The 142,148-nt window shown below is 52.9% G+C and overlaps 3 protein-coding genes and 1 long non-coding RNA gene across 11 annotated transcripts; 2 read left to right on the top strand and 2 right to left on the bottom strand.

Moving 5' to 3' along the window:
• The first annotated feature begins 15,848 nt into the window (after window positions 1-15,848).
• Window positions 15,849-32,956, top strand: FAAH2 (fatty acid amide hydrolase 2). 5 transcript variants are annotated; one of them, XM_078877212.1, is made up of 12 exons: window positions 15,849-15,905; window positions 18,946-19,145; window positions 19,550-19,632; window positions 22,456-22,592; window positions 23,159-23,368; window positions 24,233-24,352; window positions 26,384-26,519; window positions 27,423-27,540; window positions 28,116-28,235; window positions 28,958-29,069; window positions 30,394-30,588; window positions 31,201-32,956. In XM_078877212.1, exons 2-12 carry the CDS (start codon window positions 18,954-18,956, stop codon window positions 31,386-31,388), a joined length of 1,611 nt encoding a protein of 536 aa, XP_078733338.1. In that variant the 5' UTR covers window positions 15,849-15,905; window positions 18,946-18,953; the 3' UTR covers window positions 31,389-32,956. The 5 variants fall into 5 exon arrangements, with proteins under 5 accessions (XP_078733338.1, XP_078733337.1, XP_078733339.1 ...); XM_078877211.1 differs by having other exon boundaries at window positions 15,896-15,985; XM_078877213.1 differs by lacking the exon at window positions 15,849-15,905 and adding an exon at window positions 16,366-16,446.
• A 4,247-nt stretch (window positions 32,957-37,203) lies between these two features.
• Window positions 37,204-38,405, bottom strand: LOC144947816 (uncharacterized). Its single transcript, XR_013640093.1, has 3 exons — window positions 38,200-38,405; window positions 37,788-37,834; window positions 37,204-37,374 (listed from the first exon to the last, which is right to left on the bottom strand). It is a non-coding gene; the product is annotated as an uncharacterized LOC144947816 (long non-coding RNA).
• A 210-nt stretch (window positions 38,406-38,615) lies between these two features.
• LOC144947814 (uncharacterized) lies at window positions 38,616-53,253 on the bottom strand. Of its 2 annotated transcripts, XM_078877169.1 has the most exons (8): window positions 52,992-53,253; window positions 51,332-51,423; window positions 50,899-51,003; window positions 49,529-49,612; window positions 46,128-46,298; window positions 39,764-39,853; window positions 39,282-39,331; window positions 38,616-39,081 (listed from the first exon to the last, which is right to left on the bottom strand). In XM_078877169.1, exons 2-6 carry the CDS (start codon window positions 51,335-51,337, stop codon window positions 39,836-39,838), a joined length of 384 nt encoding a protein of 127 aa, XP_078733295.1. In that variant the 5' UTR covers window positions 51,338-51,423; window positions 52,992-53,253; the 3' UTR covers window positions 38,616-39,081; window positions 39,282-39,331; window positions 39,764-39,835. The 2 variants fall into 2 exon arrangements, with proteins under 2 accessions (XP_078733295.1, XP_078733294.1); XM_078877168.1 differs by lacking the exon at window positions 50,899-51,003.
• A 13,376-nt stretch (window positions 53,254-66,629) lies between these two features.
• LOC144947852 (sodium/hydrogen exchanger 2-like) lies at window positions 66,630-138,168 on the top strand. 3 transcript variants are annotated; one of them, XM_078877207.1, is made up of 14 exons: window positions 66,630-66,689; window positions 70,250-70,841; window positions 104,929-105,071; window positions 110,237-110,575; window positions 117,197-117,447; window positions 122,795-123,012; window positions 124,785-124,984; window positions 125,937-126,026; window positions 127,323-127,393; window positions 128,515-128,679; window positions 128,856-128,961; window positions 129,449-129,547; window positions 131,119-131,200; window positions 131,812-138,168. In XM_078877207.1, the coding sequence occupies exons 2-14, from the start codon at window positions 70,568-70,570 to the stop codon at window positions 132,444-132,446; spliced, it is 2,673 nt and encodes an 890-aa protein (XP_078733333.1). In that variant the 5' UTR covers window positions 66,630-66,689; window positions 70,250-70,567; the 3' UTR covers window positions 132,447-138,168. The 3 variants fall into 3 exon arrangements, with proteins under 3 accessions (XP_078733333.1, XP_078733332.1, XP_078733331.1); XM_078877206.1 differs by lacking the exon at window positions 66,630-66,689 and adding an exon at window positions 67,568-67,806; XM_078877205.1 differs by lacking the exon at window positions 66,630-66,689 and adding an exon at window positions 67,568-67,810.
• The last annotated feature ends 3,980 nt before the right edge of the window (window positions 138,169-142,148 follow it).

Below are 142,148 nucleotides of genomic sequence, written 5' to 3'. Positions count from 1 at the left end.
TCCACTGCACCGCGAACCTGATCCCGCTCCGTCGGGCTCAACCGATGCGAGTTCAACTGAATCGGAGCGGCATCCCCCGTATCAATGTGGTGGGAAAGCAGGGAGGTGCGTCCCAAGTCAAAATCATCCGAGCTGAACACGTCGGAATAACTTAGCAACAGCACGCGAAGCGCGGACCGTTGCTCTCTGGTTAGGGATGAATTCTCCCCGCATAACTCGGCAACCCAACGGTCATCCTGCCCCGTTGGCCCCGAAACCCCCCCTACCATGTCCCGGCGGACCCGGTTGTCATGGGTTGTGAACGCGGTCGTGGCGTGAGCCACAACCGTTCCGGCCGGGACACTGACATTCTCTGCACTCCCATTTAGCACCTGTAAGAACGGGGGCTGGCCCGGCCGGACAATTGTTTGTGCCCCAACCAGTGCCGAGCCGTCCGTTATAGCCGTGGACGGCGATAACAGAACCCCCGCCGCTCCCTCAACGCCAGGTACTGGCTTCCGATATCTCAACGGGATAAGCATCTGCGAACCAGGTGGAATGTCAACAGATACCTCGGACAGCGCCTGCACCTGGCAAACAGGGGCAGGCCGGCCCCATGGCGATGGTAGGAACGAAATTTTCCGCCCCCCTGGTAATTCAATGCAGTTTTGATCAATCCTTATTTGAATGGGCATTTTTGCCAGGAAATCAGTCCCCAACAAACAGGGTACCGCGAGGGACCTAGAGATCAACACGGTCCCTGAAGCCGACACCCCCCCAATGGATATGTTGGTGTCCACCTGGCCCACAATGCCCATACTTCCCCCGTTCGCCGCTATGCATGAATCATAAACCGCTCGCACTCTCCCTGGCAGAATGCCCAAAAGATGGAAAATGACATCCGAAATAATGGTCGCGGACGCACCGGAGTCCACCAAAATACGCACCTCGACCCCCTGAATAGAACCCGGTACCGTGGACGACTCCGTAGCGGCCGCAACTACCCTCCGTGCCAATCAGCGCCATTGCGTCAGCGAGCGACACGGGTCAATCGGAGGCACCTTTTTGTTAACGACACACGGACCGCGCTGCGATGGTGATGCATGAGGTGACAGGCCTTGCCGGGTGTCTGGTGCGCACCGACTTGCCTGTCCTGGTGGGTCTTTTCGCGCGACGTCCGTGGTCGAGGCCTCCTGCTGGGGCGGCCCTGGCGAAGTGGCCCTTACGGCCGCAGCGGAAACACTCCACGTCGTTCCGACGCGCGGCACCCCCCCTGTCCCGACGCTCCCGCGCCGGCGGCCCGGACCTCGGCCCCGTCCCCCCCCAAGCAGGCCACTGGGCAGAGGCGGCCGTCAACTCCTGCGGACCCTTGTCGTCAGGAACGTAGATCGCCTTCGTAGGATCCCACCCCGTAGCACCGCCTTCAACGATGGGCCCCCCCGTCCAAGCTGACACCTGCTTCCAGCGTCGGAGATGAAATTGAGCATCAATTTATCATGGCTGCACACCGGCATGGGGATCCCCAGGTCTCTAGATAATTCGAGCATCTTGCCCAACACGAGGGGCTCCAACAAATCGGGCTCCGTCTCGGGGTATGCCGCCATCGCCAGTTCCAGAACTGCGCCTCTGAAGGCCACCAGCGATTCATCAGGCGCCCGTTGGCGCTGAACAAATCTCCGATGGGCGTCGTCCGGAGGCTCGTACGCATCCGCCATCTCCTCGAAGACACCCTGCAGCGTCTTCTTCTTGTCGGCCTTGATGGAGCGGAAGAACCGGACGGACTCGTCGTCGAGAAGTGTTGGTAAAACTTCCAGGGCCTCCGCGTCCGTCCATTTGGCGGAGCGTACGGCTGCTTGAAAACGGCAGGCGAATACGCTCCAATCGCCGCCGATTGAGAATTATTTGACCGTTGTTAAATGACGGCTGCGGGTTCTTGCTCCTCCGTCCTCCTCCGATGGTGACACGCGCGGCAGCGACAAGATGGCGTCGCTCCGCAACGTGTGCAAGATGGCGGCTTCCCGCGGCGGAGGGCGCAAGATGGCGGCTTCCCGCCGTTCCTCCTCGGCCACGCCCAAGATGGCGTCTTCGTGCCGCGTGGTCGAGAGGGCTGATGGCGACGACAAGGCCCCGGCCCGTTGTTCCCCGCCGGGCCTCCCCGAAGTCGTCGCCGGCGTCACAAGGACGCACAATTGCGCCAACACCGTCTTCAGCGCCTCCAGTTGTGCGGCCACCTGTCGCCATCCGTCCTCAGCGTCCAGTCGCATGGATGGGCTCACCGAGGCGGCCACGTCCTGCACGGCTGGAACTCCGCTCGTCCCCGCTCCGCTTTCCTCCTCCATCGTGGGTAGTGCCACCGCTGGAGGGAGGTCATCGTCGGAAGATGTTGCCGAAGATGGTGCAGGGACGGTCTTCCTCCTGAGCTGTTTTGACATGCCGTTTCACTTCTGACACCAATGTAATAAAGGACTCTCTCTCAGATGTCGATCTCCGTTGTCCTTTATTGGGTTCATAGAATCTCGATACCACGGCGTCTCGCTCAGGCCCGCGTCCCGCTCGACGACCTCTCCACAGCCTCGGCTGCTCCGATATGCAGTCTCCCTGCTGCTCCAATATGCAGTCTCCCTGCTGCTCCGTTAGGCAATCCTTGCAGCCACACCGCTGCTCCGCTATCTAGCATCACTGCTGCCCCGTACACAGCTAGCCTCTCACAGCCCTGTTAGCTCTCTCCGTCTGACACCGATGGCTGACGGTGTCGACGTCTCCCACCGCGTGGCGACCGCGCCACTCTCTCCGTCTTGTCCAGCGTGGCCTCCTCGTGTTTCACTCCGTCTCCACTCCCCCTTCCCCTTCCGGTTCTCTCCCTAAATCCTCTCACCCACGTGACCCTAACTCCACCCACTCCCCACGTGACCCAGACTCCGCCCCCCCTCAATCCTTGCACGCATTACAGGTTGCAGAGTCGTCGTTTCTGTCAGGATCTGAAGACTCCCCCCCCCCCCCCGCCCTCTTCAATTGATTTACCTGCACCTCTGAATGCGCCTCTTTTGAAGTTCAACGTGCGCACCACTAGACAACATTTTTACTCACGAATGACGTCACAGAAATCCCCTGCGCGGAGGAGCTGATGGGGCCCAGCGGTGTGGTCCAGTCGTTCAACTTCCCGAGTAACTACGAGAACGACGAGAGCTGCACGTGGCTGATACGCGCGGTGGACGACCACAACATCCGGCTCTCCTTCACCAACTTCAGGTACCAAGGCCGGGCTTGCCAGTGAGACCCCCGAAGGTTAAACAATCGCTGCAGAGTTTGCTTGCTTTAATATACGTTGCTGTGAGACACCGGTCCAGCAAACGACTCAGCCGATGGCCTAAAACTGAGTTTAGTTTTGTTCCATGGAGAGAGATGAAAGGAGGTCTGTCTCTGAATTTACCATTATTACAGTTACGTACCTGGCAAGAGTGTCGTGCTAATTGGAGAAGGGTCTGCACACTGCGGAAACGTCTCCCCCCCCCAGCCCACATTGCTGCGATGCTGCGTTGACGTGCCATGAGGAGGCAAGCCCGAAGCTGCGCATATCTCCCACAGCCTCGAGACGAACTACGACTTCGTGATGGTGTACGATGGCGACTCGGATGGGTCACCTCTCCTGGGGACGTTCACTGGCCTCTCCACGCCCGGCGACGTCTACTCGACGGGGAGCACCCTTCTCGTCGCCTTCACCAGCAACGCCTACGAGACGTTTTCAGGCTTCTCCGCGCGCTACGAGAGTGAGAGCCGCTCCTCCACCGGGCCACTCCTGAGCCATGCCGCTCCGCTTATACAGTGCCGTGGCCATCTCCTCGTTGGCCTGGCGGTGTTAGGCCGCTACCGCCGCCACGTAACGATTGGCAGACTCACCACCACCGCCGCCACTGCCACCCAGCACCACGGACAAGCAAACGCTCTGACACATAGTAGTAGTAGAGCTTTCGCGACCAATCTTATCCATAAGAGATTTTTTGGGGATTAGATCTCGAAAATATAAATGTCTCGTTAAACCCACCACCAACTCGATATGGCCAATGAGTAAGGTTTAATGCATAAGCAAAACGTGCCAATTGGTTACTAGTACAGCACACCGGTTGTGTGTTGGAGAGTAAACCCACAAAATGTACAATTCAAGTACTATGACGTTTCACCGGTAATTACAACAACCAGCCTCAACAGGCGACAGCCAGAATTGTGGAGAAATCCTCCTGCTTCGGTCTTAAATAGAGGAGGTGAATGTGATGTCGTCACTTGTGAAGACCAGAGGGGCGGAGTTAATGTAGTCCTAGAAATTACAATGAATATCGGTTATTGGTTGGTGTTATTCACAGTTAATCAACATACATAATTTATGTACATTATGCATGTACATTATGTGCCAACATTATGCCCGATCGCAGTCGTTTCAGCTCGCTCCCCGGTTTAAGGCGGCAGAAAATGTATCGTTGCCGCTCAATTCTGTTATTGGATCAATTATGTTTTGGTTTAAACTGCGCCTACGCATCCTCAGATGGTCAGGATGAAGTCCAGCAAGTTCAAGATGAGTGATTGTGTACAGGCAATCCCCGGTTTACGCACTTTTGTGGTACGCCATTTTGGAATAGCGCGTGCTTTCTATTTAGACCTTTTATTGACATACGTGAGGCAATTTTCGTAATAACGTCATCCGCAACGCAACATACACCCCCAGCCTGGCACCGCCACCCAATGGCATTGCCAGCAGCCAGTGCGGTGCGATAATTAGTGTGAAAGGATAATTAAGACCACAGGTGAACGGATGTCTAACATCCGGTGAAGAAGGGGCACCGGTGATGAACGGATAATACATGAGAGAGTACTGTAGCAAGAGAACACAGGTGGTGAAGAATTAAGGACGAGTATTGTATTGTATTGTGTACATGTATTGTATTGATATAGAATCGGATAATATAGGCGATTATGTCTGCGAGTGTGAGTGAAATCCCCTAACCCTCTCCTTTACTATTATTTCTTATGGGAAAATAGCTTTTGAGATACGCGCGTTTTTCCAGGAACGCGTCTATCGCGTATGTCAAGGAATGCCTGTAATTGGATTTAATAAGGTGGGGAGTGGTAGTGAAGCGATTAGCACGTTGCGCTACGAACCCGGTAACCCGAGTTCGATTGCCCACTCACGGCCAACACCAGTGACGATTACCTAAACCAGTGCTGGGCGTTTCCTAGATCGACTCAGCCTCAAATGAGTACCTAGTGCAGTGTGTAAACATCACCACTAGGGAGACAAAGGCGGCCAGGCGTGGTATTGGCCACCCATCCCCTCGTGTGCCGTACCGGCCTTCATAGTTGCTCGCTAACAGCATTTGTCCCAACAGTTTGTTAAGGCTATACGGGGGATCTTTGTCTTTGTAATTGGATTTAAGGAGGTCGGAATGTGCTTGCGTGATTGGACTGAAGAAGGTTTCACGTTTCCTTGATGTTTTCCGAAAGGATTCGGAAGCGCTTCTCTCTCTCTCTCTGCGTGCAGCGTTTCGCAGATGTTTCCTGAGTCTGTACGGAGACTCGGGCAGCGTGAGCAGCTCCTCCTCTGCCCAGCTGAGCTCCTTCACCACGGGCTTCTGCACCATCACCATCGACGTTCCGTACGGCTTCCTCGTCAAGTTGCACTTCCGCTTTTTCAAGTAAGTTCCCATTTACAGAAGAAAATCTATATATTCATACGTGTTGTTTTTTATAAATTTGATTTCCACCTGAAGACGACCGCTTGTGTTATGATCGATACATCGTGGTTTTTTTTATTTTGATAAAAAAATTACCTATTTACGTGACTTTACCGAAAGACCCAAAGAATATATGTTACATATGTAATGGGTTAAACTGAGTCGCAGACGCAGACTTGGAGGCAACACATTTATTCAATTTCAACACACGGGGTAACTTCCCCCTTAACAGAATAACAACCGATGGTGGTGACCACCAGGCTAACTACACTAATCACAATGTAACTGCTACTACGGACCGGGACCAACAGCTTCGGCCCGGGTCCACGTGTTGGAGACTCATTGAACGGAGAACGTAGACGAAGGGTTTCTTCCAGGATTAACAACAACCCTGGTCCCTCTCGGGACCCGGCTTATACTCTCTGTGGCATGGCCGGCTCCGCCCTTGGCCACGTCCACATTACAGAATCCTTGGGAAGGATCTGGATCCCAATCACGTGACCACCCCCAGCCCCCTCCTGGGGCCCCTTAGTAGACTTCACTGGTCACGTGTCCTCCCGGGTCAACCAGAGTGCCATGGCCTCGATTAACCTCATCCTTCAGCCGGCACCCACACACCCTGTCCTGTTGGATCGGCACTGCACGCAAAGCGTGGTGCCATCCAGCGCTATCATTCAGCGCTCACCGGGCCCCTCTAGGGCCAGTACTAAACCCACACCCCTGTGGTATCCACGATGTCACTACACCGCACGCCGTGCCTATGCATCATAAACAATTGTATTTATGTTACAGAAAAATATATAGCGGCCGGTGGCTAAACCTGCGTACATGTGTGGCGTGTGTGTGGTGTATGTGTGTGTGGCGTGGATGTGCATGGCGTGCGTGTGGCGTGCGTGCATCACGTTGTCCGGCGGCGTGCGCAGCCTCTCCGAGGACGAGCTGTGCGAGGCGTCCTCGCTATCCCTTTACAGCGGCGGCGCCGCCGCGCAGCGCGGGAACGCCCTCGGTGTCTTCTGCGGCCAAAGGCTCCCGCCCGGTGCTCGCTCCCTCTCCAGCAACATGACCGTCGTGTTCAAAGTCAAGGGCACCCTCGCGCCAGGTAGCCTAGTAGGGGCGGGCCGCGTCTTCGCCTTTGCATCGAAGTTAATAACATTGTGGCGTGTGCTGGCGTTGCCCATGGTGTCCCTGCGTTGCCTATGGCGTGTGCCGGCGTTGCCCGCGAAGTGTCCCGGCGTTTCCCGCAGCGTGTCCCGGCGTTCCTCACGGGATATCCCAGCGTTGCCTGTTGCGTGTCTCGGCTTTGCCCCCAGCATGTACTGGCTTTGTCTGTGACGTGTTCCGGCTTTGCTCGCGGTGTGCCAGAGTTGCCCACGGCGTCTGTCGTAGCTCTGTTTCGGAGATAATCGTGGTTATCAGTTCATCGTTAGGGCCTATCACTTTGTTGTCATTATCTGTCTTATAACTGCACCTCGATGCCACCGTAATTGGTTAAGATCGATGCTGGTCGGAGTGGCGCTGCGCAATATCACGGCTGTGTTCCGTGTGGATGAACACGAGTTGACGTTGGCGGTGCGGCTCCAGCCATTCCATCGCGACCCTTAATCCTGCACCGCCCTCTGTCCCGCAGGCCAAGGCTTTGGGTTTGATTTTTACAAAGTCTCTCTACTGCAGGCTTCTAAAGGTATGCACACTCATGCAATGTTACTATTCGCTCAAGTTCTCTATGAGAATGTGCTTGTTTTTACATGCAGTTTACTGGAGGGCGTGTAGGCTTATTTGTGAGAAGTGGTTCTCTGATGAAGGGTGAGATAGAAACGTCGTGGCAGTTGTGTCTGGCCACATTTTACCGATGTTGTCTTTCAGCGTGCGGCTGGGCTCCCATGAAGGAACGCGTGAGCAGGAATCGGATAGTGGGAGGCACTGAGGCGAGACCAGGAGCGTGGCCTTGGCAGGCCATCCTCTACTACAATGGCAAATTCCAGTGCGGGGGGTCCCTTCTCTCCAATCGCTGGGTCGTGAGCGCCGCTCACTGCTTCGGAGCGTAAGCATTTCCCCCCCCCCCGCCTGCCTTCCTCCGCTGGATGAGCTCGGCTCTGCACTCTTGACACGCGCGGACGGACTACGTGATTTTTTTAATCGGATGCAAAGGGGTTCAGGGAGCGATTTTCTGTTATTGGAGTGTGTCTGACTACTGCTGCCCCAGTTCGGCTCCGCCAGTGCTGTTGATCATCTGCCACCCACTCGAGTGCGATCCGGTTGAATGTTTTTACAAATGGTGCTACTGCTGCTGCTGCGTTGGCAGCGGTGCACAGAGCACACACAACAGGAACCGCAATGCATGCGGTTTCTGCTTCTGCCGGCTGTTCTCCCGTGTGTGCCGCCGAGTCCAGACATTCCCCACCACGTCTCTCCTGTCCGTCTCATCCACACGCCTTCAATCGTCCGTGTGGTCTTTCGCCAGAATGATTCCCCTCGTATAGCAACTTTGCCAGCCTCTCATCTTCCATCATTAAGACTCGCACAGAGACCCAGAGACTCACACAGAGACCCAGAGATTTACATTGTAAATTATCTTTGCCGGTTTGTTGTCTACATCCTTAATACATGCCCTGCTAATTTCATCCTTCTTTTCGTGATGCCATGCATATTGAAGATATAAGAGCGGCATGTTGACAGACAGCTCCGCAGGTGTTGCATAAAAAAGTCACCGCCAAGTAGGCGTTCGCGTCCGCCACCGGAAATCTTTCAGGGACTGTTGGGAGAAACAGCCGAACACCGAGAGAGGCATTATCCACAAAGCGCCCACGTGTCCTCTCGTGTCATTACAGTAGTAGCCAAGCGGGAAGCTGGACGGTCTACCTGGGCCTTCATTCCCGCAGCGATCTCAATTCCTCCACCGTGGTGGCCAGGAACGTGAGCAGAGTCATCGTTCACGAGCGCTACAACACAACCAGCCACGACTACGATGTCGCTCTCATGGAGCTGTCTGACAGCGTCTCCTTCACCGATTACGTCCAGCCCGTTTGCCTGCCGGCCCGCTTTCAGAGGTTTCCCTACCCGGGGAAATCGTGCTTCATTTCCGGCTGGGGCACTCTGAGTTACGGTGGTGAGTGCACAAAGGATCAGTGTCTCCACGTTGTGTGATCAGCTAATGGAGAAACTAAGCTATACAGTACTAAACTATTTTTTATTTTACCAGGTATGCTCAGTGGGCTACGTAGCTCTTTTTTCAGAAGGGACCACAAATGATAGCTCAACAAAGTGGCTTATCATCACATGGAAATGTAAGGCAGCCGCATATTCTGAACGCATGTTTCTAAATGTGGAGGCAAAAACCGGAGGAACCAGAGAAACATCAACGTGATTATGGGGAGAGAGAGACACGCAAACTCCAAATATACATGCACCAGGGTCAGGATCAAACCCATGATCTCCTGTATACCAAGCGAGGTAGTTAACATCTCGCCACCGTGGCGCCCTTGAGGCGGCACGCTTCTGGTTCAGCCAGATAATGGTAATATACTAATATCATTATTTATATGTGGATTGCGCCAACCACCTGACGGATCCACACGCGATAACCGTTAAATGGTGGCTCTTGCCTAAACATAACATCGTTACCGGATGGCTCCCACGCTGCCTGTAAGTGTGCTTTCTACCCAGTCTCTGCTCATGGACGGCACTGCACGAATGCAATGTGAACGGTGGATACGGCCCGATCCTTGGCGTACGTCCTTGTCCCCCCCGCTCCGCAGGTGACCTGCCCAACATACTCCAGGAAGCCGCGGTGGCAATAATGAGCCACTGTGTCCTGCCGGGCGCCGGGGCGTATTCGGCGGACCAGATCACCAATCGCATGCTGTGCGCCGGATACCCCGAGGGTCAAATCGACACCTGCCAAGTGAGACGCCGCCCAGGCCCCCACCCCCTACCCCATCCCGAGCCGGGTGCCAACCGCACCCCCGATTAGCAAGGTTGGCTACGTACGGTGCGAAAGAAGTTCAACATACATACGTACAATCCTCAGGGGTTGGTTTCCTCTCTCCCACGGTCACCAAGTGCACGCCAAAGGGCCCAAAACGACACGTGGCTAGCAACAAACAGCACTGTTACAGTTGTAACTTTCCCGTTAATTCGTTAATTATTAAAATTTTTACGCGCACAAGTTGAACTAAAAGATGATATTGAGAGGTGTGGGAGAATTAATCAAAGAAAGAGAGGAAGAAATATTCAGATTCTGATTTGAGGTGAGCGAGGACATGAGGCGGGTGGTGGGGGGGGAGCGAGTTCGAGACAAATGAGAGCCACGCCGGAGAAGCGACGTGGTTCGAGCGGCGACGGGCGGGTTCGATAAGCAGAAGGCCGTTTGAGATTGAGCGGCACTCGTTGCGAGGCGGCAGGAGCCCAGTGCGCACACGTGCTTTGTACCGGAGGGCAGCGGGGCGTCGTACAGGCAGGCCGTGCGATAGAGAAGCGGGAATACGTTTTGTAAGGGGTGCCGAGGAAAGCCATACCTCATTCGAAAATGAGTTTCGAATAGCGCGCCCGACTCTCTTTGGGTGACGACCTATCACGGGGGGAAGAGCCGATGACGTAAGGCACCCCCAATCGGATATGAAGGTGCAGAGCCATTCACATCGGATTGGTCGTCCGTGAACACTTAATGGAAATGAGGGGTCGGTTGGGATACACCGTTATAGGAGAAATTTATGGGATTGGTGGAGAATCATGGAAAGTTCCAGAAAGGATGGGGCAGAGAATAAAGGCATAGAAAGGGGCTTCTCAGTGGCGCCTGAACGCGCTGTGCCGAAGATGTAATAGAGACCAAGTTCAAGACTCGTCTTCATCACGATCCATGGGCAGATAGCCGTAGGTGTCCAATGCACATTTCGTGATTTGTTTCCACTTTCTCTTGTGCCAATATTCTCAAGTAGTGCCACATATTTCTGGCACCAATCTCTTATGATGTCGTCGTCAAGGCATTCTCTGTTGAAGTCTTCCTCTCTTTCCGGTTCCTTGCATTTTTCCAAACAACAACAACACATTGTTCATTTTCTTGTTTTTGTCCATCCTACTATATATGTGTCCAAATAGTGACAATTTCCTTCTTATCACTGCCTGCATCATCATCAGATATTCATTCTATGTACAACCTTTTTCTTCTACGTTGGTCACTATTTTGGTCCAGCTTAGTTGCAGCAGTATCCTTCTGTAGCGTTCCGTTCAAGACTCATGTGGCCAGAACTCCCTCACACGTTAAATTGAGCAAAGTTCTTGGGTCTTTTGGTAAAGTCACGTAGATAGGTTCAAAGAAACCTATGAATTCCTGCAGTCACGAAAGCTTTAAGTCAAGATTTGAGCAAAGTTATCATGAACGCCGTCTCGTCCGTGCCGCAGGGAGACTCCGGAGGCCCCATGGTTTGCCAGGACTCCAACGGCCGCTGGTTCCTCTCGGGCATCACCAGCTGGGGCGACGCCTGCGCCAGAGCCAACAAACCCGGCGTCTACGGCCGCGTCACCAAGTTCCTCCAGTGGATCCGCGTAAAATCGCAGTAGCCGCGCGCGCGTGGCCACGCGTCCAGCAGGCGCGCGCATGCGATTGGCGGTCCGTAACAGCGAGGGCCACAACCGTGTGATTAAATTATTTTTCCTCTTGTCGATCGCGATTGCCATGTGCCGAGTGAGACAATAAACTGCTGTCGACGTTCATACCCACGGCACGCCTCCTTCGCGCGCGCTTTTGATTTTGTGCAATGTGCCCACCTGCGGCGCGGTCTCCTGAACTCTGTTTGCGTTCGACCGGCATTTCTCCCTTGTGATCGGATTTGTCATTAGTTTCAGTGTTTAACGGTTCACATTTTGCGAAAAAATGCCAAAAAAGAATCAAACCACTGCAGATGCACTGTGCTCCGGTGCTTTTGGAGGTGCCGGATGGTGGGTGACATGTTTTTGTCAAACTCAATTCAGCTGGTTTTTGTGTTTAGTTTGCTGTCCTTCACCCACACTTCCGATTGGCACGTTTGGCTATGTATGATGCAAAAGAAGTTCCAACAACGTACGTGCATACAGTACATACTGTACATGTGCCAGGATATGCCCGTCTAGTGTTTCCCCCTCTTAAAATGGAATTGGCCGAACATATCAATGGCAAGACCCTTCGGAAAAAGTCTTGAGACTCAATAATGCTCCCCTTGGAACGTTCGTTGGCATGACTGTACTCTCTCAGAATATGTATTTGAACATATTGGCGGTGCACCGGTGGTGCACGGTATTTAGCAAAATAAATTTCCGCAATAATGAATTTTTCCGCAATTGGCAAACCCCAATCATTAAATCTTGCGGGGTGGTGGTGCTGCTGAGTCAAAATCAGTTATCGTAATGTCGAAGCAGTCGGAAGCTGAACGTACCAGTTCAGATTTAGATTTTAGACGGTTTTATGAGGACCGGTGTGTTATGTGGGGGTCGCTAGCCCCCGAGATCCCTCCCTCGATAATGCTAACGGCCGGGCTAACATCATCAATCGCCCCCCGCTGCTAAGCGAACCGCTGCTAGGTTCCTCACCCATGGTGTGGGAGCCGTCGCCCGAGGATTCCCCTCCACCGCGGGTCCGCGTAGCAGGCATGGTTAATTACGTACGCGCACACCCACACACAGCTCCACACGTGATACCCACTCTTGCGCCGCGCTGGCCGCTCACGTTACGATCGCGCACCTGGGGTACGCCGATTACGCACGCCGAGAGCTTACGCAAGTAACGAGCACACGTAAGCGGGGCACACGCCGACACAACGACTCAAGTTGCCGCCGCCGTGCGCGCGAGACAAACCGTACAACAATGCGCAGCCGATTACGCGCTCGAGCCGCGGGGTTGGGGGTCAGGGGCCCACCACCGCGCCGCACTTTACGCAAGTAACGAGCACACGCAAGCGGGGCACACGCCGACACAACGACTCAAGCCGCCGCCGCCGTGCGCGCGAGACAAACCGTACAACAATGCGCAGCCGATTACGCGCTCGAGCCGCGGGGTTGGGGGTCAGGGGCCCACCACCGCGCCGCACTTTACGCAAGTAACGAGCACACGCAAGCGGGGCACACGCCGACACAACGACTCAAGCCGCCGCCGCCGTGCGCGCGAGACAAACCGTACAACAATGCGCAGCCGATTACGCGCTCGAGCCGCGGGGTTGGGGGTCAGGGGCCCACCACCGCGCCGCACTTTACGCAAGTAACAAGCACACGCAAGCGGGGCACACGCCGACACAACGACTCAAGCCGCCGCCGCCGTGCGCGCGAGACAAACCGTAGAACAATGCGCAGCCGATTACGCGCTCGAGCCGCGGGGTTGGGGGTCAGGGGCCCACCACCGCGCCGCACTTTACGCAAGTAACGAGCACACGCAAGCGGGGCACACGCCGACACAACGACTCAAGCCGCCGCCGCCGTGCGCGCGAGACAAACCGTACAACAATGCGCAGCCGATTACGCGCTCGAGCCGCGGGGTTGGGGGTCAGGGGCCCACCACCGCGCCGCACTTTACGCAAGTAACAAGCACACGCAAGCGGGGCACACGCCGACACAACGACTCAAGCCGCCGCCGCCGTGCGCGCGAGACAAACCGTAGAACAATGCGCAGCCGATTACGCGCTCGAGCCGCGGGGTTGGGGGTCAGGGGCCCACCACCGCGCCGCACTTTACGCAAGTAACGAGCACACGCAAGCGGGGCACACGCCGACACAACGACTCAAGCCGCCGCCGCCGTGCGCGCGAGACAAACCGTACAACAATGCGCAGCCGATTACGCGCTCGAGCCGCGGGGTTGGGGGTCAGGGGCCCACCACCGCGCCGCACTTTACGCAAGTAACGAGCACATGCAAGCTCGCACAAAGCTAACAGCTTCACTGCGCACCGCGGTTTCGCACACGCGAGCGGGGCGCACGCCGACACGACGACTCGTCCCCTCCCGCACTCGCGCGTGCACGTCAACACAAGTATCGTACAAGGACGATTCTCCTCTCACACGGCTGCGTAGGCACGCCAACACACAAAAGTGCTCTCCCCGGGCGTTAACACACACACCTCCGTACCCGCACAATCGTACAGAGACCACGGCCTTTACGCATACAACGACCACACACCCGCAAATGCAGTGCACGCTAATACCACGTTCAAAAACACCCAACAACACGGTTTTGTTACTACGCTCGAGATTTTATTAGCCCTTGTTAACCCACCGAGCCACCCGTGTGTGTGTGCGGGCCAGCAAGGCGCTTCTAACCCACTCTCTGGTGGCGTGCAGCCCTATTCTATGCTGCGCTCTCTGTTAAACCGCTTTCCTACTCGTCCTTACCCCGAACTAACCCTCTCCTACGGATCCTACTCTCCGCTCTGAGGTGTTGTAAGGCGCGTAATACGATACCGTCTGTAGTTCTTGGTGACCTTGCGGCGCTCAGATCGTCCTGCAGACAATCTAGCGGCTCGCCCGATGACTCCCTCGTCGCTGACTCCGTGTCAAAACTCCAGAAGAAGAGACTTCCCTACTGCCCCTGCGTTTTCTTTTAAACTATTCACATCAAAGGCTAGGCGCCCCCGTCCCGACCGCCTTGGTCTCTCGACCAATCCTGAGCCTAGGATTTCCCGCTCTTTTGCGATCCCGCCGGCCTTTGACCTTTCGACCAATCAGTCGCCCCGGGTCCTGATCCCAGCTATCTGCCCTGCTGACCCGTGTTTGTGTTTGTATGCGTTTCTAACTGCGGGGCTCTCTGAGCTCGCCGTGGTCGTGCGATCTCAAATCCGCCCACGGCGCCGCAGTGTTACTTGGCCTGGGAAGGGTCCTGTCCAATTCCCTGGCCCTGAGAAACCGTGGGGTAACCCCCCGAGGGGGCCCTCGGGTGAAAACTCAGGGTAGGTGACCCGACCACGAGGCCCTACGTGGGTGCGGGTGCGTGCTTATGTGGGGGGGGTGATGGGGGGCAGTGCGGTGGTGGAAGCCGGGCGGCTCCCTGGCTCGGCAGAGCGGCCCCGTCGCTGTGGCACCACAGTTATGCCGCACCGGCGTACCGCCAATACTGTCCATTTGTCCTGGAGGAATCCGATGAGCTATGGAGCTCTTTTTTTCACAGGTGTCGAGTAGGCGTGGGTCAGCAATTCACAACGACAAACAATACACAAACTCGATAGTCTTGAGCAGTTTGCAGGAGGGTTCATCTTGGATGATTGACATGTTTTAGTCTATATATATATATTTGTATGTGGCACGGATATTGAATTTGCGTACAAATCAACTGGGGCGGTGCCGCCGAGGCTCGGGGGTTTGAACCCAGTAGTCAGCCCTGGTTAATACCGTATGTTCGAACACCGAGCGCTCTTAACACAGCACGTTCAAACGTCGCGCACTCTCACGCCGCGTGCTCTAACCACCCAGTGGGCGTTTAATGCCATCATCGTTTTGCCCAAGTCACGGTTCCATGTTTTGCCAAATTAGAAAATCACTCGTTTAGAATGCCTGCACACAATGATAGAATCATTGCCCCTGCCACCCACCCGCTCTCACTGTCAAACGAATGCCCGATTGTCGGCCGAGGTGCTCAGTCAACTTGTGCCACACAGGGACATCTGCCATTGGGGGCGAGGTCCCCCCCCTCCTCTTTCAGATAAGATGCCAATCGCACGTGAAGGAGGCGGGGGGGCAGCTCCATCAAACACGAGGGTGGGGAACGGTGCACGTCGTGTGCTCCATGCGTGTGCACGATTCTTCCTCGTATTCAAAGCACCTCCTCGGGGCACGGGCAGCTGGCGAGATTGTTGGGGGGGGCTGCTGCTGCAAGGAGGGTGCCGCGTGAAGATTGCCTTGGGCCCTGGCGAAAGAGAGAGGAAGACGCAGGAGAGGATTGAATACAGTTGCCACATTCTAACACCTGCCCCACTCGAACGCATGCCAATTGACGGGCTGTCCCGATCAAACCCGGGACAGGTGGTAACCCTGCGACGACGAGAACGGTCAAGTGGAGGTAAAAAAAACCTCTGTTATGGCACCGCTCTCGATTTGTATAATTCGATTCGATTCTAGATTTAGGAAACAGTACGATTCGCATGCTCCATGTATTCAATAGCGATGGGATAGGTAATCGATTCTAGTTTAATTAATCGTTTTGGAATCGGAAATCACGCGAAGCTCCGGCTTCCTGAATGAAGCTGTCAGGATAAGTGAGTGGTGCTCGGTGGCTCAGTGTGCGTTTCTCAGTCTGGTCCATTGAGTGGTCCTCAGGGTGGCTCAGTGAGGCTCAGTGAGTGGTACACGGGGTGGCTCTGAGTGGTGTTCAGGGTGGAGCTCGATGTGCTCATTGATTGGTGGTCGGTGTGGCTCATTGATTGGTGGTCGGTGTGGCTCAATGAGTGGCGCTCATTCACATCTCGATCTCCGACGAACTCCGTGCCAGTGACGCTGTATAATTGGCGAGTCGCAGCGCTCGCATCTGGGGCGGAGTGTGGTCTCGGTGGGCTGGGGGGCGATAGCGAGGGGGGGCGTAGAGCGAGAGGGGGGCGGAGAGGGGGGGGCGTAGAGCGAGGGGGGGGGGGCGTAGAGCGAGGGGGGGGCGTAGAGCGAGGGGGGGGGGCGTAGAGCGAGGGGGGGGCGTAGAGCGAGAGGGGGGCGGGTACCAAGGGCATCTCCGAGCGGCGAGGTCAGGAGGGAGCTAAGAAGAGAGGAAGGAGGCAGCAGCAGCAGCTGGGATCGCTCTACCCCGGCGTGAGTGCACCGAGCCGGGGGGGAGAGCGAGGGGGGGCGTAGAGCTAGAGGGGAGAGGGGCGTAGAGGTAGAGGGGGGGGGCGTAGAGGTAGAGGGGGGGGCGTAGAGCTAGAGGGGAGGGGGCGTAGAGCGAGAGGGGAGGGGGCGTAGAGCTAGAGGGGAGGGGGGCGTAGAGCGAGATGGGAGGGGGCGTAGAGCTAGACGGGGGGATGCGTAGAGCTAGAGGGGGGGGCGTAGAGCTAGAGGGGGGCGTAGAGCTAGAGGGGGGGGGGCGTAGAGCTAGAGGGGGGGGGCGTAGAGCTAGAGGGGGGGCGTAGAGCTAGAGGGGGGGGCGTAGAGCTAGAGGGGGGGGGCGTAGAGCTAGAGGGGGGGGGGCGTAGAGCGAGAGGGGTGGGGCGTAGAGCTAGAGGGGAGGGGGCGTAGAGCTAGAGGGGGGCGTAGAGCGAGAGGGGGGGGCGTAGAGCTAGAGGGGAGGGGGCGTAGAGCTAGAGGGGGGGGGGCGTAGAGCGAGAGGGTGGGGGTAGAGCTAGAGGGGGGGGGGGCGTAGAGCTAGAGGGGGGGCGTAGAGCGAGAGGGTGGGGGTAGAGCTAGAGGGGGGGGGCGTAGAGCTAGAGGGGGGGGGCGTAGAGCTAGAGGGGGGGCGTAGAGCTAGAGGGGGGGGGGCGTAGAGCGAGAGGGGGTGGGGCGTAGAGCTAGAGGGGAGGGGGCGTAGAGCTAGAGGGGGGCGTAGAGCGAGAGGGGGGAGGCGTAGAGCTAGAGGGGAGGGGGCGTAGAGCTAGAGGGGAGGGGGCGTAGAGCGAGAGGGTGGGGGTAGAGAGGGGGGGGCGTAGAGCTAGAGGGGGGGGCGTAGAGCTAGAGGGGGGGGGGGGCGTAGAGCTAGAGGGGGGGGGCGTAGAGCTAGAGGGGAGGGGGCGTAGAGCTAGAGGGGGGCGTAGAGCGAGAGGGGGGGGCGTAGAGCTAGAGGGGAGGGGGCGTAGAGCTAGAGGGGGGGGGGCGTAGAGCGAGAGGGTGGGGGTAGAGCTAGAGGGGGGGGGGGCGTAGAGCTAGAGGGGGGGCGTAGAGCGAGAGGGTGGGGGTAGAGCTAGAGGGGGGGGGGCGTAGAGCTAGAGGGGGGGCGTAGAGCGAGAGGGTGGGGGTAGAGCTAGAGGGGGGGGGCGTAGAGCTAGAGGGGGGGGAGCGTAGAGCTAGAGGGGGGGGGGCGTAGAGCTAGAGGGGGGGGGGCGTAGAGCTAGAGGGGGGGGGCGTAGAGCGAGAGGGGGTGGGGCGTAGAGGGGAGGGGGCGTAGAGCTAGAGGGGGGCGTAGAGCGAGAGGGGGGGGCGTAGAGCTAGAGGGGAGGGGGCGTAGAGCTAGAGGGGAGGGGGCGTAGAGCGAGAGGGTGGGGGTAGAGAGGGGGGGGGGCGTAGAGCGAGAGGGTGGGGGAAGAGCTAGAGGGGGGGGGGGCGTAGAGCTAGAGGGGGGGCGTAGAGCGAGAGGGTGGGGGCGTAGAGCTAGAGGGGAGGGGGCGTAGAGCGAGAGGGTGGGGGTAGAGAGGGAGGGGGCGTAGAGCGAGAGGGTGGGAGTAGAGCTAGAGGGGGGGGGGGGCGTAGAGCTAGAGGGGGGGGCGTAGAGCGAGGGGGGGGGCGTAGAGCTAGAGGGGGGGGCGTAGAGCTAGAGGGGGGGGGCGTAGAGCTAGAGGGGGGGGGCGTAGAGGGGGGGGGGGTAGAGCGAGAGGGGGGGGGCGTAGAGCGAGAGGGGGGCGGGTACCAAGGGCATCTCCGAGCGGAGAGGTCAGGAGGGAGCTGAGAGGAAGGAGACAGCGGCAGCAGCAGCAGCTGGGATCGCTCCACCCCGGCGTGAGTGCATCGAGCCGGGGGGGGGATGCAGGCAGCAAGCGGGGGGCGTGCGGGTGGTGGCCAGGGTTGTTGATGGCTCTGCACAGGTCGACGTTGTCACCGCCGGCGCACCTGGGTCCGTCCCGTGACCTCCTTGCCGTCGGCGAACCTTTGACAACTTTGCGTGGCTTCAAGGTGCACCTAGCCTGGCACAATTGCCGCGGTGGTGACGTACCCGCCCGCTTAGTGTCGAACGGCGGCGGCGGCTGTTGTCGTTGTTGTTGTTTGTAACCCAGCTGGGAACAGAGTTGGGCGTTTTGGGGGAGGAGGAGGAGGCGTGATGTGTTGGGTGTGTGGCGTTTCGTGCAATGCGCCATGAATCCGGCTCCCTTAGTTGGATTCGCGCTCACGGCCAACACCGGTGACGATTAGCCGGATCGGTCCTGGGCCTTCTCTAGGTCGACTCAGCCTCAATCGAGTACCTGGTGCTGTGTGTAACATCGCCACTGGGGAGACAAAGGCGGTCGGGCGTGGTGCTGTCCACCCACCCCCTCGTGTGCCGTTCCAGCCTTCATAGGTGCTCGCTAACAGCACTTGCTGCTGTGGTTCTGCATAGCCCTGCGTGTCTCTGTGTCTCCTGCTGTGGTTCTGCATAGCCCTGCGTGTCCGTGTCCCCCCTCCCCGTAGACCCCGCCATGCACGTGATGGAGCGAGTGGCGCTGGCGCTTCTGTGGCTGCTGTCGCAGACGCTGCTGCTAGTGATGGCCGCGTGGCGCTGGCTGGGGCTGTCGGCGCCGCGCGTGCCGCTGCCGCCCCTCGACACGTCGCCGTCGTCGCCGCTGCTGCTGCCCGCCACGGAGCTGGCGGGACGCATCCGGCGACGTGAGGTGGGCCGGGCACTGTGATCCGGTGCCACCACGCGACCTACGCCTGCGTCGTGTTGGGGGCGGCGGGGTGGTGACACGCCTCGTGGCAAGAATCGCCTGGGTTTAGATTCCTGATTCGGTTGCGTTTCTGTGTGGAGGAGAGATTGTGTGTTCTCCCCCTGTCCTGTCCGGGTTTCCACTAAATTCTCCAGTCACCGACCATAGCTAGCAACAACTTAACACTGAAACTGGTATCGGCCAAAACATCCCAATGGAAAAGAAAAAAATCGCCCATTTGAAATGATGCGGGGCAGGACCCTCCCGAACATGAGCCTTAAGACTCGTTGAGGCTCCGCCGGGTGGTCAACGAGCGGAGCGGAACTCCCCCGCACGCACGAGCGCTGCCGGTGTCGTGTGTGGTGCAGGTGCGGTGCGTGGCGGTGCTGAACGCGTGCATCGACCGCATCCGCGCCATCAACCCCGTCGTCAACGCCGTGGTGGCCGACAGGTGAGGAGGAGGAGGAGGTCCGAGGACGGGCCTGGTGACAGAGTGCGGGCCCCATGAACCCCGCGCTCCCTTAGGCGGTGTCGCTCTCCAGTGTGGGATCACGTGACCCATGGTCTGTGAATCGGGGGTGCAGAGGGCAGTGTGGGATCACGTGATTGGTGGTCTGTTAATCGGCGGTGCAGGGGGCAGTGTGGGATCACGTGATTGGTGACCTGTGAATCGGAGGTGCAGGGGGCAGTGTGGGATCACGTGACCCGTGGTCTGGCTCTGGTGACATTGATTGCTGTTGCGGAGCGATAAAGCAGTGGGAAATGAGTCATCAGTTATGTAATGTTGGCCACACTGTATAAATCAGAGACGTTCAGAGCGTTGCCGTAGTCATTGCTTCACACTCGTTTCTGTGGCAGAGCAAACGAGCGAGTCCGATTTAATCTGCCGGGGGTGTTTGGCAGGCGCACCTCTCCGGCTTCTAGATTGTGATGTACTTCGGGCACAGCGCTCCCTCTGGCTCCCCTCGCCCTCTCGAAAAAGCTGTCATTGCTACCAATTGCATCGGGATGCATCGCATCACAAAAATACACTTGGGTTGGTATTTGTGCTGTGGCCTAGGTGTGCATAGTAGTATTTAAAGCCTGAATGGGCTTTGTGGTGTTTTTCACTGTTGATGGATAGACCAGGTAAAAATGTGGCTCATCTGTAAAGAATGTACGCGACCCTATTATCCACCATTGGGCAGCCTTTCTTGGACCCGCATCAGATAGCTGAGATGCATCAACGAGACTCTCGCGGCTTGCTACGCTCCCTCCACTGGCTTCCCACCATGGCCAGCAGGGTCAGCTACACGATCTCCTGCTGCCTGTGGCATCGCCTCTACGTTAGGCTGTTTCCCCGTACCTCCGCTCTGCTGTAACCCTGCTGCACTACAGCTCATGATGGAGCTCTCCGCTCTACACCGAGGAGTACGGTCATGGTCACTGCCAGGCGTCGTTTCTCCGTGGTAGCCCCAGACGTCTGTAACGTGGCCATCATCATCATCGTCGTCGTCATCATCATCATTGTCATCCCACTCTTCCTCAAAGGCCCCACACCTCTTTCTCCTGGATTTCGATTGACACTGAAGTTGGCTCTAGGCCTTAGAGTCACGGTCATTCATCTCCATGAAATATTGTGCACGTAATAAATGGAATTGTATTATGATTAAAATGTCTGTGGACTTCTACTCTCGTTAAAGCCTCACACAAACACAACGCTTCCCCCGTGTGTCAGCGGGATTTTTCTTAATTTTACTTAAATATTTCCAGCACTGAATTCAGGAACTGGAAGAGGGGGAGTGTGGGTGTTCGTAAACTTTATGATATTTTCACGGTAAAACATTTCGGCCGTAGTTTTTTTTTACCTTGATCAAAGTTCACAGGCTACACGTAGCTGCCCTTCAATACCACATATCCTTAGATGCGTGTGGTCAGATTGAACCCTTCACTGGACTCTTAACACAAACGATTCAAGTGTTGTGACTAACAGATGCCAGACTCGGAGCCGACGAAGGTTCTTATAGGGCAGATACCAGTCCACAGATCGAGGAGACTCATTTAAGATCAGTTGTATTGTTTTTTGTGCAGGTGCCAATTTGCTGCTCTATTGCATTGATCACACTCCACTTTCAGAGCTCCTGGTTTGTTCATTGTGAGTTAGCAGAGCTGCGTGGCTGCCTTGCAGGGCTCTGCGGGTAGGTTCTCGTGGTTGCGCTGTCACGGCCCAGCTGTTAGGTGTTTCCCTGGCCCTGTACCGCATCTCGCTCTAAAGACCAAGTTGCCGAAGAAGCTCCCGGCGCTTGGGGGCGGAACGCCAAACAACCCGCCGGCGACACGGCCAGAAAATGCGTGGGGTGCGCGGAGAAGCTCGCCGAGGGCGTTTGTGTGAATTTAACAGCCACTCGTACGGCATCACCTTAAGAAGGCAAAGGAGCGGAACGTTGGTCCAGTCTCAGCGTTTTTGCAGCCGCAATGTCAGCGGCAGCCACCTTTGAGCCCCCGCTCACAGCTGATAAGCTTGGCTCGTGTGTCCCTTTGGACTCTCACCATTGTGCGGCAATACGAACTGAAGAACCCCCATATCCACCGTTCGTTTGTATCTTGTCACTTCGTGAAATTAACCCTCGCTATTTATGACGATCGATAGCAATTTGTGATTGTGCTACTTTGGGATTTTTGTTTCAAGAGACACCAAAATATCCTGAGACTGATGCGAAGTGCAGTATCGTGCAACTCTGTATGCGTGTCCCAGGTAGCGTTACAGCTCCCCGGGGGCACAGTCACCACGCTAAGAATCCCCGGCTTTAGTGGACTGACAGGGGCACTGAATGCCAGGGGGCAGCACAGTGGTGACACTCGCGCCTGGCAGCAAGTAGTGCCTGGCTTTGATTCCTGACCTGGGCGCCTTTCTTCGTATGTTTCCCCACTGTTCCGCATGGGTTTGCTCCGGGTTATCTGGTTTCCTCCCATAGATAATTAAAACCTGCAGTGTAACCGGTGTTGGCTAAACATCCCAATGCTCACAATCACCCACAAATGCTGAATTGGGATCAACACAGCAGCTGCATCAGCAACATCACCCCTCTACTGCAGAAAACTTATCAGGACCCTCCTGAGGCTATTCTTGGTAAACAAGCAGAATAATGAATGGTAATAAATCAAAACCAGAGTAGTCAAAGTGTCTCCCTTGTGAAACGAACATCGGCAGCCCCACCCTCAGTGAGGGTCCGGCTGACTCACCCCCCCTCACCCCCTCCCTCACCCCCTCATCACCCTCACGTGCCCCCTTCAGGTTTGTGGAGGCGTTGGCGGAGGCGGCGCGCTTGGACGAGAGACTCGCGTCCACCACGGGGGACGAGGAGAAGCTGGAGAAGGAGACGCCCTTGCTGGGGGTCCCCTTCACCGCCAAGGAGGCCTTCGCCATTCAAGGTAGGTGGCGCCATGGTAATGCTCGCGCCTCACAGCAAGACGGTCCTGGGTTTCACTCCCAACTCGGTCGCCTCTGCGTGGAGTCTGTACCTTCTGTCTCTCCCTCCGCATGCGTGGCTTTCCTCCGGGTTCTCCCGTTTGTACGTACGTATGTACGGTGAACTTCTTTTGCACTGTACGCAGCCAACCGTGCTAATTGGACGTGCGATTCCTCCCACGGCTAAACAAACACAGACTGTAACTGCTATGGGTCAAACATCCCTACGATAACAATGACAACGCTTGCTACTCAATTGGGATTGCACACGGCAATGTCGGCCCCTGCCGTACCTCGCCCCAATACTGCACGTGCCCAGCGGGTGAGTGAGCGGCTGGGCGGGTGAGCAGGCGGGCGGGTGAGTGAGCGGGTGGGCGGCTGGGCAAGCAAGTGGGCGAGCGAGCGGGTGGGTGAGCAGATGGGTGGGTGAGTGAACGAGCAGGCGGATTAGCAAGTAGGCAGGCGGGTGGGCTAGCGAGCGGTACCGTCGAAGCGCTGTGGTGGTAGCGCGGGTCAACGTTGTGCCCAGGCCTGCCCAATTCATCGGGGCTGCTCAGCAGGAATGGCGTGCGCAGCCAGCAGGACGCCGCGGCCGTGGCGGCGCTGCGCCGTGCCGGCGCCATCCCATTGGGCGTCACCAACTGCAGCGAGCTGTGCATGTGGTACGAGTCAAGCAACCTGGTGTACGGGCTCACGCGCAACCCCTACGATACGCGCCGCATTGTGGGCGGCAGTTCCGGTGAGGGCCCCTGCACCCCCCCCCCAACCCTCTCACTTGTTCCGTGTGTGTTATGCCTGAAGATATAGAGAGGACCTTCATATATAATGCCTTCATATAGAGAGGACTGCAGAGCTTGGGAAATTGTTGGCACAGGCTCCTTGCCGCCGCCGTGTCTGTGTGTGGTTCCTCCTTGCGCCTCCGATTCGCTCGCGCTCTTCGAGAGCGAGCGAATTCTGTGCACGCTGCAAGTTGAACTTCTTTCGCACCATACCGTGCTCATCTGAGATGTGGGGGAAAGACAACAAACTAACCACAAAAAGCAGTGGTAGTCCTAGGGGCAGACAGGCCATGAGAATGTGGATCGTCCACCATTGGCTCAGGGCCACCGGCTGTGGTGAACGCCGCATCCCTGCCATCCCTGGGACAGCAAGGACGGTCATGGCGTCGTGCTGGCTGCATTAGGCCACGGCAAGGCCCTGTCCATGAGGGGCGGCCACTGCTGTGACGGCTCAACTCACCGCACTTGCTATTCATGGTGGAACAGGGCCAGTTTCCCAAATCTTCGCACCTCTGTCCACCCATCGGTATTATAGACGGCCTCACCATTTATACCACTGCAGGTCGCTTGCGGTAGAGTAGGATGTGGCTACCCAAATCTTCCGAGGCGTCTGGGCAGCGAGGATGAGAAGGCCAGATGCCCCATAGTGAGAGTAACTATTGAGCCCGCCCCTGGCGGAGGCCATTTGCGCGAGCGAACAATTGCAGGGCTAGCAGCTTTTTCCACACTCGAGTGCTGAGCTGGCGTGATACGCGGCGTTGCGTGGTGCATGCTGAGTGCTGAGCACGGCGTGCCAAGTGCTGTATTGTGCATGTTGGGTGTAGGAGGCGAGGGTGCCGTGCTGGCGGCCGCGGGCTGCGCCGTCGGCATCGGTTCGGACATCGGGGGCAGCATCCGCATGCCGGCCTTCTTCAACGGGATCTTTGGACACAAGCCCACGGCGGGTGAGCACGGCGTGGGTGCGGAGCCGCCCCCTCTCCGGTGTGCAGCGGATTTTGCTGGAGAATGGAGGTGGCCACCCTGTCACAGACCAAGAGCCATAGAGTACCCCCAAGTTCTGCAAAGAGCCAATAGTATATTTAATAATATATCAGACTACTTATACAAATTTAATTCATTATTCTTTGCTCCTGTGACATTCTACGTTACGCCCCTTCAATAGAGCCTCATGTGCTCCATGCGGCTTGGGAGCTGCATGCGTCTTGGTAGATGCCGGTTGGCCACCACTGCTTTAGACAATGTGGAACAATCTTGACTTAAAGCTTTCGTGACTGCAGGAATTCATATTCTTTGGGTCTTTCGGTAAAGTCACGTCGATAGGTTCAAAGAAAATAACAAAAACAAATGTCTTTGAACCTATCTACGTGACTTTATCGAAAGACCCAAACAACAACAATAATGTAAGGAGGCCCTTTGTCAATCCACCGCTGGATGAAGGCCTCCTCACGGCCGTGTCAGTCCTGGAGATTGTTTGATCAAACTTCGCCGTGCTGATCAGTGCCGGTTTTCTGATGGCGACAAAGAGTCAGGACAGGTTAAGATGTCGCTCACCTCTGACGTCGGACGTGGGTGGGAATCGAACTCGGGTCGCGGGCTTCATTGTGCGGTGCACGCATCGCTCACTCCCTCCTGGCCTGCGATGTCGCTACCCCTGGGTACTGTGCCGTGTGCCCGTCTACAGCAGGCTGGCACGTTAACATTGCGTGTCGAATAACAATGCCGGTCCTTGCCCATTCTTATCCGCTTCTCTCAAACGTGCGGTTTTACAGCTTTACAAGGGTGTCGGCGTGAGTTGGTTGGAACTACGAGTCTTAAAGGATGTCTCGTGAACGCGCGGTAATGGAGCGAGCGTCGCCTGATGACCCGGGGCAGGTTTAGGGATCATAGTCACCGTCAGCCCTCCCCGGCGGTCTCCGCTGCTCTCCCTGTTGTGACCCAAACTTAACTCCGTCACTCCGCTCAACAAGTTGCCCTCGCTGCTCAAACCGAGCGTGTTGCTGGTAACAGTTTCTGGCTGCGCTTCCCCTAGATTCGCCCGCGGGCAAGGGTTGGCGGATCACACGCGAGTGTTGCAAAACTCCCACATGGGCGTCAAGGAGGAGCCATGCCCTGGCTCGCCAGGAGAGGGCGGTATAGCAAAAATGTGGACCTCACCTGTCCCGTCCGTGTGGTACAGAGAAGGGGTTGTCAAACTCAATGGCACAGCAGGCTGGTTTGGATTCAAATGCAACCTCGCGTGGGCCACACAGTTGGGCCTATGAAAATGAAAGGCATAATACAATATTAATTTACTGATTCAAAATCCAAAAACGCGGGACAATAGAGTTAATTTAAAAAAATTGCATCAGGTGGTGCCATATCCCCCCATTTCAGTGTCCGGTTTGAGTTCAGGTTTTTATTTAGAGGTAGAAGCTTTAAAAAAAAATAATAAATAAGTTGTAAAAATTTAAATGCGTGGCAGGCCACAGAAAGGGGGCTTGGGGGGCCGGGTCTTGGGCACGGGCTGTGTATTTTACAGCCCTGGTATCGAGTGTTTATCCCTCGTACACATATATAGAAGACTGCAAAGCTTGGGCAATTGTGGGTAGCGCCAACTCACCGCATTGCTGCTGCTGCCTTCCCAGCTCGTCTGTGGTTCCTCCTCGCGTCTCTGAGTCGTCCTCTCCCTATGAGAGAGACCGGATACTGTGCGGCGCTATGTTACAAAAACATCATTATAATTAACAACAGCCAGCACGTCCTTTGGGCGTGACACTCCCTCCAGCCAGCCAGCCAACAAATCTTTTGTCTTGTCTAGTCTGAAGATGCTCGCCTCGGCGCATCGCACAGGAGGCCTCCCCGTGCCGCCCGTCTCCTTGGCGGCTCTCGGCCGACGCTGGCAGAGGAGCAGTGTTTATTGTGAGTGTGTTGGCATCGGTGGGCGGTGCGGAGCGGCGGGCCCGCTGCTGACCCCCCACGGTCGTGCGCGAGTGCAGGGGTGGTGCCCAACGGGGGGCAGTTCCCCAACGCGTCAGGCTCGCAGGGTGAGCTCCTCGTCACGGGCCCCATGTGCCGCTACGCCCAGGACCTGCTGCCCGTGCTGCGCATCATGGCTGGGCCCAAGGCCTCTCTGTGAGTGCTGCCCCCCCCCCTCTTTCCACGTGGATCCTGAGCTCACATGCTGCTTGGGGTCATCCGGCCTTTCGTCCCACTTGTTGAAAGTGAACGATGGTTGATTCGTGAATTTTTTTTTTAGTTAGGCCACGTTTGGTCATTAAGAACCTCCGCTGCCCAACATTGGCTGAGAAAACCTACGTTTTAAAGTCAATAGTCATTGGCTTATATAAACAACTTTCCCTTGCTACAGGAGTGTGGAATGTACACCACTGATTCTGGGCTCTAAACTTAAATTATGATCGTGACCCCCATGGCTCACGAGTGCAGGGACATGCATTGACTCCCTCAATGGCACAGTCCAGCGGATTTGGTGCATTGCCGACAGAGTCGTTTGTGCACGCATCTGAGCAGCGTATTCCACGCGATAGCCATCGCCGCCACTGCTGCTCGGTGAACTACACCGGGCCCCGGGCTGCTGGGCCACACGGAGTTATGAGATGGCTGCATGGCCAGGGTGTGGGGGGGGTTTGTGGGCCCATCTGTGAGCACCGATAATGAACGTTATCCTCTTGTACCAGCAGATTCGCTCTCGGCACTCCCACGTGTAAAATGCCAAATAATGGGCATTGGTCCCATGTACCAAGAGAGAGTTGTAAGGCTCCGTGAGGCCTTCCTAGGTGAGTCGTGGACAGTGCCACGTGCTCTTTTGGGCATGCGGTCATTGTGAAGCGTCGCTACCTGCACTGCATCGGTGGCGGCTCCAGGAGGCACCGAACGTTATTTTATTCACATTTACCAGAGAGAACACATTGGTTTATTTTATTCTTGGAGGACCCTAACCTTGAAATGTCAGGAATGCCCCTCCACCCCCCTGTGTACTGCCTGTGTACCGTCTCTGTGCCATGCTGTGCCGCGCAGCCTGAAGCTGGAGGAGGAGGTGGATTTGCGGCGGCTACGGTTTTTCTCGATGGAACACGACGGAGGCTCCCCATATGTGGAACGCGTCCATGCCGAGCTTATTGCCGCACAGAGACGGGTGAGCGAGTGAGTGAGCGAGTGAGTGAGTAAGAGGTCAAAGTGGAAGTGCTGCCATGTGTGGGGCCACGCCAGTCGCATTTGCAGCTCTGAGCCAGCCGTGAGAATTCCACATGGCTTTTAAGCAGGGCTAATATCTTCAATAGGATGCTCACTGTTGACTTCCTACAAAATAGTCCAGATTTTATGGCTATAGAGACTTTATTGGTCGAGTCACTTCCCGACCAGGGTTTTAAATCATAACCAACTGAGTTGACGCTCTTCCACGGTGCCACCCAGCTGTGCGTCTTTAAATATGACGGTCGCACTGTGGGTCCTCTGCTGCACGTCGCTGTGTGTCGCTGAGCGTGTGCGACCCGCCGTAGTGGAGTGGTTGGTGCACTGCGCTATGACCATTACAAATGAGTACATGGTGCAGTGTCTAAACATCAGCACTGGAGAGACAAAGGTGGCCGATCGTGGCCAGCCAACCCTCCTGTGTCGTGCCGGCTTCCGTAGGTGCTCACTCAACAGCACTTGTCCCGACACTTTGTTAAGGCTACACGGGGGATCTTTGTCTTTGCGGCCCGCGTGCAGGTGGTCGTTCACCTGCAAGAGCGGCTCGGCGTGCAAGTGCAGAGCCTGGCCCTGGACAAGTTCAAGTTCTCCTTTCAGATCTGGTCGGCCACGATGTCTCTGCCTGGCAAAGATGGGAAGGTGCGGGCGGTGCCAGAGGAGCCACCGGGAGGCACCGGCTCTCCCGGCGGTGGCCAAGATGAGCACTGCGATGCGGGCGAGGATTTTTCCAGACAGCGTCGTTCGTGATGTGAAGCTGGTCACCAGCGTATGTGTGAGCGGTAGCGTAACAGTTACAAAACCTGGCGACCCGAGTTCAATTTCCACTCACGGCCAACACCAGTGATGATTTTCTGAACCGGTCCTGGGCCCCTTCCCTTGGCCGACTTCGTCTAAATGAGCACCTGGTGCGGTGTGTAAACATTGCCACTGGGAAGACAAAGGCGACCGGGCTTGGTGCTGGCCTTCATAGGTGCTCGCTAACAGCACTTGCCCCAAAAGTCTGTTAACGCTATACGTGAGGGGTCTTTGTTTGCCTGCGTGTGTGTGGGTGGTGTAGTGTGGGCAGCGATAGCGCGCTGCATTACAAACGCGGCGACCCGAGTTCGGTTCCCGCTCAGGAATATCCGAACCAGTCCTGAGTGCCTCCCCTAGTTCGACTCAGCCTTAAATGAATAACTGGTATGCAATGTGTAATAAACATCAGCACGAGGAAGAGAAAGGCAGCTGGGCGTGGTTTTGGCCACCCACCCCTTTGTATGCCGTGCCGACCGTCATAGGCGGTCACTAACAGCACTTGTCCCCAAAGCATATTGTCTTTGTTGCCGCGTGTCGAGCGAGAGGCGCATGTGGCTGTGTTGCAGCCGGCTCAGTCGTTTGCGGAGCTGATGGGAGACCGCGGCCCCGCCGTCTCGCCCCGCTGGGAGCTCCTCAAGTGGCCCCTCGGCCTCTCCAGGCACACGCTGCCCGCCATCGGTCAGTCGCCGCCGCCACCACCGCTACACCGCGCTGCCGCTTGTGGAAACGCAGCACCTCTCACTACGTTTACATTCTTGGCTTCACGGTTACATGGCCGCCTCTGAGCTGGCATGGTGAGGGTCTTGTCGATTCTGCCTCTGCGGTTACCCTGGACCGTCGCCGCGGCATCGCGTCTGTCAATTCCTGGGTTTGGCACCAAGGTCGCCGCCATGTGTTTTCGTGTCAAACGTCCTCGCCGTTTTTCGTGGGCGGACACCACTGGGGTGCCCCGGTGGCGAGATGTTAACTCCCTCACCTGGTATGGAGGAGGTCATGAGTTCAATAGCGACCCTGACGCATGTATATTTGGAGTTTGCGTGGTCACGTGGATTTTTCTCCGGATCCTCCGGTTCTTCCCTCCGCATTTAGAATCAACATCACGCGTTTATAGTATTGGGCTGATATGAATGTCTACATTATAAGCCACTTTGTTGAGCTATCATTTGTGGCCAGATCACTCTGAAAAAGAGCAATATAGTAGCTCAGTGTGCCTTACCTGGTAGTTTAGTTTTTAGATTTTTAGTCGCGTTATTGGGAACGATGGGCCCTGTTGACTTGGCCTCTGCGGTTACCCTAGACCGCTCGACTTGCGGACGTGAGTGTGTCGCGCGGCACCGGTATGAGGGCGCCAGTGGGGCAGGAAAACACGAGACAGTGCGCGCATGAGGAATGCTGTTGGGCAGCAACATACACCTGCACGACTTTTACGATAAAACTCCCGATGCAACCCGGACCGTGAGCGAGATGGCTTTTTGCGTGCTCGTAGCATGCCGTTCTTTCTCTCGTAGTGAAACAAGACCTTCTCGCTGTTTTGCCTGTTCACCCAATTGACCTCATACGCATGTTGTCACAATCGGTTATTCGGTTTAAACATTTCAGAATGGCACTGACTTTACTTCTCATTTCCAGTCCGACACCCAAGCTTCCGAGTGCTTTTTGTCATCCCTGTCCATTATTATATCGGTTCTCAACCTTTCCGTTGGACCGAGGCCGCATTTAGGTCTCACCGACTGTCATCGTAGAAAACTATGTTGTACAGCTACAGCGCGGCTTGCGACTCTGCTGCTAGCTGAAGCCAGATGAGGCTTGGGTCATGGGGGAGGAGGCAGCGGAGTATGCGCTGACTTGTGGCCCTGGCGCAGAAGCAGGTTCTCTTCTTCCGTCGACCACGGGGCATGGTGGTGTTCTATGCATCGTGAAATTAATTTGCCATTGCGGTAAAACCTTCCCAAACCGGACTCGATCAAGATAAATACGTGCCGCCCCTGTGCTGCCCCCGCAGGCCTGGGCCTCATGGAGAGCCTGGCTAACCTGAACCCCAAGGCGGCGGCGGGGTTCGTGCGCCTGGGTGGGGAGCTGCGTGCGGAGTTGAGCGCGCTGCTGGGCGACGACGGTGTGCTGCTCTACCCATCTCACCCGCGCCCCGCACCCTTCCACAACGAGCCCATCCTCACGCCCTTCAACTTCGCGTACACGGGTGAGCGCCCGCGGGTTCGCCCGCGACGACGCCCGCGACGACCGGTGCCGTAGTTCACGCCACGGCGAGGGTAGCCATGTGGCGAGTCGACCCGCCTGATGCCCAGCCAGCGATGCCACAAGCCATCGAGATCAGGACCAATGAAATCGGCTTGAGGTGGATTGTTATGTCGCTGCAGCATGATAGATGGCACGAGCTTGGGAAAACGTTGATCTAGCAGTGGATTACAGGGATGACGATGATGAACTCAATTCAGAAATCGAAAATGTTTTGTCTTGTTCATACCGTGCCATTTTTGTTCCTCGTTTTTTGGTTACATTCAACGCGTTCGCCTGAATATTGCTTGAGTGTAACATTTGTGTGCAGTTTTTGTAACCCGTAAACAACTGATCCTCACGTGCACGGTTCAATACTTTGTCAGAGCTGCTGCTTGCGCTGAGCGTTGCTCACCGGTACATCGTTGGCTGTGCGCAGATGCCGGGTCAGCCCTCATTTGCCGAGCAATCGCTGCTCACTTCGCTTCCTCTCGGAAAGTACGAAATTGTTGAACCTTTTGATATTGATTCCCAAATTCCTGACGCGTGGTCTGCCTGCGGCCCACCTGCCCCGCAGGCATATTCAACGTGCTGGGGCTGCCCGTGACGCAGTGTCCCCTGGGCCTGGGTCAAGATCGCGTCCCACTGGGCATACAGGTGGTGGGCAATCATCGGCAGGACCGGCTGACGCTCGCCGTGGCACGTGAGCTGGAGAGGGGCTTTGGGGGTTGGGTCAACCCCGACCGCGACCCCGGGGCCAACTGAAGGCGGTGTGCGGGCGAGAGGATGCCCCGTCTGCCTCATCGCTGCGTGGGCTAGATGCACCCCACGAGATGGGTTACGCTAAACGGTGCAACTCTTAATTCGGTGCAACTGTTGCCTCCAGCGGGGTGTTGAAGCTTCATGTGCGCTAATCAACTTGCGCTCATCGGCATGGCCGACCAAACGTCGGACCGCCAAGACCCCCGAGGAGAGCCTCAGCCGGGTGAGTCTCAGACTCCATTCAGGAGGGTGCTGCCAATGTATCACAGTCGGGGGGAATGCTGCTGCTATCGGTGATTCTCATTGGGTAATTTGTTTCAGCATCGGGATGTGTTTTGGCCAGAACAGCTACATTGTATGTGTGTGTGTTTAGCTATGGTAGGACACTGCAGAACCCGTAGGAAACCCACGCAGAACGGGGAGAACACACAAACACAGAAAGGTAGGAATCAATGCCAAGATTGTGACTAGCAATAGAGCACTTTGTACGTTATGTGTCCGTTAATGTGCCCTAGCGAGTCGCGGAGTGGTGCTGCCACACACACATGAATGACATTCCTAGGTGAGGTCGGTCCCAGTCCCGCACTACCACTGGATTCGTGCGTTATCCACCCCGTTGCGTCTGCATCTTGAACCCACCGTTCCTTGTGGAGCCGGCGTGCGGTAGGGACGCCGCTGTCTGATGTCGTCGGTCCCGCGGCTGCACCGAGACGCTGCTCTGAACCTTCACGCCGAGCCATCAGATTTCCTAACGGGGCTCGGTGGTTCATGGGGGTGCGATGGACGATGCGTCGGTTCCTCGATTGCGGTCGATTGCTAACGCTCCTGATGCGTGCGTGGGGTTGCACGTGCGCATAATTCGACCGTGTGCATGTCTCAAGTGTCGTGGGGTTTGCCTGACCCCTGCCGCCGCTACTGTTTATCTACTTTTAAAAAAAAATTACTTCGTGAAACCAGTTTTCTTAAAAAAAGTTTGATTTCATTATATCCTCTGCCGTTTAGTGGAACGTGCACTCACTGCAAACGCCACGGACAAAGCGATCAACGTGGGAGACAATTAGCGGCACAATCTCGGGAAACTCCCAATCACCTCTGGCCATTATGACGACAGACAGAGCATGGCCCCAGAGCTGTACATTCCTCCTCTGCTCCCCCCTTGCGGCATGGATTGGAGGCTCCCCGCTGCCTGTGTTTGGGCTCCGCGAGAGCGCCGTGTGTGGGAACGTGGAAACTACGTTGGCATTAGCTGGGTAAATTTGACTGCACTGGAAACAGCAAGGCAAGAAGCCTTCCTTCACAGAGACGTAGATATATCGAGATATAGATATCACTGCTGAAGCAATACGTGAGACTGTATAATTATTGAAATGGAGATTAAATCCAAAATGCTGCTACGTAAAGGAGATGCGTTTGATATGGATGCTATGGCGTTGTAACGCAGGAGTTGGCGGTGAGGTATCGTAATTGGCGTGATGCCGGCGAGCGCCCTCTGTGTGTGTCGTGATGGCTTGTGACGTGATATGCTGTGTAACATGATACCCGCAGTAGTAAATAATTCAACATAAAAAAAATCTGCCGTGCCTCCTTGTGTATGAATGTTGAAATGTATCCACATGGTACGTTAGCCAACCGCGCTAATCTCCCTGCTTTGAGCGCTGGCGGCCGTCGGCGCTGTTGCGGTGAATGTTAGGGGTGGCTTCTTTCTGCAATGCTCACTCCCTTGTGTGCTACGATCACTCCACTTACAGAGCTATACACACTTGTGGATGGTCCCGAGTCTCTGTATGATTAGGCATTGGGTTTATGGTTCGGGTTTAGAGGTAGGGTTTTGCATTATTGACTAGGGTTAAGGGTTAGGGTTAATCAGTTATATCTGTAATGACCACTGTTCACCAACACGCGATGACGGGTAAACACCGCTCCCTCCTTCATCCACAGCTCTCTCCTCTCTCATCCCTCCTCTGATGTGTCCCCTCTTATCCCCACGGTCCTCTCTCCCATTCTTTCCCCTCATCCCTGTCACCTCTTCTCCAGCCACCAGTCACAAATTGTCACACCGTTGGGTTGCCCCCCCCCCCCCCGGTCAAGTCGAGGAAGGGATTGACGTCAGCGTTTAGGAGGTAGGGAATGGCGATACTGTGGGGACCGTGATGGAGGAGCGTCACCCCCCCCCCCCCCCCCCCAGGGCGAGGAAGCCTGGCCTCGGGTTTCATGGAGACACAGCACAGCCCCAACATAATAACATCACTTCATCACATCCCTTTACCGGCAATCAGGGCTGTTCTTATCCAATAGGCACAGTAGGCACTGATCATTTTTTTGTTTGTATGATGACACATGTAACCAAAATATCTTCTTAAATAAATATATTTTTATTTTAAAATAATGATAAATATATTTAAGGTAATACCGATCGTCTTTACACTCAGATCTGCTGCTGTCGCTTCTCCTAACGCTAAAGGATTCTTGTTTAAGGCCAGCCTAGCTCTAATCTCAGAAGGAATAAGGCTGCTCCGATTTGAACTTGATCATTTACACAAGACTCTCTTACAATCACATTTAGCATTAACAGACAAAATGTCCACATCTGATTGGGACCATGTAGATAACATAACTGTTTTTTCAGCTGCTTCAATATCAACCAAAAGTAGAGTTAACCTGATTGCCAAATTCAACCTCCTGTCAAAAAAGAAACCCGAACCACACTTGGAAAAGTTAGATGTTAACAAGATTGTTATCAATCACAGTAACAGCCCAATTTCTGACAGCCTAAAATCGGTACTAGCTAAGGGGTTGAATTTAGCAGTCACCCCCAAACACATCCCAGTGGATGACATTGCCCAGGTCGACGTAGCCTTCAAAGGTCTGGGACACATCCCAGGCAGACGTTGCAAGATCTGAAATCGCTGTTATCCTCAAGAATGCTAAGAAACCCATTAGCAACATTAGCAAGGACGAGCGTTTTGAACTCGCTCAATTCAAGAAGAGATTATATTGTCATCCTCTCAGCCGACAAGGGCAATGCCACTGGCATCATGGGTAAAACCACATACAACAACAAAATTCAGGACCTTCTTCATGATGGCTGCTATACCAAAATTAATAGAGACCCTACCAATAGCCTGGTTACTAAAACCAACAAAATCATCACTAATTCGGCTTCCCTAATCGAACCCACCAAACAGCTCTCTCTAAAACAGTCAGCTGCTAGACCACCCAGATGTTACGGCCTTCCAACAATCCATAAAGAGGGCACTCCACTCTGTCCTATCGTCTCCACCATTAACTCACCCACTTACAGACTGGCACGATTTCTGTCTGAGACTCTGCTTCCCGTCACGGGCAAGACCGCCTCAGCTGTACTTAATTCGGCCCACTTGGTTTCACTAATCAAGGATATATCACTATCCCCGGAGGATTTGATTGTCAGTTTAGATATAGTCTCCCTCTTCACCAAGGTATCCATACCTGATACTATTGCAATCATTGAAGACCTGGTCTAACAGGGACTGAATCCTGATGTACCTTCGTTGGTAAGGCACTGCCTAAGGCACTGCCTTACCAACACTTACTTCACCTGTAATGGTACTTTCTACAAACAGAATGAAGGTACCCCAATGGGCTCTCCCCTATCACCAGTGATAGCGAATGTTTTCATGGATAAATTTGAGACAGATGCCATCCAGACATCCACCCGACGTCCTTCCTTGTGGAAGAGATACGTGGATGACACGTGCGTCATCTGGCCACATGGCCTGCCGGCACTATACCAATTTCTCAACCACATCAATTTTATACACCCATCTATCAAATTCACCATGGAAGTGGAAATGACAAGCTATCATTCCTGGATGTTTTGATAAAGAGACCTGATGGCTCGTTGGGACACTGTCTATAAGAAAGCCACCCACGCGGATTCCTATCTAAAGCCTGACTCCCACCACCATCCAGCCCAGAAGAATTCCCTCATCAAAACACTACACCATAGGGCTCGTTGCATCTCCGACCAGCACCACCTAGCCAGTGAGCTTGAACACGTATGCCAGGCTCTCAGGAGTAATGGATATTCTGACCGCACATTCCGCAAAGCTGCATCCCCAAACATGGGTAGAGATCCATCTGAGGACCCAATCAAAACCATCACCTTGCCATACATAGCAGGGGTCACCAAAAGAATTTCCAAAATCTTGAACAAACACAAGATACAAGTTCGGTTCGATACAGTACACAAAATCCGTGATTTGATCCCATCGGTGAAGGATGCGATTCTGGACATGCAATGTCCTGGTGTCTATAAGCTGAGTTGTGTCTGCAGCAGCAGTTACATTGGTGAAACGAAGCGACATGTCTCAGACCGGGTTCGCGAACACAAAGCGGATTTGAAACACGGAAGAACCAACACCTTGGCGGTGGCGGATCATTGTTTCAACGCTGTGGGCACACATGACATTGTTTTTTCCGAGACCAAGATGATCTGCAAACCCTCGGGCTACCATCAGAGATTTGTTCATGAAGCCATCGAGATATTCAAACACAGACAAAACTTTAATCGAGAAGATGGATTCAGATTGAGCAATCGTTGGAAGGACGTAATAAACCACGTCAAGTTTTAACTGCTGTGATTCTCACTCTTCCACCCATGCTGTTTTCGTTTACTAATTCAAGCTCATGGACATGCTAATTTCTCCAGCCCCCACCCGTCCCTGCACGCCACAAAATTCCCCCCCCCTCCCGTGCCTATATAAAGCCATAACAGCAAATCAGTCTTTCTCACCTGACGACGGACGCTTGTGTTGTGACCGAAACGTCGTGTTGTTTTATTAGTTTTTCTAACTATGTAACTTTACCAAAAGAACCAGAGGATGGATTCCTGCAGTCACGAAAGCTTCAAATGAAGATTGAAATATATTTATATCACAAGTATATGCACAGTGTAGATACAAAAATGCAGGATCCTGTCATTGTAAGTGGTTTTTTTTCATAAGGTGAAAGAGATTAACACTGGAGATAAACGTCTCGAAATGTTTTCATTGCAAAATTAGCAACAACATTTCGCACAGTCTCATTCTCAATAGAAAGTAACAGTGCAAGGAAAAACAAGTCAGCATTGTTTTTCTCTGGTTGATCGGAGACATATTTTTTTTTATCAGCTTTAGCTTGGAAAAATAACCCTCCCTTTCACAATTGATTCCCAAGATGGCAAGATACAGAGCAATGTAACATTCTGAAAGCTACTGATCAGCTTGTTAGATATATGGGCTTTGAGCATATCTGCCAATGTTTTTTTCCCCCTGCATACCAATGCAGGAAAAACAGGAATTAATCAGTGAATGATGTTCGAGATCTACTGGATATGCAGCAACTAATGCTTTGACCCGCACAACAATTTCTTCTGTGGACAGTGATCTATATACAAGGAAACTGAATCTCAATGTGATTACACTACAGTTAGCCAGATGAGAGTCTCAGGCTCCATATAAAATGAACCTCACCAAGAGTACAGCAGAATGCACTGGTGAGTACAGTCACGTGTTATAATAGATTATAAAGTTCTGTTTACAATCTGCATTTTTATTAGCGATTTTACAAATAACCCAATGAAGCCATCATATATTGCTCATACATAAGAAATAACATTGTCGGGAACACATCCCCATTTCTACAATGGTAAAATGCATCATGAGCGCAAAGCAAGGATGGTTTGTACTGAGTGCACTGCAATCCGTAGCGATGCTTTTAACAGATGTCACAACGACAGCCAAAATTAATAGCATAATAATTATTACATTTTATAATACAAAAAACAATCACAGTTTGACACAAAACAGAAACATGTGGAAGGATCCATTCGGTGGGGTGAGCATTGATTAGATAAATTTCTCCTCCGGAATCTTCCCTCCATTCTGACGATGGGAATGACGATTGCCGACCGTGGTTTTGGTAGATCCGCACCGGAGCAGGAGCCACAACCAAACCCGGAGCAGCGATGCTGATGAGGGAAGGAGGAGGGGCAGAGTAGAAGGAGAGACAAGCGGCGTCATGAGCGACGCTCGCCAAATCTGAACACGCCCGTCCAGTTGTGACCCCGCGTGTCGGTCAGCAGTGTGGGCGGCACGGTACTCGCATTGAGATGTTCTGCTCCAGGCATCTGTGAGGGTGAGCGTGCACAGGAGGCAAACAGAGCGTTAGCGCCGGGTTTCTACAGCCCATGGCACCGTACGTGCGTGCGTGTGCGTTCGTGCGTGTGGCCGTAGTGCAGTCCCACGTGCTCTCGCCAACCTTTACAACCACTACGGTGTCATCTTGGATATCTCTGAGAACGACTTGACAAGGTGAGCATCGTGTGCGTGGAGCTGCTGGACGGTGGTGATGTGTTTGAGGCAAGTGCAGGGGGGATCTCACTTGAATGAGCTTGGCGGATGAACAGCCGCTTGCTCACGACAGATGGCCTGCCAGGTAGGAACACAAGCAGGTCAATAATAATAGCACGTTACTTATTTATCCAGCAAGCTAAACTGAGTCCAGTAAATCTTTTCAAGGAGGGGCCTGCTAATTCATGACTTACACATGTGGGAGCACCTAGAGAAACCCCACAAAAGCAAAGGAACAACGCTCTATCCCAAAAAGAAGAACAGATGGAGATTAGTCCACACTTGCTGTACTGCCTTCTGGAAAACCAGAGTATTGCACCTCGTTAAGGCAGAAGAGGAATGGGAGAGGGAGCGGAGGAAAAGGAAGCAGGAATACAGATGTCTTCTCTTTGTGCGGTGTGTGCGTGTTTATGATGTGTGCTGTCACGGTGCAAGTGACTCACCTGCCGTCCATGGTTGGCACCAATTGCACCACTCGCCAAAACACCTTCACTGACTCCCGGCAATTCTTGACTGACGATCGCCACATGGCACAGGCGCACGGATAGAGCCACGCCGTGGACACAAACCGCAGGGCAGGATCAATAGAATGGTGAGGTGGTGTCTATGATAGGCGGTGCAGAATGCACCTGGTGGAGTTAAATGTCAGTGATGGTGTTGATGATGCTGCTGCTGATGAGGATGATGATGAAGCTGATGGTGAATGTGACTATGCAGATACTCTCTTTAAAGAAGCCATGGACAGTGAAATTCACCTGAGTATCCTGTAAAGTGAGAGTCACAAGTAAACACGACCGTCCCTCATTTGCAAGCCACCCAAGAGGTGGCGACCGCATAGTCTAGGTTAGGGTTAGTGCTGTGGCTCCAGTAAGTGTGACAGTCTGGGCTCGTGTGAATGTCAAGGTTAGAGATAGTCTTCAGATGTGGGCAAGGGATCATGATGGGATTGAGTGTCAAGGCTAGGGATAATGTATATTTAAGGCGAAGAAGATGGATTGAATCCATCTTAAGATAATTTACGCTTAAGGTGTACATTTTGACGTACAAATTAGGGTATCAACGAACAAGTAAAAAATTATCATAGTAAAAATTATGAACGTAAATTGAGGGCTTGTGCACCGCAATTGTTTGCAAACTCAGGCCGGACAAGCTCAGCTCTTTGTGTTTAGGCAGAGCCAGTGGCTGCACCAATGAGGGCGTGAGGGTGCAAGGCTATGGCCGGCACACTGTGCCATGGCTGACGGTGGTGGTGAAGGAACACGCATCGTGATGCGTGTGCGCCAGCTCCTCGAGGAAGTCCTCCACCGTCAGCCGCTTGACTCGGGCTGTTGAACAAGGAGGGAGGCAGGCGACAAAATCGCGTGACGTGAGCGGCGACACATACGCATGTAGGTATGTTGAACTTCTTTCCCACCGTACGTAGCCAACTATGCTTATGGGAAGTGCGGGCGAAGAACAACAAAACCGCGTGATGCAGGGTGACACAATGACATGAGTGCAAACATCGCTCTTTACCAACACTCACGTGAATTTTCCGGGCTCTCCTTATCTGCACCATCCTCTCCCAGGCTGCTTCTGGAGGTTGAAACGATATCCGGAGCATTAGGCAAGGGGGTGGTTGCACTCGCATCAACAATTGTGTTTCAAGTTCAGCCTGTGCGTAAAGCATTTTTTTCTTCTGGTATCAAAGAAACCGATTATTTAAATTCCACTTTTGGAAGCCAGGTTTAATTTCGTAGCATTTAAAGCAAGCTTCTGCATGGCTGCTTGCGGCGACGTGAAAAAGCCTCCGCGCGTTCCAGCGAACTTGAAATGGCCTGCCATGTGATAGCGATATACAATGTTTTGTTATTATGAATGCTATTAAATGCCTGTACCGATGATAAGCAATGTAAGTAATAAAGTCTCTCGAGAGCGGTCTGTGTTAAATACCAATTCATCCTTTCATGTGACAGCCTTGCAGACCAGTGTGAGTGTGTGTGTGTTTGTATTAATGCGTCAACTCACTCTGAGGGGGTGTAGATGGTGATGAGGACATCCTTATCATACTTCTTGAGCAGACCCTGACGGTCTGCAGTATCATACAGATTGTATTACCTGCAAATGCACACACAACACACTTTAAACACCGAGCGCATAGCGATGCATCGATTAATTAACTCAACTTTATTTTTCTATTCACGATGCAAGTATACAATCATAGGTGTGATTGTAGTTGTGTGACGGTTATTCCGCTGGGCTTGCAATTCAGAGGTTGCCAGTGTAATGTCCTGTAAGCGAATGTTGAAGCAAAGGTGCAAACTGATTGAATCCCCGCACCTCTGTCCAGCCCGCTGTCCACCACAGGTCAATTAGCAGTGTTGGGGTCAAGTGTGGGCACTCCCTCTACTTCCAACATGTACGATCAGTATGGAAGAGAAGGCCAAATACCCCATAGAGGGGTCTCCAGAGCTCCCTCTAGTGGAGACAATTCCATCGGCAGTGGAATGCGAAGGGAATTGCAGGGCTGCATCTTTATATACGATTAAGAGTTCACGATATCATTAATATAATGGGACTAAACTATAGAAGCAAGGCAAACCAACAGTAAAACAGTACCAATGAGAGACAGAGAGGCACGTGCACAACATACGTAGTGTAAATGTAGTGATGATACGCCCTGGTGGTAGGGATCGTGGGGTAGCGCGTGGTGATTGGCTGTGTGTTGGTGACGCGCGCTGACGGTGAGGGATCGTAGGTCAGCGCGGGGTCATGGGTTATGTGATGGTGATTGGCTGTGTGTTGGTGACGCGCGCTGACAGTGATGGATCGTGTGGCAGCGCGTGGTGATTGGTTATGTGCGCTGACACAAGAAGGGATCGTGTGGCAGCGCGTGATGATTGGTCGGCTAGGGTGGGTGCTTACATCGCGGTCCGCATAGGCTCCGTCTCCTTGGAGCGGAGGGCTATATAAGGTGGTGCGCGTGGGCGCTCGGGGAGAAGTTGGTGACCAGTGAAGACGGAAGACGGAGGAGGAAGAGATAGGGCCCTGAGACACCTAGTCCCGCTGTCCTTGTAAGGACGGGGCCCTGTGTGGCTCAGAGGCGGGACCTTGGGACCCGGGGGCCGGACGTCCGTGTGAGGACTGGGCCGTGGGACCCAGTGGTCGTGATCCGTACCCAAGCTGGGGTGGGTCTAGAGGTTCCCCCGGATGCTACGGGGCTGGAATGCCCGTGTGTGTGTAGCCGGGTGGAACGGGTAGCGTGAGCTGTAGTAACCACCCGTGTCAGGTGGAACGTGTAGCGTGAGCTGTAGATACCACATGTGTCAGGTGGAACGTGTAGCGTGAGCTGTAGTGACAACACGTGTTATTGTGACAACCCAAGTGTGAATAAAGTGTGCTACCCGTCAAGTGGTCTCCCGCCGTAGTTTACTATACTACAACTGGCGTCAGGAGTGAAACAGTCATCCTGCCATGGATACCAGGAAGACTCATCGGACTCACGAGTGTGACCGGGAGGAAAACCACGACGACTCGGGCCAGCAGGCATCAGGGGGAGAAGAGGAAGAGACGCCGGCGCCACAAGACCCTTCATGGGCGCCCAACGAGCGGCTGGGGGCTGACGCCGGACTCCGCGACGCGCACTCCCGCGGCGTCCATCCTAGCGGAGATCACCACATCAGGAGGAGCGAGAACGTCGACGGACATTGAAAGGGCTCGCGTTGCTGATTCCTGCCAAAATGACTTTGAAATTCCCGCCATTTCTGCTGAGCGGCCATCTTTTGGCGGGAACTGCGAGCAACACGTGGCGGGAGTCCACCAATCCCTGCCGCTTACGTCATCAACGCGCGCTACGGGCTGCCATCAGCCACCTGCCATAGGGGCCGCCATTTTGCAGCTCGACGGTGCGGCGCAGGAGAGTCAGGAGCCAGAGGACGACATAATTTTCCAGCAGCGCCTTCCCGCGTTGACAGCCTTCAAGGCGGACGGCGGGGACTGGGGCACATTCCAAAGAAGATTTCGCGCCCATCAAGAGATGTCGGCCTGGTCCGACGCTACGGCGCTGCGGGCACTGCCTGCCATGTTAGACGACGACGCGCTCGCGGCCTTCAGGTCCGCATCGAGATCGGCCCGCTCCACGCTCAAGGCTGCGCTGGGCCTCATGGCCAAAGTTTACGGACCACCTTCGGCCTGCCGCCACCAATTTTACGACCGACGGAAGGCGGACACGGAGACCGCGCTCGCCTACCGCACGGCGTTGTTGGCCCTCGACGACGCCGCGTTCCCTCGTATGGACGAGGAGGGGCAGGACGCTATGGTTTTGGAACAACTGCTCAAGTTGGCACAGGACCTGGGGGTCCCCATCAACACAGCCGAAGAAGTGGATATATGTTCGTTGCGTGTTGCTACGAGTATTCAGGCGCACGAGGTCCTGCAGCGGAAACAGGTGGTCGTCTGAACTGCTGCCGGGGTCTCAGCTCCGGGCCCGGTGGTCACCGAGCCCCAGGTCGTTCGCCCACGGGAGGAGGCGTTCGCGGCTGCACGACCGGGGGATTGGAGGTCGGGGGGTCGGTCGCCTCTGCGATCGACCCGCAAGCTGGAGCAACCGAGACCTCCGACGTCCCTCATCACGTGCTACAACTGCGGCCTTCGGGGCCACGTGGCGTCCGGGTGCCGCGCTCCACGTCAGCGTGCCACGGGACCTCGGCTAGACAACGACCACGGCCCCAAGTCGTCCCAACTACCCCCGGCAAGTCGCGGCACTTCACATGCTCGGCCTACATACACGACACACATGGGCCGTTGCTTTGCGGCGGAGGATGTGCGATTGGGGGCGGGGAATCGGTTCGGAGAGGGGGGTTCGTACGGGGCCGGGGGGACATTGAATGGTCCGAGTTGGGCCACAGAATTGTGGCCGCGGTGGCCGGTTCGTCGGTCGTTACGGGATTCATAGACGGGGTCGAGGTCAGGGTGTTGGTGGACACGGGAGCGTCGGCCACTATAATTTCATACCTCATTTATAACATTCTCCCCGTCCAATGTCGACCTCTGCTTCCGGTGGACGTGCCATTTTACGCGGCAAATGGGGGCTCATTAGGTATTATCGGTGAGATTCGGGCGTCCATTTGCATAGGGGATATTAAATTGGCGGGACCTATTTTCGTCTCCTCTTCCCTAGCGGTTCCTTGTCTGTTGGGCACAGATTTTTTGGCTAAGATGCCCATTAAAATTCTTGTGGATCAACGTTGTATTGAGCTGCCATCGGGTCGCCGTATTTCTTTTTTGTCTAACCCTACTGAAATACGGACGGCGTGGGCGACGATCCAAGCGCTAGCGACACAGACGGTGCACGTGCCCCCGGGTTCGCAGATGTTGATACCCCTCCGGTTGCGGAAGCCATTGGGTGGGGAGACTGCAGGACAAGGCGTGCTTTTGGGTCCATCGAATAGAGCTGTCGGGGGTCTGGATTTGGCGGTGGCTCAAACGTTGGTTCGGGCTGACGGGGACCCGTTCGTTATGGTGTTAAACGCTGGTTCAAGGCCGGCCATTATTCCGCAGGGCACCGTGCTTGCTCATGCGGCACGGGTTCCTGCGGAAGAGCGCCTTGTTGCACATGTTGATCCCGTCCCGGCGCAGAAAATTACATCGGGTGATGACCTTGAATGGGTCGATTCGCTGTGTGCGGACTCAAGTGGTTTGTCAAGGGTGCAATTGGGTGCGCTGCGCGCTCTGCTGATCGAATTTTCCGATGTGTTCAGCACGCACAAATATGATATTGGGTGCACGGACCTGTTACGCCGCCACATTGAAACAGGTGATGCAGCACCAGTCCGGCAGAATCCCTTCCGGCTGAGTCCTGCCGAGAAGGAACACGTTCAATCGGCCGTCAATGACATGCTGACGGCCGACATCATTTCGCCTTCATCCAGTCCGTGGGGAGCACCTATCGTTCTGGTTAAAAAGCAAGACGGCTCCTTGCGATTTTGTGTGGATTTCCGTCGCCTGAATAAAATCTCCGTGGCCGACGCGTATCCGCTCCCCAGGATGGACGAGTCCCTGGACGCATTGTCCGTGGCGCGGTATTTTTCTACACTTGACTTACTGTCGGGATTCTGGCAGCTGCCACTCGACGATGAGTCTAAACCTAAGACAGCATTCCGGACCCCAGGGGGCCTGTTCCAGTTTAATCGGTTGCCCATGGGACTCCACTCCGCTCCCGCGACGTTTCAGCGCCTTATGGAATTGGTTTTGTCGGGTTTGCAATGGGATACTTGCTTAATTTTTCTTGACGATGTCATTGTTTTCAGTAAAACCTTTGAGGAACACCTCCAGCGATTAAGAGGGGTGTTCTTGCGGATTAACACCGAACCGTAAGGGAGCCCCAGTGATTAACACTGAACCCTAATGAGCCCCAGTGATTAACACCAGTGATTAACACTGAACCCTAATGACACCCAGTCATTAACACTGCACCCTAAGGGAGCCCCAGTGATTAACACTGAACCCTAATGAGCCCCAGTGATTAACACCAGTGATTAACACTGAACCCTAATGACACCCAGTGATTAACACTGAACCCTAAGGGAGCCCCAGTGATTAACACCGAACCCTAATGAGCCCCAGTGATTAACACCAGTGATTAACATGGAGTAGGCACTAAGCGCCGGTGGTACGTTCACCCCTCCCGGCTAAAACCGTTCACGCCACCATATGGCCTTCCTTTGTGTCGTGATGACCGAGCAGGTGATGTGACCGACGACCCGGGGAGGGAGATTTCTTCGCCTGATCCTCACATGTTTTCGCCTGATCCGCTCCCAGGTGTCCGGGAACTGACGGCTGCCGACCACCGGCGACCAGATCCCCGGGGCACGGCCAGTTCTTCCAGGCCCGAACCGTGCCTTCCTGGGCTGCCGGTGCCACCAGACGGTCGACAGCGTCTTGTCCCGTACGACGGACCGGCCAGGTGGACTCGCGCTAGGTCGCGCAACTTTTCCTGACCGAATAAATGGGGTGGGGATGCGGGCCGACGCGGCCGGAGCGTCTCGTCCCTACGTTCCCCGTCCGCTCGACCACTTTATCACCCATTCAAGGAGCGTGCGGAAGGGGGATCGGTAGTCAAGGAGACACTGGACACGATTTTTTTCGGAATAACTTTATTGTATTGCTCGTCGGTTTGTACATAGGTTGTGTTGTGTTGTTGTGTTGTGTTGTTGTGTTGCGTTGTTGTTGTGTTACGGGGCACACTTCGGGAGTGGGTTTTTTTTGTTGGTTTGTTGTTGTTTGGCAGCCGGGCCGGCTGCGAGCTATGTGGGGGGGGGGGGGGGGTGATGTAGTGATGATACGCGCTGGTGGTAGGGATCGTGGGGTAGCGCGTGGTGATTGGCTGTGTGTTGGTGACGCGCGCTGACGGTGAGGGATCGTAGGTCAGCACGGGGTCATGGGTTATGTGATGGTGATTGGCTGTGTGTTGGTGACGCGCGCTGACAGTGATGGATCGTGTGGCAGCGCGTGGTGATTGGTTATGTGCGCTGACACAAGAAGGGATCGTTTGGCAGCGCGTGATGATTGGTCGGCTAGGGTGGGTGCTCACATCGCGGTCCGCATAGGCTCCGTCTCCTTGGAGCGGAGGGCTATATAAGGCGGTGCGCGCGGGCGCTCGGGGAGAAGTTGGTGACCAGTGAAGACGGAAGAAGGAGGAGGAAGAGATAGGGCCCTGAGACACCTAGTCCCGCTGTCCTTGTAAGGACCGGGGCCCTGTGTGGCTCAGAGGCGGGACCTTGGGACCCGGGAGCCGGACGTCCGTGTGAGGACCGGGCCGCGGGACCCAGTGGTCGTGATCCGTACCCAAGCTGGGGTGGGTCTAGAGGTTCCCCCGGATGCTACGGGGCTGGAATGCCCGTGTGTGTGTAGCCGGGTGGAACGGGTAGCGTGAGCTGTAGTAACCACCCGTGTCAGGTGGAACGTGTAGCGTGAGCTGTAGATACCACACGTGTCAGGTGGAACGTGTAGCGTGAGCTGTAGTGACAACACGTGTTATTGTGACAACCCAAGTGTGAATGAAGTGTGCTACCCGTCAAGTGGTCTCCCGCCGTAGTTTACTATACTACATAAACACACCGTTCTGACTGGTGTAAAAAAAGTGAGTGGGCTTTAGCAGGACACTGGCCCCTAAGAGCAAGGCCTTCCAGGAGTTGGAGCTATTAAATTAGTTTGTGTACAGATTATAAGAAGGTTATTACATTGCAGGACAGTGGGATCGTGATGGCTTGGGGAAGCATTTACCCAGCAGTACAATGATCATGCCTGATGATGATGATGAAATATAACATAACAGTGCAGGCTGGGATACCCGTGTGCGTGGGTTAGTGCGGGGAATTGGAAGGCTCCTTACTCCTTGAAGAAGCTCGCGATGAGGCATTGAATGTCGGCTGAGGTGGTCGGCAGAGGTGTGGGAGGCTGAGGGGTGGGCGGCAGAGGTGTGGGCGGGAGGCTGAGGGGTGGGTGGCAGAGCTGTGGGTGGCAGAGCTGTGGAAGCTGGTGGCTGCGGTAGCTTTGCTTCTTCCTGTTGGTAACGAGGATTGAGGTCGTGGTGACGGTAGAGTTGAAGGGTGTCATGGCGATGATGGCAATGGTGATAAAGGTGATGGTGATAAAGGTGATACTGGTAGGAACGAAGTGGACCAGACCACCAATAGATTAATGTGTCCGTCCGTCCGTGTTTCAACATCGCCCCCTACTGCAAACACTTGGCATGACCCTGTCCGACAAGATGGCCACCCGCTCCCCCTGCGATCTGTGAATTAAACAAGATGGCCGTCGCTTCCGGCGCCTCACGGCGAAACTTTAAACTTCGCTTCAAATTTACTTTACTGAAACGCAGCAGGTTTTTTTAACACAGAGACAAGATACATTTATTAACACAGAGACGAGATACATTTAATCGCCTTATTTGTGCACGAAAAGCACGGCGCGAGGCCTAGTGCGGCAGGCTTCGCGAGGCCTAGTGCGGCAGGCTTTGCGAGGCCTACTGCGGAAAAGGCATCGCGAGGCCTACTGCAGAGAAGGCTTCGCGAGGCCTACTGCAGGGAAGGCTTCGTGAGGCCTACTGCAGAGAAGGCTTCGCGAGGCCTAGTGCAGAAGGCTTCGCTAGGTCTACTGCAGAGAAGGCTTCGTGAGGCCTAGTGCAGCAGGCTTCACGAGGCCTACTGCAGAGAAGGCATCACGAGGCCTACTGCAGAGAAGGCATCACGAGGCCTACTGCAGAGAAGGCTTCGCGAGGCCTACTGCAGAGAAGGCTTCGCGAGGCCTACTGCAGGGAAGGCTTCGCGAGGCCTACTGCAGAGAAGGCTTCGCGAGGTCTAGTGCAGAAGGCTTCGCTAGGTCTACTGCAGAGAAGGCTTCGCGAGGCCTAGTGCAGCAGGCTTCGTGAGGCCTAGTGCAGAAGGCTTCGCTAGGCCTACTGCAGAGAAGGCTTCGCGAGGCCTACTGCAGAGAAGGCTTCGTGAGGCCTACTGCAGAGAAGGCATCGCGAGGCCTACTGCAGAGAAGGCTTCGCGAGGCCTACTGTAGAGAAGGCTTCGCGAGGCCTAGTGCAGAAGGCTTCGTGAGTGTGCCAAGACGTCTGTGCCACCAATCCCGGTGTGCCATTTTAGGCTGAGTCAACCTAGGGGAGGACACGAGGATCGCGGTGACGCGGGGTCGCAGCCGTGATAAATCCACTGCTGGATGAACGCCAACCCCAAGCCGTCGCCCCCCCCCCACGCCCTTATCCTGCTGCGATGTAATAATCCACCTATTATTGATCGACTGACTATGGGCGAACTCATTTATTCTTGTGGGTGAACAGTGGCGGGGAGGGGTGGAGGAGGAATTGATGATAAAAACAAACTTGCACCATCGCTACAGCTGCCGCGACGAGAGATGTGGGAGGAGAAGCGGCGACCGCTGCCTTGCAGGTGAGAGGTGCGTGTGTGTGCGCGTGTGTGTGTGCGTGCGTGTGTGTATGCGCGTGTGTGTGTGTGCGTGTGTGTTTGCGTGCGTGTGTGTGCGTGTGTATGCGCGTGTGTGTGCGTGTCTGTGTGTGCGTGTGTGCGTGTCCGGCCCACTCGAGCGGCGTGATGAATGGGCGCTATTGGGCTTCGGATCGTTATTCACGGCGAACTGGAAGCGTAGCAACACAACTTCATTACGTGTGTGTGTGCGTGCGTGCATGTGTGTGTACGTGTGTGTGCGTGTGTGCGTGTGTACGTGTATGTGCGTGTGTGCGCGTGTGTGCGCGTATGTGCGTGTGTGTGTGCATGTGTGCACGTGTGTGTGCGGTCGATATCCCTGTACCGGTATTAGTATTATTCCTACCAGCCCACCCCGCAGGGTCCTGTTTATACTGGTAGGAACGAAGTGGACCAGCCACCAATAGATTATTTCGTCCGTCCGTCCGTCCGACCGTCCGTCCGTCCGTGTAGCAACATCGCCCCCTACTGCAAACACTTGGCATGACCCTACAAAAACCTTTAGACTCAGTGACGCTTTCCTGGCTAAACAAGTGTAACATTCCCTTATAATTCCCTCAGATAGCTTTTAATTAAAACATTTAAATTAATGAGGCTTTCCTGGCTAAACACGTGTAACATTCCCTTATAATTCCCTGAGATAGCTTTTAATTACAACTTTGAAATTAAATAAAAAAAACTCACAGCGCCCTAAAGCCTACAGCTAGGCCTAAAGCCTAGAACTAGGCCTGAAACTCTCCCTTCGTATCGTACCCCCGCGTGTGTGAAAGGGAGTTAATGTTTAACAATGTTACATTCCCTCATGTTTTTAAATAGAAACATTTAAATTTAAAGCTTTTACATTAATAATTAAAACATTTCAATAAAAAATTAACTCACGGCGCCCTAAAGCCTACAGCTAGGCCTAAAGCCTAGAACTAGGCCTGAAACTCTCCCTTCGTATCGTACCCCCGCGTGTGTGAAAGGGAGTTAATGTTTAACAATGTTACATTCCCTCATGTTTTTAAATAGAAACATTTAAATTTAAAGCTTTTACGTAAATAATTAAAACATTTAAATAAAAAATTAACTCACAGCGCCCTAAAGCCTACAGCTAGGCCTAAAGCCTAGAACTAGGCCTCAATCTCTCCCTTCGTATCGTCCGATTAGGTGTAGCAACATCGCCCCCTACTGCAAACACTTGGCAGGACCCTACAAAAACCTTTAGACTCAGTGGGGCTTTCCTGGCTAAACAAGTGTAATAATACATTATGTTTATATTCTTTGGTTATTCGTTCCTACCAGCCCACCCCGCAGGGTCCTGTTGATGATGTGAGTGATGATGAAGATGATGGCAATGGTGAGGATGATGATGTTGAGAGTAATAATGGTTGATGTGATGATGAAGATAGTGGTGGTAATAACTTCTGATGTACGAACACGTACAATCTGGTGTATTAACACGAAATCTGATGTACCAACACACAATCTCATGTACCAACACACCTTCTGATATTTCAACACACACACAATCTAATATACCTACAAAAAATAGAATCTACCAATATGTACACATAATCTGATATATACACACACACACAATCTGATGTACTAACACACACACACTCTGATGTACCAACACAAACACAATCTGATATACCAACACACAATCTGATGTACCAACACACACACACACAATCTGATGTTCCAACACACGCAGACAATTTGATGTACCAACACATACACACGAAACGGCGCTGAGTGTACAGCAGCCACATGCCGGCCGTACGCATAGCCTCCTCACCTCGATCAGCCGCCGGTCGTCCTCCGTCAGTTCCGCAGCGAGCGGAGACGGTGGGCCCACGAGTGGGCGCATCAAGACGATGGCCTGCAACACGGACAAAGCAGCGACACCGATCAACTGGCCGCCGGCACGCCGGTCACCTTGTTCGCCCGACAGGGACGCATCGGTCCTTCCATGCACGTGGTCACGAAAGTTGCGTGTATGGGCGTGTGTGTATGTCACAATGCAAATGTATGTTGTGCAACCAAGTGAGAGAAAATCAGAGGTGGGACAAAGTCATTGTTATGCAAGTCCAAGTCGAGTCGCAAGTCATCAAATTCATGACTCGAGTCTGACTCGAGTCCAAGTCACATGACTCGAGTCCACATCTCATAGGTGGGACAAAGTCATTGTTATGCAAGTCCAAGTCGAGTCGCAAGTCATCAAATTCATGACTCGAGTCTGACTCGAGTCCAAGTCACATGACTCGAGTCCACACCTCTGGAGAGAATCCAAGAGACCAGCATATGCTTAATTTGCTAGAGTGACCCGGGTCACCAATTATGTGTAAAGTATTGGAATTGGATGCAAGTTCTATGCTGTTTAATTTTTGTATCTTCAGGGGTAATATGGCAAAAATTTGGCAAACGGATCAATAAAAATTGTAAAAACGAGTAAGGAATAATGAGAAGCATTGCAAACGAGATCATGAAAATTATTGGAAAAAAATATATTCTTGAAATGAATCTCGGATCCCACCCACAATTTAATGGGTTTTATTATTTATCCAGATTTTTTTTTTACGATTTTTAGCGCTGGAATCTCTCATAGCTGCGGGTCGTCACACGTGGTACACGCTATTCAACTGGAAATCAAATGATTCTTACATGTGTGCCTAAACGCATGTGTTATGTGCGCTGGAATACATTTAACCCATGCCCAATTGTGCACGTATTGCCCTAGCCCTTCAGTCCACTTCAGCTGTATTTTCCAGGAATCACAGGGGATCACAATTAACAACTAAGTAACCTCTTGGGGCCACAATGAAAGGCTACATGCGGATAATAATGCGTTCTCCTTATGCCCTCTCCTTGAGGCTCTCTGAGCCTCAAGACGATTGTTCACGAGGGTCCTGTATTAGGATTGTTTGGCCAATTCCCTTAATGAGCGTTTATGTTCATGACAGAAGCTGCACTATCCGGGGAATAAAATCACAACACATTTAATTCAAGGACACTTAAAGCTATGGATTGATGGATTCAACAATCTGTGATATATCTGTGATCTCCTGGCCACTTTCGCTTGAAGGAGGGGGCTACAAACAGCTGATGTAACATTTGCATTTCATGTAAGGGCTGGCTTATCACCGCCTTCCTTCCCGACACGCTCACCCTATAGTTGTCGGGATAGACAATTTTACGCGACCGCGCCTTGAGCTTCACGGCCGCTATGTAGTCCACCACTGAGAATGTTGCCATAACTCCCTCAAAGTGGAACTGAGAATAACGCACACATACAGACAAAACATTGCAGAAAGGCACAGTGTGGTGGTGGTGTAACGTGGTAGACATGGTCCCATTGATGGACGAGCTTTCTCATATGCAGATCCTATCATCTGGAATACCCTCCCATTCCACATCGGACAAATCGACTCCATCACAGTATCATTCAAATCCGAACGAAAAGGTTTTTCATTCATTTGGGCATATACTGTTGAATGGGAAATCACATTTTGGACATTTGATCAATTGGTTAAACCCAGGATGGTTAAACCCAGGGTGGATTGTAGACATGCCAGCCTGATCACATTGCTCAATCACTCACATTCATCACTGCAACGGAGTGAAGGGCGTGTAGCAGCCCTGCTGCAGGGACTGCATGAGCCCATTCTTCCCATACTTCCTTCCAAAATGAATCTGGGGACACAAGAAGCGGTGGCAGGGAGTGAACGAAACCCCAAGCTTTGATTTAAAGCTTTCGTGCCTGCAGGGGTTCATATTCTTGGTTCTTTCGGTAAAGTCACATAGAAGGAAATAATAAAATAATAAAAATATAAAACAATAAAAATTCTCACGTTTCGACTGCAACACAAGCAATAATCATCAGGTGTGAAATCCACAGCAAGAAAATTTGAAAAAAGTGGCGATTTTTCCTAACGTCAGCACCACAGACAGCGATTTGCCAGATTGCCAGATGGACGAGTCCATCTATGTTCGGAAAAGAGGAGGGGGGAGAAGAAAATGGAATGCGGTCTGAAAGTCACTGTAAGCGTGAACACAATCAATTAAGACCCGAAATGGTTTATCAAATCCTTCCAATGATTGCTAAGCCAGAATCCATCTTCTCGGTTGAAATTGTCTCTGTGTTTGTATATGTGAATAGCCTCATGAACGAATCTCTCATGGTAGCCAGATGGCTTGCAAAGAACCTCTGTCTTGGAGAAGTCAATGTCATGTGAGCCCACTGAATTATAACAGTGATCTGCCACGGCCGAGGTGTTGGTCCTACCGTGTTTTAGGTCTGCTTTGTGCTCACGGATACGGTCAGAGACATGTCGTTTGGTTTCTCCAATGTAACTACTACCATAGAGGCAACTCAGTTTGTAGACGCCAGCGTACTGTATGTCCGGAATCACATATTTTACAGACCAAGATCACGGATTTTATGTAATGTGTTGAATCGGACCTGGATCTTGTGTTTATTCAAGATTTTACAGATATTTTTTGTGATCCCCGCAATGTAGGGTAAGGTGATGGTTTTGAATGGCTCCTCAAGAGGGTCCTTCTTCATGGTTGGAGTGATGGCTTTGCGGATTGTGTAGTCGGAGTAACCATTAGCCTTAAGAGCTTGGTGTACGTGCTTGAGTTCACTGGCAATGTGCTCGTGGTCAGAGATGCATTGGGCTCTATGGTGCAAAGTCTTGATGTGGGAATTCTTCTGGGATGGATGGTGGTGGGAATCCGGTTTCAGGTAAGCATCCGTATGGGTAGCTTTCCTGAAGACAGAGTGGCTTATTGAACAATCAGGTCTCTTTTGTATTAGAACATCCAAAAAAGGTAGCTTGCCATCTTTTTCGACTTCCATGGTAAATGTGATGGCTGGGTGTATGGAATTTTTTATTTTATTATTTCCCTTCTACGTGACTTTACCGAAAGAACCAAGAATATGAAACCCCAAGCATTTCGTAAACGTGCACGTGTGTGTCTGTGGAGAGCGGTGGTGCAGTGGTTAGCACACTGCCCTAAAAACGATGGAAGGTCCTGCCAGGTGTTTTACAGTAGGTGGTCAATATTGCTATGCGTCATCCCAATTGCATAATTTGCGGTGTAATTTTTTTTTATTTAGACCATGGCTTAATCTTGCGAATGCCATCGTGGAATAATTAAGGTGCACTGTAAAGCAGACAGCACGTAGTCTGTTAACGGTAACACTACAGTGATAACCACCGACTGTGTCCACATGTGTGAGCAGCCCCTGCATTTACCGTAATCTGATACCAGGTGGATGGATTTTGGCCGTCGTTGCACTCCGGCGCGTGGGACTCCGCTGATTTTCCCTGGGTTGTCTCCGACAGGATGGCGCTTGGCTGCTGCTGATAACCATTGGGACTGGAGGTGGCACCGATTGCAGCGAGCCTGATTCACACTCTGAGCAAGTCACAAAAGGAGGGCACGACGGTGAACGTCGAGCCGAGAGCAGGCATGCGAGCAAATTCTGTGCTTCGACCAAACGGAGACCGCGTCAAGTTTGGTTCAAGTTTAATTCATGTTACGGTTGGTGAGACCTTGTCAAGGCTACAACCAGGGCTTGAACATACTTTACTAGTCGCTGGTAGACTGGAGTAGGCACTTGGCAAGTAGACAACGCCAGAAACGAGAGGTGTGATGGGTCTTGACGTGTCACTGAACTGTTAATCCCATCGGCGGCGACCGGCATGGTTTCCATGGTGACAGCCTTTGGCTCCTCGACCCCTCGATCAATGAAAGAGCAGTCGCAGTCATGTAACCCTGGGCTAGCACACTATCACGTGACTAACCCCACCCCTCAGAGGTTCCTCAAAGCCAGGGACATTCATTGCGTGCCCTGTGGAAAGTCTCAGTTGGGCGCAGCGGACCTGCTACCTTGTGATTAATAATATTGGATATCTGTGAAAAAGAGCTTCATAGCTCATTTGATTCCTCCAGTATATATAAAGATTATGATCCTGATTCTGAGTAATGAATGTATGTTGAACTTATTTCGCATTGTACTTAGCCAACCGCGCTAATCAGAGGTGCATTAAACAGAATCTTCGAAGCCAGGCACGGGTCACCCCAAATTCAGAGTAAGCCCAAAAGGCACCAGACATAAATAGATCAATAGAAGGCAACAACCGGGTAATATGCAGTGTCGAGCTCTACTAGTCTTGTAAAATAATTATACATGAAAATATTAAGTCTAGGAAGTGTAAGAGTGCTATAAGCGGGCCTCATTGTTAAATCTGCTTAGTTATTGTAAAACTCGTTTTTGTTATCCTAGTGTAGTGAGTCCAACTGAGTCGCAGACGTTGTCTTAGGGAGCAACACGTTTTATTAAACTATTAGCACAACATACTCCAGGCTATTAACACAACATACTCTCGGGTGGTGACCACCCAACTAACCACGCTACGGCAGAACTAGACACGGTTCTGCTATCCCGGTCCGGTCCACAAGCTGGGTCCCGGACCGCGTGGCTGGAGGCTTCTTCAAGCTTGACGTGGATTTCCTGCCTCTCCAACAGTAAGAACCCCGAGCCCCTCACAGGGCCCCCCTTATATCGGGCCGGGGCTGGCTCCGCCTCTCGCCCCGCCCACCTTCTCGATCTCTCTCGCCCTTGTCCGAAGGCTCTCGAGAGTTCTTCCCGGACTATGTGACCACCCATTGGCCCCCTCCACCAGTGGCCCCCCTCCAGTATCATCCGGTCACATGTCCCCAGGTCAGCCAGAGTATCATGCCCCCAACGTAACCCTAGCTGGCTGACGCTCTCTCGCTCTCTCAACGGGAGCTGTGCGTGGTGCCACCGCCCTTAACCAGCGCTCACCCAAGCCCCCATTAGGGCTGGTACTACACCCCGTGTCTGTGGTGTACACACAACAGTATACATCCCGCCATGGCCTCGCAGGCCCAGCACCACACAGTGACATTCCCAGTCACTACACTAGTGTAGTGACACAGCACGGATTGCTGTCCAGCAGCGGCAACTGCGGTGGACAGTTAGCGCACACGTCGTGGAGCATATACACGGGTGTGGCAGCAGGGTGGAGGAACTGGGGCAAGGGTCACGGAAGACCTCATAGGGAGGCCCTTGGAACCCTCTAGATTCTAGAGGGTTCGAGAAGGGAGGTGTGGCTAGGGCGGAGCCAGGCTGTGCCGAGTAGAATGAAAGCAGTGGAGAGCGAGAGCTCCAGGCTGCCGGTTCTGGGAGTGGACTCGTCTCGTCGTCGTTGTCGTCTTCGCCGCCTTTGTCGCTACCGCCTTCGCCTGATAATTGCACGGCCAAACAGTAGTTGGCTGTCTCTGTCGACGCCGTCGGTGAAACACAGTCAGGGTTGTGTCTAGGCCGGGCTGTACGGCAGCGTGGTCGAGAGAGAGGTGGCCGGAGTGGGTGTAGCGAGAAATATAGAGAAAGACGGTGCCTCCTGCAACTACCTCGTTTCCGACTGAGTGTGTGCGCCACACACCACATGCACACACGCCAAGAGGACACTACATTTGCAATAAAACTCGATTTCGGATTTCAACTCTGCCGTTGGACACAGCATTGTGTGGCACATTAGGAATGGATCACTCTTTTAAGGGTGTCCTTGTACAGCAAGGGAGTAAAGTGTGGTTCTGTGAAAGTCCTGATGTGCTGTGCAATGCATCAATGCATGTGTGTACAGCAGCATGTAATGTCTGAGTCGGGCCTGTAGTTGGCTGGCAGGGTTAATGAATAACCGCACGTGTAGACCAGCCACATGGTTAATGGCGTCTCGGAAGGATTGCTGCGTGTAACACGCGCTGTTGCATTTTACAGGTAAAGTACCCAAAGGTTGTTTTTGATCATTATATAAATGTTCTAGATTTGTTCTAGACTTGTTTTAGACGTTAAGCTTGGCTTTGAATTGTTCGTTTGTGATATATGCAATTAGAGGCGTTTTAGCACTGTGCATGGTAAAGGGATGACGCACTATAATTACTTACTGTAATTGTAATTCTCTAACTCTAATACTGTTTAGTCTATAACCATGCCCATGTACCCAGAGTATGACTACTTGCAATGCTATTGAGCATAGAACACATGTAAAGTAGTAAGCTGTACAATGGTGATATACAGTACGTATACTGTACGCATACAGTACATATAATGGGTGTAATATACCGATAGAAGTGGATGGTATAGATAGACATACAGCTTAGGATTAAAGTAATACTCGAATAGTGATGTGCAAATGTGATTGTCAAAGATAAGGATAGTTTATCAGTAGTAGAATTAGGTTTAAGAGAAAGGGTTAATGAATAACAGCACGTGTAGACCAGCCACATGGTTAATGGCGTCTCGGAAGGATTGCTGCGTGTAACACGCGCTGTTGCATTTTACAGAGTGATGGTGCTGTTCTTCCCAAGATTCATATGAACCACAATAAATAAATGTGCTTGCCCTCGATTTGGAGCACCTGCCCACGTTCCTTCATCTCGAGTGTGCAACAATTGGAAGCCTCCCATTGGTCAAGAGCCGGACACGTGATAGCGTAACGGCTTTACTACAGGGAGCCATGGAATTTGTGTCGGTTTCAGTGTTCTGGTTATGGTGCGCATTGCGTTGTTCAACTGGGCATCTAGCAGTTTTTTTGCATGAACTCCTGGACCAGGCTGGAGCGCAGTGGCTGTGTCACTGAGTAGATCAGTGATATGGTAGCAGTTCGCTGCAGGTTATTCCTGCATGTTTCCGTAGCAGGACGTTTATTTTATTGACTTTTTTATTTTCATAGATCTGTTTTATGTGGGGCTTGAAGGTCAGGCTTCTATCCATGGTTGCTCTTAGATATATTTGTGTAGGTTCCTAGTGCATTGGGCTATGTGTGTGTCTCTCTCTTTGTCTTTGTGTGAGTCTCTCTCTGCTTGTGTGTATGTCTGTGTGTCTCCGTGTCTATGTTTTGACCTGTCATCAACCAGGTGGGGTGTTGACTGTTTTGTTGGCCGACTCTCTGTGTTGTATTGCATTGTATATCCAAGTTTGCTATGTTTGTTTTCTCATTCATTTGTACCTGATGATGGTTGCTTGTTTTGCAATCGAAACGTGGGTATTCTATTATTTAATTTAATTTCTTGACTTTGCCAAAAGAACCAAATAATAATTCCTGCAGTCACGAAAGCTTCGTATCTAATAGTATTTTTGACAGATTGCAAAGATGGGTCGGCCTCTCCGGTACAGTTTCAAATTGGTTTAAGAGCTATTTGACCAGCAGAGAGCAATTCGTATCCATAGGTAGTCTGTCGTTCTCAAAGGCAGAAATTACGTGTGGTGGTCCACAAGGCTCTATTCTGGGACCTGTTTTATTCAGTCTCTATATGCTACCACTAGGCAATATCATTAGGAAACATGAGATTGATTTTCATTGCTATGCTGACGATACACAACTATACTTTTCGGTTTCTTCGAATTATATAAGCCCCATTGATACCCTTATGAAGTACATTGATGATATTACCATATGGATGGCACTGAATTACCTGGCACTTAACAAAGCCAAAACAGAGGTCCTGGTAATTGGAGCAAAAGCCCAAAGAGATAAACTGCTCACAAATTTTTGCTCGCTGACAGAAAACGCCAAATTGCAGGTTAAAAACGTAGGTGTTTTGTTTGATCAGGATTTTAATTTTGAAGCCCACACATATATATCACCAAAACGGAATTTTATCATCTTAGAAATATAGCTAAGGTGCAGCCTTTTCTCTCTCGGTTAACTACTGAGAAACTGATTCATGCTTTTATTACCAGCAGACTGAAATGCTCTCTTTTCCGGTCTTCCGAAAAAGTCAATATGTCACCTACAACTTATTCAGAATGCAGCAGCACGGGTGGTCACAACAACCAGAAAGAGCTCCCACGTAACACCTATATTACGGTCCTTGCACTGGCTGTCAGCCAGTCACTGGATCAATAAAAAAAAAATATTATTGGTTTTTAAATCGTTGAATGGTTTGGCACTAGCACACATGTATTCTATGCGTTGTAGATATGAACCAACAAGATCCCTCAGATCCTCTGGTTCCGGTTTTTTTGTCGTCCCAAGGGCCAGGACCAAAACTCAAGAAGAAGCGGCCTTCAGTGTGTATGGGCCTCGCCTGTGGAACAGCTGCCAGGGGATCTGAGGTCTTCAATATCCTTAAGCAGTTCTAAGTAAAATCTAAAAACTCATCTTTTTAAGCTTGCTTTTACTTAATATTATTTTATAGTGTTGTTATTCTTTTTAATATGCCTTTGACAGTAATTTGTTGTAATGCAATTTGGTTTCGTATGGAATTTTATTTAATTCTTCTTGTGATTTAGTCTATTAACAATGTTTTTTTAAAATCTGTACAGCACTTTGAATGGCATCCTTTGCACGAAATAGTGCTATAGAAACAAAGACTTGATTGATTGAAATGCATGTTTCAAAATTTGGAGGGAAAAACCGGAGGACCCAGGGAAAAATTCACACGACTCCGGGGAGAGCAGGAAAACTCCACAAATATACAGGCGTCGCGGTCGGGATCAGGATCGAATTGACGACCTCCTATATACCAGGCGAGGTAGTCAACATCTCGCTACCACAGCGCCCCAGTTCGCTTGAGATTACCTTATTTCTGGCTTTTCCGAAAACAAGCAGTCACAATGAGCAAGAGGTGGGCCAGGATAAGAAAGAGCAAAGAGGGCACCGCATGTGGGCAGAGCTAGGCAGGTGGACGTGGCAGTGTAGAACGAACACACAATTCGGCAGAGGCGGCGGTGCTAACACAGCCAGCTCTGCCCGTTCACCGAATCTCCTGCTGGAGCCTCTTGGATAGCCGTTAGCCCTCACTACCCACGCACGTTGTTAGGATTCTGACATTTTGATTCATTGTTGGACATGCCCACTTTACAAAGTCCTCTCACACCAGGTACTCTCGGTGAGGATCAACACACATAGCTCTGCAAATATTTATTTAAGAATCCATTGCTGTCCTCTTACCTCCTGGTCAACTCGCAGCCCTTGCCTTTAAACACCTGGTAATTCATAGCAGCCTAGCATCTCGGTTTAAAACGTTTTTATTTTAGTTTTTATTTTACATATAGCGCTGTTTCAGAAGCGACCTGGCCACAAATGATAGCTCAAAGAAGTGACTTATCACGTGGGAATTTATAGCAGCCAATTACTCTAGACGCATGTTGATCTCAATGTGGAGGGAAAAACCAGGGGACCCGGAGAAAAATCTACGCGACCACGGGGAGAACATGCAAACATATATAGGCGTCAGGGTGGGGATCAAACCTAGGTCCTTTCATATACCAGGTGAGTGAGTTAACATTCACCACCGTGGCAAGTTTAACCGGGCTACACCATTCTTGGAATAAAACATCTCATCAGATGTTGCGTGCCAAGTGGCTTGAGCCGAGTTCCCACGCGGGGTTGATTTGGTCAAGGGCGGCAGCTCATTTGGCTGCACCGGCGAGATCCGTCCGCATGCTTGGCGGGGCTGCCGGCGCCACGACGCGCAGCTTCGGCCTCCGTTCTGCCGCTGCCGTCCACGTGCGTCCTTCGTGCCAGGCGCTGCCTCGCAGCACGAGTCAGTCTCCCCGTGCTCCTGCTGGACCTGGCTCACGCGCGCCCTTCATTTGACTGCCCCCCCCACTCCACCGCTCGCGCACCGCCTGCTTACGTGGCCCCAGAGTGGGGGGCCCCAGAGCGTGGCCCCAGACTCGTGCATTCCTCCTCTGCCTCGCCCCCCACCCCCGCTGTGTGATTTAGAGGCTCCCCGCCGTCTGTGTTTGGACTGTGCAAGAGCGCCATGCGTGGGAACGTGGAAACCATGTTGGCATTGGCGGCACCGATTTGACTGCACTGGAGACAGCAGGGCAAGAATCCTTGCTTCACAGAGACGTAGATATATCGAGAGATAGATACGTGAGACTGTATAATTATGGAAATGGAGATTAAATCCAAAATGCTGCTACCTAAAGGAGAAGCGTTTGTTATGGATGCTTTGGCGTTGTAACGCAGGAGTTGGCGGTGAGGTATCGTAATTGGCGTGATGCCGGCGAGCGCCCTCTGTGTGTGTCGTGATGGCTTGTGGCGTGTGATATGCTGTGTAACACGATGCCCGCAGTAGTAAATGATTCAGCATAAAAAAAAGTCTGCCGTGCCTCCTTGTGTATGAATGTTGAACTTCTCTCATACCGTACGTTAGCCAACCGCGCTAATCTTCCTGCTTCGAGCGCTGGCAGCCGTCGGCGCTGTTGCGGTGAATGTCAGGGGTGGGTGGCTTCTCTCTGCAATGCTCATCCCCTTGTGCGCTACGGTCACTGCACAGAAGAACACCGGCCACTTACAGAGGTCTACACACTTGTGGATGCTCTGCCAGCGTGATCTCAGAGACTGTTTTTTACTAGATGAAGCCCACTGAGCTACAAATATTTTTTTCAGAAGCGACCTGGCAGTTACAAATGACAGCTCAACTGAGTGGCTTGTAATGTGGAAATGTAAAGCAGCCAAAAACTCTAAACGCGTGATGTTGATTCTAAATGTGGAGGGAAAAATCGGAGGTCCCGGAGAAAAGTCCACGTGACCACGGGGAGAGAGACACGCAAACTAAATATACAGCAGGCGTCGGGGTCGAACCCACGACCTCCTTTATACCAGGCGAGATAGTTAACATCTCCTAGCCACCTTTAACATCGTCAACATGCGAGAAGCTGGCAGCACAGCAGCAACGGCAGACTGTGAGCGGCCGTGTCGATCGGCAGCTGTGGCACGGCCATGGTCAAGTACGGGCAAGACACCTGAGGCGGCGGCGGCAGCAGGCCCTGCCGGTACCAGAAACGATTGGCTGTTTCAGCCATCGCAGGAAATGTTCCAATAATTGAATTCCTCTGAAAACAAAGTGAAAGCAGAAACCTCATCATCTTCCGCTCACGTAATGATCTGTGTCCCATATATGTGTAATAAAGGACTCGATCCTGGGTCTGTCTCCGTTGTCCTTTATTCGGGTTCTTACACTTGTCCCACACGGCCCTCGCTCAGAGCTCTCCCCTTGGCAGCTCCATAGCTGTCCCTCGCTCCCGTAGCCTCCACACCTCTGCAGCTCAGCTGCAGATCCCCTGTGCAGTCCTCCGGCTGCCCTCACTGCAGCTCCACCGCTGCCCTCACTGCAGCTCCACCGCTGCCCGTCGTTCCTCCGCGCTTGGTCACCGCTGGCCGACGGTGCCAAGTCTTACTCTCCGTGTGTGTGGCGATCTCGCCACTCCTCGACCTCCGCCCTGCGTGGCCTCACTCTAACTCTATCTCCCACACTCCCCCGTCTCTTCCGGTATCTCTCCCTTAAGACCTCACCCCTCTCTCACACGTGACCTAACTCCTCCCCCCCATGACGTCATATCCGCGAAGCCGTTTATGCCCGCATTACATATGTATAAACGCATGGTCAGAAACATGTGTTTATAAATTACCACATGCCACTTTATTTAGCTATCATTTTTGGCCAAATCGCTTCTGAAAAGAGTAATATAGCTAAAAGCGCCTTATCTGATAGAATAAAACAAATGTTTAGTAGTTTAGCTTATCGCAGTGGGATTAAAAAAAGCTTTACCATCTGATGGGACTGTACAAAAAGATCGTGAAACAAATGGTTTTATCTGCACATCGGACCTCAATGTCCTCACCTATAAATATTCCCCGGCACACAATGAGACTCTTACAAGGGGAGCGTTTACAATGTAGGTCATCAGCTGGGTTGCAGTATCACAGTCTTATTGTGCTCCTCCCACAGCGAGATGCCACACTGTCAGCGGTGAGGCTCGCACCTCACAGCGAGAAGGGGCTGGGTTTGATTCCCGACTCGGGTGCATCTTTGTGTGGAGTTTGTATGTTCAGCCCCTGTTCTGCAGAGTTAATGGAGTTTGTATGTTCACCCCCTGTTCTGCAGAGTTAATGGAGTCTGTATTGTATAGAGAGTGGGGTTTGTATGTTCACCCCCTGTCCTGCAGAGTTAATGGAGTTTGTATGTTCACCCCCTGCTCTGTAGAGTGGGGTTTGTATGATCTATCCTCTTTGGTTCTTTCGGTAAAGTCACGTAGGTGAAAGAAACTAAATTTAGTTATTTTCATTTTATTATTATTAAAATAACTAAATTTAGTTATTTTCATTTCATTATTTTATTTTATTTTTATTTTTCATCTACGTGACTTTACCGAAAGAACCAAAGAGTATGGATCCTTGCAGTCACGAAAACTTCAAATCTAGAATTTGTATGATCTCTCTACCCCTCTTCTGCAGAGTGAGTGAGTAGAGTTTTTTTATGATCTATCATGGGTTTCCAAGGGATTCTCCGGTTTTCTCCTCTAGCTAAAACATACAAGGTCAACATCCTAATGCTGAAAGAGAGTCTTTGTGCTTGGTGTGGCTTTCCTGTGTAAATACATGTAACCATAGGTTATATGTAGTCACCAAGCTGGTTTTATATATACTCATTCATAAAGCCTGTCTTCGCCAAGCAAACGTTTTAAATCAATATAATAATTAACCTGATATGATCTTTACAATTTGTATCTACGATCAGACACTACTACTCCAAAAATGTGTATTTTTTCCGCAAAAAACACAAAAATGGTTGACTTGATTTAATTTCTTATATTTAAAGACGTACCCATCGGAAACCGCTCAATTTAAACATTCCGTTCTTTTTTATTAGAAAGAGGAAAAATGTATTAACGTAATACTCTATGAGGGAAAGCTCTACTATCTTTAACCTTTTCGAATCATTTAGATTTTAACATCATAAATGCGTATTTTTTTCGTTCAAACCCGCTTGAATCCGAAATATCTCAAAAACAATAAAATATAGAATGGTTCTCGCTTTAATTTTATTTGCTGCTTAACGCTCTATCAAACAAAAAAAACGCAATTTCATACTTGGAACGGTTTCTGAATGAAACCAGGCACAAACATGTTTATGGGGCACTTAAATCGAGATTTGGAGGCCATAAAATGAAAAATCTCGGATTTTCAGAATTTTCCTGTTTGTGTCCTAAAAGCTACCTTTGTACCAAATTTCAGCTTTCTACCTTGTCGGAAAGTACCTTAGAGGTCTTTGAGACATACAAACAAAGGTCTTTATTTAATTGGATAAAGGAAGTATGCCCACTGGACCCTAAATGTAGAGGCTTAAACCAGAGCCTCGATACCTTCTTAGCAATGCATTCTGACCCTGCATTCAATTCTGAGCTCAGGACTCTGAATCCTGAACATGTGCACTCTGACCGTGATCTATTAGTTTAACTTGAGCCAAGGCTTCTCTTGCACAAGAGATGATGAGCGGTGATGGTCTCACACACAGCTGCTTAAACAGAAGCGCCGCATGGGCTGGAATGATGCAGCCGAGCCAGCACAAGCCATTACTCGCCAGGCGGGTGTTACCTGCGTGATGACCGCTCTCCACCTGCCAAACCAAACCTCTCCTCAACATTGGTTCTCAGCCTTATAGAAATAGCGACACTGCGTGTCTACTTGTGTTAATATTACCCTTGGAATGCAGCACTATGCATGATGATGATAATGGCAACAGCCGTGCCACGTGAGTCTACAGCAAGGTGCGCGCAGCGACCACGGGGCAGCACTTCCCGTGAGCTGGAGGCCGCCAGGCGCTGGGGCATCGGCGAGGTGAGCGCGACGCTTCAGAACGCGGGGTCACGAACACGCAGAGAGGGTCCGTGCCGAGTATAAACATCTGGCAGTTCTCACCAGCACAAGGTTCAAGCGAGCCCGACTGCTGATGGTGAGACACTTGAACACCAGTCCAGAGTTGTGCTTGTGTTGAACGAACTACTTAAGTCGTGCACTCCCCAAAACGACAAATGCACGGCTGATGGGATGTGTAAAACACTTCATTTAAACATTGTTATGGGAAGGAAGGGGAACTGTGTGCTCATTTAAAATGGGCGCCGCGGTGGCTAGGAGATGTTCACTATCTCGCCTGGTATACAGGAGGTTGTGGGTTTGATCCCGACCCTGACGCTGTATATTTGGAATTTGCATGTCTCTCTCCCCGAAGTCATATGGATTTTCTCCAGCTCCTCCGTGTTTTCTCTGCCCATCTAGAAACACGCTGCTGCTATACACGTCCACGTGATGATAAGCCATTTTGTTGTGGCCAGGTCACTTCTGAAAAAGATCTCAGTGGTGCTTACCTGATGAAATAGGTTAATTTTCGTTTAAAATGTGTCGCTTATATTCTTCACGGCAACGCGAGTATTGATTTTGTCTTATTCTACGAAAGAACAAAGTTTGGCTCGCTGGCTGGCTGCCTGGAGTGAGGGACGAACGCTGACGCCCAGAGGACGTGCGGACTGCTTGAGACACGGTGGCTGGGTTGGGGGGGGGCGAGCGGCTCTGCCTCTCGAGTGCTCCCCACCCCACGCGGCCACGCGGGGGCGCCAGCGAGACGGCCGCACGACTCCACAGCGCGCGCTCTTGCCACTTGGCCAGCGGCAGCACCCACAAACACAGATAAAGATCCCCCGTATAGCCTTTAACGTACTGTTGGGGCAAGTGCACATGAAATGCGTGGGTGGTCAGCACCACGCCCGGCCCCCTTTTTTCTCACCAGTGATTGATGTTTTACACACCGCACCAGGGACTCATTTAAGGCGGAGTAAACCTAGGGGAGGTCCAGGACGGGTTCAAATATTCGTGATTGTTATTTGTCGTGAGCGGGAATCGAACTCGGGTCCCGCAATGCGCTAACCACCGCACCACCGCTCCCACAACACTCAATGGGCTCTCGGGCCTACAGATGAAACAAAAGCGAAATAAAAGCGAAACGAGGCGCTGCTGTTGCTGCTGTGAGTGGTGAACGATTATCCCCAGGGCAAGGGGGGTTGATGGACACCCCGAGGCGCTCACTGCCGAGTCTTCTTTGCGCTCGTTCAATGCCAATCCGTACCCTCACCCATGACCCGAATCATGCAGAGAAACGAAGCGGGCCAAGAGGGACAGCGTGTTGATGTTGTTATTCGGTACGCGGTGTTTCTATGCCACCTGACATTGGTACAACACAAAGCACAGGGCACGCAGTGTCACGGTGGAGATGCGCCGAGGCGTGGGAAGAAAGTTCGGTTGCTTGCCACGCCAGCGGCCATGCTTGAACTAGTCTTCATTGGGCCACTTCCTCTTTCACCAACTCGCAGTGACCAGCGTGGCGAAGTATGGTCGAGCAACGTGTATGGCCGACGCTGCATATGTGGAGATACTTTCATCCAGCATTGGATTAATCTACTGGACATGTGTGAAAAAGAGCATAATAGCTGATGGGATTCATCCAGTCTAAACAAAAGGTTCTGATGAAGGCCATAAACATAACTCCTTGTTTAGGAACACGATCACTGGAGCGAGATATGCGACTGAAAAACTGGGGGGGGGGGGGGGGTGGAGGAAGAGTGTGGAATTACACAGCAGCTCAGTTGCTAGTCCCCTAACTCAACCCCTAGTCCCCGAGCCCAATAACCCCCTAGACCCCCCCCCGCCCCGAGGCAGCTGGGTCATTCAAGCCGTACGTAGCCGTACGGAGCCGTGGGATTGAGCGCTGCACGTGCTTTTAAGATCGCGGCAAGCACAGGAGGCGGTGTCTCCCCACTGCTGCTGCTGCCTCTGCCGTGGTGGTAGAGCCGGTGGTGGTGGTGGTGGTGATGAACGTTGCTGGTGTACAACGCGAACAGGGAGGTGATTCACCTCTCAGGGCAAGGTGAAACAAATCAGTCCCTCCAGAAAAACGCGGAGTTTTTTGGTGATTGTTGCGGGCAAAAATCGTTGATTATGCGGCACGTTTTCTTAAAAAATGCGATGGAATATGCGGGATATTTATGCAATTTTATGCGATTAAATTGCGGGAACTTGCAAAAATTGCGGGAACTTGCAAAAACTGCGGTTTGATGAAAATGAGAAAAAAAAAGTGATTCCCCCAACACCCTATTCACTAGGCTACTACTTTAATGTAAAGAGTAATTTCTTATTACTTCCTATGATAAGCAAGCATACTACATCACAGAAAGTGCTGGGAATATTTAAGTTCTCATCTTGTTTTATTTCAGACCTTAACAAACAGATGGCTCAAACTTACAAAACATTGAGTCGAACAAGTTCTGTAGCTTTACAAAATGAATATGCTACAACTTCTGTAAAAATGAATAAATAAAATATTAAAAAATAAAATGTGTGCTTCCTGTTTTACAGAGGTAGCTATGCAAAATAATTTGCCCCCACTGTCATGTAACACTGGGGAACTGCTTTGCGCGGTCTTTTGCGCTTATGTTTGTTGGCAAATGAGAAAGATTTGCGGGCTTCATCATGGTTTCATTGGCATCGCGGGGTTTGCAGCTTTTCAATGATGGCGCGTAATGAGTGACGTCACTTCATAACGTTCCCATGGCAACAGGGGAAATGGCTGCACTTGTGTGAAGTAAACGCAACATTTTTCAACTTTCTGCTAAGATATATGTGACTTTTTGCAACGAAAATGCGGGGATTATGAAATCATGCAAGCCCGCATATTTTGCGCGCGGAAATCTGCAATTTATGCGGCGAAAGTGCGGCGTATTTGAAAAAACGCGCCCCCCGCATAAATATGCGGAATTTGGCTGATTTTGCGTGAAATCTTGCGATCGCATAATCGCGTTTTTCTGGAGGGACTGACAAATGCAGCAGAAGCAGCAGCCGAGTTAAGACAACAACGCAGAAACGAGCATCGTCCCCGGCTCCGCCAACGCGACGCCATCCGTGCCTTATATCGGACGCACTTTATGACGATCCATTGGCATGAGAGCGCAAGTGATTTGATTAGTCGCCTCGCTCCTACATCTGGCAGAGTGCCCGAGCGGGTAGAGCAGCCTCCGCCGTGCGTTGTGGAGGAGAGAGGCAGTGACATCGGCGACGTGCTGGCTGGCACACGCGGTATGAAGACAGGATATGACTCGAAGCGTCGCCAACTATACGTTGTATGTTGTTGTCTTATGAAGCCACGTAGTTATTGACGAATGTGTTGAGGTTGTTTGTGTTGTTGTTTGTGCACCACTGCCAACGGAGCGGCAGCAGCAGCAGCGGTATTCACAAAGGAGTCGCATGAAGGCATCGGTGCTCATCTCCTGTTCACAGCCCTGCTGCAGAGGCAGTGGTGGGACAAGAAGTATCCGCAGGACAACCGCTGTTGACCCCCCCCCCCCCCAAAGCAGTACCTATTGTATCGATCCCCAAAGTGGCACTTACTTGAACGAAAACCGAGCGAAGGGATGATGGGCTGAGTCATCCCTCACCACCACCACGATTTAAACTCGCGACCTCCCGATTGCGAGCCGCTCGCTCTCTACCGCTGGCTGAGCCGCCACTGACTGGAGGCTCCGGGCACCCCCCCCTCCCCCCCGAGTGATTGTGAGCCGAGCCGGACCTCGCCCCGGGTGCGTGTGCGACAGCTTCCGAGCCCTGAGGTGGCGAGACCCCGGCGCGCGGCTCCACCGAGAAGCCACCACGGGGATCGCATCCACCCCGCCGCGACGTTCCCGTGCCGGGGACGCCTGCTGCAGATACCGCGCACGCACGCACGCGTCACACGCACGCGGATGCACGCACGCAGTTGCTGCTGCTGCTGTTGTTGTTGTAACACCGCGCGGTGCGGGTGTCGAGGCTGACCGGGTCGCGGCCCCGGAGACGCGGGCGGGATGCAGAGGCCGCGATGCAGAGGCCGCGGTGAATCGGGCACCGAGGTGGAAGGGGAGAGAAGGGGGGAGGAAAGAAGTGGGGCGGTGGTGGGGGGAGGTGGGGGGGGGTACGGGAGGAGCGGGAGACGGGATGCGCGGTGAGAAACGAGCGGTCGGCAGAGGGGGATAGCGGAACGAAGCGGGCACGGGGCTGTGTGACAGAGGGATGGGTGGAGGGGAGGGTGCGGCTGTTGTCGCTGCGCTACGAGGGGGTGCGGGTATAAACGCGGAGCTCGGAGCGGGCCGCTCACCGCGGCGTGCACTGCGGGCGTGGTGCGGGCCGCTGCCGGCGCGACGCTGTTGCTGCTACTGCTGCTGTAGGTAGGGAGCCTGCCGGGCGGCATTCGCTACACAGCTACACCGCCGTCTGCTGCTCACACAGCCCCTGCTGCTGCTGCTCACACGGCCTGCTGCTGCTGCTCTCTAGGAGGCATAGCAAGCACCCACAGCTCAGTGCAGTGCTCCGTGTACATCCGCGTTGAGTGAGTGAATTGATAACACCGTATTGAATAAATGAATACACGAGTGAATGTATGGTTGAATACAGTACATGTATTGTATGCGTGAATGGTTGAATTACACAAATTTACGAGTTAATGATTGAATGAATAAATGGCTGATTGGCTGCGCTGATGGGGTTCGCTGCAGATGTGATTACAGAGTGCAGCAGTGGGTGTTGTGAGCAGCTGAAACACGCAACGCCTTGGTCAATAATAATAACACTTCCTTAAAGAGAAAAGTCCATAATCTGCGACGTTTGGGGCAATGGCACTTCACAGCACATAGGCCATAGAGGTATTGTGCTCTTTAGAGCATCGTTACCCGAAACGTCGCTTTTTATATACTTCTTAAAGGCAGTTCTATGCTTGCGAATGATGGCAAAGGTCAAGGAGGTCGATGCCTGCTGCTGCTGCTGGCCACGACGAGAGGCTTCAGTGGAGAGAGACTTCGTGTCGCTCCTCCTCTGTTGGAGGAGCGCAGACCACAGCGGGTCCACTGTGCGGTCCGTAGTTTGGGTTGTGTGGCCACAATCGCACTTCTGTGGCTTGTAATTATGTATCTCCATGTATTTCTACGGACCCCGATTGTACCTCTGGGTCTCTATGTATCTCCATGGGTCTCTATGTATCTCTTTGGGTCTCTATGTATCTCCATGGTTCTCTATGGGTTGCATGGCCACAATCGCACCGCTGTGGCTGCGCATTTAATTTTGCCATCGACGTAAGAGAGATGCGCGCATCGGCCTGCTCGTTGGTGCTGCGTTGTGGCTGCCGCAGGAGGTGGAGCGGTGCCGCTGCTGCTGCTACACGCGGACAGCAGCAGCAGCAGGAGCGGCGCGTCCTTGGGAAAGCGCTGATGATGACGGACTGTACAGTACAGGTTATATAAGCAGTCGCGGTCGGGCCGTTGATAATGCCACTCTGTAAAGCGATCATCAGCGGTCGCCGTTTGGATGTCCTCGCTCCCGGCCGTGCGAATGTGGAATTTGCACCGCTGGCTCCAACGTCGCAACTTTTAATCGATTAAGAGAACTAAAGTGCAATGTCAGGCTTTCACCGCGGTGTTCGGTATAGTGCAGTCTACGCGCATGCTGTCGAGTACTGTGGTGGGCGCGTTGTGTGCGAGGACGGGTCGATGATGGCCAAGCGAAGGTCGAGGCCGACGTAGGCGCGTGTCCGCCAAGCGAGGGAACGCATCGCGGGGCAACCATGACGGAGATGGAGCGGACACCGTGAAGGAGGGACGGTGATGGCTTAATTGTGGAGGCATTCGTCCAGCAGTGGACAGATCACTGCGATTTGATATAAAGCAGCAGGGCCGGCCCGAGGCATAAGCGAACTAAGCGGCTGCTTGGGGCCCCCTGGCCACCAGGGGGCCCCCGAATCGTTTTTTTTACAATTAAATAACTTAAACAAGTGATATAAATGAATTAATGAATGAATGAATAAATGATTCAAGACAAGAAAATTCTGTCGACAACTGCTGCTTTGTCACGGCTCACGGATGTCACGGCTCATTGACAATTCAATGGCCCAGGAAAGACTAAGTGGACTTGCAGTCATTAGTATTAATAACAAAGTTGGCCAAGCAATACCATACAATGATGTCATTAGTGACTTTGCCTCCAGAAAAGCTAGGAAGGAACGATTTTGAGGTCATTGTTGTACAGTTGACATTGTTGAACCCTTGCTGTTCTTATGTTTGCTTTCATTATTTAAGTATCTTTTTTTTTGTAACATTCTATTTTTGATTAGATTAATGTTTGTCTATTTTGGTTTTATTTAAAAGATTGCACATTTAATGCACATTTGCAAATAATTTATTTTATATGTTTTTTGTGACCGTTTGTATTCAGAAGTTTTAATAAAAGAGTGAAGTATTTTAAGTGTTGTTTTTATTTTTTATTAATACATAACCTCACTGTATTCGTTTATAATATTCGCTATAACATTATAGTGTGACATTTGTGTCAATAATCTTCTAGCACAGATGAGTCTGCGTGGTGGGAGGGGGGCCCCCAAATCAAATTCTGCTTAGGGCCCCCAAGAGGCTCGGGCCGGCACTGTAAAGCAGCAATGAATTGCGTGGTTCCTCGCAGGAGACGACTGGCTGGCTGCACAGTCCATCTCACGGCTGGGGAAGTCGCCCCCCTCCACCCCCCTCCATCCCCGCGCCCCCCTCCACCCCCGTGGGGTTCCCGCGGCGTGAGTTGGTGTGCTGCTGCTGCTGATTGCGCTGCGTGTGGCCCCGCGCCCACAGAGACACCGCGCCAGCACCTGGACGGGGGCGGCACCCGAGATGAGATCGCGCTGCCGGCAGCTGCGCAGAGGCACCCGTCCGGAGCGAGGAGCTCGCAGCAACCCCGAGCTCCACCCGGGACCTCCACCCTGGCACCTCCACTCCGACTCTTCCACCTGACTCCCTCCTCCATTCCGTGACCTCCACTTAGTGTCGACATCCCAACTCCTCCACGCCAGACTCCTCCCTCCACTGCAGGACCTCCACCCGGAACCTCCACGCATTCCGACACCTTCACACTCCACACTCCCCACCTCGTCCACGTCTCCTCCTCCCGCGATGTCGTTGACCGCGCCGCCGCCGCCGCTGCTGCCGTTGGTGGCGTCGGCGCTGTCCCTGCTGCTCGCGCTGCCGCTTCCGTGCGCTGGAGCAGAGTCCGCCCCGCACGGCTGCAGCTCGGCGGAGTCGCCGTGCTCCACCACAAACGCGAGCGACGCTCACCACGACCACGTGCTCGCCACGGGCATCCACGTGGTGAGCGTGGACTTCCACCACGTGCGCGTGCCCTTCGGCATCACCCTGTGGATCCTGCTCGCGTCGCTCGCCAAGATCGGTGAGGATGGGTTGAGGATGAGTGACGATCATGGAGGATGGGCGCGCGGTGGTGCGTATCGTGGGGGGGGGTGTCACTGTTGACTGTGCCAACATAGCAAAGCGACATCAGCCATCGCTACGCAATACCATCACACATCGCCGCCATCACCACCACCACCACCATTCTGCCCTTCTCAATGTCGAATGGCGCGGTAATGGAGCCCGCGTCGCTCGCTACAGTGGCGGTGCCTTCATATTTAATAGTTAATGGGGGCCTCTGTGGGGGGGCGAGCAGGGCAAGGCGCCGTCTCCACGGCCAGCCGCGGGCTGCCCTCCACTCGCTTTCACGGCGTTAAGCAATACGCCCCGCTATACATTCCACGTATCTATGACGGGGGCCGGTCTGTCCATGAAACAACCGCGAGCTGCTCAATCGACACGTTTATAACTTGTTTTTTTTTATCGCGTGATGCTCATTTTACTGACCACAGGTGGATGATGAGGCCGATTCAGGTGGCGATGTTTATGATGGTGATGGGCTGAAACCGACCCTGACCGGGAGTTAAACTTTTGTGCTCAAGGTCTGACGGCTGCGGAGCTCCACGCGGCCGTGAATGCTGAATAATGATGATAATGCACGCGTGTGAGTGTGGTCCTGTACGATCCCATCATGGTGAGCGGTGAGCGCGTTAAGCTGCGAAACTGGCGGCCCTAATTTCGACCATCAACACCAGTGGCGAATATCGGAGCCGGTAATGGGCCTCCCCTAGGTCGACTCGGCCTCAAATTAATACGAGTCTCGGTGCGATGTGTAAACATCGCCACTAGGAAGGTAAAGGCGGTCGAGCGTGGTGCTGGCCACCCCACCACCTCGTGTGCCGTGCAGGCGCTCCTGGCTAACACCAATTGCGCCACCAGTCTGGACTATACGGGGGGGGGGATCTTTATCCGGTGCCTAGTCTCACTCGCGAGAGGTCACCATGGGCAAGCCCCGCCGACTGTGATGGGAGTGTCGCCATTCAGAGCCGGGGGATTCAAGAGACTCGATTCTGAATCGCGCTGTGTCTTGCGGCCAATTGCGGCTGCAGGGGTCACGCGAACCGCTCCCAGCTGTCAATTCACTGCTGGATGAAGGAGTCTCCCATGGGAGTTTGTTGGTAGGAGTGGGAATAGGGGAGGGGGGAGTTGTCTGACTGTTTAACCATACTTTACCAGAACTGATCAGCGTGGTTATGCATTGGAAGTGAATTGCCCACAAGTGCAGGCGGTGAGAGTGTTCTGTCAAAGGGGGTTGGCGGTGATGCTGCCGTTGCTGGCCGTCACGCTGCGTCTGCTGTGGAGGCGACAGCCTCGTGGGCTGTGTGCGCTGTCTGTGTGATGTCTGTGTGATGTCTGTGTGTTGTCTGTGTGTTGTCTGTGTGTTGTCTGTGTGTTGTCTGTGTGCTGTATGTGCGCTGTGTGTGTGATGTCTCTGTGCTGTGTGTGTGCTGTGTGTGTTGTCTGTGTGCTGTCTGTGTGCTGTCTCTGTGCTGTCTGTGCGCTGTCTCTGTGCTGTCTGTGTGATGTCTGTGTGCTGTCTGTGTTTTGTCTGTGTGCTGTCGGTGTGCTGTCTGTGCTCCTTTCGCCCTGTCGCTCTGCTCTGCGTCCAGTGAGCGGTCTGCTTGCATGACAACAGCACCCCCCCCCCTGATAGACTTAAGAGACGTAAGCGAAGTGAATTGTGGTTGTGCAGTATTTCGTCACCCTGAATAATTAATATCTGCCTTTTCACGTGTGTACAGTATGTATGCTGAACGTCTTTCGCACCGTACGTAATCGACAGCAGCTGTGTTATATCCGCTGCTGATTGCCGCCCGTGCAGCCGGGGGGCGGCCTCGTCCATGCAGGTGAACGAGAGGCGGTCGCCAGGTTAAGTGGGGCGCCAAATTCGAGGAAAATAATCCAAACAAAATTAACGAAGATGTCATTTTTTCAATCCCCGTGCGTATACAGAGGGAAAAGAATTATAATTTATTTCCCAATATTGCTGGGAATGTATTGGTTGGACAGACAGACGGATAAACTAAGTAATTATGCCACTGTTTAAAAAAAATACGCTTACAAAAACATTAAACGGAAAAAATAGCAGCTAAATGTTTCCCATTTTACCAAAAACCTCAGCCTAGATCTTCCCTTGGGGTTTTGGGGTGGGGCCGCCGATTGCATGGTTTGCCTAGGGCGTCAGTGGCTGGCAGCTAGTCGAGGGCCGCCCGTGGATGCAGCTATGTTCTATCCGCTGCTGATAGCAACCAGTGCAAGGCAGTGCATTGCAGTGCAGCCCGTTTTTCGGTAGGGTGCCCGAGGGTCTGTGGTTTTGTCTTTAACTTCCTCCTCGGCAGCGGCAGCTGTTGCCAAAACAGGCGCTCGCACAAGTTGCGTTTCTCGTCAACGTGTAAGCGGTCCTCTACAACAGCGGTGGATACAGTGGGGGGGCGTGGGGGCGGCGGCCATGGGGGCAACCCCTTCCACCTTGAAAACCCATTGAGTGTTATCGTTGTTGTTGATGCTATCGTGGTGGGGCTATATCTACAAAGCTTCACATTTGCAGAGCGCCAGCCCCGCAGCTCGCGCAGTGCTTGTCCACGGTGCTGTGCGGCTCCCCGCCCTACTTGGCCCAAGAGGTGGCGGTCAGGAGGTGTGAGTACAGCAAAGTCGGTTTGTGGCCCGTCTGTGCAGACCCTGACCCTGAGGGTGTCATCTCAAAGCATTTGCGGTGAAGGAAGTGGCTCGTATGTGTGTGTGTTGGACTACACCGTACGTAGCCAACCGCACTCGTCGCATTTGTGCGGGAGGAAGGGCAACAAACGAAATGCAAAAAGCAGTTCTCAAGAAACGAGTTTCAGAAGTAGATTTTAAAGTGCGTAGCTCCCACTGGCTTCCTAATATCGGAAGGAAGAGCCTTCCAGACGGCCGCAGAAGCGCATCTGAAAGCGCGCAATGTGGTGACCGTCTTTGTTCGATGGCCAGCCAAAAGCCTCTGCTGCCAGGGTGACTGGAGTTTGTGTGATGATGGTTTATGCTCCTTGACAAGCTTGGCGAGGTTTTGTGTGGGGTCAGGGGCGTGAAGCGGCACCACGGAGTTCCTGGTTTGTCGATCCGGGGTTCAGCCGCCCCTCAATTTCAACCTGGTTCACAAGCGTAGCGAGGCAATGTTCATTGGCTCCAAGAATGTAAACAAATTAAATGTTGGTTTTGCCGCCACATGACGACAAACGTCGATTCTCGCGGGCAGGGACTGTGGGAAATGTGCGGCATCACCCAGTGTGGATGAGAGGTCCATTGAAGGGCTCTCATGAGCAGTTCTGTAATGTCTCCTTTCACGTTTCTCAATCGGTCGGTGCGAGGCTTCCGAATGGACGCTGGCGTCCGCTTCGTGACGTGACACCGGTGGAATGAAATTTAAAAAAATTATATTGTGGGGGAAAACGGAACCCCCCTCCCCACAGTGCGTGCGGATTATACACAACACAACTTGCACGCGGGAAACATAATAGAGGTGTCCTGGGTTTAGTTGGGGGGCTCTGGCTTTCTCCCGCAAGTGAAATGCTCATTAAGTAATATAATCGGCGGCCAAACTCCCCAATGGCACTGGGCCGTTCCGGCTATCCTGAGTCAAGATGCCACAATTATATTCATGAGCAGAGGGCAAGGCTTGGGGCGGTTAAAGCAGCGGTGGAGTCGGCCGACCAGAAGTTCGATTCCCCGACCACGGTTCCCGTCAGTGGCGAATGATCGCTGAGCTGGCCCTGCCGGGATCCCCTCCACATTGCACCAACCCACACGGGCCAGTGTGGTTAAGTATAGCCAAACAACCCCCTCCCCCTTGACCAAAACGCATGGGGAGCCCTTGATCCAGGAGTGGCTTGAGAAAGTACGGTAAATGTTATAATTTTATTTATTAAATTATATCGCTCAGACAAGTCTTGAGTCATTACATCACTGAGACCAATACATTATTATTAATGTAACACGTAGAGTTTCAGGACCGATATTATTAATAATAAAGTTGTTTGGGTTATAAATGTGCAGTAAACCCACCTCCATCCGATACAGCCAATCAGTGAGGTTTGTCCATTAGTGTGTGCTGAAGGAGTAACTAAGTGGCTGTGTCGGGTGGAGGTGGGTTCACGACACATTTACATATACGCAATTTAACCAAAACAACTTTATCATGAATTTATTATAATTAATAATTATACATTTTCATTTGAATGTACATTGTTAACAGGTGCCAATCGGCCTGAGAAGTATTCAGTCTTGGAAGTGTAACCGTGCGGCGGTGGCGCTGCACCTGAGCCACCGCGTGCGTAGCCGCCTCTCTCTCGTTGAGCGAGCCTGGCATGCTGTTGGTGAGCGTCACAGGGTCACCCGCTCGTGGTGGAGCGGTTCACAGCCCCCTCCAGGCAGTCCCACGAATCGTCGCGGTTCAGAGTCGCTCCCTGAGCTACGCCGTGATTGCGTTGTCTTGCAACGCACCGGTGCCGAACGGCAGCGCCTCTTCTTGTGGGCCGCAGGCGTTGACGTGCGGCGTCATCGTGCAGGGCTGTATGGAGCACAAGGTGATCCACCGCTAACCGCAGTCGAGCTTCCTAGTGGATCTCTTCCATCTCGTAACGTGATGACGAAAGCACTTTTGTTATGGAAATCAAAATGTTGCAGAACAGCATTTGTTTATAATTTAATTGTGCAGAATAATTATTGATCTCAAGGCCACGTTAGCAAACATCTCCCCAAATAATAACTGAGTCACGGCTCCACTCTGGTTCAACCTCAAATGCCCCGCTCGGCTCTGGTTTTGGCGGCTCGCCCGCTTCCAAAGACGGCATTGAGCGAGCAGCTCAGCCGTGGCTCGGCTCCGGCTTGGCTCACGGAAACACTGAGCCATGCCTTGGAGACCGTGCCCAAAGCTGGCTCAAGTTAAGCGCATGGCCTTGAGGCCAGAGCTAAGAATATGGGGCCAGAGAATCCACCAGCTGCTGCTGCAACGCGCGGGGGCGTCTTCGTGTCCTGTGTGTTGCGCAGTACACAAACGCCGGTGCCGCTACTCGCCATTGCTCGTAGAGCGCAGTGCACGCCCGCCGGTGGGACTACGTGACGATCGGCACGCATCGGTGTGACGCGTTGTTAACGCGTCGGAAAGGGGCCTGAGCTGTCAGGCCTCTGTGAGTGGCCACGACGTGGTGAGAGAGAGGCGCGCGTGGAATCCTGCAGAAGGAACCACGGGCTTCTTCACTTTGCCATTGCCTGATGGGGTAGAGTGGAGGTGCAGTGGTTCCCGCAGCAGCCTGTAAGTGTGTCGCGTGGATACGTGAAGATAGGCCGGACGCTTGGCTGGCCGTGACGCCGGGCCCCGCGGTGTTTGCCGAGTGCCTATCGACCCTGCGACCTGGCCAGCTTTGTTTAACAGAAGGCACCCTGCTGATGAGACTCCGAGAGGTTGGAACTTGTCCACGATTTACTTTGTGTAAACAGAAGCTGTTGGAAAGCATTGATTCACGATGCCTATTGTTAAATGAACCCGATTGGTGTTTTGCTTTGGACGTGAAACAGAGACTTCCTCTGTCTGTGTGCGTGCACTGCATATATTCAGTCTTCACATCACACCGGGCGTGGTTGACCTTGCCTGTAACCCGGCCACTGAACTTGTGCACTCAAGCCAGCTCCACTTGAAGTGGAATCAAGGTGCCTGTGAGCAGCAGGACACCAAGTGGGCTGCGGGCCGAGTAGGTGGCGGGGTTTCTTCAGGCACTGTTATTTCCTCCAGAATAACAATTTGATGAACAGCTCCCAGCAAGGTCGACCTGGAATTGCGAACGGAGTAACTTAGCAACGGCAAAGGCCCCGACTGTAGCACCCTCGCAGCCAGTCGCACTTAAGAGATCAAAAGGTGCGGCAGTATTTTCGGCGTGAGAGGCGATGCATCAGGGGCCCTCTCGTTACCGGTGGCAGCGAGGCCTGTAAAGTTTCCGTTATGCCATTGATATCGATTTTGCGCCGCTTTCAGAAGGCACGAGGTTGAATTTCCACGCGCGGTGTAGATTGTCGCGTGTGCCGCTGGGTCCATGATTTCGCAGTCCAAACAATAAGAGAGATTTAACCCAGGACACTCCGGGGCGGCGCGGCTGCATTGTGTGCCACTCGCGGGGTTTTTAATCGCAAAGCAGAATTAATAAAAAATGCGGACTGTGTGTGTTTAAAACTGTGGCAATGAAATGCAGACTTAATCGATCCACTGCTGGATGACGGCCTCCCCCATGCCGAATGTCAGTCACGTGTATGTTTTTGACCGTACTTCACCACGCTGGTGAGTGCGGGCCACACTTCGGAATGTGAATGCTTGCAGAGTGCAGCACTCCTCCAGATGTGGGTGTAGGGGGCGAGATCCTGAGGGGTCGTCTCCCATGAAGCGGCAGTTACGGGTGTTGTGGCAGGCGCACTTTTGTAAGGACATAGCCGGCAGTGATTTTTTAAATTAAAAACAGGACGAGTTCAGGGACATCGCCGGTCGATCAGCGGTGATTGACGCTGGCGGCCTGCCTGAATCTCCCTGATGCAGTGCGGCGACGCTGCAGCGACGATTCTCTTGAGTTTGCGATGCCCGCTAGCACGGCCTGACGGTCCGTGTCGCGCGTGTACGGGCGCTCGCTCGGTCGCGTTGCAGGTCTCAACCCCGGATATTTCTAAAGAGCCCCGCTCCTGTGGTGTGGCCAGCAGGCAAAGGCGTGGGGGCCTCCCTCCCTCGTTCTTGTTTCACTGCTTCCTTGTTTACATTTCTTTAGTTTTCTGCTTTTTTTCATGCTTCGAGTTTGCGCTCTTCTGTAGATTTCTTCCCCGGCCCATCCCAGAAGACATTCTCGAGTTAGCGGCAGGATGCGGTCCTCAGGTCTGTTCACCCACTACTTTACCCTGGGTAACTCTGGGTAACTCTGGGTAACTCTAGATATTTGGAAGAATTTTGCTGAATAATTTCACTTATCCGAGGTCTGGACCCCGGATATGTAAATAGACATGTTCCCCAGAAATTTGGAAAAGAGAACCGAGTTTTTCCGACTCCAAATTAATGAATTAAAATCAGGTCACGAAAATGGAGTTTAACAGTATTTGGTATTCGCATCATTCTTATAGCGTTGTGCTTCGTATACCACGGGCTGCAGTAATATTGCAGTAGGGGGGCGATGTCATTGCCGTGTGTAATCTCAATTGAGTCATTTGAAGTGGAGTAAAGAAAAAGGCAAATTTGAAACATGACGCTGGCACACAATTGCCTTTTTTTTTTGTAACGACCGAGGTTGGTCTTTATCGTCCATTTTAAAGTGGACGGAGCCGTGTTTTACAGTTAACACGCACGTAGCAATAACCAGGGCGGTCCACCAGATTCGAACTGCAAGTCTCGACAACGGGCGGTGAATGCCCCACCGCCACAGGGGGTTGGGCCGCCACCACGCGCCACCACGCACGTGGCCAAACGCCGCGACATGAAGCCCCCCTCCCGCCCTCCTGAGTGGCTCCCAGTCGGCACGAGTGCAACGCCGCTCATGGAAAAATTCTCTTCTCAAAATACTTTGTGACGCGGCACCTTGCCGAGAAGCAAATCCCGGCGATAAGACCCAAGCTGGCGCCGTCGTCACCGTGCTGCCGAGGCCGCGGCGCTCGGCGGTCGGTCCGCGAGACCTCGCCTTCAAATCCCAACTTCTGCGATTAGCACGGTCGGCTAGGTATGGTGCGAAAGAAGTTCATACATACACACACCCTATTTTTGCGTCCGTGTCGAACGCAATATTGCGACCGTGGTAGCGTTTGGCCCGTGTTAAGACAGCTGATGTCTTGCTCCAAAAGTTTGTGGCATTTTTGTTGCACAGTTGGGTCCACTGTACAATAGTCTTTGGTTGAGAAAGCCGCCCGCTTGTGCTCTCAGGTGGCCACTCTGCGTTGTGATGATCGCTCGCCCTTTCCTGAGAGTTGCCGGTGGCTCTGCTCTTCCACGTTAGCTCGTTCGTGTTGTTGTCGGTCTCGTTTGCCGTCGTGTCGGCACCCGCCTGGGTTTTTTTGTTTGTTGTCAAACACTCCGCCCCCTTCTCAACTGCCCATGGGTGATGGGGCAGTTGTGGAGAGAGCGGAGAAGTTTCCATACCCAAGCAGTGTGCTCATGACCGGATTCCGTTTGGCAATCCAGTGGCATTGTCCGTTCATCGGCTGCATAGCGCTGTGTGGAAGCTACCTGGTTTCTCGCTCCACACAAAGCTCCGGGTCTTCTCGGCTACAGTTATGCCCTCGCTTCTCTGCTTGTGAAATGTGCAGCCCTGTAAATAAACATCTGCCCCGGTTGAAAAATGCAGGCTGGCCTGCCAACGATTAATTCTGGGATTAACCAGACTGGATTGTGTGAGGAGTTCATAAACATTGTGAGAAATCTAGACAGTCCCATTAGTGAGCTCCTCCGGCAGGTGAGGCTGCATTGGCTACGGCATGTAGCAAGTATGCCCAGCCACCGCATGTCTAAGCAACTTCTGAATTGCTGGATAGAGGGGTCTAAACGGGCGCTGCACAGGCTAGAGAAGAGATGGAATGATGCGGTACAAGAGGATGTGAAGCTGAGTTGACTTACTGATGACCGGAACCAGCAGTGTCAAGATTGACCTCTATGGAGGAGGCTTGTGAAGGACGCGACTGGGGAGTTGGAGGCGGTCGCGCTCCAACAATAACGGAAGGCAGAGGGGCGACGTGCACAACAACGAGCACAGCGCCGGGCAAGTAAAACTCAGCGAGTTGGCACAGTAGGGAGCACAGTAGGTCCATCTGCCAGTCATCTCAGTCAGTTAGCCCATGGTACGGTCAAGACCTTGTTCTGGGCCTCCCCTAGGTTGGCTCAACCTCAAATGAGTACCTGGTGCGGTGTGTAAAAATCTCCACTCAGGAGACAAAGGCGGCCGGACGTGGTGCTGGCCACCCACCCCCTCGTGTGCAGTACCGGCCTTCATAAGTGCTCGCCAACAGCACTTGCCCGAACAGTCTGTTAAGGCTATACGGGAGCCATTTGTCTTTGTTGAGTGTGCACGGGCACGTGCCCTTATTTGTTGCGCTCTCCGCCGGCTAAAACGTGCTCGCGCGTGATAAGGGTACAGTTTAGACGACGCAGGAAGAGCCATATTGGTTCTCCAGTGTAGGATTAATAAAGGGAGCTATGGCCGTGGGTTTGGTTCGCGATCATTTTACTCACACGAAAAACACCGGAAGAGCAAACGTGACCGAGTGGGCAACGAATACCTCGTTTCGGCGTGCCGGCACGGAGAGTCCGGCCCACGGTGCGCAAATGATGATGTTGTTCCAGCTGTCACGACTCGCAGTGATAGGCAACGATTTAACGAAAACAAAAACTCGAGGAGGAAGTAAACAGCTCTCGTGTTGGGGGCTCACACGAAGCAGCAGCAGCCAGTAACCTCCACGTGACTCGTCAGAGATGAGGCTTGCGTGCATAAATTATGCAACAGATTATTTATAATTTATGAAAATTGCATGTGCGTGATGTACGCTTGGTAATGCAGCCGTGAACAAAGCTGCGCAAGCGAGACAGGGATGAGAGAGAAATTATGTGAATGGTTTGGCAAAAACGGGAGCGAAAAGTTTTAAACTGAAATCGCCGTCCTGAATCCGAATCCTGACGGTTGAATGCACGGGCCTGTGAACAACTCAAACGCGACCGTCTGTTCACTTGAACTCCCTTGTGTCACCTCCCCCCATCGGCCACCGTGTATCTCCACCAACTGAGGCCAATTTGAACGTGAGCAACGCTCATTGCGCTACACGTTTGGGAGCATTATCTATGTGGCTCTCAAGTCACCATTGCCGTTGTGCAGAAAAACTTTGCAACGCTGCAGTGCAAATGACCCCCTATCTTGATATGAGCTACTGACTAGGCAAGTCTGATTTCCTGTGACAAAGTAAACACAGTGATCACCACCCAGAGATGAGCCCACGGATTGTAAGTTCTCGCCTTTTGCAAACGACAACGACGGGAGCAAAACGCCATCTGGCGTACCGTGCGTCCTGGCTCGTCACTCGGACACGCAGACACCACGCACGGTGGTCAGGGTGGCTGCCCGTCTCGCTGCCCCGTCGCCAGACCCTGAAAATGCCCCGGCGCTTTAACTCCTCCGAGGTGGGGGGAGGGACGGGGGCGCGGGGGTCCCTCGTGGGTCACGTCGGTGGGACGTCCGAGGGTGTTTCGGGACCTGTGAGGGTTGCTAGCCTGATTGACATGCACCTACCTGGCAGATTGAAGTCCGTTCAGCCTTCCATCCCATGGCAAAAGATTTCATAGAACCTAAAGGGCCCGCTTCCGAGAAGCTCAGTATCAGAATAATGTATTCATACTGGAGGAAACCGATGGGCTATAAAGCTCTTTTCACAGATGTCCAGTCGTTATAAATTGCCTCGGGGGCCGCTTCGGGCGCGATGCTGCCGCGTGTGCGCTTGCGTGCGGAGCTGTAATTATTCACCGCCATGCAACGGGTTCTCGTGGCCGTGAGCTGTGGATGTGAGTCCAGCGCCGATTGTGCAACTTGTGGAAATGCGCAAAACCACAAACATGGGGGAACATGAGTTCGCCCCCGCCCGCCACCACTCGGCCGGGTTTGTTTCCCTTGCCGGGCGACCGCGTTGGCAGCGGCGCACGGGCGCAGCCAACACCACCACCTCGGTCTGTCACGCCGCCGCGATGTAGGAACTCGCGCGCGGCGATGTTGAAGCTTCGGGCAATGGCTTCTGCTTCGGAGCAGACGGACGTGAGATGTTGAAGAGACGCTTGGACACTGTGACGGCCCTGGGAAGAGTGGGAGATTTGTCATCACCGTGCAGGACATACGCAGCGGTGAATTGGCACGAGCAGTCTCGGCAAGTTGATACTGTAGTCAAACGTAACTTTAAAAGTAACAAAAAATATACGTGCGTATATTATACGGGATATACATTTACCATAATATCAGGGCGGTGGTGCTTGTGTTAACGCACCACAGGAAGTGCGCCTGGATTCAATTCCCGACACGGGCGCCCTTCTTGCATGCGGAGTTTCTGCGTTCTCTCTCCCTGTTCTACCGTGGGGTTTTCTCCCGGGTTCTCTGGGGGGCTCCCTTCCCGTCGTTGGACACGTCCACGCAGTGTGGCCGGCGTTCACCAAACCCTTCCCCTGCTGACTCGGAGACATGGCCCCTTGTTGACACTGACGCACGCACACGCCTGAAGCTGGGTTCGAATCGGCGACCTCTGGATTGTACATCCAGTGTGCTGCTCACCGTGGCAGCAGCTCCCTCGGTTTCTCAGGCACAAAATGAACAAAAATGTTCTTAATCGCTTCGAGATATTTCTAGATGTGTAACAAGCCGCTTTATAGCAGCTATTTTTCACGCTGTTACCGGTTATGTAAAAAAAATAATTAATGACAATCCAAGTCACGAGCAACTCCCACCTCACCGAACCCAACCGCCCTCCCCCCGTCCTCGGGGATTGGGCATCGGCGCTGCCCCAGAAGCGTGTTGAGCATTATTGACGAGTGCTCAGTGACACGCAGCTTTGTTTTTGAATGGAAATTTTTAATTGGTTCATTCAAGAAAGCAAATTGCGGCCGCCTCTCGGAAGACTCGAGGCGGCCGGTGGCTCTAAGAATCATCGTCCCGCCGTAGCCTGCCGCGGAGGCCGGTGGCGGCACGATCGTTCAGGCACCTTAGTGCTGCTGCTTGGGTGTTGATTGTGGGGAAGCGGTAGCGTGGTGGCTAGCGCACTACGACGCCGGCGACCCCCACCGACTTCCATCCCCGCTCACGGCCAAAGTCGGTGATGAATATTTAGAATCTATCCTGGGCCTCTTCTAGGTCGTCTCGGCCTTAAATGAGTACCCAATGCGGTGTGCAAAACGTCAGCATTGGGGAGGAGACCAAAGGCTGCCGGGTGTGCGGCGCTGCGACCACGCCATTTTCTTGTGCACCGTGCCACGGCATTCGTAGCTCTGGCAAACGTAACGCTTGGTCCGCAACAATAGGCCGGAGGCGCGGTGTGCGTTCACGGGGGGGGGGGGGGGGGGGAGTCCAGCAGCGTGGATAGCAGCGTGGACACAACGCGCGCCTGCCCGTCGGACGTTGAGTTCACGATTGCTTCAGTCTTCTCTCTTTGACCCTCTTCTTGACAAGAGGTTACATAATCGGCTTTTGTTTACAAAGCGCCTTGCTGTTGTCGGCGTGTCAAGCCGGCCAAACCACAGGACGGAGCAGGGGGTGATGGCCTTGTGGGTGATGGGCCACGGGATTTGGGTGAGCGTGGAGGTGTTAAAGGTAAACCAGCACTGCACTGATTGACCAGGGGATGAAGAGCGCTTCCACCCACTCGTGTTACAGGGTTGTCACTTGGCTTGTTGGCCCAGGAAGGCCTCACTGAACCCCTACTCTTGTTCAGGAGGTTCGCAGTTGCTCTGTGCAATCTCTATTGAGTACATTTCCGGGTAAAATGTTTTTACTATTGAGAGGTGTTGGCCAATACCGGTGACACTGTACGTTTATTGCAGTTATGGGAGGAAACCTGAGAACTTGGAGATAAGCCCATGGAGGGCAGGGGAGATGACGTACAAATCCCACGCACAAATGCACCCGAGTTCCATCTGTGGAACCGGTGGATTCCACATTTTTGCTGCACTGCCTTCTCCTGGCGAGCCAAGGTCGGACCCTTCCCCGATGCCCACGGGGAAGTGAGTTTTACAACATCTGTGTGCGATCCACCAACCCTCGTTACTGCCTCCACAGCCCCAGATTACAGCTGCCACGTGCATAGCCATCACTGCCCGACTGCGAGGATACCAGCAGTCCCTGGTGTGTGTGTAGTGACTGTACCTGTCACCGTATGGTGCCGGAATTGCGAAGTCACTGCCGGTAACGTTGTGATTGCGGGCAGCCCGGGTTGCGGGCTGCACTACCAACTCTAGTGGTAGTTGGGTGAGCGCTGGTTAGCGTTGAGGCACCGCGAGCAGCGTGCGGGGCCGGCTCCTAGTGAGGGAGTGAGAGGGAGCGTCAGCCAGCCAGGGTTACCCTGGGGCATGATACTCTGGCTGTGACCTGTTGCCACGTGACCGGACGATACTGGAGGGGGGTCACCGGTGGACGGGGGCCGAGGGGTGGTCACGTGGTCCCGAGGGGCTCTCGGGAACATTCGAGAAGGAGCTCGAGATGCCTGGAAGGTGGGCCGGGGCTGAGGGCGGAGCCAGCCCCATCCCGGGAGCATATAACGAGAGCTTCGTGAGGAGCTCGAAGTTCTTCAAGTGTTGGTGTTAAGATCCACGTCGGGGAGAAGAAGCCTCTAGCCACGCGGTCCGGGACCCAGCTTGTGGTCCGGACCAGGATAGCGAACCGTGTCTAGTTCTGCCGTAGCGTGGTTAGATGGGCATCCGAGACCCGAGCGTAGGTTGTGTTATGTTACGTACTGTTATGTGAATAAATAGTGTTGCTCCCAAGATATAACGTCTGCGACTCGGTTGGACTCACTACATGTGTGCCAGTCGGCAATGTCACTGGAGGAGCCATCTGAGCTTGCGCAGGTGCTGATAGGACTTTGGCCCGGAAGCAGGAGAGGACAAGGAACCAGAAGCTGCAGAGATGAAACGAAGTTGTTTATAACTCGGAGCAGTTCCTGCCACTTGTGGGCTGTGCGTTTGTATGTGGAACTTCTTTCGCACGGTACGTAGCCAACCGTGCTAATCGGAGGTCGGGGGAAGCACAACAAACTTAACGCACAACAGCAGCATGTGATGAGTCGTAAACCCCTGTGGGGCCCAGAGGCGTTCCTCAGGCAGGGGCCTGGGGGCGGACCGCTCCCTCCGTGTTGCTCGCAGGAGCTGCAGGCGGCTGTCGGGAACGACAGAGAGGCAGACGGCCCCGAGAGCATCGCTTGCCGCACGATTGACCCCGTGAGTGGCCCTCTCCTGTAATCCAGCGATGGGGAGACAACACGCACGAGAGACGCCCACCTGAAGAGGCGGCAGGTTTCTACCCAGGAAGTACAGCAAGGAGGCTCTTTGCGTGCCCCTCATGCATGCGTTCCCTCCCCACGTGCATGGGTTTTCCTACAGTGCAGAGGATCAAGTGATCTGTGACCCCTTCCGAACCTAAACTAAGCTTGTTTTACTTATTTTGCTAGGTAAGGCCACTGAGCTATGTAGCTGTTTTTCAGAAGTGACCTGGCCACAAATATACAGCAGTAGACATCAGGGTCGAGATCGAACCCACGACCTCCTGTATACCAGGCCAGGTAGTTTACATCATATGGCCACCGCGGCTGAAACCGTCTCTCAGCCCCCTTTATCCCCATCTTTTTTTAAAAATTGCGACTGATGGGGCGGCTGGGCATGTGCCGTTGCGTTCCTCGTGATCCGGAGAGCCCCAGGGGGGAGAAGGATTTCCTTTGCCGACTCGGCACGAGCCTGGGGTGCGTGTTATGTGACCAGCGTGCGGCGGTGGCGAGTAGACGTCTCACTCCCGAGCGGGCAGAGAGACAGTGGGGAGAGAGCACGGGAGAAAGAGAGCGGGGAGAGAGAACGGGTGCAAAGCAAAACCCTCGCAAGCATGGGGGTAATTAACTCAGACTGGCCTCCCTCGGCTATGCCAGGGGTCTTTGTTGCATCGTTCTGGCACGGCTGTCCGGTTTTATCGGAGCCACTTTTGTACGGCAATTTGCGAGGCTTTGCCAATTTACATTCCTTGGGCTCTTTGATAGATTTAGTTTTGCCCCGGGTTTATCTTAGTTGATTAATTTTTACAGACATCTCCATGGGGCTTCCCGTTTTTTTCAGAAGTTGATCGATAATACCGCAGCCACTGTTCCAACAACATCATCGCAGGGCTTGTCATTTGGTGGAACTCAGATTTCACGGGAATTTATTAATATTTTCAAGCATATAAATGATGAATTTAACTTTCGACGTTTTGGGCAATGGCCCTTCTTCATAGCACGTGAACCGTGCCATTAAGTGATAATCCAAGTGGGCTCTTGTTGTAAATACCCGTGACGCATTAGCCTCCGACACTGTCATGTAAGAGGGGGCCGTGCCGCTCGCTGGACCGTACGAGAAGGAACTTCTAAATCCTTTTTAACAAAATAAAAAGCCAAAAAAAATGTACGTCGCTTGCAGTTCCCGTGCGTCCCGCAATCCATCAATCTTTGTGCTCGAAGCGGGAGATTTATTTTGAACCTCGTCCCAGAGAAAAATGGCGCAGTGCTCATAACGACATTAAATACTTAAGTTGCATTACGCAGCAGCAGTCGTTGATGGCGATGAGATCAGCGTGTCTTGTCTTGGGCTCCCCGCCACGTGGGCTTTTAGGAAATTGAAATTGAATCCGAGCGGAATTTACTCAAATTATTTTTTTACAGAAGTGAAACTTTCACTTGTGATGATGCCAAGCATAAGCAAATCTGCTCGCCGCATGCATAATACCGATAGGCCACGCACGCGAGAGGTTTTCCTGATTTAGAATCGCGTCTGTAAGAAGCTGAAATTGAAGGGTCGTTGCATCACAGAATACAGAAGAAAAATCGTGCACGTGCAGGGGTTCGGCTGTACGGCTCTTAATTCGCTTCTGTGCTTGATTAGCAACGCTTGATTAGCAACGCCTGATTAGTAATGTTTGATTAACAACGCCTGATTAGTAATGTTCGATTAGCAACGCCTGATTAGTAATGTTTGATTAGCAACGCTTGATTAGCAACGCCCGAAGGATGCGCGCTGCGGCCGCGGGCCTTCACAGGACACCGCTGCTGCGCCCCCCTTCCCATCCCCCCTCCCTCCCCCCGCGCGCCTGGCAGGCTTCGGCGCGTCTCCTCTTGGCGTGCGATTTGACGCGCGTGCAACGCAAATGGTAATGATGCATTCTAGGTAGGGCCCTGCTGAATTCTGTTGATGCCAATCTTGCTAATGGGCGGGGGGGGGTCATACAGAGCTGGCTTGGAGCTATGCCAAAGAAGTCTGCTTTCTGCACGATTGCCTTGACCGTATAATAACACTCAAACTCCCCGCTGTCTCTCTGGGTAACGTTAAACCCTTGTTCAGCACCCGCTGTTCGTCAGTTTCAATTTGACGATGATAAATTTTGTTTTACTGGACCAAGTACACGAATAAAACTTCGTGACATTTCGCAAATATGAGGTGGGGGGCGGTGGATAAATGACGTTAAATTGAACCTTCACTATTAAGCTTTGCATACGTGCACGGAATGTGTGCACGATGCGGCCACTAGAGGAGCGACAGCGTCTTACGTTTCTCGACAGGATTGTCGAATAGAATGGAGACGCGCAAGGCGCAAGATAATTGCCAACAACCACCACCAAGCACCACCTCAACGATGGCTCCTCCTCGAAGACACCGGTGGTGGGAACCATCAGTCGCATCAGGACATCAACAACAAGCCGACATCTCCTACACGCATGGAATGTTAAAGACGTGAACCACAGTGGTGCAATTCTGGCCACGCAGAGACCCATAGAGATACATCAAGACCCATAGAGACCCATAGAGACCCATAGACATACATAGACCCATAGACATACATCGAGACCTATAGACATTCATTTACTACTATAATGAGCCAAGAATGTCTGTGTCCCACGTGTGACGTCACTCCACGTTGGCCAGCCCCCCTCATTAATACTCATGAACAGGTGACGTCCTCCACATGGACCCCCCCCCTCATTCAAAATCATGAGCGAGTGACGTCACTCCACATGTAGCACCCCCCCCCCCCATTAAAAATCATGAGCAGGCGACGTCACTCCAAATCGAACAGCCCCCCACATTAATAATCATGAAGAGGTGACCTTTTCCAAATGGACACCCTCCCCCCACCATTAATAATAATTAGCGGCTGACGTCACTCCACATGGGGGGGGGCGAGGCGCCTCCTCCCCCCTCCTCAGCGTCAACTTACGACCCTCGCTATAAAGGCAGAACCCTCACATCACGCGATCTCCGTCATGCTGTTGAGACATCAAAGTAAAAAGGACGTCAAGATGAACAAGGGATTATAACCTTTAAATTAAATAGGTCTGTGTCACCGCGGCCTTACAAATTGCACACGAATTGATGCAATGAATATCACGTCGCGGTCTACGTTTCGCTAGCAAGTTTCAAATTTACTGAAATACACCCATCCTTGGACGGGCAAACAAGCTAGTAGAGATATATTAAACATAAGCCACAGTAGTGTGTTTCTCTAGGTTGTGTGTCTCTCTCTCTCTGTGTCTATCTGTGTGTGTCTCTATGGTCTTGTTCTCTTTATGTGTCTCTCTGTGATTGTCTCTCTGTGGTTGTCTCTCTGTGTGTCTTTGTGTGTGTCTCTCTCTCTATGCGGATGTCCCTCTCTGTGGGTTGTCCCTCGGTGTGTGTCTCTTTGTGTGTGTCTCTCTCTCTGTGTGCCTCTCTCTCTCGATGTGTATCTCTTGCTCTTAGGGTTTTTTTGTTCCAGTTGCCCGCCTCTCTTGACATTGACATGCTAATATTCTCATTGGCACACCTCCCTCCGGTGGCTGGGCCTTCTCACATTTATATGCTAATCTCTCACATTTACATACAAATTCATTCTTTAGCTCTGCCCACTTACCCTTGGGTTGGGCCCACCAAAATCCTATATAACCTCTTGTTGCAAGCAGCTCTGTCTCCTACGTCAGCAGTTCTCCTGCTGTGTTTGTTTCACCTGATGACGGTTGCTTGTGTTGCGATTGAAACCTCGTGATCTATTAATTTCCTATCTACGTGACTTTACCGAAATAATCAAAAAGTATGGATTCCTGCAACCACGAAAGCTTCAAATCAAGATTCACAGTCGCGTGATTGTGGCCATGCACACAGTAACCCCGCTGTGGTCTGCATTCCTTCAGCGGAGGAGGAGGAACGGCGAAACGTCACAAACTCCTCTCTCTCCTGAAGTCCTCTTGTCTCGGCCAGCAGACTTCCACATTGGCATTCAGCTCCTGAACACATCGCTGCTGCTGCTGCTGCTGTAATCACGTGCAAGAATAGAATATAGCATTGCAACCCTGAGCTGCGACAATTAATCAATTTGAAGGGGGGGTGGGGGGTGGCTATGTGGTGAGCATCCCGAGTGGGTGGACAGAATTTGTTTTTGCTTGGAGTTGCTGCGTGCTGGGTGTGAGATTTGTCTCGCAGTGTTGGGGGTGCAAATATTCACCAGAGGAAGGCGGTTGACAGATGAATTACTTTTGCGGCCCTGAGTCTCGTTTAGAACGGATTCAAGCGCTCCCCTCGACGTTGGGAATGTGTTGGGACAAAGCACGCGACGTGCGGGTGAGCAACGCGGCATTGAGAAGAGACTCTTATTTCCTCTTGTGCTGTGTCTGTAATCGTGTGTGTGTGAAATCGTGTGTGGTCGTGTGTTTGATATAAAAAAAATTTAACACGAACACACGATTGCACAGAGATGAAGTGATGTGGTACAAGATGATGTGGAGCTGAGTGGACTTGTTTGTGTATAAGTGTGTGTGTTCGTGTGATGCTGCCTACCCACCCCCTCGTGTGCCATGCCGTCCTTCATTAGTGCTTGCTAACAGCACTTGCCCCAACAATCTGGTAAGGCTATACGGGGAATCTTTATGTTTGTGTGATCGTGTGTATGGTGAACAGTGGTGCAGTGGTTAGTGCATTGTGCTACAAACCTGACCATCCGAGTTTTATTCCCGTACACGACCAATAACAGTGGTGAATATTTGACCTGACTTGGGCCTCCCCTAGGTCGATTCAGCTTTAATTAATTACCTTGTGCAGTTTGGAAACATCAGCACTGGGGAGACAGGCGGCGAGGCATGGTGCTGGCCACCCACCCCCTTGAGTGCGTTGCCGGCCCTCATAGGTGCTCGCAAAGAGCACTAACAGTCTGTGAAGGCTATATGGGGGATCTTGATTTTTGTAAGTGTGATTGCGTGTTTGTGTATAACATTGTTCGTGTGTGTAATCTAACCTATATAATTCATTTTTTGTCTATCTTTCTGTCCGTCCGTCTGCGTACGCTCCCTTGCGGGGGATGTAGCTCTCGGACCGTGGGGTTCGCCGAGATTAAATTTTGCAGGTGGGCATGCCCCCGGCCCCGCGGTAAACTTAGGCATTTCCGATTTTTCGTCTCTAAACTTTAAATCGGACCGATTATCGATTTAGCGCGATATTTATTTATTTATTTAACGCTTTATTTATTTAATATCGCCGACCGGCGCGGACCACGGCGGTTGCCCCTGGCAACGGGTAGCAACAACTTCGCTGCGGGGTGGACGCCATTTTTAATTCCCGTTAAAAATATGCGCACGCAATAACACGCGACTCTGAGGTAAATTCATCAAAGTTTCACGTCCTCTTCACTCCCCCCCCCCCCCCACCCCAATGTGTGCAATTACTATTATAGGGTCGGTAGATAATACAATTATAGCGATTAGACAGTATTATTGTAGCGCGGGGGGGGGGGGGGTTAACGGCCCCAGTACCCAGCCTCAGCCGAATGGGCAATCTAGGCGAGGCCGGAGGCTCTGCACGGTACTAGGCCTCGACACGCAAGTCTGTCAGGCGTCGACTTTGTGGTATAAACTCGATATACCCAGCGTTGCCCGGGGGAAAAATACATTTAAAATCTTCTGAAAACTTAAAAACATAACATCCCAATGAAAATACAACTGTGTAATTAAAACTCTAAACCCGACCGCGCCAAGAATCGATTCTCTGAATCGCGAAAAGGAATCGAAGGTTGTAGATTCATTTAGAATCGCCTTATTTCCGTTTAATATTAGTTGGTTATAGAGTTGATATAAACTGCTACGAATGGGAAATATCCGGCGTTGACCGGGGCTAAAATATAATTAAAAACTCCTGAAAACTTTAAAACATAACATAAGAATGAAAATAAAACTCTGTAATTAAAAATGGAAACCTCCTATGCGCAAGGAATCGATTCTTTGAATCGCGCAAAGGAATCATCGAAGGTTGTAGATTCCTTTAGGATCGCCCTTAACATGTGGTGAGGGGGAGAGTGGTGAGGGGGAGAGTGGTGAGGGGGAGAGTGGTGAGGGGGAGAGTGGTGAGGGGGAGAGTGGTGAGGGGAGAGTGGTGAGGGGGAGAGTGGTGAGGGGGAGAGTGGTGAGGGGGAGAGTGGTGAGGGGGAGAGTGGTGAGGGGGAGAGTGGTGAGGGGGAGAGTGGTGAGGGGGAGAGTGGTGAGGGGGAGAGTGGTGAGGGGGAGAGTGGTGAGGGGGAGAGTGGTGAGGGGGAGAGTGGTGAGGGGGAGAGTGGTGAGGGGGAGAGTGGTGAGGGGGAGAGTGGTGAGGGGGAGAGTGGTGAGGGGGAGAGTGGTGAGGGGGAGAGTGGTGAGGGGGAGAGTGGTGAGGGGGAGAGTGGTGAGGGGGAGAGTGGTGAGGGGGAGAGTGGTGAGGGGGAGAGTGGTGAGGGGGAGAGTGGTGAGGGGGAGAGTGGTGAGGGGGAGAGTGGTGAGGGGGAGAGTGGTGAGGGGGAGAGTGGTGAGGGGGAGAGTGGTGAGGGGGAGAGTGGTGAGGGGGAGAGTGGTGAGGGGGAGAGTGGTGAGGGGGAGAGTGGTGAGGGGGAGAGTGGTGAGGGGGAGAGTGGTGGTGGTGTGGGTGAGGGGTGAGGGTGAGTGGGGAGGGTGAGTGGCGGTTGTTAGTGGTGATTAGTGAGGGGTGAGTGGTGAGGGTTAGTGGTGAGCATGAGTGGTGAGGGTGAGTGTTGAGCGTGAGTGGTGAGGGTGAGTGGTGATTGTTGAGGGTGTGATTGGTGAGGATGAGTGGTGAGTAGTGAGGGTGAGTGGTGAGGGTGAGTGGCGGTTGTGAGTGGTGATTAGTGAGGGGTGAGTGGTGAGGGTGAGCGTGAGTGGTTAGGGTGAGTGGTGAGGGTGAGCAGTGAGGATGAGCAGTGAGGGTGAGTGGTGATTGGTGAGGGTGTGATTGGTGAGGATGAGTGGTGAGTGGTCAGGGTGAGTGGTGAGGGTGAGTGGTGAGCGGTGAGGGTGAGTGTTGAGGGTGAGTGGTGAGTGGTTAGGGTGAGTAGTGAGGGTGAGTGGTGAGCGTGACTGGTGAGGGAGAGTGGTGAGGGAGAGTGGTGAGGGAGAGTGGTGAGGGAGAGTGGTGAGGGAGAGTGGTGAGGGAGAGTGGTGAGGGAGAGTGGTGAGGGTGAGTGGTGAGGGTGAGTGGTGATTGGTGAGTGGTGAGGGTGAGTGGGGAGGGTGAGTGGCGGTTGTTAGTGGTGATTAGTGAGGGGTGAGTGGTGAGGGTGAGCGTGAGTGGTGAGGTTGAGTGGTGAGCAGTGAGGGTGAGTGGTGATTGGTGAGGGTGTGATTGGTGAGGATGAGTGGTGAGGGTGAGTAGTGAGGGTGAGTGGTTGTTGTGAGGGTGAGTGGTTGTTGTGAGGGTGAGTGGTGAGGGTGAGTGATGAGGGTGAGTGGTAAGAGTGAGTGGTGAGGGTGAGTGGTGAGGGTGAGTGACGGTTGTGAGAGGTGATTAGTGAGTGGTGAGGGTGAGTGGTGAGGGTTAGTGGTGAGGGTGAGTGGCGGTTGTGAGTGGTGATTAGTGAGGGGTGAGTGGTGAGGGTGAGCGTGAGTGGTGAGGGTGAGCAGTGAGGGTGAGTGGTGATTGGTGAGGATGTGATTGGTGAGGATGAGTGGTGAGTGGTCAGGGTGAGTGGTGAGCGGTGAGGGTGAGTGTTGAGGGTGAGTGGTGAGCGGTGAGGGTGAGTGTTGAGGGTGAGTGGTGAGTAGTGAGGGTGAGTGGTGAGCGTGAGTGGTGAGGGTGAGTGGTGATTGGTGAGGGTGAGTGGTGAGGGTGAGTGGGGAGGGTGAGTGGCAGTTGTGAGTGGTGATTAGAGAGAGGTGAGTGGTGAGGGTGAGCGTGAGTGGTGAGGGTGAGGTTGAGTGGTGAGCGGTGAGGGTAAGCAGTGAGGGTGAGTGGTGATTGGTGAGGGTGCGATTGGTGAGGATGAGTAGTGAGGGTGAGTGGTTGTTGTGAGGGTGAGTGGTGAGGGTGAGTGATGAGGGTGAGTGGTAAGAGTGAGTGGTGAGGGTGAGTGGTGAGGGTGAGTGACGGTTGTGAGAGGTGATTAGTGAGTGGTGAGGGTGAGTGGTGAGGGTTAGTGGTGAGCATGAGTGGTGAGGGTGAGTGTTGAGCGTGAGTGGTGAGGGTGAGTGGTGATTGTTGAGGGTGTGATTGGTGAGGATGAGTGGTGAGTGGTGAGGGTGAGTGGTGAGGGTGAGTGGTGAGAGGTGAGGGTGAGTGTTGAGGGTGAGTGGTGAGTAGTGAGGGTGAGTGGTGAGCGTGACTGGTGAGTGGTGAGGGAGAGTGGTGAGGGAGAGTGGTGAGGGTGAATGGTGAGGGTGAGTGGTGAGTGGTGAGGGTGAGTGGCAAGTGGTGAGGGTGAGTGGTGATTGGTGAGGGTGTGATTGGTGAGGATTAGTGGTGAGTAGTGAGGGTGAGTGGTGAGGGAGATTGGTGAGGGAGGTTGGTGAGTGGTGAGTTGTGAGGGTGAATGGTGAATAGTGAGTGGGAGTGGTCAGTGGTGAGGATGAGTGGTAAGGGTGAGTTGTGAGTGGTGAATGGTGAGGGTGAATGATGAGTACAGTCAATATGCACTGCTGTTATCATACCAGGTACTACCACCACAATATGTACTCCTCTCATCATAGCAGATACCACCACAGCAGTATGCACTGCTGTAATCATAGCAGGTTCCACCACAATATGCACTGCTGTCATCATAACAGGTACCAACACAGCAGTATGCACTGCTGTAGTGATAGCAGGTACGACCTCAGTCGGTATACACTGCTGTAGCGATAGTAGATACTGCTATCGAGTTGGTAGATACCGCTATAGTAAATACTAAAACAGTCAATATATACCGCTACAGTCAGTCAATACTGCTACAGTCAGTATATACTACTATACAGTCAGTACATACTACCACGGTGAGTAGCTACTAGAGTGAGTAGATACTATTATAGAGTGAGTAGATACTGCTATAGATTTTGTAGTTACTACTATAGTCAGTGGATACAACTATAGAGTCAGCAGATACTATACAGTTAGTCGTTACGAGTATATAGTCGGTAGATACTACTGTAGGCCCAGTAAATACTACTATGGTCAGTAGTTATTACAGTCACTAAATACTACTACACAGTCAGTAGCTACTACTGGCTCAGTAGATACTACGGTACAGTCAGTAGATACTACTACAGAGTCAATAGATACCACTTCCTCTGTTGTATGTAAGGTGTTGTTAGTATATATACCTACGAGGGGTAAAGATATTTTTTGAGGGGGGGGGAGACCGCAATTTTCGGAAACCTTTTGACATCAACTATTTACCCCACACTTTCTACAACTTTTTGGACTTGTGAAAGCCTCTTATATATTTGTTGGTGGAGAAATGTACAAACAGCCCACCGGGCTTTGACAATACCTTAGTATCTGTGTATATATATGTAAGGTTTTTAAGAAATATATTTTTCACCCGGGCAAAGCCGGGTACTTCCGCTAGTCCTATAATATAATTCTGTGTTGCCACCTTTGAAGTGCAAAAAAACAAATCCGGATGCAGTGTTAATTTGTGGAAACACAAAGTTCCCCAGAATTATTCTTTGGTTCTTTTCGGTTAAGTCACGTCTAAAAATAAAATAATAAATCAAAATAAAACAACACATTACGACGTTTCGATTGCAACACAAGCAATCATCATCAGGCATAAAGGAAATAGCAACAAAAATCTAACTAGAAAACTATAGACCGACATACAAGCAGACAGACATCACAACGGCACACATAGAGAGGAGTATACAGGCACACGAAAATTAAATAACCTAGTAAAATATTGAAATGTGATGTAATACAACACAGAGAGTCGGTTAACACACAACAAATATTGAAATGTGATGTAATACAACACAGAGAGTCGGTTAACACACAACTCTCTGTGTTGTATTACATCACATTTCAATATTTTACTAGGTTATTTAATTTTCGTGTGCCTGTATACTCCTCTCTATGTGTGCCGTTGTGATGTCTGTCTGCGTGTATGTCGGTCTATAGTTTTCTAGTTAGATTTTTGTTGCTATTTCCTTTATGCCTGATGATGATTGCTTGTGTTGCAATCGAAACGTCGTAATGTGTTGTCTTATTTTGATTTATTATTTTATTTTTAGACGTGACTTAACCGAAAAGAACCAAAGAATAATTCCTGCAGTCACGAAAGCTCCCAAATTAAGGTTCCCCAGAATACCAGGGGGGGACAGTGGGGTTTTCTCAAGAACAGGATGATGCAGATAAAGCATGCGGCAGGCTGGCCATGTCTCAGTAGCTGCTGAGGATCGCAGCAGCTACTCATAAAAGCTTCTGGCCAATGAGATTGAACTACCAGCGGTCATTCGTGACCTTCCCCCAGGTTTCATCAGCAGCGTCCGTCCCCGTCTTTTCCCAATGGAGCGATTTGGTTTTGATGGCGCGCCGCCACCAACTACCGCGGTCGCTGCGGCAGCGTTCTACATCGGCCGACTCGGTTACGGAGGGGTTTTCTCTCGGGTTCCCTGCAAGAGCGCCACGCTCTGCCCTTGTTTTCTCTCCGGGCACTCGGATATATCCGCCGCCATCTGGGCGTATTCGTCCGCCAAGCTCAACTTTTCCCGGACGCTCCGGGTTGCCTCGCCCTGTGGCCAAGCGTCAATGACGGACCAGGGAACGAGCCCCCAAGCGAGCCTGGGCTCCGTCGCCCCATGTTGACGCCCGTTCTCTACCCGGCGCTGACCATCATCGCGATGGACCGCGAGCAGATTACCTGGGGGGAGGGTTCGAAAACGGTGACCTCATCGATGGCTTAGCGACCGCTGCTCTGACCACTCGGATAATCCTATTGCACGGTGAACGACTCCAACGGGAATTGGCCAAGCGTAACAATAGCTGGGCTCTCCCCTTGAAGCTCCGTGGGCCCTTTTCCGAGTAAGTGAACGTCGCAGTTGAGTACTCGAACCGCCCATGTACCCCGGCGTTTTCCTGGTTAAGAGCACACTATCGCTCTGGCACAGTCACACCCTGTCCCCCCGCAAGGCTGATGGTGTCTGGGCGTGTGAAGGATTATTCATGACCATGGTGGCCGAGCGTCCCAGTGGAGGCCGCGTGTTACTCGCTGCGACCTTGCCACACGTTGTAGTGTGGCCGGGCCGTAGGAGTCGCGTCCGGTCTTTGTTCAAGGTGCCTCCGATTGCATCTCATGGCACCGCACTCGCAACACAAGACAAACAACAACAGCAACAACAACAACGAGACCAATGGAACAAAAACGAACGGCCACTAAAACAAACATGGACTGCAATGAGTGGTGGCCATGTATGGCTGCGTGATTTATTTTGGGAGTATAAACACAAGCTGCTGAGCACAGACCCCAAAGGCCCAAAGACGCCAAGAGCAGTCGGCCACACACAGCACCGTCAGAATGGCAACGGACGAGGATTAACGCGTTTGTTGAGTCGAGCGAGGTTATTATCGAAGCTTGGAGGAAGAGTCCATGTCAGGTGCTGCTGGCTGGCAGCGTGCTCATCTGGTCGCGGAATTGGCTGCTACATTTGTGCAGCTACACCCACAGCGTGGAGTTAACATTTTAGGACTACGCCTGTGATACTTACAAGTGTCGGTATTATTTAAAGTTAAGCTGTTTAAAATAGATTTAGTTTGACCGCGTGAGAACTCGAGACCAGGATGGAGTCTCTCTGGGTCACCAGAATAACAAAAGCAAAGACATGAACACTAAGTACGGCAATTTCAGTAAAATATTAAATCGGAGCAAAATCAATTGCATGGCAAAAGACGTTGAAAACAAGTGCAGGAATATAGAAAGCATTTGAATTTAACAAATGCCCAGTGGCAAATGTTTTCTTGGACAAAATACTTTTAACAACCGTTCGTAAGAAATACATTTTGCGTAAGATCAAACTGGATTCAGGGTGGTCGTTGTTGCGGTTTGTAAACAGACAAGGATTCAGACGGGAATATTCCCAAGTCTATAAAGTCAACAAATGCCCGTTTTGTATGTTTTTTTTTTACTTCTTTCGCATTTTCTTGGTTCTTTCGGTAAAGTCACGTAGAAGGGAAGTAATAAAATAATAAAAATAAAACATAATAAAACAATTCTCACGACGTTTCGGCCACAACGCAAGCAGCCATCCTCAGGCGAAGAATGAAACACCCCAAGCTTGGAGCGTATATTTAAGCTGGGTTAGAGGGGGGGGAGGTGGGAAGAAGAGCGCCTAAACAAAATAATTTGCATATCAAGAGGAATTCAGCATATGGAAAATGCGTAGGAGGTGGGCGGGGGGGGTTCCAAATCAATACTATGCCCGTGCATTATGCAGGATTAGCAGCATCAAAGGGGGGGGGGGGAAGGGGGGGAGCATTAACAAAGGAAAGGAATGTTAATAGTATGTAGCTGTAGTTACTAAACAACCACGTAAAAAACTACAGTATAAACTGCATGACAAACTAAAGTATAAACTACATAGCATCATCAGTAAACTTACTATACTCTACAATAAGCTGAGTTACTAACAGTAAGTAATACATGAAAAATTCTACGTTGTAAAAAATTATATAATATGCTTCCATCTAAACTTTATTCTCTTACATCACACGCGTCTATACCGTACTATATACTTCCATAGGCAAAACCAACATTAAATTACATACTGTATTGCTATAAACCACCCTATACCTTATACATTTTTAATATAACACTATGTATTATTCTACCCACCCTAATGTGTATCAAAATGGTTTATTACGTCCTTCCAGTGATTGCTAAGCCAGAATCCATCTTCTCGGTTAAAATTGTCTCTGTGTTTGTAAATGTGGATCGCCTCATGTACGAATCTCTCATGATAGCCAGATGGCTTGCAGAGAACCTCTGTCTTGGAGAAGTCAATGTCATGTGAGCCCACTGAGTTGTAACAGTGATCTGCCACGGCTGAGGTGTTTGTCCTACAGTGTTTCAGGTCAGCTTTATGTTCACGGATGCGGTCCGAGACATGTCGTTTGGTTTCCCCAATGTAACTGCTACCACAGAGGCAACTTAGTTTGTAGACACCAGGGTACTGTATGTCTGGAACCACATCTTTTACAGACGGTACCAGATCACGGATTTTATGTACTGTGTTGAATCGGACCTGGATCTTGTGTTTAATCAGGATTTTGGAGATCTTTTTTGTGACCCCAGCAATGTAGGGTAAGGTGATGGTCTTGAAAGGCTCCTCAACAGGATCTTTCTTGGTGGTTGGAGTGATGGCTTTGCGGATTGTGTAGTCGGAGTAACCATTAGCCTTAAGAGCTTGGCGTACGTGTTTGAGTTCACTGGAAATGTGTTCATGGTCGGAGATGCATTGGGCTCTATGATATAGAGTCTTGATGAGAGAATTCTTCTGGGATGGATGGTGGTGGGAATCCGGTTTTAGATAAGCATCCGTGTGGGTGGCTTTCCTGTAGACAGAGTGGCTCATTGAACCATCAGGTCTCCTTTTGATTAGGACATCCAAAAAGGGTAGCTTGCCATCATTTTCCACTTCCATGGTGAATCTGATGGCTGGGTGTATGGAATTGATATGGTCGAGAAATTGGTCTAGAGCAGGCCGGCCATGTGGCCAGATGACAAAAGTGTCGTCTACGTACCTCTTCCATAAGGTCGGGCGTAGAGTCGCAGTCTGGATGGCGTCCGTCTCAAATTTCTCCATGAAGATGTTGGCTACAACCGGAGATAAGGGGGAGCCCATTGGGGTGCCCTCAATTTGCTTGTAGAAGGTTCCATTCCAGGTGAAGTATGTATTGGTTAAGCAGTGTCTCACCAGGGGGGGTACCCCAGCATTCAGTCCTTGATGAACCAAGTCTTCAATGATTGCGATGGTGTCAGGCACAGGCACCTTGGTGAACAAGGAAACCACATCAAAACTGACAAGCAGGTCGTCTGGGGACAGGGCAATCCCCTTGATTGTTGATACCAGGTCAGTAGAGTTTAGTACTGCAGAGGTGGTTTTTCCAGTGAAAGGCCGTAGGATTTCGGACAAAAAACGAGCCAGTTTGTAAGTCGGGGAGTTGATAGTAGAGACAATGGGACGAAGAGGTGTATCTTCTTTATGTATCTTTGGCAAGCCGTACAATCTTGGTGGCCTGGCTGCAGAAGGTTTCAACGAGAACTGTTTGGTCTGATCAATTAATGCGGTTGAAGCAGAAATGATGTTGTTGGTTTTGGAGACGAGGCTGTTGGTGGGGTCTCTTTTTATTTTTGTATAGCTGCCATCGGTGAGTAGTTTTTGAATTTTGTTGTTGTATTCTATTTTGTCCATGATGACAGTGGCATTGCCTTTGTCGGCTGAGAGGATGACAATGTCATCCCTCTTTTTTAATTGAGCTAATTCAAAACGCTCATCTTTGCTGATGTTGCTAGCTGGCATCTTAGCGTTTTTGAGGGTTACAGAGATTTCCGATCTTGCTACGTCTGCAGCGATTTGACTCAAGCCCTTGAGAGCTACATCTACTCGAGCAATTATATCATTAACTGGTATGTGTCTAGGTGTGACTGCAAAGTTTAGTCCTTTCAGGTCCAGGTCCGATTCAACACAGTACATAAAATCCGTGATCTGGTACCGTCTGTAAAAGATGTGGTTCCAGACATACAGTACCCTGGTGTCTACAAACTAAGTTGCCTCTGTGGTAGCAGTTACATTGGGGAAACCAAACGACATGTCTCGGACCGCATCCGTGAACATAAAGCTGACCTGAAACACTGTAGGACAAACACCTCAGCCGTGGCAGATCACTGTTACAACTCAGTGGGCTCACATGACATTGACTTCTCCAAGACAGAGGTTCTCTGCAAGCCATCTGGCTATCATGAGAGATTCGTACATGAGGCGATCCACATTTACAAACACAGAGACAATTTTAACCGAGAAGATGGATTCTGGCTTAGCAATCACTGGAAGGACGTAATAAACCATTTTGATACACATTAGGGTGGGTAGAATAATACATAGTGTTATATTAAAAATGTATAAGGTATAGGGTGGTTTATAGCAATACAGTATGTAATTTAATGTTGGTTTTGCCTATGGAAGTATATAGTACGGTATAGACGCGTGTGATGTAAGAGAATAAAGTTTAGATGGAAGCATATTATATAATTTTTTACAACGTAGAATTTTTCATGTATTACTTACTGTTAGTAACTCAGCTTATTGTAGAGTATAGTAAGTTTACTGATGATGCTATGTAGTTTATACTTTAGTTTGTCATGCAGTTTATACTGTAGTTTTTTACGTGGTTGTTTAGTAACTACAGCTACATACTATTAACATTCCTTTCCTTTGTTAATGCTCCCCCCCTTCCCCCCCCCCCTTTGATGCTGCTAATCCTGCATAATGCACGGGCATAGTATTGATTTGGAACCCCCCCCGCCCACCTCCTACGCATTTTCCATATGCTGAATTCCTCTTGATATGCAAATTATTTTGTTTAGGCGCTCTTCTTCCCACCTCCCCCCCCTCTAACCCAGCTTAAATATACGCTCCAAGCTTGGGGTGTTTCATTCTTCGCCTGAGGATGGCTGCTTGCGTTGTGGCCGAAACGTCGTGAGAATTGTTTTATTATGTTTTATTTTTATTATTTTATTACTTCCCTTCTACGTGACTTTACCGAAAGAACCAAGAAGATGAATCCCTGCAGTCACGAAAGCTTTAAATCGAAATTTCTTTCGCATTGTAAATAGTAAAACCGTGATAATTATATAATCGGAAGTGTGGGGGAAGTATAACATACTAAATACAAGAAACTGTTCTAAAGAATCCAGGTTGTGAATCGAGATTCAACGTCATGGGGTCTCCGTTGTCCGTTTTACTCCGCGAGGCGCAATCTGGTGAATGCGATAGCCCTGCCCGGAGTTGCCAGTAAGTGTGGTACCAGACGTTCACCTCGTGGGCGACGCTGGTCGCACACCGGACTTGACCGCCAGAGATCATCGAAGCCACCACCTCCAATCCCTGGCCCCACATGCTGGCATCGTCACAAGCCCGCGTGCCCGCGTGCCCACGTTCAGAACAAAGAAAGCTAGGCACGCCGCGGGCCACCGTGTGCAGTGCTCTGAAGGCAGAGTCCGACCAGGCTAACGGAGCAACGTGAAAGGGCTCCGCTGGAGAACGTGCACACAGGCGATTATTCTGGGAGCATTAGCGGCCGCGTTGAGAGTAGCCCACCACGCAAGTGCGAGCAAAGCCGGGATCGTCCTGCTCTGCTGGATGACTCGGCAGGCCCGAGGTGTTGCCCGTCTGCATATCTGCATCACCAACTCTGTGGTTGAAGATCGCTCCCTTTCTGTTGCGCCTTTCGAGGTCTGAAGTTCCGGGCCTCGTGACCTTGTCGGCTGGCTGCGTTTTGCGATTTTTCAGCTGTTTTGCGATTACAGTCGTTTTGGGATTTTATACCTTTGATTTTACCATCGTCGTATTTTTTGTTTTAAGCTAAGCTTTTGTGAAGCCGTAGCGAGCGTGGGTCGCGTTGAGCCCGCGGACGCGCGCCGCATGTTTATCGGTTGTTACTCGTTGAGCCGAACGAGAGATTTACGATGTCGGCAAAGCGTAAATCCACTGCGCGGTCCAGCACCCCCCAAGGGCGGCGCAACCCTGACCTGACCTCTGCAAGGGTCAGGTCTTCACCACGCAGGCCACGAGGGGGAGGCTGGAGTGTCACCTGTGCGTGCTCAGCCCGCCCGTGTGTTGGTGACGGCACAGGGGGTTTGCCACCTCGCAGTGACGGGGCTGTGCTGGCGTGGGCTCTGGAGACCGCTGTGGTGCTGAAGGCCCCAGCCGGTATTCAAACGGTAAAGAGTTTAGTTGCTCAATCAGTAAAACGAGTTGTTAGTGTGCTGCACGCACTGTGAACCCGCCAGCCTGGGTTCGATTCCTAGGCCATGGCTGACATGAATGGTGAGTGAGCTGCGAAATGGTCCTGCACCTACCCCTTCACGACTCGCATTGGTGATTAATGGCCAATCCACCCCCCATAACTCTAATGCAGCAGTGGGGGGGGGGCGGGGAGAGGGGTAGTTTCATCAACCAATGGATTCACCCAGGGGCTGTAGTTCATCGTAGTGAGAGGAGTTGAGTGCTGATTCATCCTGGAATCCCCGACTCTCCGTGAGTAACGGGAGGCAGGTGTAGGGGTCACATGGTGTGTGACCCGTAGATGCGTGTGCGTGTGCAGTCTAGGCAGCAGTAGTGTAGCGGTTAGCGCGCTGCGCTAAGAACCTGGCGATCAGAGTTAAATTCCTGCTCACGGCCAACGCCAGTGACATTATCTGAACCGGTCATGGGCCTCCTCTAGGTCGACTTGGCCTGAAATCAGTACCCGGTGCGGTGTGTAAACATCGCCACTGGGGAGACAAAGGCGGCCGGGCGTGGTGTTGGCCACCCACAGCCTCGTGTGCCGTGCCGGTCTTTATAGGTGCTCGCTAGCAGCACTTGCCCCAACAATCCGTTAAGGCTACATGGGGGATCTTTGTCTTTGTGGGCTTGCGTCCAGCTATAAACAATATCGCCAATCGATAGCCTGTATCCTATCCTTTATTTTAGCCTCTCGTCCACTTTTTTATTTATGAACTCTTTCTCCGTCCTCCTCTGCTCCTGTGCCGTCCGTCAATTAAAAGCCTCCATTAGCGCCGTGGCTGTGGGGCCAACCGGTGCGGTGGGCGGCGCGGTGGGGGGAGACGCGCGGAGATTTGCGCGCGGGTTCGAGGCTGGCTATCCCACACGCACGTCGGGTTGACATTTTAATATATCCCTTAGAATGTGTGCAGTGTGCCGTGCGATGTTGCATTTAATAGATAGCTGCGTATCGAGGTTAATGGGGTGCGCGGACCGTTATCTGGTAGAGAATTCAAGGTCTCCTTAATCGGACTGAATAAATCAGCAGAATGAGGCGGCTGCCGCTGCTCTTGATATCGCCAGTGCCCCCTCGCATCCAACCATGGCCACTGTAACATAAAGTACAAGTGCCATCATCGTGTGCGCAGCCAGAGCGACGCATCGCAAGGAACGTCCTCCCCTCTCGATTAATTACTCATCGTTGAGTAGATTTGGTTTTGGCGCTTTCATCCTCACGGCGCAAAGGCGATCGTCGTGAAGGAAGGCGCCGCCGTGATTCACAGATGCAGGCTGCGGTAGTTCCGCGCTAGGGGGGCGATGTTGCTCCTGTGTCATGGCAGCTGAGAGGTTTATTTCTTTTCGAATTTTGAGCGAATTTTAAACTGTGACACCTACAGCACACGATGGCCTCCTGATTACCAATCGCGTCACGGGGATCTTTACGGTTAATCCGCATCGCCGTGGTAACGCCCTGCAGGGCGGCCTGTCGCATTCGAGCCGCGATCCTCTCCCATCGAGTGGCGAACGCGCCACGGGCTGGGTTGTGTCACCGCCCCCGGAGGGGGGCTGCCTACGCCGTTGGTCTCGTTGCGCTGTCGATTGAGGGGGGCAGAGTTGAGGCGGCCGGGTGAAGCGCCGGTTCACGGGAAACTCGTGAGGGGACAAGGCTACTCCACGTGGGAGCTCCGCCAGGCTCCCGCGGGACAACTTGACGGGCAGAGGCAGCGACGGCGGTGGCTCCCATGGAGTTCAAATGCAATTTGTAAGAAAGTGGCGCCCGCGGGGCAGGGGGTGACGTTTCGGGCGCCACTCATCCCCGGCGTTGAGCGTGGTTCATCGCGTGACAACGATTTAAAAAAAAAACGTGGATTGTAGAAGTTCCGGATAATAGGGCAACAGACGAGAGGTGGGCTTCCCTCAAGTTGCCGTTGATTTCACCGTACTGTCCTTCGGTTTAGGATTGGGCTGGGATCGCCGGCGAGGGTGGCGCGTGCTGCGCGCTATTGCGGGGGGAGCCCGGACAGCTGATGACTTATAGCCGCCACTGTTATCACCTTGCCCGTGCGGGGTTGACCCCAGCTACGAATTAGCATTCCCATTGCATGGGGAAACGTTCTGCGTGATTTAAAGATCAATTTGTCATTTTACTCCTTACGCGGCAAGTAGCACTAATAACCATTGCGAGAGATGTTTTAGCGAGCGGAGAGTGACGGAGAGCGAGCGCGATGGGCAGCGGTGCAGCTGGCATGTGGGCACCCCTCTGAAGGCGCTGCGGGTGACCGCACCGTGCTGTATAAGTATCGGCGCACACGCACCACGGTTTGATCGCAACGCCGATGCTGAAGTCCGTCATGAGACGTCTCGAGCGTCCCGCGAGGAGGGCGAGGAGGGCGAGGGGGGGGGCGTTTTCAGTCTAAGTCTGATAGTTGCATTGGCAGCTGTGTGTCAATAATGTCTGTGTCGACATGACAATCTGGCCGGGTGGTGGAGAGTTCTAATTACGAGAGATTGTGTGTGAAACTACCACCAAGTGGCTGAACCCAGGAACAAATATGGATCTTACAGTAGTCCGGTGTGATAGAGTATGGTCATGGAGGCAGCGGTGGATTGTGATTCGCCATTTGAAATTGGTGTTTAAATTGGTGTTCCCAGTTCCATTCCCAGCCACGGTCCTGGGTCTCTGCCCCTTTACCAATCTGCGCTGACCAGACAACTCCCATGACGAACTCAATATGGTTAAGCCTTTTTCCTGCAGTGAATTGACATGGGCTGTATATTGACTCTTATTACAGTATTGTTACTTGTAGTATGAATGTACTTATGTGCTTATCAATAAATGCATGCCAGTGAGACCGTTCCACGTCTAATACGATTACTCAAGGAGATGCATACGAGGATTGCGGGCACCGCTAGGCATCACGATCCACCGCAGCGTTGACACAAAGTTCTCGGGCCCTTGAGCGAGGCACCGCCGGTGCCAGCAAACAAACGCGTCCCGGTCCCCCCTCGGCGCGGGCGCGCGACTTGACGATCACTCGGCCGGCTCGCCGTCCCATGGCCGGCGCTAACCCCCCGACGTGGCGCCGGCGTTGCAGGCTTCCACCTGTCATCACGCCTCTCCTCGCTGGTGCCCGAGAGCTGCCTGCTGATCGTGGTGGGGCTTCTGGCCGGGGGCATCCTCACGCTGACGGGCGCCACCTCGAGCAACGAGCACCAGGGCTCCTCCATGTCCTCCGAGGTACGAGCGCCGCACGCATCCTCTCCCTCTCTCTCTCCCTCTCTCACGCAGCTGCAGCAGCAGCAGCTGCAGCAGCAGTAGCAGCAGGAGGCTGGGCTGCGTGGAGGCCTCTGCAGATGAAGCAGCGTGTCATGGAGCCCGTCCGTCGCGTGCCGTGTCGCAATCGCCCCACCGGCAGCGAAGGTCTCATTAGGCGCGTGTCTCCTCTTCCCCGCCGTGACGCGCCCGGCTATTAAACGGGAGAGACGGCTTCGAACAAACAATCCCCGCCACTCGTTGACGTTAATGATGGGACGCGCAGCGTGCGCTCGGCTCATTCCCGGGGCTGCGGCGTCACAGAGTTTGACGACCGCTGTCAAAACACAAACACTGCGTCTCTAACTGAGCAGGGTGTAACCGAGCGGGGTGTGCATTGAGACTGAGTGGGGTGTGTAGTGTGAGTGGGTGTGTAGTGTAACCGAGCGGGGTGTTGTTGTTTTTCTCGCACTGTCTGATTATAGGTGGCGTTGTGTCACCAATTTGGAAGGGTTTAGCCAGAGATCAATCGATTTAATTTTGTTCCGGATTTTGGGCAACTGAGAAAATGGGAGAGACGTCTTCTCGCGTTGCTTCGCACGAAGGGCAGCAGTTTGAGGCGTTTGGGTCGTTCCGATTTTGGTAATCGGCTAGCATGGAGCAGTAACCTGAACGGAGTTGAGCCAGTTTGGTGCGAATTGCCGGGTCAGGGTTTTTCATCGTCTGCTATGGGTGGGGGCCAACCCCCTAGCACGACATTTGGCTTGTAGGCGTTCAGGCAGTGCATGGTGGCACCGGTGTGCAAGTGGTTCAAATTGATTTGGTGGTGCTGTTTGGTGGAAGAGCGTTTAAAGTAGATTGCACATTGGCAGAGCTGAAGGAGAGAAAGGTGGATTTAATTTTCCTAGCAGGTGCAGAGGCTTTGAGTAGCATTGTGCAAGGATGCATTGTCGAGTGGCATGAAGCCAGATATTTATCGGTAAGAAGCTTGCAGTGTTCTTGAATCGGAAGAACTTTGGTTTCTTGGTGGAGATGGTCAATGGCCGCCTTGAGGTGGCATCCTGTGGCGAGGCGAAGTGCTTGGTTTTGGGCAGTTTGGAGCTTTTGGTAACCTGTAGAGGAGAGGTTTGGGCACCAAATGGCACTGGCATAATTGATGATGGGACGTCCAATGGCTTTGTCGGTTAGGAGTAAAGTCTCTATTTGTTGACCCCAAGATGTGCCGGCTAAAGCTCGTAAGATGTTATTTCGTTTGTTAACTTTTTCATAGACGTTTCTGCCGTGTTGAGCGAAGCTGAACATGGTGTCAAAGGTTACACCTAGAATTTTTGGGGTTTTTGCTATTGGGAGGCGTTGATTGTTTATGAAGACGTTGGGATGTAAGTTTGCTTGATAAGGGTCAGGTGTGAAAAGGGTGACTGTTGATTTGGATGTTGAGAGTTGAAGCGATCTATTGGCTCGGAAAGTGCTGAGCCGTTTTAGATAGGAGTTGATGGAGTTTTCCATTTTGGGTATATTTTGATTAGAAGTGTAAACTGTGATGTCGTCGGCCGAGCGGGGTGTAGTGTAACCGAGCGGTGATCGATCCGTTGGGAGCTGCTGCGGCAGGGAACCCCCCCCCCCCCCCCCCCCGTACATGGTCCGACGGATGCAAGGTTGAGTCGCCAGCATAATAATAAAGATAATGCCAATTATTTAGCCAGGAATATCCACGATCGAGTGCTTGGTTTCGTATGAGGTGGAAAATCGGAGATACCTGGAGGAACGCACAGCATTATGGAGGAGGATCGGGAGGAGCATGATCACCACTGCCATCTCCTGGGCGCACCTCGCCACTGCGGCTCCACGTCCACAGCGGCTGCCACAGTCCTGTCGGTCACATTCGTGCTCGAACCCGCGTCGTCCTCACACGGCTGTGGGTGTGACGAGCGAGGATGTTGCACCCAAATGTGGGGACCGAGAGCAGTACGAGGATGAGCCCCTGTGCCCACACACCCACCCCTCTCGTCCCGCTACCATGCACGGCCGTGTGTGTGCGCGTACGCTGTGCACAGGGCGCAGAATGCCTCCGTGACCTTGTTGTTATTAATTAGGGAAGGTAAGTGAATGTTGCCGCGGTATTTTTAGAAGTACGGCTGGCGTCTCTGCATCGTGGCGCACATTCTCACCCTGTTTTTTGTGGAATGAATGACGCGGGGGCGAGCAGCCGCAGAGCTGGCGGGGCGGGAGCGGTCAATTGCTCACGGGCCGCTTGTCCATTTAGCTAATGAGCCTTCGTGGCAAACGAGCGAGGCGCAAATCAATGACGGGAGGGCCCGGATCATCGTCTAAATAACGGGGTCACAAAGCCAGCGAGCGAGCCTGCCGGTGGAGAACCAGGGGCAGCCCAAACAAAGGGCCGGCAAACTCTCGGCATCTAGCAACGCCACATGCGCGAGGACAGGGAGGAGGGGTTTGAACAGCCAATGAGTGAGTTGTTGCAGTAGGCCTACCGTCCACTCTCATACGTCCGACAGGACCCTCCTGAAAAGAAAGAGCCCTGAAACTCGGTGAAACCTTCCTGGGAACGAACGAGGTATTAGCTATGACGGCACACAGAGCCGAGTCTACCTGGTGGCTATGCTATGAGGCATTGGAATGAACCACCGGTTTCATAACCGGTGACCCATCTGTGCGCTCAAGGTGGGAAAGCCTTTCGGGCTGTGTCGGCCCACCAGAACGGGCACGCGGGACAAGCAAGAATAATAATTACGATTATAATTGAGCACATTTGGTATTTGCGCCATTCTTGTAGTGCAGAGCCGATGACGGAGGAAGGAACTGCTGTGTTTCATGCGGCATGAGTCTGCCAGTATGTGTGCGATGTTGCGATGCAGAGTTCTGGGTGATAGCCATTTTGAGTAATTTGCGGTGTACTTTTTTTAATTCATCAATTTGAACCTCGTTTGGAATGGCGTCGCGGGGTCTGTAACATCCACTGTGAAGCAGACGGTGCATGGTCTTTTCGCGGTCAGTTCGCACCGCAGTGTTAGCCAGAGCGGCCAATGGACTCGAACCATGAACCTACGACTGGGCCTCTCTGTCGCACTATCGCTAATGCACCATCGCCAACGCACCATCGCCAACGCACTCTCGCTATCGCTAACGCACTATCACCAAAGCACTATCGCTAAGGCACCATCGCCAATGCACTATTGCCAACGCCCATTGCCAACGCCCATCGCCAACGCACTCTTGCTATCGTTAACGCACTATCGCTATCGCTAACGCACTATCGCCAACGCACGATCGCCAACGCACCATCGCTATCACTCGCACACTATCGCTATCGCCAATGCACTATCACGAAGGCACTAACGGGACGAGTCACTCAAAACGTGTGGCGCACACCTCTGGGGTTGAGCGGAGATGCTGGACGTCAGTGAAAACTACTGGGCATCTGTGAAAAAGAGTTGTATAGCTCATCGGATTCCTCCAGTATAGCTCAATATTCAGATTCCGATGCTACCCGTGGCCAAAATAAGGAAGTCCCAGATGAGTGGCATGACAGTTGAACGGCAGCGACCTCCCGATATGTCGACCTGGGCGCCTCGGTGGCGAGATGTTAACTACTTCACCTGGTATGCAGGAGACGGTCATGGGTTCGATACCAACCCTCACGCCTGCTGTATATTTGGAGTTTGCATGTCTCTCCCCGTGGTCATGTGAATTCTTCTCAGGGTCCTCTGGTTTTTCCCTCCATTTTAGTATCAACACGCGTTTAGAGTATTTGGCTGCTATGAATGTCCACGTGATGACAAGCCACTTCGTTGAGCTATCATTTGTGGCCAGGTCGCTTGAGGAAAAAAAGAGCTGAATAGTGGCTCAGTGGGCCTTGCGTGGTAAAATAATATCGAACACGCCAGGGACTTATCACCGGTCTGCGGCTGGCGTGGGAGGCGACGGTGCTGAGCTGTAACGGGGTGGTGACGCGCTGCCAAACTTTGCGCACGTGGAGAATGAAATGCGTCGCCCTGCCCGCTGCGCTCGTGCCGCTGCGAGGTGCCATCTGCTCGTCGCGTAACCGTGCGTGGCTCGCGGCGTTCGCTCGCGGACCGCTGCGCACCGAGCAGCTCCTGGTGCCGGCTAATAGAATCCCCAAACCTGACACGCGCTCCCACTGCTTTCTCGGTTGCTTGTTCGGATGCCACGAGAAAGAAGAGAGAAGACCCGAACGATGTTCTTCACTACTTTAGGGTCATAAAAACACGTCTGTAGGCACGCGCGGCTAAATTAAGCGCACGCAGGCGCTCTGCTCGTGACCCAAATGTAATTAAGAAGCACCCAACGCGTGGGTGACTCACTCGACCTTGGCAGGTGTCCCAGCGTTGGGGTTTGTTTGTTGTCTCACGGAAGCCGCGTGTTTGTCTTGCGGGGTGGGGGGAAGGGGTGGACGTCGTGGTGAGAGGAGACCCTTGCCCAGGTTGTCGCTGCAGCAGAAATTTCGTTCGAGTTCTGCTTTTTCAACTTGGAACCTTTGCGGAGGCCGGAGGTCTCCCCTCCTGCGAACAGTATTTCCTGCGTCCCCCCCCCTCTCCCGCACCGTTGCCAAGGGACGCGATTTTGTTTATAGTTTTCGCGATGCGACACTCCGGTTTTCGTGTGGATTCGCGCCATAAGCGGCAGCGAGTTTACGTGCTCCTCCCCGACGTTGTCTGGCCCCAAGGCTGTGAGGCCACGAGTTCAACATCGCGCGCCACCCCATTACTTAATTGGGATCGCACACAGCAGCAGCATCGCCCCCAAATGCACACAAAATTAGTCTTGAGGCTCGGTGAGGCTTTCATGAGCAAGCAAGCGCAATAATATCAACTAATTTAATAATCAGATAAACTGTCTCCACGTTCCTTGGTCTCCACATAACATATTCAACTGTTTCATATGCAACTCATCGGCTGCACAGCCTTCTGGGAGTGCACAATTTGAGCAGCGTCGTTTCAAAACGAGCAAAACTCAGGACCGGTTTCAACATGCAGTGTCTCATCAATAACGATGCTTTTCACGCATCGCTGCAACCCCGCAGAGGCTGGCCGAATCTCCCAGAACCTCAGAATGCCACTGGGTGCCACCCTACCTAACCCTCGTGCGCACTGTCTGTACCCCCCGCCCAGGTGTTCTTCCTGTACCTGCTGCCACCCATCGTGCTGGACGCCGGCTACTTCATGCCGGTGCGTCCCTTCCTGGACAACCTGGGTACGATCCTGTGGTACGCAGTGCTGGGCACGCTGTGGAATGTGTTCGGCGTGGGGCTGACGCTGCACGCGGTGTGCGCGTTGGTGCCCGCGCTGGGCCTCGCGTCGCTGGGCCTGGTGCACCTGCTGCTGTTCGCGTCGCTCATCTCGGCCGTCGACCCGGTGGCCGTGCTGGCCGTGTTCGAGGAGATCCACGTCAACGAGCAGCTCCACATCCTCGTGTTCGGGGAGTCGCTGCTCAACGACGCCGTCACCGTGGTGAGAGACGGGAAGGGGGGGGGGTCAACTGCGCCGTCCGCGAGATAGGGAGAGTGCCTTGCGTGAGTGCGTGTGTGCGTGTGTATGAATGCACGTGTGTGCGTGCGTGTGGGTGAATGCACCTGTGTGAGTGCGTGTGTGTTTGTGCGCGTGTGAGTGCATGTCTGCATGTGAGTGTGTGTGCGTGCATGAATGCCTGCATGTGTGCGTGCGTGCGTGAGTGCGTGTGTGCGTATATGTGTGCGTGCGGGAGCGGTAGAGTAGCAGTTAGCGCTCTATGAGCCTGGAGATCCGGGTTCGATTCCCGCTCACAGCCAACACCAGTGATGATTATCTGAAGCGGTCGTGGGCTTCCCCTAGGTCGACTGAGCCTTACAACAAGTACCTGGTGCGGTGTGTAAACATCAGCAAAGGTGTCCGGGTGTGGTGCTGGCCACCCACCCCCTCGTGTGCTATGCCGGCCTTCATTGGTGCTGCTCGCTAACAGCACTTGCCCCAACAGTGTTAAGGCTATAGGGGGGATCTTCATGCGTGCGTTTGGGAACTGGACTGGTACCACCTGGACCTCTTTGGGACACAGGAGGTGCGGCGGGCTGGTTCTGGCTCCGGTCACCCTGAGGAGTCAACAGTGGGGGCAGGAAACTGCCAAACAACAGGGAGTGGCTCTCTGTCTTCAAAAAGACGATGGGACAGGTGGCAGCCCAACCAGGAATTGAACTCGTGTCACCAGCGTGTAGCACCCTGGCACGCCAACGTGGTGCCCTGGGCTCTTCCACTTCATTGGTCCCCAGGGATCGTGGCCTTGGCAGCGTGTCGGCCGCATTGATCTCCGTCCGTGGGCTCGTACCACTGATTGATTCCATCCCGAGATGGGCCGAGTGCCGTGTGGGGTGCCCGCGTGTCTAGACGAGGGTGGGGGGGGGGGGTAAGTCCCATGAATGAATCTGATTTTAGAGTGGTGTTGTATTTTCACGATACCCTACCCCACTTGATACCACACTGTTGTGTTGGAGTTTCTCATCATTTATAGATTTGATTATCACGTCAGATACACGGCATTATTATAAACATTGAGCACTTCAATTCTCCAGCAAGTGGATCGCCAACAGTGGACGTGCCGCCGTGAGCCCCTCTCCCGTCGTTCAGGGAGAAGAAGAGGAGGAACTGGGCGGTCGTGTGCTTTGTGCCGGCTTTTGGAGCCAAGACGTTCAAGTCCAACCAGGCGCTCACATGGATAATGGTAGAGAGAGGTCGGGTGAGCATCTGAGCGCGAGCGACCCGGAGTGCAGGCCACCCTCCCAGTGAGCGAGTGACACGGAGTGCAGGCGACCAATTGCAGCAGCAACATGCTGGCCCTGGCTCTCGTTATATACAAAGTCGAAGATCCCCCCTATAGCCTTTAACACTGTTGGGGCAAGTGCTGTTCCTGAGCAGCACCTACGAAGGCCAACACAGCACAAAAAGGGGGTGGGTGTCCAGCACCACTCTCGACTGCCTTTATCTCTCTCGTGGCAAAGTTTAACACCACACCAGGTACTCATTTGAGGCTGAGTCGACCTAGAGGAGGCCAAGGACCGGTTCAGATTATCATCACTGGTGTTGGCTACGAGTAGAAATCGATCTCGGATCGCCCGGTTTGCAGCGCAGAGCACTAACTTCGACATCACCGCTCCCCACACAACAACAACCGCCATTCGCCACTAAGTGGCGGTGACGTCACCGCAATGCTTGTGCCAGGCTATGTGCACCTTGAGGCCACGTGAAGTATCGAACGCCCGCTGGCAGGAGGTCACGGGGCAGACCCAGGTGCCACGAGTCGACTGACTGAGATGACTGGCTGATACACCACCTGTGCCCCCTACTATGCCAACTTGCTGTGCTTTAGCCACCCGGCGCTCCGCTCGTTGTTGTGAGCATCGCTCCTCCACCCTCCGTTGTTATTGGAGGGCGACTGCCTCCAACTGCCCAGTAGCAGCGTCCTTCACGAGCCTCCTCCACAGAGGCCGATCTTGACACCGCTGGTACCAGTCATCTACAAGTCCACTCAGCTCCACATCCTCCTGTACCACATCACTCCATCTCTTCTCCAGCCCGTGCCGTGCCCGTTTAGCCCCCTCGATCCGGCCGAACAAAAGCTGTTCAGGCATGCGGTGGCTGGGCATGCGGGCTACATGGCCCAGCCAACACAGCCTTGCCTGCCGGAGGAGCTCACCGATGGGACTTTGTCCAGATCTTTCAAGGATTTGTGAGCGCCTCACACAATCCAGCCTGGTTAAACCCAGGATGGATCGTAGGCAGGCCAGCCTAAATGTTTATAACCGGCGAAGATGTTTCATTAGGGGGGTCCACGTTTCGCAAGAATAGAGAAGGGAGGGAATGACCGTGGCCGAAAAGACCTGAAGCTTCGTGCGGAGCGAGAGACCAGGTAGCTTCCACACAGCGTTATGCAACCGATGAAAAGATAATGCCGCTCGACTGATTCGGAGTGAGACGTCTGCTGTTAAACTGGAGCCTGTCATGAGCACACTGCCGAGGTATGGGAAACTCTCCACTCTCTCCACAACTGCCCTATCACCAATTGGGAGTTTTGGGGGTGGAGTGTCCAATGGTACAAAATACCCAGGCAGGTGCTTAGTTTTGGTGGGGCTGATGGTAAGGCCCCACCTCTTCGTCGCAAGCTCCAGGTTCAGCAGCAGCGCCTCCAACTCCTCCTCTGAGTGAGCAGCAATTAACAGATCATCGGCATACATAACATGGTTGAGCAATAGGGAGCCATCCCTTGACCACACCCGGGCATCGATCAGCCTCCCATTGTATCTGTAGCAGATTGAAATTCCTCCGGTACAGTTGTTGAAGGCTTCACGAACTACGGCGAGTTGGGGATAGAACCCGCGGAGAAACCAGGGCAGCAGCAAACCCCCCAGTAGTCTTTGCGCGATGGAGGCGTGTGCAGTGCACACTCTGGCCCAGGCCGCTTAAACCGCACGTGTGTCCCCGTGTTCCCATCGGGCAAATGCTCGCCGCTACTGCCGCCTCTCTCTGCTTCTCGCTTCGTTGGACTGCAACTCCTCCGTTGCCGGCGGTTGTGCCGCACGGGTGGGTCTGAGCGATTTAATTAACGTCCATTACCGCATTCGATTGAGCGTGCTGTTTGGGCGAGAGCCCGTTGCGATTTTACAACCTTAAATTTCAAGCGTGTTTGCGCGTGCACGTTTATTAAATTGAAGGATACCCCTTTCGGGTGAAGCGGGGAACGTTTTAAAAATAATTTCCATAACGCGGCACAGCAGCGCGGACGTGTATAACAGAGTGGGGCAGTTTGGGTAGAGAGCTAAAGTCGTTATCGTCCTCGCCCTCAAAGGGGATTGCGATGCGTAGAGGGTGCTGGGGGATGGGACGGGGAGCTGCCGCGGCTCTTGAGGATTAAAGAGGAGAGAGGAATCGTCGACTCCGCAGCGGCGTCGCGTTTTGGCAGTAAACGTGCGGGTTCGGCGTCGTTCAAAGAGCCGATGACTCTCATCCCTTCTCTCAGAGTGGATGCGTTTTATCTCGGGTCTCCAGCTGCCCTGCAGTCACGAGCTTCGCTCGTGTTCGTGATTTGTGTTGGAGCTCCCTCGTCGCCGTTGAGGTTTCTGCCCCGCTGAAGGGATGTTGGCAGGCGCAGCGGCCGCTTCGGTCCGGTCGCGCCCCATTACTGTCCCTGTTCTGGTGGTGGCCGTGAGGAGGCCACCGGGGGGCCGGTTGGTAACCATCCCGGTAGGTAACATCCCGGGGTCGCCGGGGGGATTCGGATCACGTGCAAACGCAAACTCGACAAGCTTGTAGCAACTGACACGCCGCCCCCGGGTAAACGAGCGGAGGGGTTAAATGAGCTTCGGGTTGGAGCGCGGTATACGTTGACACACACAACACAACCCGGGGGCAGGGAATGTGAAAAGCGTGCACGTGGCGCCACAGCAACTGGGAGAGGTGTGAGCATGCCCCCCCCCTCCCACCCTGGGTTATCGGTCGTGCAAGTGGAGACTTCTGTCCCGGTCCTCTCGAGTTCTCACAAACAAAATCAACGGGGAACAATCGCATGTTGGCGTGCAAACTGAGACTTTCGTCCCCGCGGAAAATGTTTAGTCCACACAAACCAAAACACGAGGACCTGTCCACAATATTCCGTGAGTCCCCCGCCCCCCGCGGGCAGGGTTTTCCGCTGGGGCCCGCCGGCGCGTTCCCAAATTCTGTCGCAGAGCACTTTTGTGCAGCGCCTTGAATCATCGCCGGGCAAGACAGGCGGCTGGAATGCCGTTGTGACGAATACCAAATGTGGCGACATCACGTGGTGTTGTGACGCCACATGGTGTTGTGACGCGGGGTGGTGTTGTGATGCCGCAGTGCGGCCCAGTGGGGGGTTGTGGCTAATGTAACCATATTTATTTATTTTAAACGGATAATATATCCTGGATAGAATATTTGCAACAGGTTTTCGATTAATTATATCTTTGGAATTGATTGCATTGATGTGAATGTGGGTTACAGGCTTCATACTCAATGCATCATCACAATCATTGTCATCATTATGAAATCATCATCATCATCATCTCAAATCTGAGGCTGGTGAAATGAGCCCTACGCAGTAATAACTGATTGTTGAGCATTTAATGCCTCATGCACAGACTTGTCCCCTGCCATAGGATGGAGTTTTATTGTATCTTGACTTTTACTTGCAGCAGGTTCTCTTGACTGAGTGCACAGTCTGCTGGTTTTTAATCGAAGATGGTGCACGACCATCAAACCTTGGCCACTGTGTGTGCACCCATAGAGAGAGGCTGCCGCCATGCCAGAGAGGTCACCCGTGGGCTGCACGTGGACCCGGGTTAGGGTTATATGTAGGCCTGTGAGGGTTATCTCCGCTGGCATTCGCAGTCACAAGGCACCACCACGTCCGTCTGTCTGGCTCGCCGCGGTATTTAAAGTGCACCGCCTAAGCATCGTTCAGGGCGCACGGTCATAGACGCGGCTTTTAACGTTTATATATATTTATATTTTATGGTTGAAGCCGCGGCGGTGACGAGAGACTCGTCGCATGGCCAGGCTGAGGCCATCGCCGCTGCACAAGAGGGGGCGCGGATTTCATTGTGACCTGCTACGAACGCAGCGTCCTCGGTGATGCCGCCCCAGCGCTCTTTGATGCTTGGTGCACCTGGCCAGCTCTCGCTTTCGTTGTTTTAAATCTCTCCATTCGTTGCCTGCTCTTGAGAATAATGACGACGGTGTGAGGGGGCCCGTGGTCTCCACACCACGCGAGCACTCGCGCCCCTCGGCCACTCAGAGTCCACCTTGCGGCTGTAGATGCCGACGCCGTCCTGGCCAGGCAGCTGGGCCCAAGCGGCCACCGCTCGGGCCGCGCCAAACGCCCCAAGTTAGCACGAGAACCAGAAATCGTACATCTCGCGTTAGTGTAGTCGGTGGTGAGCGGCACGGTGCACATTTCACGAGGCACAGCTGCAGGACTCCAGGTTGCATAACCCGTGACCTGGAGTTAACCAGGGAATTATCTTCTGCAGCTGCGCGACCTCTGCGGTTTTATGCGATGGCAGTAATGTCCATGGAGTATGGGTGGTGAATCCACCATCCCTCTCGCGGTCCTCTGACGCCACAATCCGTCTTTCTCTCCCTCCCTCCCTCCCGGCAACCGAGCCGACCTCGCATCTCTATCGCCACGGTGGTCGTGGCATTCTCCCCTTCGCCTGCCATTCCATCGCCAAAGTCTTGCCCATCAGTGACCAGCAGTTAGATGACAGCGTTAGGTGAGCAGCGTGGTGGCGAGTTTCGTCTTTAATTTGTGCACCGCTGCCAGCGCGCGGTCCCTTTGCCAATATCTAGGGGGAAGACGACGACAGTTTATCTGCGTGACGGTGCTGCTTCTCAACACCCTCACTCGCCCTGAGGACCTTGAGAAAGCAGCAGTAACAGCAGTCACAGCAGTAACAGCAGCAGTAGCAGTAAGAGCAAAAGCAGCAGCAGTAGTTACAGCAGCAACCTCCGCAGCTCCAGTCGCTCTTGCAGCTGATTGGCTGGAGTCGTGGAAGTGATGACGTAATGCCGAGCAATCGAAGCCATGCCCACGTCCTCGGTGTCTCACGAGGACACCCGAATTTCCTTCGTAACCATCACGAGATAATCTAATGATGGTTACCGCTGCTGCGTTGGCAGTGGTGCGCAAGAATACATGATTCAACACGTCAAGAGCACTGTAGACTCAAACGAAAAATATATAATCGGCAACGTTTCAGGCAATGGCCCTTCTTCATGGCCAGAGAGACAAATTGAATGCTGAGAATTACGTTTTGGAAAAGTTTCCAGTTTTTGGAAAAGTGAATGTTTCTACATTTTCTCTTCCAACGTTACGCATCACGCTGTGCTCGCCGGCCGCCGGATTTTACGAGAGCATCGTCTGTGCCTGCGGCACCGCGTGGCACCACGTGGCACCGCGTCGCTCCGAGTGGCACCGCATTGCTCCGCGTGGCACCGTGTGGCACCGTGTGGCACAGCACCATGTGGCACCACGTGGCACCGCGTCGCTCCGCACGGCTCAGTGACGCCGCGTCTTGCCGCGTTTCCTCACGCCAGGTGCTATACAACCTGTTCCGAGCCTTCTCCACGATGAAGGTCGTCACCTCCGTGGACGTGCTGCTCGGCGCCACCAAGTTTCTGGTGGTGGGTCTGGGCGGGGTGCTCATCGGCGTGCTGCTGGGCATGGCGGCCGCCTTGACCACGCGCTTCAGTGACCACACTCGCGTCATCGAGCCCCTCTTCGTCTTCCTCTACAGCTACCTCGCCTACCTCATCGCCGAGATGTTCCAGCTGTCCGGCATCATGGCGTGAGTGCCCCCACACACGCACACACGTGGCTATGTGGTGTGTTTGTCTCTGTTGTGTGTGGGTAAACGGTCTGTGCGTGTGTGTGTTTAAAGGGAGTGGTAATGTAGTGGTTAGTGTGTTGCACTATGAACCCGACGATCCGAGTTTGATTCCCGTTTGCGGCCAATACCAGTGGCGATTATCTGGACCCTAGGTCGACCCAGCCTCAAATGCGTACCTGGTGCAGTGTATAAACATCGCCACTGGGGAGACAAAGGAGGCCGGTCATGGTGCTGGCCGCCCACCCCCTGTGTATGTTAAGGCTATACGAGGGGGTGGGGGGATATTTGTCTTTGTGTAACTGACCTCGCCACCTTCACGCCGGGTGGGGTGCAAGCTGCGCTCACTCTTTCTGCGTCGCCGCTCGCTGTCGAGGCCCAAGTCGGGGGGTGGGGAGGGCGGCAGGCTCCGGTGCTGCTTCACAAACAGCCGCTAGCTGGGCCGCAGCTCCGGCCCGCGAGCAGGGGGGGCCTATCTGTCCCGGCGCTGGGCAGCAGCACCAGCGCCAGCGCGGTTGGGATGATGACCGAGGGTTTATTTGCTGCTGTTTTTCCATAAACGCCGGCGCCCGTGGCGTTTTAAGAATTGCCGAGCGAGCGTGAAGAGGTGGTCGTGTGTTTACGCTTGCGGTTGGGTTTTTTATTGTCATTTTCAATTCCAGCCCCATTCGTGTAACGCTCGTTATCTCATTGAGGGAACGTTCGATATCTTATCTACAAGCAACCCTTCATAGGGTATAGGCTGCTACTGCTGTTGATGATGAAAGTGTGCAGATCGCACGGAAACCGCTGTGCGTAGAGAGGGGCTGCGGGGACACAGGGGACAGGAGTCGAGTGTGGGGGCAAGCGGGGACGTAGCCGCAGGTGTCTCAGAGGTCAGAGCATGGAGCCGGAACCACCAGGATCCTCGGTTCAAGTCCAGGTTCGGACCACTCGCGGTTTAGACCGGATTCACCAGCGCTGCGGCAGCCAGTTGATGATCTCTGCCGAATCAGTAAGTACTCCATGGAAAAAAGCGTCTCATAAAAATTTCGTTCAGCCCTTAATTTGGGAAAAATTATAGCTCTGGGATTTAAAAACACGAACATTTTGGATTGGCTGTCACACCACAAACGAACTAAACTAAACTTTTTATTTTAACAGGTAATGCCCACAGCTCTTTTTCAAAAGCGACCTGTCCACAAATGGTAGCTCAACGAGGTTGCTTATTGTGTGGAAATGTATAGTGGCTGAATACTCTAAATGCGTGATGTTGATTCTAAATGTGGAGGGAAAAACCAGAGGACCGGGAGAAAGATCCACGCGACCACAGTGAGAGAAAACACGCAAACTCTAAATATACAACAGGAGTCAGGGTTGGGATCAAACCCACGACCTCCTGTATACCAGGCAAGGTAGTTAACATCTCGCCACCGTGGTACCAATCCCAGCCAGGGGTCGACTGAACCCATCACATCCCAGCAGGGCCAATCTCCTCGCAGTGTAGGAAACGCGCTGCCTGGTTTTGTTCAGGCTAATGAGGCTCCTTAGAGGTATTTATTAAAAGCAGTCCAGTGTGGAAAAATCACTACTACAGCCTCCTCCATCGCTTCTCCCCCTCCCCCTCCCTCCTCCTCCTCCCACTTTTATCCTCCACCGGTCTGATGAGGTGCCAACCCTAAAGGCCACACGGGATGCCACTGCGCAGTGAAATTCCCGAATCGATTCTTCAGCTCCACTAGGCGTGATGTTGAGAGCATCGATTTTTGGAATATAAAAATATGGGGAGGTAAGGCCCAAAGGAATTGGAAACGGAACGATGCCCCACAATCCATACAAGTACGTCACACGCCTACTTGCTGTCCTGCCTCATGCACCACCTGGTGCGAGATGGAAACGAAACATACAAAGGGAGCAACAGCGAGAAAGAGACCATCGTGAATTTGTCGTGATTGTTTATTTACTTACATGTGACTTGCTTACTTTTCCTATACTTTGCACTCCGATCGTTTTGTTTGTATTAGTTGTAACTTTCTGACCCGTCCCCTACTGAACATCCGTAAACAAATAAGAGCTTCATAGCTCGTCGGATTTCTCCAGGATAAACAAAGATTCTGATCCTGAATTGAATCTCGACGGATCGTGGTAATCCGTGGCATCGCCGGGGGCTTTGGATCGTAGCAGGTGAGGCCCTGGGTGGCTGTTTCTTCAGCCCTCGGTCTAACAGACCTCGGATCGTCTGCCTCCCCTGTCACGACAGGGTGCGGGATGCAGCAGCAGTCGTCCGCCGATTTTGCCGTTTGTGTTCCCACGCTGCCCCCCCCCCCCCCACACGCCGCGAGCAAACTGGGCACGGTGGCCGCAATGCGGACAGCCTGATAGCTTGCCACGCCGGTGCGAATGCGAGCTTCTGAAGAGCATCCTGACCGTGTTCATCGTCATTATCGGCCATGATCAGTCCGCTGCCGGATGAAGGCATCCCGTCCAGGTTTAGAAGAGCATGGAAATAAAATCCGCAGAAAGCACGCGCCTACGCGGGAGCTAAATCCTCACGGCTCCGCGCAGATTGAGTCACCGTTGCTTTGCTGTTCCTGTCATCCCGTGGCCAGCTCACAATACCAGCCCAGAGCACCTGGAGTTCTCTGGCAGCCTCCCACCCAGGGACTAACCGGACACAGCCCTGCTTAGCTCCTGAGGGCGGAATTGGGAGCGGGCGCATTCGTGGCGATCTGTTCGTCGCCCGAGCGCATGTTGAAATTTTCACTTCACTTAATGTCTCCGGCGTTGTGTCCGAACAACAATCGAGCATCCCCAGCCATAGTGGGTTTCAAACGTCGATTAATTGGACCTCTTGTGTCACTCGCTCCGACACTTTAGGGCGCTGGAGAATGTGAGAGGCTGCACTCGTGTAATGCTGTGCATCATCCCGCACCTCTGATTAACGCGGTTGGCTACGTACGGTGCGAAAGACATTCAACATACATGCATAATCAGAATATGTATTCATGCTGGAGGAATCCTATGAGTTATCAAGCTCTTTTTCACAGATGTTCAGTCGAGGCACGGGGTAAGAACGTTATAACAACAAACAGTACAAAAACATGATAGGTGTGCAAAGTACAAGAAAGGTAAACAAATCACCCAAACAAATACAAATAAAACTGAACATCCCCATCCTTTTAGACAAAGCCCACCTGATGTATTAACTTATTCTTTTTGGAAGCAACTTGGCCACAAAGGATAGTTCAATGAAGTGGCTTATCATTTGGACATTTATAGCACCAAAATAATCGAAATAATCTCAATGAAAAACTGGAAAACCCGGAGAAAAAATCCACGCGACCACGGGGAGAATATGCAAAATCCAAATATACAGGCACCAGGGTCGGGATCGAACCCCCAACCTCTGCATACCAGGCAAGGTAGTTAACATCTCGCCACCGTGACGCCCCTTAGTTTGATTATTATCATTCTCCGTGTTTACCTGCAGTCTCAAGCCTCTCCTACTGGACGGCCCTGTCAAGTCTTTTGCTGTCGGGGGGTCAATGTTACCGCTGGATGTTTAAATGTTTTTCTTGCATTGGGATGTTTGGCCAACACCAGTTCCATGACGTCTCCTTTAGCTATGGGAACAAACCCGGAAGCCAACACTGTACGGGGGGAGAGAGATCGGACAAACTCTACGCAAAAAGGCACCCGAGTGGGGAAATCGAACCCACGCCCTCTTTGCCGTGAGGCACAAGCGTCGTCTTCCGCTCCGCCCGGCGGCTTCAGCCGGCCACGGTTTTGCCGGCGAGCCGCGTCGGTCTGCGGGCGAGCGTTGTGTGGCGGCACGTGTTTCCATAGCGATGCCTGCGTCTTCCCCGTGACCTCCGCTTGGTGAGCCTCCAAACGGTTCCACGAGGTGACGGTCGGCGGCGCCGCCATTGAGAAGTGCCAGCGTAAGCGAGCGGTCGTCATGCCTGCCTTCCCGCTATCTGTCTCTCGGTATAACGATTCAAAGAAAAAAGTGAAGCTTGTTTGCTTGGGTTGAACCATTGTTGCTGTAAAAACTAAATTCACTGTCAGAGGGTCGTGCGACTGGTGGGATGCAAAAACGCTTCTTTATTTATTTATTGCTTGTAGAGATGAATGTGGATGGGAAGGGGAAGGCGTCTTGTCCGCTTATTGATTTTGTGACTCAACCCATTCCATGTGCCTTTGAAGTGCATCGAGCCTGATGACACAGGGACTGTTACGATGCCATCGCCAATGTAAGTGACCCGTGGCAGTAGCTCTTTGCTGCTGCTGCTGATGCTGTTGTTTGGCTGCGTGTGCACGTTTGGATGCACATTAAAGTCAGTGGCTCATTTATCCTCTCTGGAAGCCCGTAATACAGATGTCCCTGGGTTAATGTGTCCCTCCCGAGTTGCCTGTGAAGCTACACACGCAAGCCTCTCTTCAAAGGTGTTCTTCTCAATTCATTGATCCTCCTGCGCACGAATTATTTTCACAATCGATGAAGCATCCGCATGGCACTGTAAAAGGCGCAACCGCATATTACTTGACGACGCTCGCGCTGCACTGCTAATGGGGCTGGGTTAACGAAGACGCTCGCTCTCTCGCTTGTAAACTCCCCGATCGGACTTCGTGGAGGATGGCTCTGGGGCGTTCCCCGGGTGGCCGAGCGCCGGTGTGCCGCCACTCCGGCAGAGGGGTCATCGCGCAGAGCACGACCGCCACCGCGGAGACGGAGCGACGGGGGTCGGTCCCCGCGCAGGAGCCGGCGTCGCGCGATCCGTGGCATCGCAGGATCTGTTAAAAATGGCGGTTACGTGGGGAGATCGTCCTGGCTGACGGTGACCTCGCTGTGCCTATTTCGCTCTGTTGCCGAGACCCCTGCGGCTTCTGGCTCGGCTGCGCATGCAGAATCGCCTCTCTGAGAGCGATTTAGCCGCGCGCGTGGCACTGGCGCCATCCTTCTCATCGCGCAAGGCTATCACCACACAGGACAGCGATGTCACGTCTCGTACGCGCAGGCTGCAATAGTTTCACAGCAGGGGGCGATGTTGCTCCTTTGAAGCTGTTTGTAGCTCTGTATAGCTGTGTGTAATCCCGGTTGAGTAATTTGAAACATTTGGAGGGTGACGCGACTCAACAAGGAGGCCGGTGTGTGCCAGTGGGCATCACGATGCTCCGTGCGACGCTCCATGTGACGCGGCATGCTACGCGACGCTCCGTGCGACGCTCCATGTGACACGTCGCCCTGCTTCGTGCAATGCCCCCTTTGACCCGACACTCCACGCATGCCCCCCCTCCCCTCTACCCCCTCTCTCTCCCCGCCACGCAGGATGGTGGCGTGCGCCATGAGCATGAAGCAGTACGTGGAGGCGAATGTATCGCAGAAGTCGCACACCACCATCAAGTACTTCATGAAGATGCTGAGCAGCGTGAGCGAGACGCTCATCTTCATATTCCTGGGCGTGGCCACGGTGAACGGGAGCCTCGAGTTCAACTGGGCCTTCCTCTCCCTCACGCTGGTGGCCTGCCTCGTGTGGAGGGCCCTCGGTAAGGCTGCTGGAGTCAACGGTCGCGCCGCACCCCTCCTCCGGCCCTCGTGCTATGCCCGTTTTTTTCTTTCTTTCCCCTTCTTTCCCCCTGCCATCGATTTCCCGAGCCGTGCCAGAACCAAACCCGCGACGATTCTCTGTCCTCACGGTGACAACCAGATCGTTGTTTCACCATCACGCTCTCCGTCTGGTCGAAACCGGCGACGCAACTCCCCTCACCCCACCACTGCATTCGGCGCTACGCAGCCGCGTTCGTGGCACTCGTCGATGGCGGGCATTAGAACCGATTGCCAGCGTTGGGGCTCTGTCTGTGAATGTGCGTCTCCACGATTTGATTGATTAGTTGGAGATTCCGGCCGCGTTAAAGCTCCTGTTACCCCAGTACTGTTCAATCTGTAAGGGTCGATTGTGACACCGTCGTGCATCATCTACCTCGCGTGTCGACTCGTTCGTCACACGTCGCATGTCGGTGGCACGGCTTCACTTCTGCAGTCGAAAAGCAATGCGCGGTGCTCCCAGAGCCGTGCCAGGCTGACCTGACGCACCGCCCAGCACGGTTTGGCTGTATGGTGGGAAAGAAAGCAAGCGATTTAAACTCCCACACGGCTTCCGGCACCGCCGGTCCATGTTTCACCGCACGCGGTGGAACCTTGTGGCCATTCCTTTTTAGCGAGCACAAACCCTCCGCAAAAAAACTGTCAATGTCACCTCGGTCGGCATCGTGCTCCCTGGCTCCCCCCGTCACTGCCGCTGAGGAGCGTGTACCGTTGATCCGAAGCGGCATTGCTTGAACCGCACGGCCAACGTTTACGATTCAACAACTCAAACGTGGCTCGAGTTAAAATCAATGTCGTCTCACTATCTGGACAAATTCGTTATCTGCACCGAGCACAGGAGACTTGAATCCACCTCTGCCAACCTGACTGGAACAGCAGAACTCGCGAATTAGTTCTGCAATGCACGTTCCTGCAATTGCCGTCAGAGCCGTTGGGCTCGAGATGCTCGCGCGCTCGCAAGCACGCGGTGATCCACCGTGGGTTGGGCCGCGTAACGTTCTGACTCAGTTGGTGTCGTCAGGAACCTCCACTACCCGATGCGGCCAATCAAAATAAATTGTCATGTGATGCTTAAGTGCTCAACGAAGAGCCGATTGTGATTGTGCGCATGGCAATTTAACTTGGGGGGGTGGCAGGAGGGTGGTGTTTGTTATTTACAGATTTGGTTTATTGGTTGGCACACTGTACCGTTACTCGAGCAAAGCGCGATCTGTGAACCAGTCTTAGGTGTCGTCCCAAACCCCCCCGAAACCCCCCGTTTTGCGACACACACACACATATATATTCGGTGTAAATATTTTTCTTTAAACGGTATCCCTGGATTTATAATTATGGAGGAGATTTCAAATAAACCCAGTGAGAGGCCAGAGTGCCGAGGTCACGGCGTGATTCTGCCCGTAATGAGAACCGCGCCGTGAAACACCACGGATGCGAAGATAACGTGACGATAACGCAGGGTGAACGTGGGGTAAACGTGGGGTGAACGTGGCGCGGGGCCACATTACAAACGCTCGAGCGGGCGACATCGGAACGAGTCCAAGGGAGGACCACACGGGGGGGGGCAGGGGGGTGGAGTGGCTGTAGACGTCATCGTACGGAGCTAGGGGGGGCGGAGGCGGGGGGGGGGGCATTTGTCCCGCTCGTGTGGCCCCTTGTCGCGGGTTCGACGTCACGGGGGCGTTGACGATGGGCGACGTGGCCGCCGTGTGCCCAGGCGTGGTGGTGCTCACCTTCATCATCAACCGCTACCGCCTGGTGTCGTTGACGGCCAAGGACCAGTTCATCATCGCGTACGGCGGCCTGCGCGGCGCCATCTGCTTCTCGCTCGTCTACCTCCTGCCCGCCGACTTCCCCAAGAAGCAGCTCCTCATCACAGCCACCATCATCGTCATCCTCTTCACCGTCTTCGTGCAGGTGTGCACGCCCTGCAGTGCCGTCCCCATCGCGCGCACTGGGGCCTCCTTCATGCTGGGCGGCAGGGTGGAGCGGGGGAGGAAGGGTGGAGCGGGGGAGGCAGGGTGGAGCGGGGGAGGCAGGGTGGAGCAGGGGAGGAAGGGTGGGGGGGGGAGGTAAGGGTGGAGCGGGGGAGGCAAGGTGGAGCGGGGGAGGGAAGGGTGGAGCGGGGAAGGGTGGAGCAGGAGATGGAAGGGTGGAGTGGGGGAGGCAGGGTGGAGCGGGGGAGGCAGGGTGGAGCGGGGGAGGTAAAGGTGGAGTGGGGGAGGCAGGGTGGAGCGGGGGAGGCAGGGTGGAGCGGGGGAGGCAGGGTGGAGCGGGGGAGGCAGGGTGGAGCGGGGGAGGAAGGGTGGGGGGGGGGGAGGTAAGGGTGGAGCAGGGGAGGCAAGGTGGAGCGGGGGAGGGAAGGGTGGAGCGGGGAAGGGTGGAGCAGGAGATGGAAGGGTGGAGTGGGGGAGGCAGGGTGGAGCGGGGGAGGTAAGGGTGGAGCGGGGGAGGTAAAGGTGGAACGGGGGAGGTAAAGGTGGAGCGGGGGAGGTAAAGGTGGAGCGGGGGAGGTAAGGGTGGAGCGGGGGAGGCAAGGTGGAGCGGGGGAGGCTGGGTGGAACGGGGGAGGAAGGGTGGAGCGGGGGAGGAAGGGTGGAGCGGGGGAGGCGAAGGGTGGAGCAGGAGAGGTAGGATGACAGGAGAATGGTAACACTCGTGATTCACGACAAGAAGTGCCTGGTCTCGATTCCAGACTTAGGTGCCTTTCAGGGGTGTATGATCTCCCCCTGTTCTGCATCGGTTTCCTCCTGTAGGTAAACGAAACGTAGCGCGTAACCGGTATTGGCGAGTCCGTGGGTCGGCGTGTCCGTGTAAAGCCGTCCGAGTCTCGCGACCGCGCGTTGCGTTGCCTCTGCCGCGACCGCAGGGGATGACGATCCGGCCGCTCGTCGACCTCCTGGAGGTGAAGAGGAAGAGCCGGAGTCCCCCAACCGTGAGCGAGGCCATAACCGTACAGGTGAGCCCTGCTCGCCACCACTGCCCACCGCCGCTCTCCACCACTCGCCACACACGCACGCATGGAACTCGACAACAACATCCGCCATTCACCACTAGGTGGCGGTAACGTCACCGCGGCGCTTGTGTAAGGAAAAGTGCTTGAACCTCACACAGGTCCAAGTACTCATTTTGAGGCTTAGTTGACCTAGTGGAGGCCCAGGACCGGTTTAGATAATCGTCGAGCTGCCGCTCCCCACTAAAAACTCAACGCACTCACACACATACAATCGCCCTCTTGCTTAACAGCAAGAGGTGGGTCTTCATTCGATTCCCGCTCACGGCAATTAACAGTAGTGAATATGTGAACCGGTCTCTCCAGTGTCAATTCAGCCTGAAATGAGTACCTGGTGCAGTGTGTGAACATCGGCACTGGGGAGAAAATTGTGACCGGGCGTGGTGCTGGCCACCCATCCCCTTCGTGTGCCATGCCAGCCTACATATAGGGTGCCATGGTGACAAGATGTTAACTACCTCGCCTGGTATACAGGAGGTCGTGGGTTCGATCCTGACCCTGATGTCTGTATATTTTGAATTTGCATGTTCTCCAGTTTTTCCCTCCAAAATTTGAATGAATACGCAGCATTTAGAGTATTTGGCTGCTATGCATTTCCACGTGATAAGCCTCAGTGTTGCGCTATCATTTGTGGCCAGGTCGCTTCTAAAAAAGAACGACATAGCTCAGTGGGCCTTACCTGCTAACATAAAAAATACTTTTCATTGTCACGTTCAGCTTTACAAATGTACTCCAAGCTCCTGGTGGCAGTTGGACTTACGAAATAAATTGCATGGGAGGTGGCCAAAGTTGCCTGAGCCGGCGACATTAAGATCCTGAGAGTTTGAATCCTGGGTTTTTAGCCGCCCACGATAAAACTTGATTGTGGACCTCGGAGAATTGATGATCACCGACGACTCCACGCAAATAACATCAACAGCTGAGTGGGGGGAGGGCTGTTTCACTCCAGCCTTGGGTGCGCACCTTCGGTAAAATAAAATAAATAGTTTAGTTTTAGTTATAGGCGCTTGCTAACAGCACTTTCCCCAAATAGTCTGTTGAAGGATTCATGGGTGATCTTTGTATTAGCGGTTGTGATGCCGTGTGTGTGTGTCTGTGGGTGTGTGTGCGGTAGTGTTGCGGTTAGCGCGCTGCGCTACGAAATTGCCCCAACAGTCCTTTCAAGGATACACGGATCTTTGTATTAGCGGTGGTGTTGTTGTTCATGTGTGTGTGTGCGTGCGTGTTTGCAATTCCTCGCAGTTCCTGGACCACCTGCTGGTCGGTATCGAGGACGTCTGTGGACACTGTGGCCAGCACTACTGGAAGGACAAGTAAGGGCACATGTCCATGACCCGTGTGCCTGTGACTTCGTGCCTCGTGCGTCCGTACCCCGTGCGCCGGTGCCCCGTGCGTCCATGCCCCATGTGTACGTGCTCCCGGAGTGTTTTGCGTTGTCGAGTTTCGTTCCCATGGGGAGTTTCCTGTGATGGTGTCGTGACCGCCCCGACTCTTCTGTAAGAAGCAAGAGTGGCTCCGTCTCAATGTGGCTCTTACCTTGGGCAACTGAAGGTGATGGTGATGTTGATGACATTACTTTGGAATACGAGTGGAGTGACTCGTGTGCTGCGCTCCAAACCAGGCGACCCCAGTTCGATTCCCATCCACGGCTCACATTGGTGGTGAGTGACATCCGAACCGGTTGCTGGGTCCCCACCGTACTTCACCTTCTCGCGCTGACCGACTGGTGAAGTATGGTCAAAAATCCCGTTGACTGACATGGTGCGGGGGAGGCCATCATTCAGCAGTGGATTTACAAAGATCCCGCGAATTACTTTTTTATTAACATTTGGGAGAGATGATTCGGAATTGATTTATTTTTGGTTCAATCGTGTGGGTATAATGTAAACAAAAATGGTAACTATAACCCTCCACCACCCGACAGAGCCAATCAAATCAAGTTGCCACATGGGAAAATGTGGCACCTGATATGGTTCTTCAGTCTTAAGTTTTTCTTCAGACTGAAGAGAGTGAGCAACATTTGTGACCAATGGTTGATCGTACCGGACCCTGCATTGCCCCGAGACACAAGGAAGCAAGCAGTGGAGGCAACTTACCAAACGTTGTGGATTCGTTCCCAGCAACGCAAAGTGAAGCGATGTGTCAATTTTTACTAAAGGCTGAAGTTAGTTTTTGGTTACAAAAAAAAGGATCCCGAATAATTCAGGCAGCATCGTCGGTTGTCATACGGAACCACATTCCAATTCCTTTATTGATAAATTTTTCAGTTACCGCGCGGCGTTCTGCAGAATCTGCCATTGCGCGTCGATCAGCCCTGCCCGTGCCTTTTAAAGTGGCGGAGCGCGCACCTCTTCTGTCCAAACGAGGCGCTTCCGTAGGGCGCAGGAGAAACGGCGTTAACATCGCCCCCCTCCCCCGCTTTCGCCATCGTCAGATTTGAGAAGTTCAACAACCGGTACCTGAGGCGCTGGCTGATCCGCGAGCGCACGCTGCGTGAGTTCAACTTCGTGGCCATCTACCAGAAGCTGGAGGTGAAGCAGGCGCTGGAGCTGGTGGAGAGCGGCAACCTGAGCCGTGTGCCGTCCACCGCCGCATTCATGTGAGACACTCGCGTCCATTCATTCACACTCACTCACACAATGCACGGCCACTCGCTCACTCTACAGTGGCGTTGATGGTGTTGACGGTGGTGTCTGTGGTGGCAGTGGTGTGATACTGGTGGCGGTGTTGATGGTGGGGTGACAGTGGGGTGACGGTGGTGGTGCCGCTCTGTAGGAATGAAGCCATCACGGAGCCATCTCGCCCGCCCCCCGTGGCACTCAAGCAGGTGGTGGACGTGCGCAAGATCCTAAACCAGCACATGTACAGGACCCGACAGAGGGTGAGCAGCGCCCGCACTCACAGCCGGGGCTGCTGCGCCCCCGCACGCGGGCAGCGTCCGGGTCTCCACGCGGCCCGCCATCGCGGTCATGCCGCACACCATCCGCGGTCGCCGCTTGTTGCGGGAGTCCGCGGTTCAACCGCTAAATACAACCGCACGCCAGTGGACGTTAATGGTCCTACGGCGTCGTTCGATAAGGGAAGTCGGCCGTTGTGCGTGGACGTCACGGTCAACATTTTCCAAATAAAAAAGAAATGTACACTGCAAATTGCTCAGTTGGGATTATACAGAGGAGCGATCGTCAACCCGCCCCTGCCTACTGGCACTGGGGGTTGCGTATACGCTGAGATGTGACGCAATGCGCTCTCGCTTACCAAGCCTTTGTTGAAGCAAGCCGGGCTCACGGGGCGAGGCACGGTTACCGCGCGTGTCACCGAGCGGAGAGCTCACGGGGCGAGTCACGGTCACCGTGCGTGTGCGCGAGCAGCTGGCGTCGTACAGCCGCCACACGCTGCCGCTGGACCAGGAGAAGCAGGAGAAGGAGATCCTCATCCGCAGGAAGCAGTTCCTGGACATGCAGCGTCAGGTGAATGGCGCTGCACGCACCTCAGCCCATACCGCCGCTCTGCCTCATGAGCTGCATCGCCGCTGTCATGACGATAGTGTAGTGAATCCAACTGAATCGCAGACGTTGTCTTGGGAGCAACACTATTTATTACATCAACTCAACACACAACATAGCGTAACCTACACTCGGGTGTTGAACGCCCATCTAACCACGCTACGGCAGAACTAGACACGGTCCTGCTCTCCCGGTCCGGACCACGAGCTGGGTCCCGGACCGCGTGGCTAGAGGCTTCTTCAACCCGACGTGAATCTTCATTCACCAACGGGTAGGAGCAGGCTCCGCCCCTCGCCCCGCCCACCTTCTAGATCTCTCGAGCTCTTTCCCGAAGGCTCCCGAGAGCTCCTCTATACCACGTGACCACCCAGCGGCCCCCGTCTACCGGTAGCCCCCCTCCAATATCATCTGGTCACGTGTCGGCAGGTCAACCAGCGTATCATGCCCCAACGTAACCCTGGCTGGCTGATGCTCCTTCTCGCTCCCTCACCAGGAGCCTGTACCGCACACTGTACGCGGTGCCTCCGCGCTGACCAGCGCTCACCCAAGCCTGGTACTATGCCCAGGAAGCGGGCTATACTTAATGACAACACAGTATCCGCCGTGGCCTCGCAAGCCCGGCACCACACAGCGACATTCACAGTCACTACAATAGCAACAACAACAACGATGATTCACGGCCCATGGTCAATCTACCGCTGGGTGAAGGGGCTCTCCGTATCGTGTCAGCATTTGGCAGTTGTTTCACCGATTCGGATTGTACACGCAAAGAATGCCCCCCCCCCCCCCGCCTTACTGGCAGACCGATGCCCACTGTCAGCTGTCCAGGTGCTGAGTTGCCTCGTGGCCACACAGAAACAGCAGTGGGGGGGGGGTGCCCCTTTCAAACGTGTTGAGACACGAAGTGATGGTCGTGTGAGTCGGTTCGTACATCTCCAGCGCTCGGGGCAGCATCACTACAGAGGAAGGGCGTTTCTATCAAGCACCGATCGCTCGTTGTTGTCATCGCGATACTTCCCCATGCCGGCCACAGGGCCGTGTGGGATTGTGCAGGGGGGGTGCCGGCTCGGATGCCACTGATGTGAGGCGCTGCTGGGAAGAAACCCCAGGGGGGCAGCCGGCCGCATTTTAAATTGAACGCTCGTTTCTTTAGAGCTGATTTTTGCGTGCGTTTAACTTTGTTGTCCCATGCACGGCACCTTCCGATTTAGCTCGGTCGGCTACGAATGGTGCGAAAGAAGTTCCAACATCGTACACTCGGAGCACGGCACGTTAACCACCGCGCACCCCCCACCTCGTCCAACAGCGGATCGACAAGAGCCGTAACTAACATAGAGGGGTTAGGAGTACGGCTGCCATGCTCCCTACCACCACCACCGCCACACGTAGTGGGCGGCTGCCGTGCCCCCCACCACCATGCATAGTTGGCGGCTGCCGTGACCCCCCCCCACCACCACCACCACCACCACGCGTAGTGGGGGACCCCCGTGGCGCCTCCACTGACCCCCCCCCCCTCCCCCCGTTCCGCGGAGCAGGATGTGAACCACTCCCTGCTGTGCGTGCCGCCCATGCCGGGGACGCCGCCGACGATGCGCCACCTCCCACGCCACTTATCAGGTCGGTGGCGCCGCTCCCAACACACGCGGCAGCCTTCAACGTTCACACTGCAGTCACAGGATCGTCATTGTTACGAAACCAAACTGTTGTTATGATTGTTATAAAAAAAAGACAGCTTTATTTACTCAAACTATTGTAGAGCACTTTTACTTGCTGTATGTACTCCATTCTTAGACCGTGGCTGAATGCACTTTCATAACTATATGAGCTATCATTTGTGGCCAGGTGTCGAGATGCTAACGACCTCGCTTGATATACAGGAGGACGTGCATTCGATCCCGACCCCGATGCCTGCTCTATATTTGGAGATTGCGTTGTCTCTCTCCTCGTGGTAGCGTGGATTTTTCTCCTGGTTTTTTTCCCCCACATTTAGAATCAACATCATGCGTTTAGAGTATTTGGCTGCTATAAATTTCCACATGATTAGCCACTTCGTTGGGCCGCTTCTGAAAAAGAGATACATTCCTGGTGAAAATAGTTTATAGTTTTAGTTGATAACTGCTGGGATGGGACCGCCCCGTGCTTTGACGTGGCGGTGCCGGGTCCCTTCCTCGTCGACATCGCGGCCGTCACGAGCCGGCCTCCTCCCCGTGTCTCTCGTCCGCCCATAGTGAGCGAGGATGGAGAATCCGGCGAGTGGGGCGGCAAAACCTTGCCCAAAATCGTCGTCGACCTGGCATCGCCGCTCTCCGGCGACGTCAACTGGGGGGTCATGAGCCCCCCGAGCAGCCCCGAGACCGACCCGGGGACCCTCTGCCAGAGCGGAGCGCCCGGAGGTTGCCCGGAGGTCAACGGCGGCACCCACCCTGGCCCCGTGGCCCGTTCGCAGTGGCCGAGCGAGCGGCTCCGCGGCGGGACCGAGGCACGGTCGCAGAAGGGAAACCGGACGGCCAACGGCGCGGACCTGCACATCCCCACCAAGTGCGACGCCAACAGGGGGCCCGCCGCGCCCGCTGCGGCCACTCCGGGGAGCCGCGAGGCGAGGCCCGCACTGTTGGCCACGCTGAACGCGGCGACGGGGGTGGTGGACGCGCGCACGGTCAGGCCACCGGCCTACGCGGGCCGCTCGGTGGATGGCCCGGGCAGCGAAGACGAAGACGACGACGTGTTTGAGGAGCGGGCGGGGGCTGCTGGAGCCGTGGGGACCGCGTGCCGGGGACGCGAGCTCGCGGAGAGGGAGGTCATCCCTCTGCTAACCACGAGGTCCGTGTCGGACCCGGGGCCTCCGAGCGACAGTGGGGTTTGATCGCCGCACGCCGGTATGTCCCTCCCCGCGTCGCCCTCCGCTCCGGCGAGACCGAGGCAGAGGAGTTGTGGATCTCCAGAGGTCATGATGGCGAAGCGCAGCACCAGCGCGTGGTTCGTAGACGCCGGCGACGGCGGGGAACCAACGTCATGGTCGGAGGAACCAGCACCCCCCTCGCTCACCCTCTCTTGCACTCGGGCATCACGAGCAGCCGCGTGGTTTTTGCACTCCAGAGGGTCGGGGGGCGTCGTCGCCTGCAGTAGCAGCCGCGAGAGCTTCCGGCAGTGCCAGCAGCAACCCCATTAGCCAGGTTTGCTGCCCTGTGTTTTGAAAAGAAATATGCACTCAGCACTTTGAGCAATGCCAGGTCGATGTTTTGTGTTTTTTGTTCTTTTTAACAGATGGGAGATGAAACAAGGATATATCTGGCTGTCTCTCGTCTTGTCCAGCAAACACAAAATGCATATTCCGCAGCTTTCCCCGCTACACGCAACGTCACACCAGTGCTGTATTTGCAAGTTAAGACAACAACGGTACACTTCGTTTGGAAGCAGGGGTAGACATCAGTCAGGCGTTACCGCGCCCAAACTCCCATCATGCTATGCAGTAGTATTCCATCGTTACTTGCAAGGGATCCACTCCGGCGATGCTCGTGAAAAGTACATGTTGTGGATAATGATATTGGCTCTATGAATATCGTACGCGCAGCATCTGCAGATGCTCGTAAAACTTCAAGAAGTTCTCTTTATCTCGCTCATCACTTTATCTTTCGTCACTTTCTTTATTATAACTTTCTCATCACTTTCCCTCTCTCGATGCGGTAGTCACGTACAGTTCCAGATGCAATTCGTGTATAGCCAAATTCGCGGATGGTGAACAAGAAGGGTATTACTGGATTAAAGAAATCCATCCCCCAGAATGAAATGCGCTCGGCTGTTAACAGCACTTTGAGCGCGCGTGGGCTCGGGCCGCGTCTGAATGAGCGCTCGTGGCCCTACACGTGCAACTTGCTGCGCCGCACCTCTTGCACTCGTCGGGACCTTAAGGGCATCATGGAGAAATTATGACATCTCGCCTGGAGCGTGCGACAGTGTGGTGCACTGCTCTGTCCCTTCCTCTCTCTGTCTCTTCCTCTCTCTGCCTTTCCCTCTTGCTGTTCCAGTTGCAGCAGCCACCCTTGCGTTGTGCGACGAGGGTGAATGGTCACGCTGGCCACATCTGGGGGTGATGAGAAATAAATCTGCGAGCAAAGAAAAAACCTCAGAGTTGTGCGAAATATCACGCGATTTTTCGAAACATACTAAATGTTTAACGGCAGACTTTGACTTTATAACATTTCTCTCCAGTTTTATAGCAGTTAATACACTCTTACGATAATGTATTCCAGCCCAGTATAAAAAAATGACAGTTCACTGATGATTAAATTATCTTGGTATTGTGAAGCTAATTCCCCAGAATGCAACCTCTAATGTAGAGGCGTAATGCAACGGGCGGCTGCTGGCTCCTGTTATCAGGGTTTTCCATTCTCGGGCTACAAGTCCAGGTGGACGACAAAGGAACAGGAATGTGCGGCAGTGCCTCCATCATCAGCGGCATCACCGTCATTATCACGCCCAGGCGGTGGTGGCTGCGCTGCTGCACGTGGCAGCTGTGATCCAGCGCTGTGGAGGCAGCAGCGAGGGTTTGTGGATCGCCGCACAGATGGGGTGTGAAACTCCCTTTACCCGTTGGGCTTCGAGGAGGAGCCGAACCCTGGCTCGCAGGAGAAGTCAGTGCTGCATAGTGGACGAATCGCCATCTGTTCATTCCATCTGTACGGGGTGGGGGGGGGGATAGAGTATTGCCCCCTCGCATGCGTGAGTTTCTCTGGTTGCTGCGGTTTCCTCCCACTTAATAACAATACTTTGAATTTAAATAGCAGTGTCATTCATGCCAACAGCATTCCACAATGCTGTACATGAATTATTTATAAGGACCAAATGCCATATACGTGCTTGGCAACGCACGGCGCGAAAGAAGCCCAACACACACACACACGTACACACCGAGCATTAGAACCCCTACCACTCCTACCAAGCAAATTAAAAAAATGGATAAACAAATTCAGAAATGGCACCAAAATAATTAATAACAAGAAAGTTATCAATAAACACATCTTATTAGTCATTGGCTGAAAAAATATTATAATAAAACCCAATGCAGGACCCTCCTGAAAAATAGTAATTCGATTCTGATAACTAAATTAATATTTTTATGATTTTAAAATATAATTAACTTGTGCTCCAACTGTTAACGACTCAGCACACCACGATAGCTGAGACTGGAAAATCACAGTGGGGGCTCGTGCAGCCCCCTCCACCGTGACCCACCCAGCCGCTAGTGGTCAGGGGTCTGGGCAGCAGTGGCGAGCGGGGTGCATTAGTCGGGACAAGCGCAGTGGAATGTGCCGACTACCACAGCCGAGGTGGCCCCCAGATGGCACCATGGGGGACACAACACCCCGTGGCCACTTCAGGCCACCCCGTGGCCACGTCAGGCCACGCAGTTCCCTCCAAATACAAAAAGGTGGCTCGATAATGATTTTGGGTATCGAAACTTGGGAGGCAAGATGCGCTCTGCACCTTGGATTCCAGCATCTATATATGTTTTAGTTTTTTACCATAAACTCCCTGAGATATTTGCAAGTGTTTGCGTGTCATGAGTGAATGGAGTTAAGTTAGAGCTTAAATATAGTGTTAGGGGATATAATCAGCACAATATCTTTACGGTAATGTGTCATATACCAGCACATGTCCACTCACGTGCTGTCACATTCGAGGCTATTGGTTGATGACGAATTCGGTGGAACGTGCCACAAGGCCGCCAGAAGTGCGTATCTTCATCATCACTTGAGAACCAGCAAATTACGCCTGCTCAGTTCAAACGAGTTGGCTCGCCCTTTGATCATATGATATACGATAATACTGCACGTCAACATGCTGGTAGTTCTGTCAGCTTTCTTTATATAGATCACAAGTATAGTCTAGAAAGTCATAGTCTGACATTGAGACATCGTGTGTCAGTCGTGAGCTCAGGTAACTGCCATTGCTGAACCCACACTTCAAGATGCCACACCCCATCGTGAAGACACCGGCAGTGCCTCGATCATCGACTATCGCTTCTTGTGGAGCCGTGTATGGTGAGCACAGATTACGATTCAATGGTTTGCAAAACAATATTTGCAAACCATTTGCAGACGAAGGTGTCCTTGTGGCGCTATCTTGCACAGGCCCCATCGGAACGTCGCGGAGAGCTTCACTGCGGCAGTGTGGTCACTAAAACATCAAGAAGACAAGAGGCGCAATGGTGCTGAAAAACATCCTACGGAGTTCCACGTCGAGAGAAAGCCATAATCTGTGTACAGGAAGGCCTTTCGTGTATCTGGGAAACAACCGTCGCTGATATCTGCGCTCTGAATGTGGAACCGGACAACCGCCCCTTGAATGCCTCCTTAGCGTGCGGTCGCCTGTGGGAGGGGCTGCGGTCATCACGTGGTATAGCTTCTCAAGCCAACGTGGGGGTTTTCTCGGCAGTGGCTATGTCTGCATTGTTACAGGGCCCTTTATAAGCACCAAAATCAGGAAGCTACGCAGATTCCAGCAGCGCCATATGCTGTCTATCCTACGTTCTATCCTTCGTTCTGCCCTACGTTCTATCCCACGTATCCACTCGGCCGAGAGATTGACCAGCGAGAAATTGCTGGACATTGGAGTACGGCACTGCCTAACCGGCATCGGCTGCGATGGGCGAGACATGTTACGAGGATCTCAGACGATCTATCCCATTCCATTGCAGCAGCTCGGGACTGGCGAACTCTACCGGTGCAGCCGGTCACAAGATCGTCCCTTCGCCGTTGGAAAGACCGTAAATAAATAAACTCGAATGCAGCGTGGCCTTCCGATTCCCTGGCTGGCAGGAGGTAGCCCAGGAGGAGAGCGAGAGAGAAGCGGGTCACACGGTGGATTGGGACGGCGGGACGGGTGGGGATCAGAACCTTCATAGCGCCCGACAGAGACAAAGACGCTCTGCTGACAGGGACACAGCCCACGTGTCCGTCTACCCCTGACAGGGACACAGCCCACGTGCCCGCCTACCCCTCCTGCCTGCGGTCACTGCGGAATGAATCTATGTCACAGCCGGATCGGTCTCGTGAGCCACTAACCCTCCTGCATTATGAAGACCATACGTTTATAAACAAGATGAAACCGAGGATAACAAAACCACTAACTTCAAGCTTCTGAGGCAGCCATCGCCGTTTCGACGGCCATCTCGGAGCAACCTTTGGGCTAATGAATGAATAATCTATGGTTCTTTCGGTAAAGTCACGTAGATAGAAAAAATAATAACAATACAATAATAAATGAATGAACACAATTGGTAGGAATGAGATCGACTGAGAATACCAAGCAGACGATACTAATGGGACATAAAATTATTGATGATTGAATCAAATCACGACAACTCGTCCGCGGGGATACATCACCACATACCTAATTATAATTAGTGGAAAGAGATGAGAGGGGAGAGGTAGGAGAGTGTGTGGAGGGGAGTAGAGTGAGATGAGAGGGGAGAGTGTGTGGAGAGGAGTAGAGAGAGAGGGGTGAGGTATGCAGAGAGAGTCCGTGGATGAAGCTGAACACAGCGAGTGGGATGTTGTCGTGCATTCGGGATGTGATTGGGAGGCGATGAGGAGAGGCGGCCTCAGTCCCAGCTCTGGGTGAGAAGTCTCGCAGCGGCCTTCTCGAGCATCTGGGCTTTGGTGACGAGGTCTACGAAGTCTATTTAAGATAGTTATACAATCAGTAATAATCGTATTATTTTATGCAATATATATCTTTGCATTACATATATACTGTAAATGTTAATGTATAATAGCTATGCATGCCCCGTTGTCGATCCGCTGTTGCTTGAAGTGCATCCCAGTTGCAGTCAGTCATTGAGGTTGTTTGACCATACTTCACCACGCTGGTCCGTGTGGCCTTGGTGATGTGACCCAAGACCACTTGAGCTATCACAAATGATAGCTCAACGAAGTGGCTCATCATCATCACTGTGTGGAAATTGATAGCAGCAGCCAAATAGTCTAATCGCGTGGTGACGTTGATTCTGAATGTGGAGGGAAACCCCGGAGGATCCAGAGATAAATTCACGCGACCGCGGGGTCGACTTGATTTTTACCCCGATGGATGTTACCCTCTGCAAACCCAAAGATCCCCCGTGTAGCCTTAACATACTGTTGGGGCAAGTGCCGTTAGCGTGCAGCTGTGAAGGCCGACACAGTGGCACACGAGGGGGTGGGTGACCAGTCGACCTAGGGGAGGCCCAGGACCGGTTCAAATTAGCGTCACCGGTGGTGTTGGCCGTCAGTGCGCTAACCGCTACACCACCGCTCCCCGCTCAACTGTAGACGTACCATGTACGAGCGCCATCTGTTGGTCGACGTTATTTATTGTTTACGTTTTCTAAATCCGTAACGAGAATTGTCTGTCCTGCTTCTGTTAGTGTTCTGGTTTGTCCTGAGATACACAACAACATCCATCCACCCGTGCATCGCGATCCGTGTATTGGCCGCCGCTGACGATCAACCATTGTTTTTTGTATTGAGTCTGTTGTCCTTCCCCCGCAGATCCGATTTGCACGGTTGCCTACGTACGGTGCGAAAGAAGTTCAACACACACATACATCATCCATACAAACATGCAAATCAAATGTATTCCCTCGCTCTTGTAGACTCAAGAGGCGCGAGGAAGAACCACAGACGGGAAGGCAGCAGCCACGATAGCCCACAACAACATTTGCCCAAGCTCTGCTGGCCTCTACATATGCGATGTTATGGGCCAATGAGTGAACACACGCCCTGTATTGAGTCTGTTGTCCTTCCCCCGCAGATCCGATTTGCACGGTTGCCTACGTACGGTGCGAAAGAAGTTCAACACACACATACATCATCCATACAAACATGCAAATCAAATGTATTCCCTCGCTCTTGTAGACTCAAGAGGCGCGAGGAAGAACCACAGACGGGAAGGCAGCAGCCACGATAGCCCACAACAACATTTGCCCAAGCTCTGCTGGCCTCTACATATGCGATGTTATGGGCCAATGAGTGAACACACGCCCTGTCCCAGGGCTCGGCAACCTTTCAATGGTGAAGAGCAACGTTTGTGTTTGTGTGTTTGTCTTTGACCAAAATTGTTCGAGAGCCGCATCACACGGCACAGAGCGACCTGTACGCAAACACAGCAGCAGTGGCGGGTATACAGCAACATAACAGCAACAACATACATGACTTGAATAAACAACATCGGTGGTTGTAATAAACTGCGTCTATTTCGTTGTTTGTCCCCGTTAGCTATTCTTTAATAACACAGTTTGACTGCTGTACATTTTGTCGTCACAAAGTCATTCCACGGTGATCCCATTCTCTGCCATATTTAATCAGTTATCCTTACGTTCAATTATGTTTTAAGATTAAACAACAAAAAACGGCTTCTCGCAACGGGGGCAAAGAGCCGCCACCTCTGGCCAATCCCACACAGGCGGAAGAAGCGGAGTCTACGTTGTTGCTGTACCGCCTTCTGCTCCTCGACGGGGACGGGAGTTTCAGGACATTCACTCGGTGATCCACCAACCCCTCCCCCGCTGCTGCCTCCACAGCACTGGATTGCAAGCAGCAGCGTGCAGCGAGCGCAGCCACTACCTTGGGTCTAATGATGACGGGGTCGATGCATGTGCAATCCACTTTAATCGCGAAACATCCTTGTCCGATATGTGTGCGATGTGTGTGTGTATGTGTAATGTGTGTGTGTAATGTGTGTGTGGTTTGTGTGTGATGTGTGTGTAATGTGTGTGTGTGCGATGTGTGTGTGTAATGTGTGCGTAATGTGTGTGTAGTGTGTGTAATGTGTGTGCGATGTGTGTGTACCGAGTTACCATGCACGTGGCACGGTCTGTGGGTATCGTTGCTACAATGTTATTTTTCCCATGGCTAAAATTAGCACATCCCATAGGACTGCAACTGAAATGGAAACCCTCTGCTGCCAGTAGCGCAGCCACCCCCAGGAATGTGCTCTGTGTACAGGGCGTAGCGAGCAGCACACGGTGGGTATATTTCCACTTGCGATGCACAGTACCCTGCACACACAATGCGCACGTGTGTGTGCTTGTATCGCACGCACAATCCCGCGCCGGTGCCATCGTAACGTTGATGACGATCAGCGCGCATTCTGATATTTCTCTTCTATTATTGCCCATGGCAATGTGTTCAGGGCGCGATGCAAATGTTGAGGTCTGCTGCTGGCCACGACGAGAGGGATTCAGCAGAGAGAGAGAGAGAGTTTGTATCGTGTCGCTGTTCCTCTGTTGAAGGAGCGTGGATCACAGTGGGGTTACTGTGCGGTCCGTAGTGTGGGTTGTGTAGCCACATCGCACTTCTGTTGGTTGTCTTTAATGTATCTGTGTATGTCTGTGGGTCTCTGTGTCTCCATGTCTCCCTATGTATCTCTACGTGTCTCTATGGGTTCGCTATGCAGTCCGTAGTTTGGGTTGGATGGCCAAAGTCGCACTGCTGTGACTCGTGTCCTTAATGTTCCATTTATAAAGGAGATACGTGCAGTGGCATGTCGATGTTATTGTGCGCTTGATGGTTCAAGCACTAGTGTCTTTGAATGTCCAGAACCAGGAGCTGTGGCATTTTGGATGTCGAATGAGGCGTTTATTCTGGACGTCTAATGGCAGAGTTGTGCACGACGCTTTGAACCTGTGCCCCCTGGGTTTGACTCCCGATCACGGATGTCAGCTGACACCAATGGCGAGTTCGGTTTGATACCGGTCCTTCACTAACCAGCACTGACCAGCGCGATGAAGTATGGTTAGACAACCACCATGACCAACACTGCACGTTGAAGCCCTCAGCCAGCAGTGGATTGACAAAGCTCTCCACTTTACGTGCCTATTAGTGAACTGCATGTAAAACATATATGGGTTTCACTCGTAATAAAAGTTATTGGGTTCTATCTCGTTATTTATAAATGTGTCGCAACCCTCCACCACCCGATACGGCCAAACAGTAAAAAATGTGTCGCGTTGACAAAAGACAAAATCGTTCACTACTTTAGCCCACCGGTGTGTTGAAGAGTGAATCCACAACATTGACAATTTTGAGTACGACGTTTCGCTGGTAATTAAATCCAGCATCATCGGGCGATTTGCCAGAATAGTGAAGCCCTCCACCTGCTTCCGGTTTAAAATAGAGCAGCAGCAGGGTGACGTCATCATTTAACCCAATCAGGTGCAGAGATCGGAGGTGGAGGGGGGTATTGTAATGATATACTAAGTTTGTAATGAGTTAATTAGTATGTTTCCCCCTATAAGGAATTGTAATTGTAATATGTATTATTTAATAATACGCTTCCAGGCCGCACAAAGCCTGTAGCTGTCAGAGCGATTACAATTATTTGTATTTCTCTCAATTTCAATTGATTTTCTTATTCGTCTTGGCCAGTAATAGTTTTACACAACACTTCAACGTTATCAAAATCAATTGAGTGGCCTTGTTGGCGAGCATGTTCTGCCACTACCGACAGTTGTGTTTGAGATATGGATACACTAGTGCTGATATTTAAGTGCAAGTGCTTTAGAGATTCGGAAATGTGAGATAATTCACCCCTGTTGTGCTGTATTCTCTTTGTTTTGTAAAATCACTCAGACTGACACGTTATAACAAGTCACCTGCTTACACTTTATTGCTGCCCTCACCTACGCTCCCTCAGACCTACTCACTCGTCTGTCCCGGGCGGGGGGATCAACCATCACCCACCCGGCGACTCGTGAGGGTTGAGGTCCGTTGACGGCTTGAGGGGCAGCGGCGAGATGTCTCCACGCTTGTCCCCAGCAACAACTAACCCCGCTCCGCACACGTCCTTATATCCTCCTGCCAGTTATCCGAGAGCTCTCGTGTCTCTTTCAGGCGAGCCAGGCTGGCGCCCGTCAGCCCATTCATCGACCCTTATCTCCCCACTCCCTGGCAACACCTCCGGTATCTGCGTGCACACCCGGTCCACCCAGTTTGCACCCGCTTAGCCCCTTAATTAGGTGGCGGCTTGTTCGTGCAACCCCATGTTGCACACGCGCACCTGTTTGCCTTCGGTTGCCCTCGGTTAACAGTGCGCACCGCGTATTTTACTCTCGACTACTAATAATAATTCGTTGGCTTTGTGTAGTATTTGGTTCACTTTAACATACTTTACGTGATGTGTTATTTTAATTGCATTTGGTATTACCTTTGAATCTCTGCACCTTTTTAGGAATGCCACTGTCAGTTGAACGATCTCCCCAGCTGGTGCCTCATGACTTGCACTTCCATCACGTCCAGGAATCCTCTCCAATCCGAGCACGAGCGTGTGAGCTACCTCTAGAGTCGTCGATATCGTGACATCGCTCACACGAGGATCGTCAACGTCTCTGTTCACGAAGGCCACCCTCGGGGAGCCCGTGGCTGTAGCCACATCCCCGACAGGCACGGGCCTGCTGTGTGCGTGTCGGCGCCCTGTCAGAGTACAGCACGGGGAAGTGTACGGAACTGGGAGAGAGTCCAGGACTGTGAGAGAGTAAGGGACTGGGGGAGAGTAAGGGACTGGGGGGGAGGAAGGGACTGGCAGAGAA

This window comes from Lampetra fluviatilis, chromosome 47 (assembly GCF_964198595.1).
Source record: "Lampetra fluviatilis chromosome 47, kcLamFluv1.1, whole genome shotgun sequence".
Lineage (NCBI taxonomy): Eukaryota > Metazoa > Chordata > Hyperoartia > Petromyzontiformes > Petromyzontidae > Lampetra > Lampetra fluviatilis.
This window is presented reverse-complemented; position numbering and strand designations above follow the sequence as displayed.

Excerpts from the sequence above, each read along its gene's own strand:
- FAAH2 (XM_078877212.1), top strand. The coding sequence starts at position 18,954 with ATGCACGTGATGGAGCGAGTGGCGCTGGCGCTTCTGTGGCTGCTGTCG. Across the intron at positions 19,633-22,455 it reads AACGCCGTGGTGGCCGACAG|GTTTGTGGAGGCGTTGGCGG; the intron begins GTGAGGAGGAGG and ends TGCCCCCTTCAG. Across the intron at positions 27,541-28,115 it reads TTATTGCCGCACAGAGACGG|GTGGTCGTTCACCTGCAAGA; the intron begins GTGAGCGAGTGA and ends GCCCGCGTGCAG.
- LOC144947814 (XM_078877168.1), bottom strand. The coding sequence starts at position 53,110 with ATGGTTATCAGCAGCAGCCAAGCGCCATCCTGTCGGAGACAACCCAGG. Across the intron at positions 49,613-51,331 it reads ACTCCGTTGCAGTGATGAAT|GCCATCGTCTTGATGCGCCC; the intron begins GTGAGTGATTGA and ends TCCGTGTTGCAG. Across the intron at positions 46,299-49,528 it reads ACGACCGGCGGCTGATCGAG|GAAGAAGCAAAGCTACCGCA; the intron begins GTGAGGAGGCTA and ends CGTTACCAACAG.
- LOC144947852 (XM_078877207.1), top strand. The coding sequence starts at position 70,568 with ATGTCGTTGACCGCGCCGCCGCCGCCGCTGCTGCCGTTGGTGGCGTCG. Across the intron at positions 128,962-129,448 it reads TGTACAGGACCCGACAGAGG|CTGGCGTCGTACAGCCGCCA; the intron begins GTGAGCAGCGCC and ends GTGCGCGAGCAG. Across the intron at positions 129,548-131,118 it reads TCCTGGACATGCAGCGTCAG|GATGTGAACCACTCCCTGCT; the intron begins GTGAATGGCGCT and ends TCCGCGGAGCAG.